This window comes from Equus asinus, chromosome 29 (assembly GCF_041296235.1).
Source record: "Equus asinus isolate D_3611 breed Donkey chromosome 29, EquAss-T2T_v2, whole genome shotgun sequence".
Lineage (NCBI taxonomy): Eukaryota > Metazoa > Chordata > Mammalia > Perissodactyla > Equidae > Equus > Equus asinus.
The window spans coordinates 13,903,017-14,047,195 of NC_091818.1; positions in this window are offsets into that span (position 1 = coordinate 13,903,017).

Here is a 144,179-nt window from a genome sequence, read left to right on the forward strand (position 1 = left end):
ACACATAAGGGCTGGTCAACCAGGTGCTCCCAGTTTTAGACTACCAGAGGGAGAAGCTGAGGCACATAAGACAGCATTTGCAACCTTTCCATAGAGAGTAACACTTGCAAGCAGCACATTTTCTGATCCATTACACCGTCCTTAGAAGTTGTTCAGACTTTATAACAAAACAAAATTAAAAGAGAAGCAGGAAATAGAGCTTCTGAAACAGCCAGATCAGTTCCTGAATAGGCAGCCTCTCTGAACTCTGGTTGGCTTCATGCTGTGACTGAAATTGCTTAACAAAGGGGATCCCAAGCCAGATTGCTAAAGCCAAAAGAAAGAAAAAAAGAAAGAGGGAAAAATTGGGAAAACAAGTCTTTCCACCACAGTCTGCTATGAGAACACCTAACTCAGAAATCTAAGGAAAATCTTTGTTGTATCTGTCTCTTGTTTATGTTTGTCTATCTATGTTACAAATGTGTCGTATTTTAACCTCTGGATGGCACAGTTTCTAAAGAGCTATATTCCATTGACTTAAAGTAAGTGCTTACAAAAGTTATCCTAATAGAACTAACCCAAATGTCTTTTGAGTTAACATGTTATAGATTAACCTTGGGTCAGTGAAAGTTTAAGTTTGTGTTTGATTGAAAAGACATGTCCTCAAGAGTTGTCAGCATTTGAATATGATGCAGACATGCAGCCTGGATTTACTAGTTAAATAAGCTCACATTGTTAGAAATTTCTCAGCAAAATAATTGCTTTAACATGATAGCTAATTTTGTTTAATGTCTCGTAAAGTTTTTGCAGGTATTCTAAACATCACTGTTGGGAAAAAATAATTTAGATATAAATGAAATAAGAGTTTATAGATAAACTTTTAGCAATTATAGTTTATGCCATGTGTATTTAAAATAACTTTCAAAATCTCTTAGGTAACTTGAGACTTTGAAGTTTTGCTACATTAATTTAAATGAATGATAAAATTAATCATTTATATCATTTCCAAATAAGATATTGGACATTAATTATTAAATGTAAGTTTATCTACTTTTGGCTTCTTATTGCCGAGAGGCTGAAAGTATTTGGGTCTTTTACTGTAAAGTGGCATATTTCTAGAAATTATAAAGAGTGTTTAGAATGCTGATACAAAAGACAATTCGTAATTGCTTACCTTTTTAGTGTTTACTAGGGTCTGTTAAAGATTAAAGAGTTCTAATATATGTGATTATAGCTACTAGAAATTAATAAGGATAATGTATTTGTATTCAAGGAAAGTAAGGTGTAAGTTTTCAGTAAAGAAGGTATAAAGAATGGAAATATTTTGTTTGGTTGGTTAAGAAAGATAAATTTGTCCTAAAGTACTAGAAGAAAGAAAAGAAACACATGGGACAAATTCTGAATGTAAAAGAAAGTTATAGAAGGTTTGTGAAAGAGAATTCTGAAAAGAATTTTATATGTGATCAAGCTGGCTAAGATTGAAATGAATCTAATTAAGAAAATGGGTTTTAATATGAAAAAGTAAACTGCTGCAAAAATTAGAATTTGACTTTGTCTCTTAAAAGGATAATTTTCTTAAACTCTTAGTCTGCTCTTGATAAAGAGGTTATAAAAGGTTTTTCCTTCTGAGTATCTTTACCTAAAAGACAGAAGATCTATGTTTTGTTAAGATAATTTCCTGTGTGCCAAAAGACAGTGGTCTCTCTAAGGTTTTTGCTGTTTCTGTTGTCACTTTGGTTAAATATTATTATGAAACATTGCTTCAGTGACACTTACTTCATGATGACAAAGTAAGCAACCTCTTGGTCTTGTTTAAATAAGTATTTTGAAACCTTTTGATATTTTTGACAAGCTTCTCCCTCAAAAAGAATATATATATTCAAGTCCTGAATAAAGACTTTCTTTTGACCTGGATGATGGAAGAGAATTTCTCTGAGGATTTTCAGAGGGCCCCTGGGACTTCTCAAAGAAATTTGTTCTCTCTTCCTATAAGGAGGGATACTAATTAGGTTTGTTTGTTATGCTAAATTACATGGGAAGCATTGTCAAGTAAATGATGATAAACCTTAGGTTGTATTGTGTAGGTAAATATTTTTCACTATTTTAAGCCTGCTAACTTGCTTCCAACATCACAAGGGGAGAAGACCATGACTGCATGCTGTTGTTTAATTTGGTTTACAAATGGGTCTTACTTAAACAATAAACAAGGATGTTATCAAGCTGGATATGCTGTCCAGCGACAAGAATGCCTGCTACTTTCTGTTAACTCTGCTAATCCAGTAAAACATTTTCCTTCTACAGGCTTAAGAAATCACCAGAGTAGAAAATATATATATATATACATAAAGGTTGCAACAAAAGGGAAAAACAATACTTTGGGAAACTTTCTCCACAGTGGCTCATATATCCTCTACTTGTGCTATATGCCCAAAGTATAATCCAGAGAAGCAACTTCATGACTCACAAGGCCACTTTGCCCTTTCCAAGGGACCCTTTGAGGTATGACAATTGGACTTTGTCCAAATCCCACCATCTCAAGGATAAATATATCTTGTAATGATCTATATGTTCTCACGTTGTGTTGAGGCTTTTCATTTCAGAAGAGTGATGGCTTTAGGTAAATTATTATTTAAAAAGATAATTCCTGTTTGAGGCATTCCTACTGAGTTACACCGTGACTGGGGAACTCATTGAATCTATTTGTAATGTTTGGCCAATAATGCAGGATTTGCACTGCACTTACCATCCTTGATCCTCAGGATTGGTGGAAAGAACTAACACCACAATCAATACTTAATTGGCAAAGCTTTCAGAAGCATTTACTCTCTCATGGCCAAAACCTCTTATGCTAGTGCTCCTTAATCTTAGATCTACAATTTTTGTAAACATCAGCTTTCTCCTTTTGAAATAATAATAAAGCAGCCTATGCAATTAGATGAAGAAATATATGAACCAAATTTACTTAAGGGATATATTACATTGTCATGCTCTTATTGAGGTGCTTAAAAGAAATGAAAGATTGGTAGCTGATTCTTTCACAGAGAACTCCCAGAACATAAGGATCATGGACTATAACCTGGAGAAATTTTTATTGAAAGAGACGTCAAATAAAAGACTCCTTGCAGTCCTGTTGAAAAGGACCATACCAGGAGGAGAAGAAGATGGCATGTGTTGTAGACAGCTGTCCCAAGACTCCAGACCAGGCCTGTATTCCCAACCTTATATCTCCTCATTTAAACCTTTGTTATGCTTAAACTGTATACATATTTTACAATTTGTTTGGAATACTGTCATACTTAAAGGAAGTGATCAATTTCAAACAGACTGGTCTTGAAGGCTAGGCATTTATTGAGTGACTCATAATGGAACTCAATGGTTATGTTGAACAAATCTTTGGCCTTGGTTACTGCCTGCATGGCTAAAACACTGCACCCTGAGTTTCCTTTAAAAGCAGGCAAGGGGAGTGACGTCAGTGTAATTGCAGAGTGAGCTTGCCTGGGACTCTCTCCCCTTCAACATGCAACAAAAAGAAGCAACCATATTCCAACAGAAAATATTCTAATAGCACAGGAATCCACGGAGAGTCACGCAAGCCAAACGACAGAGGGAAGAGAGACTGGACCCCCCTTGGAGGAGCTGGAACAGGGTAAGAGAGAACTTTACTCCCTCCCCTAAAGACCCAGATCACTGCCACAAAAGGCTCCATGAAGGAAGGAGTGAGGAAGGGGTCGTGCATCCTTGGGATCACCCAGGATTCCCTAGTGCTCTTGAAGCCTAGAGGGAAGCCCTCTAACAAGGTGAAAGCTTTCTTATGGGGTGACCTCATCAAGCCAAGACCCCAGGAGACCAGATAGCAAGAGCTGATTGGAAAATCAAGAACTGTGCACAAAAGAAAGTGCCCCCGCAACCCATGCTGTGTCACACCATCTCAGTTGAAGGTGGAGGGCTCAGAATACATGATTCTCGACCCCCATCCAGGAGTGATAGGATGTAAATGCAACTGAATAATATCACAATGGGAAAAATCCATATTTCCAGCATCAAGCAGTTCATCAAAACTCCAGACCAGAGAGAAAACAAATACCCAGAATTCTGTCCTGAGGACTCAGAAATTAGTAAACTAAATGACAATGAATTCAGAAGAGCTACCATCAAAAACTCAATGAGGTAAAAAGAGAATGAAGAGAAACAATTCAATGAGTTCAGGAGCTACTTCACAAAAGAGACTGAAACTATAAAGAAGAATCAATCAGAAATACTAGAGATGGAAGACATAAGGTAAGAGATAAAACAAAACATGGGTTCCCTGAATGCTCATGTGGACACCATAGGGGAGCAAACCAGCATAATCAAAGATAGACATGTTGAATTGCTCCAGACAGAGGAAGAGAGAGAACCGAGACTACAAAGAAATGAGAAAAGTCTCCGAGAAATATCTGACTCAATGAGGAAATGCAACATAAGAATTATAGGTATCCAAGAAAGTGAAGAGAAGGAGAATGGAGCAGAAAGTGTGCTCAAAGAAATAATAGCAGAGAACTTTCAAAATCTAGGGAATGAGAGAGAAACGTGTGTGGAGGAACTTTTCAGATCTCCTAGATTTGTCAATTTAAAAAGATTTACTGCAAGGCATATAGTAGTAAAACTGGTAAAAGTGAATTGCAAAGAAAGAATATTCAAGGCAGCAAGGCAGAAGAAAATAATCTGCAAAGGAACCCCTATAAGACTTTCAGCATATTTCTCTGCAGTAACCTTACAAGCTAGGAGAGAATGGAATGATATATACAAAACTTTAAAACATAAAAATCCTCAGCCAAGAATACTCTATCCAGCAAAAATATCCTTTAGATATGAGGGAGAAATTAAAACTTTCCCAGACAAACAAAAGCTAAGGGACTTTGTAGCCATGAGACCCCTCCCCTCAAGAAATCCTCAAGAAGGCCCTCATACTTGAAAAAAAAGGGAGAAAGGAGTCACAAAACACAGAGTAAGGAGACAAATAGAGTCAGAATAGGATAGCAAATATACTATACTATACTATACTATAGCATTAGACTAAAGGGAAGGAAAACACCAAAAACAAAGACAATCTTGTCACTTTAACCACAAACTCACAACACAAGTCGGAATGAGACATGAGGATGATAACTTAGGAGGAGAGGAGGAAAGGGACTAAATCAGTTTAGACTAAGGAAATAGGCTATCAGAAAATGGACTATGTTATGCATGAGATTCTGAAGACAAACTTCAGAGTAGTCACTAAACTAAAAAGCAGAACAGTGACACAAAAATTAAATAAGGAAAACACTAAGAAACTCAGCATGAGAAATTGCTGAAAGCAATGGGTAGACCAACACACACAGGACAAGAAACAAAGAAGATGCAGGAAAACCAGAAAATGAGTGACAGAATGACAGCATTAAGGCCTCATACATCAATAATCACCCTCAATGTAAATAGATTGAACTCTCCACTAAAGAGACACAGAGTGGCAAGATGGATTAAAGAATAAGATCCAACATGTTGTTACCTCCAGGAAACACATCTCAGCTCCAATGAGAAATACAGGCTTAGAGTGAAGAAGTGGAAGATGATACACCAAGCTAATGCCAAACAAAAGAAAGCAGGTGTCATAATAGTTATATTAGACAAAGTAAATTTCAAGATAAGGCAAGAAAAGAGAGACAAAGAGTGTCAATATATCATGATCAAAGGGACACTCCATCAAGAAGAAATAATGCTCATAAATATCTATGCATCCAACAGAGGAGCACCAAAGTTCATAAAGAAACTATTAACAAACCTAAAAGAAGATATCAAAAATAACACAATAATAATAGGGGATCTCAACACCCCACTCACATCACTGCACACGTCATCCAGACAGAAAATCAACAAGGAAATACTGGAATTAAGTGAAAAGATAAAACAGTAGGACACTCATAGATAGAACACTCCATCCAAAAACAGCAGAATACATATTTTTCTCAAGTGCACATGGAAGGTTCTCAAGGATAGATCATATGTTGGGAAACAAGGGAAGCCTCAATAAATTTTAAAAAATTGAAATAATAACAAGCATCTTCTCTGATCGTAATGCTATAAAGCTAGAAATTTATTACAAGAAAAAAACTGAGAAAGGGACAAAGATGTGGAGATAATCAATATGCTATAGAACAAGCAATGGATCATTGAATAAATCAAGGGAGAAATCAAAAAATATCTGGAGACAAATGAAAATGATAACATGTCATACCAATTCATATGGGATACAGCAACAGCTGTATTAAGAGGGAAATTCATCATAATACAGGCACACCTTAACAAACAAGAAAAATCCCAAATAAGCAATCTCAAATTACACCTATCTTAATTAGAAAAAGAAGAATAAACAAAGCCAAAAGTCAGCAGAAGGAGATAAATAATAAAAATCAGAGCATAAATAAATGCTATTGAAACAGAACGGGCAGTAGAAAGGATCAATGAAATGAAGAGCTGCTTCTTTGAGAAGATAAATAAGATTGACAAACCCTTAGCCAGACTCACAAAGAGAAAAAGAGAGAAAGCTCAAAAAAACAAAATCAGAAATGAAAGAGGAGAAATAATAATAGACTCCACAGAAATGCAACAGATTATAAGAGAATACTACGAAAAACTATATGCCAACAAAATGGATAACCTAGAGGAAGTGGATAAATTCTTAGACTTTTACAACCTCCCAGAGCTGAATCAAGAAGAAACAGACAATGTGAACAAACCAATCACAAGGAAAGAGATTGAAATAGCAATCAAAAGCATCCCAAAGAATAAAACCCCAGGACCAGATGGTTTTCCTGGAGAATTCAACCAAATTTTCAGAGAGGATTTAATACGTATCTTTTTCAAGCTATTCCAAAAAATTAGGGAGGAAGGAACACTTCCTAACACATTCTACGAGGCCAACATCATTCTGATACCAAAGCCTGACAAGGACAGCACTCAAAAGAACTACAGGCTAATATTGCTGATGAACACAGATGCAAAAATTCTCAACAAGATTTTGGCAACCTGAATTCAGCAGTACATCAAAAGGACCAGTCATCATGATCAGGTGGGATTCATACCAGGTACACAGTGATGGTTCAACATCCACAAATCAATCGTGATACACCACATCAACAAATTGAGGAATAAAAACCACATGATTATCTCAATAAACGCAGAGAAAGCATTTGACAAGACCTGACAATGATTTATGATAAAAACTCAACAAAATGGGGATAGAAGGAAATTGCCTCAACATAATAAAGGCCATATATGACAAACCCACAGCCAACATCATACTCAATGGGCAAAAGTTGAGCACCATACCCCAGAGAACAAGAAGGAGACAAGGATGCCCTCTATCACCACTCTTATTCAACATAGAGCTGGAGGTTTTGGCTAGAGCAATTAGGCAAGAGAAAGGAATAAAGTAAATCCAAATAGGGAGTGAAGAAGTGAAACTCTCACTGTTTGCAGACGACATGAACTTATATATAGAAAACCCCAAAGAATTCTTTGGTAAACTATTAGAAATAATCAACAACTACAGCAAATTTGCTGGTTATAAAATCAAGGTACATAAATCAGTAGCATTTCTATACTCTAATAATGAACTTACAGAAAGAGAACTCAAGAACACAACACGATTCACAATCACAACTAAAAGAGTAAAATACCTTGGGGTGAATTTAACTAAGGAACTGAAAGACCTATATAACGAAAACTACAGGACTTTCCTGAAAAAAATTAATGATGACATAAAGAGATGGAAAGACATTCCATGCACATGGATTGCAGGAAGAAAACATAGGTAAAACGTCCATACTTCCTAAAGCAATCTACAGATTCAACACAATCTCAATGACATTCTTTACAGCACTACAACAAAGAATCCTAAAATTCATATGTGGCAAGAAAAGATCCTGAATTGCTAAAGCATTCCTGAGAAAAAAGAACAAAGCTGGAGGCATCATAATCCCTAAATTTAAAACATACTACAAAGCTACAGTAATCAAAATAGTATGGTACTGGTACAAATACAGGTGCACAGATCAATGGAACAGAATTGAAAGACCAGAAATAAAACCACAAGTCTATGGACAGCTAATCTGCAACAAAGGAGCTGAGGGCATACAATGGAGAGAAGAAAGTCTCTTCTACAAATGGTGCTGGGAAAACTGGACAGCCACATGTAAAAGAACGAAAACTGACCATTCTTTTTCACATTTACAAAAATAAACTCAAAATGGTTCGAAGACTTAAAGGTAAGACCTGAAACCATATGGCTTATAGAAGAAAATATAGACATTACAATCTTTGAGATCAGTATTAAAAGGGTCTTTTCAGATACATGTCTTCTCAGACAAGGGAAACAATAGAAAGAATAAACAAATGGGACTTCGTCAGACTAAAGAGCTTCTTCAAGACAAAGGAAAACAGGATTGATACAAAAAACAACCCACCAATTGGGAAAAAAATATTTGCACGTCATATATCCAAGAAAGGGTTAATCTCCATACTAGATAAAGAACTTGCACAAATCAACAACCAAAAATAAAACAACCTGATGAAAAAATGGGCAGGGGACATGAACAGACATTTCACCAATGTGAAAGGAGATATATGGCTGCCAATGGGCACATGAAAAGATGCTCATCATCACTGATCCTCAGGGAAATGCAAATCAAAACTACACTAAGATGTCACCTTACACCCATTAGAATGGCAAAAATCACCAAAAAGTAACAAATCTTGGAGAGGTTGTGGAGAAAAAGGAACCCTCATACACTGCTGATGGAAATGCAAACTGGTGCAGCCACTATAGAAAACAGTATGGAGATTTCTCAAAAAATTAAAACTAGAACTACCATATGACCCAGCCATGCCACTACTGGGTATCTATCCAAAGAACTTGAAATCAGTAATTCCAAAAGTCCCATGCACCCCTATATTCATTGCATTATTTACAATAGCTGAGATATGGAAGCAACCTAAGTGCGCATCAACTGATGATTGGATAAAGAAGATATGGTGTATATATATAAAATAGAATACTACACAGCCATAAAAAATGATAAAATCGTCCCATTCACAACAACATGGATGGATCTTGAGGGTATTATGTCAAGTGAAATAAGCCAGATAGAGAAAGACAATCTCCGTATGACTTCAGTCATATGTGGAAGTTAAACATGTAGATATAGACAACAGATTAGCGGCTACCAAAGGAAAGTGGGGGTGGGAGGTGGGCACAAAGTGTGAAGTGGTGCACCTGCAACATGACTGACAAACAATAGTGTACAACTGAAATTTCACAAGGTTGTAAACTATCATAATCTCAATAAAATGTTTTTAAAAAACCAGGCAGCGGGTCAGGCTGAGTTAAAATCTATTGCCAATCTCCCTCTCTTCAAGCCTAGATGGGCTTGTTCACTGTCCACTGGTATGGCCACCAAGCAGCTATATTTTCTCCTTCTTTGTGGCTAAAAGATGTAATTATTATATTTGGAAGGTCTGACTGAATTTACTCAACGAGGCCTTAATGATAGTCAAGCAGGAATAACCTTATTTAAATACTGAAAAGTCTTTAATAGAAAAGGCTGTCTTCCAAAAGAGAATGGCTTTGAATATTCTTACTGCATCCCAAGGTGATGCATAGACAACATCAGACTGAATGCTGTGATTTTATACGTGATGAATCTTCCAATGTGTCATCTCTGCTAAAACACATAAAAGAACAGGTGAATCAATGCCTTATGTGATCCTACACCCTGTTTGATTTGTTTGGTTGGCTCCGTTCTGTTATTGGTTCTCTTTTATGTTTTTTGATCTGGATTGTGATTCCTATTTCTATTACTTCTTGGAATTCTTGTACTAGTCATAATATTCAAACTAATTGCTTTCTTTACTCAGTCTTGTAAGACTAACATACAAACTAGAGTACTGATTGCTTAACAGCTTGAGATGGTCAATCTATCTTATAACCCTGGACAAATTTCCTTTTCTGATAAAGACTGTACCTAAGAACTCATTTTAAACTAATGTTTTCAAACATGTTAAATTATCATTGTTAAATATGTTAACTTATCATGTACCTGTTCTATGATCATATGCAATGTAAACATGAAGAGTCATATAAAAGCACACATACAATGTTTGTATGACAATCTAAAATTTATTGAAAGTTATATAACATATGAAATTCTTCCTCTGTTAATATATATACCTCTATGCTTATATATACCTCTATGCTTGTCCACTATTTCCCCACAACATGGACAACTGGGCCAATAAATGAGATAAAAGCCTAGTGTTGAGAGACATGATGGACCCAGGGCAGGTATCAACCACTCTGGTGCTGAGGGACAATATTTTGATCATCAATGCTTTCTATCAAAAGATTGTAGATCAGGGCCACCTCGGTGATGCAGTGGTTAAGTGTGCATGTTCTGCTTCTCGGCGGCCTGACATTCGCCACTTCGGATCCTGGGTGTGGACATGGCACCACTTGGCACACCATGCTGTGGTAGGTGTCCCACATATAAAGTAGAGGAAGATGGGCATGGATATTAGCTCAGGGCCAGTCTTCCTCAGCAAAAAGAGGAGGATTGGCAGTAGTTAGATCAGGGCTAAGCTTCCTCAAATAAAGAAAAAAAAGATTATTGATCAAAGGGGAAAATGACAAATAGAAATGGCAAGCAATAGGATATATTGCAGTATATGAGGAAGCCATTTGGTGTAAACCTAATTCGGCCTGACTTTGTTTTTTCCGATAGGGCCTGATGTGGCTATTGAGCAAGCGTTGAATATCTGCTTTAAACATCTCCTATGGCAAGAACAAAGGCCCTTAACATAAAGGTGCAACTTCCCCCACATTGGCATTTCCTTAAGGACAGGAATCTCTCCTTAGGCTAGGAACTGATTGATGTGCTCACCTGTGACCACCTAGCTCGAGACAACAGACCTTCGACCTTGCTGTGTCCACTGAGACAGCAGACCTACTACCTGCTGTGTCCATCAATCACTGTGCCGACAGGGCAGTATTGTGACTATTGTAAAAAGGACATTTCAATCATATGTGAAACACCCTCTTTGAGGGTATATAATCACTCTGTACACCCCACTTCTTTGGTGCCCTTTCTTCCTTCTGGAAGAAAGGTCCTGAGCCATGGTCCTCACATTTTAGCTCAGAATAAATTCACCCAAATTTTCATTTATAAATTGGTTATGGATTATTTTAATCAACAAAAAGAAGTTTTAGTAGATTTCTCAAAGGAATAAATAAAGGAATTTTTTAATGGAAGTGTTATTAAAGTGTCATGTGGGGGACTGTAATCAGCCACCCCAAGATATGTCTCTTTGGCATGAGGATTATTTTGGCTGGTGACTTTTAAAAACTGCACACAGGAAAGAAATTCTGAAAAGTAGAATTTACTTACCATTTGTTAAGAGACATTTACATTTGTAAAGGAAATCTCCATCTGTAAAGGTGTCTCATTCTCTGTACCAAGAAGAAGGGGGGATTACCTTCTCTTTAGAAACCTTCATCAATGTGGAAGACAAGGAGTAAAGTCTGCTTAATAACCTGACTCTTGTTCACTGTACTTGTCCGATAATCTCCCATAACTGACTCCCCCACCTCCAACATCCTACTCTGTCTAGCTGAGGGTGGTATTTAAGATGAGAACTTCCACCATTTTGGTAAGTTGCTCAGTTTGCTGAGCCTCTCCCGTGTATACATGTTATAAAGCTTTGTTTAATTTTCTCCTGTTATTCTGTCTCATGTGAATTAAATTTGTTTTCCAGCCAGAAGGACCCAGAGTGGGTAGAGAAAATGTCTTCCTCCCCTACAGTTACAAAGTTTTCAAAATTAACTATATCTTTCATCAATATATAGATACATTTGAAAATTTCCTAATTAAGTTTCTCAATAGGGTGGGATATGTGTCTCTAAGAGTAAACAAAAAGATAATATAATTTTAATTACTTTTTATGGTTCCAGTGTTTTATAAATTCTCAATTGTGTTCTTCTATCATCCTCACATAAGGCAGACTTGCATAAATTGCTATAGAAAAATCTCTAGTTTAGATGTGTTATAGATTACATTTGGTGAATGAGAAAAATCTCACATCAAAATGAGTAAGAGAGGCTGAGACATAATCTTGCCATAAAACCAACCCTGGTGCAGTGACCCACAATTGAGAGAGAACTCACAACCCCGAGCTTCTCCCTGGGAAACAAAGGGTTTGAACCCACATCTCACACCACAAATTTTAAGACCTGCAACTGAAAGGCAAGCCCTCAAAACATCTCAATTTAGAAGCCAATATGTCTTATGCCCATGAGACCACAAGGCTATAGTAATCTGAGAAAGAGTTCTTAAAGGACTCACACAGACTCACCTGCCCCAGGGCCCAGCACAGAGGCAGCTGACTGAAAAGCACCCTGTCTTTCTGTTAAAGAGGGCTATTTGCTTATCTTCATAGTTGCGGCCTGAAGGGGTAGCCTTCTAAATAAACAATTGAAGAGCTAACTATAATTCTTGCCAGAGAACTTGGAGTACAGGTGCTATCTTTGTGCTCTCCTGCTGCCTTGTACCAGGTTGCCCGTATTTCCCCAAAAGGACTTTATTTACATCTGGTGCCCTGGTTTTTGTGGCTGACATCCAGGGGACACTACTTAGGCTCTAGGGGCCAATGAGGCTTACGTTCACATGTCCCATGGACTATGACAAAATGAAGAAAGAGTTCTTAACCAGCCACGCCCCAAGGGCACAGCTCAAAGACAAAATGAAATGCACACTCAGTTTTCTGTGAAAGAGGGCTATTACTATTGTCTTCATAGCTGTGGCATGAGGGTCAAGCTTCTAATAAAACACACATCTAAGGGATGACCACAATCTTCTCCAGAGACTCGGGAGGTACATGGGAGCCATCTTCATACTCTCCCTCTACCCTGTCCCAGGTTATCAGTGTCCTTGAGAAAGGAACTTGTGTACATGTCTGGTGCCCCAGCTTTTGTGGCTGCAGCCCAGAGGACATATCCTTTGATAGCCTGGCTCTGGTAGCCAGAAGGGCTTGTGTTCATGGGTTAAATAGAACAGTAGCAAACAAAGAAATAATTCTTAGCTGACTGTCACCCCACTGCTCAGTGTAAATGGTGCAGACAGAAAGTCCATCCCCCAGTCTCTCCCTGAAAGAAGTATATTTGCATTCTTTAAAAGCTGCTGCATGAGGATCTGGCTTCCAATCAGCCTGATTCTAGTTGCTGACTGATATCCTCCCCTTTGGAACACAAATAGGTCTTTACACACCATCAACTACTGGGAGTCACTAAGAACAAAGTAGGCTGCTTGGATAATCACAAAGGCTTGAGAGACAACCAAGATATAGGGCAGAGTTGAACAATGAGTTTCATCTCCTATGCAAGGCTACTCTTTCAAGACTAGGAGAGGTGGCTGTTTTATCTAATGCATAGAAACAGACATACAGAGTCAAAAAGAAAAGAAGAAACAAAGGCATATGTTCCACACAAAGAATAAGATAAAACCTCAGAAAAAGACTTTAATGAAACAGAGATATATTCTTTACCTAATGAGTTCAAAATAATGGTCATAAAGATGTTCACTGAGCTCAAGACAACAATGGATGAATGATGTAAAAATTTCGATGAGATAGAAATTATATGAAAGTACCAAATAGAAGTCAAAGAGGTGAAGTATACAATAACTGCACTGAAAAATAGAATAGAATGGTTCAACAGCAGAGTACATCAAGCAGAAGAAAGAATCAGTGAACTCAAAGACAGGGAATGTAACTAATTCAATCAGAGCGGCAAAAAGAGAAAAGAATGAAAAAGTGTGAAGATAGCTTGAGGGACTTATGGGACAACACCAAGTGGATCGATATTCACGTTATAGGGACCACAGTAGGAGAAGAGAGAGAGAATGGGCAGAAAACTTTTTGAAGAAATAATGGCTGAAATCTTCCCTTACCTAGGGAAGGAAACAAACATCAAGATCCAAGAAGCCCAGAGTTCCAAATAAGACAAACCCAAAGAGAGTGACATAAAGACATATTGTAATTGAATTGTCAAAGAGAACGTTAAGAGCAGCAAGAGAAAAACAATTTGTAATGTATAGGGAGTCCCCATAAAAATATCAGTATAGTTTTCAGCATAAAATTTGCAGGCCACAATGGAGTGCCCTGATATATTCAAAATGCTGAAAGAAAAAAACCCTGCCAACCAGGAAAATTCTACCTGGAAAATCTGTCCTTGAGAATTGAAGGAAAGATAAAGAGTTTTCCAGACAAAAAACCTTAAGAAATTCATCACCACTATACTGGCCATGCAAGAAATGTTAAAGGAACTTCTTCAGCTAAAATGAAAAGACACTAATTAGTAACAGGAAAACATATGAAAGTATAAATCTCATGGGTAAATATGAGTATATAGCAAAATTCAGAATAACCTAATGTTGTAAAGCTGGTGGGTTAACCACAATAAAGCACCCAAGACATTAGCACCTAAATATATAAAGCAACTATTAACAGACCTAAAGGGAGAAATATGCAGCAATACAATAAGAGAAGGGGACTTTAAACCAGATTTTCATCAATGGAAAAATCATCAGGATGGAAAATCAACAAGAAACATAGGCCTTAAATAACACGTTAGACCAGATGGACTTAACAGACATGTACAGAACATTTCATCCAAAAGAAACCAAATACACATTCTTCTCAAATGCACATGGTACATTCTCCACAATAGATCATATGTTAGACCTCAAGACAATTTTTAATAAATTTAAGAAGTTTGAAAACATATCAAGAATTTTATCCAACCATAATGGTATGAAACTAGAAATCAATAATAGAGGAAAAATAAAAACTTGTGGAAATAGAACAGCATGCTACTGAACAACCAATGGGTCAAAGAAGAAATCAAAAGAGAAAACAAAAAATACTGTGAGACAAATGAAAATGGAAATACAACAAACCAAACATAGGAGATGCAGCAAAAACAATTTAAGAGGGAAGTTCATAGCAATACATTCCTACATTAAGAAACAAAGTCTCAAATAAACCACCTAACTTTTCATCTCAAGGAACTAACAAAAGAAGAACAAAATAAGCCCAAAGCCAATGGAAGGAAGGAAGGAACAAAGACCAGGAGAGAAATATATGAAATAGAGACTTAGGAGACAATAGAAGAGATTTAAGGAAGTAAGAGCTGATTTTTTGAAAAGACAAACAAAATGAGAAACCTTTAGCTACACTCACCTACGAAAAAAACAGAGAAGACTCAAATAAAATTGAAATAAAAGAGGAGACATTACAACTAATACCACAGAAACCAAAGGATTATACGAGCCTACTCTGAAAAATTAGTTGCCAAAACATCGAACAACTTAGAAGAAATGGATAAATGCCTAGAAACATACAGCCTACCAAGACTGAATTGTGAAGAAATAGAGAATCTCGACAGACCATTTACTAGTAAAGAGATTGAATCAGTCATCAAAAACTTTTCAAAAGCAAATTCAATGGATTAAAGACATGAAGGTAAGACATGAAACCATAAAACTCCTAGAAGAAAATATATGCAGTACAATCTTGGACGTTAGTTTTAGAAGGATCTTTTCAAATATCCTGTCTACTCTGGCAAGGAAAACAAAAGAAAAAAATAAACAAATGGGACTTCATTTGACTAAAGAGCTTCTGCAAGGCAAAGGAAACCAGGAATAAAATGAAAAAGACAACCCATCAAGTGGGAGAAAATATTTGCAAATCATATGTCCTGCAAGGAGTTATTCTCCAAAATACATAGAGAACTCACACAACTCAACAACAAAAAAAAAAAACAAACAAGCTGATCAAAAAAATGGGCAGGGGAGATGAACAGACATTTTTCCCAAAAAAGATAAACAGATGATCAATAGGCACATGAAAAGATATTCAACATCATTAATCCTCAGCTAAATGCAAATCAAAACTACAATGAGATATCACCTTACAAATGTTAGAATGGCTATAATCACCAAGATAAAAAATAACAAATGCTGGAGAGGATGTAGAGAAAAAGTAACCCTCATACACTGCTAGTGGGGTGCAGCCACTATGGAAAACAGTATGGAGACTTCTCCAAAAATTAAAAATAGAAATATTATATGACCCAGCTATCCCTCTACTGAGTATTTATCAAAAGAATTTGAAATCAACAATTCAAAGAGACTTATGCACCCCTATGTTCACTGCATTATTCACAATAGCCAAGACGTGGAAGCATCTGAAGTGCCCATCAGCTAATGAATGAATAAAGAAGACATGGTATATACATACAATGGAATGCTACTCAGCCATAAAAAAGGACAAAATTGTCTCATTTGCAACAACATGGATGGACCTTCCAGGTATTATTTTAAGTGAAATAAACCAGAGAGAGAAAGACAAATAATGTATAATTTCAATCATATGTGGAAGATAAACACATGGGCAAAGAGAATAGTTTAGTGGGTACCAGAGGGGAAGGGGTTTGGGGGGTGGACATAAGAGGTAAAGGGGCATGCATATATGGTGATTGAGAAATAATAATGTGCAACTGAATCTTCACAATGTTATAAACTCTTATGATCTCAGCAAAATAACTAAAATAAAAAGTCAAGGACCAAGTGTCTTTATTGGTGAATTCTACCAAATATTTTTTAAAAAGAGTTAATACCAATGCTATCCAAATTCTTCCAAAATAGAAGAGGAGGTAACTTCCAAACTATTTTATGAGGTCAGCATTTCCCTGATACTCAAACCACACAAGGACTCAATAAGAAAAGAAAATTACAAACCAATATCCCTGTATGATGAAAATAGATGCAAAAATCCTCAGCAAAATATTAGCAAACCAAATCCAACAGTTGATTGAAAGGATCATACACCATGACCAATTGGGACTTATTGCATGGATGCAAGGATGGTTCAACATCCACAAATCAATCAATATGATACATTACATTAACAAAACAAAGTATAAAAATCATAAGATTATCTGAATAAATGCAGAAAAAGCATTTGACAAATTCAACATCGAGTTATGACAAAAAAATTTCAACTAAGTGGATATGGAGGGAACGCACCTCAACACAATAAAAGCTGTATATGACAGGTGCATGGTTAACATTATACTCAGTGGTGAAAGCTGAAACCTTTCCTCTAAGATCAGGAACAGGACAAGGATGCCCACTCTTGCCACTTTTATTCAATATAGTATTTGAAATCCTAGCCAGAACAATTAAGCAAGAAAAAGAAATAAAATCCATCCAAATTGGAAGGGAAGAAGTAAAACTGTCATTTTGCAGATGACATGATATTCTATATAGAAGACCCTAGAGATGCCACAAAAACTGTTAGAACTAATGAATTCAGTAAACTTGCAGGAGACAAAATCAATACACAAAATTCAGTTGTGTTTCTATATTAAATAACAAACTATCAGAGAGAAGTTAAGAAAACAATCCCATTTACAATTGCATCAAGAATAATAAAATGCCTAGGAATAAATTTAACAAAGGAGGTGAAAGAATTGTGCACTGAAAACTATAACATTGGTGAAAGAAATTCAACAAGAAACAAATAATTTGAAAGATATTCTAAGCTCATGGATTGGAAGAATTAATATTGTTAAAATATCCATACTGCCCAAAGCAACCTATAGTTCAATGAAATCTCTATCAAATCTCCAATGGATATTTTTCTCAGGAATAGAACAAACAATCCTAAAATTAATATGAAATCACAAGAGAACCTGCATAGCCAAAGCAATCTTGAGAAAGAAGAACAAAGCTGGAGGCACCAGGCTTCCTGATTTCAAACTATATTACAAAGCTATAGTACTCAAAACAGTGTGATACTGGCAGAAAAACATATAGATCAATGGAACAGAATAGGGATCCCAGAAATAAACACATGAATAGTTATTCAATTGATTAATGACAAAGGAGTCAAGAATATACAATAGGGAAAGGATAGACTCTTCAACAAATGGTGTTGAGAAAACTGAATAGCCACATGCAAAAGAATGAAACTGAACCACTGTATTACATCATAAACAAAAATCAACTCAAAATGGATTAAGGACTAAAACATAAGAGCTAAAACTACAAAATTCCTAGAAGAAAACATATGCAGTAAGCTCCTTGAGATAAGGTCTTGAAGATAATTTTTTGGATTTGACAAGAAAAACAAAGGCAATAAGAGCAAAAATAAATAAATGGGAGTGTATCAAGCTTAAAAGCTTCTTCAGAGCAAGAAAACAAACCCACCAACAAAATGAAAAGGCAATCTACTGAATAGCAGAAAATACTTGAAAATCATATATCTGATAAGGGGTTAATATCCAAAATATATAATGAATTCATAGAACACAATAGTAAAAAAAGAATAATCTGATTAATAAATGGGCAATCTTAATGGGCTTATTTTCCAAAGAAGATGTACACAATGACCAATAGGCAGATTTATGAAAAAGTGTTCAACATCATTAATCTTCAGGGAAATGCAAGTTTAAACCACCATGAAATATCACCTCACACCTATTAGAATGACTATAATAAAAAAGACAAGTGATGGGGCTTGCCAAGTGGTGTAGTGGTTAAGTTAGCACACTCCCCTTCAGTGGCCTGGAATTCAGGGGTTTGGATCCCACGCAGGACCTAGAACCACTCATCAAGCCACAGTGTGGTAGCATCCCACATAAAAAATAGAGGAAGATTGGCACAGATGTTAGCTCAGGGCCAATCTTCCACACACACACACAAAGAGTAGAGTGTTTGCATGAAATGGAAGTTGTTTCTATCAGTATAAAACAGACTGTTATATCTATTATTGTTTTATATTAGTTATTTATTTTATTTGCTTTATATTATTTATATTACATTATTGTTTTATATTATTTTATTTGTTTATTATATTATTTTATGTAAGTCTCATGGTATCTGCAAAGCAAAAACCTAGAGTAGATTCACAAAATAAAAAGAGAAGGGACTCAGAGCCTACCACTGTGGAAAATCACTAATTCACAAAGGTAGGCAACAAGAGAGGTAAAAAGGAACAATGGAACTTTTTCAGTGGAAAATTGAACAGTGGAAAGCCAGAAAGTAAGTAAAAAGAAGCCACAAGTAAGTCATGACATATCAATAATTACTCTAAATATAAATTGATTGAATTCTCCAATCAAAAGGCACAGAGTGGTTGGGTGGATTCAAAAACAAGACCCAACTATGTGCTGCCAAGAAGATTCCCACTTCAGCCCTAAGAACACACATAGGCTCAAAGTGAAGATAAGGAAAACGATAGTCCACGCAAGTGAAAATCAAAAGAGAGCAGGGCTGGCTACACTTATCCCAAACAAAAGGACTTTAAGCCAATGTCTGTAACAAGAGAAAAAAAAGTCATTATATAATGATAAACAGGTTAACTCACCAAAAGATGTAATAATTACAACATCATAGCACCTAAATGTATTAAGCAAATCCAACAGATCTGAAGGGAGAAACAGATATCAATATAATAACAATAGGGGACTTCAATACCCTACTTTCAACAATGGATAAATCATCAATAGTCTCAGAGATATTTGGAACCCTCCTGCACAAATGAAGATTAACTTTCTAATGTAGTTTCCAATACATATTAAAAATACACTTGTTTCCAACTCTCTTGGGACATAGAAATCAACTAATATAGAGATATTTCAAATCTGAATTTCTCAAACCGAGCCAATCATTAAAATATCTGAGGTACTTATTAAAAATACAGATTCTGAGGTTCCACATTCCAGACCTTGAGATGAGAGGCCTAAGAATCACTACATTTAACAATGCTCCAGGAAGTTCTGTTGTAAGTTGAGGTGAGAAAGACAGGACTCTGTGAAAAACATGAAAACCTAAGAAGATAAATTGATGATAATTATTTCAGGAAGCATTGTACATATTAATCAAATTTTACATTATTGGGTAGCAACCAAAGACCCAAGTTAAATGCTATATATTTTTAAGGACTGCAAACGCTTGTCTATCTTTTAAAAAATGATTTTACCAAAAATCAATTGTCTTTAGTAACATGTAAGTGTAGCCCCAGGGCTGTGTAATTTTTGTGATCAAAGAGAATTTTAAAATAATAGCAAATACTCATTGAGTCTTTTGTCGCTCTTCTGAATGATTTTTATACATTAAAAATCCTATAAGAACTGAATAAAATAGGCACTATTATTGTCTCAACTTTACAGATGAGAATATTAAGGTTTTAAATTACTTCTCTAGCCACATAACCTCTATGGCATAGGCACAGGATTCCAACCCAAAACTTATTCCAGAGCTTGTGATCTTACACCCTACAATATACTGCCTCTCAGAAGAGGCCATATAATAATTGTGTTCAAAACTAAACCAAACATTCTTAGATATAAAACTTTTGTAACAGATGTATTTTTTTAAAGGCTTTAGTTTTCAGAGCAGTTTCAGGTTCATAGCAAAATTAAGAGGAAGGTAAAGAAACTCCCCATATACCCTCCCACTCTTGCATAGCTTCCCCCATTATCAACATCCCTCACCACAGCGATACAATTGTTACAATTGATAAACCTACACTGACACATCATAATCACTGAAAATTCATAGTTTACATTATCATTCACTCTCGGTGTTGCCCATTCCATGGGTTTGGACAAATGTATAAGGACTGTATCCATCATTATAGTATCATAAAGAGTATTTCCATTGTTCTAAAAATTCTCTTTGCTCACATTTTTATCCCTCCTCTTATCCCCAACCACTAGCAACCACTGGTTTATTTACTGACTCTATAGCTTGGCCTTTTCCAGAATGTCATATAGTTGTAGTCAAATACTAGGTAGCGTTTTCAGATTGGCTTCTTTCACTTAGTAACGTGTATTTAAGGTTCCCTGTTGTCTTTTCACGGCTTGATAGCTCATTTCTTTTTAGCACTGAATAATATTCCATTTCTCTGTATGTATCACATTCACCTGCTGAAGGACATCTTAGTTGCTTCCAGGTTTTGGCAACTATGAATAAAACTGCTATAAACATCTGGGTGCAGATTTTATGTAGACATATGTTTTCAACTTCTTTGGGTAAATACCAAGGAGCACATTTTCTGGATCATATGGTAAGAGTACATTTAGTTTTGCAGGAAACTGCCAGATTGTCTTCCAAAGTGCCATTTTGCATTCCCACCAGCAATGAATGAGAGTTTCTGTTGCTCCATGACCTTGCCAACATTCAGTGTTCTGGACTTTGGATATTCCAATAGGTGTCTAATGGTATCTCATTTGTTGATTTACTTTGCGTTTCCCTGATGACGTATGACGTGGAGCATCTTTTCAGATGCTTAATTAGCACCTGTATATCTTCTTTGGTGAGGTGTCTGATAAAATCTTTGGCCCACTTTTTACTTGGGTTGTTTGTTTTTTTATTTCTGGTTGAGTTTTAGGAGTTCTTTACATATTTTTGATAACAGTCTTTTACCAATGTGTCTTTTGCAAATATTTCCCCCCAGTCTGTGGCTTGTCTTCTCATTCTGTTGGCATTGTCTTTTCACAGAGCAGAAGTTTTAAATTTAGATCAAGTCTGGCTTATCAATTTTTTCTTTCATGGATCATGCCTTTGGTGTTGTATCTAAAAAGTCATTGTCATAACAGAGGTCATCTAGGTTTTCTCCTATGCTATCTTCTAGAAGTTTTATAGTTTCTTATTTCACATTTAGGTCTATTATCCATTTTGAGTTACTTTTTGTGAGGGGTGTAAGGTCTGTGTCTAGATGCAATTTTTTGCTTGTGGATACCCAGTTGTTCCAGCACCATTTGTTAAAAAGACTATCTTTGCTCCATTATATTGTCTTTGCCCCCTTGTCAAAGATCAGTTGACTACATTTATGTGTTTATTTTTTGTGTACCACAATTGATTTATGGTGATCTAAACAGTTAAGACTGAATTGTTGAATCTCCAAGTGAGCCTGGTCATCAAGTGTCAAATGCAATTTTTTTAAGAATTATTATGGAAAATATGAGGCACTAAGCTTATGTCAATCAAAACAATGAGCTTTCAAATACTATATTTGGTATTGAAAACACAGTAACTTTGAGATATTGTACACTTCTCAAATATAAAGCAAATATTTATTTATTTATGTTGAGTAATTTTATTGGGATTATAATGGTTTATAATATTGTGTAATTTTGGGTGTACATTATTGTTTAGCAATTCCTGAATACACTTCATCGTGCTCACCTCTAATAGTCTAATTTTTATCCATCACCATACATATGTGCTCCTTTGTCCCTTTAACCCACCCCCAACCCCCTTCCCCTCTGGTAACCACTAATCTGTTCTCTTTACTCATATATTTGTTATATTCCAAATATGAGTGAAATCATGCAGTATTTTCTGTCTCTGGCTTATTTTGCTTAACATCCAGTTGTTGCAAATGGGACAATTTTGTCCTTTTTATGGCTGAGTAGTATTCCATTGTATATATGTACTGCATCTTCTTTATCCATTCATCTGTAGAAGGGCACTTGGGTTGTTTCCACATCCTGGCTATTGTGAATTGTAAATCAAATATTTAAATGGAATTTTATTTTAAAAACCTGTAAAAATATTAGAATACTGAAATGGAGAAAAATTGGTCTGAGAGAAGTTTACAATGTGGTCTTCATTCTCCCAGGCAAGTGAAAAGTATAATGACTATAATAACTACTAGAACATTCTCAGCCTGTATTTCCTATGTAAAGGAACACTTTGGATAACTAGTGCTAGAAAAATAGGGAGACTGATTTATATAGCTGGCTTTGCTAGTACGTAACATTACCTCTCAGACCTGTAAGAGACAGGAATTAGAGGCACTGTCATTCAGAAGAATGAGAACAACTTCTTATACTTACATGGATTCTGAGAATTACACAAGGTTCATTTTTGGAGCACAATTTTCCTATGGAAAACATGAAAAATATTTTTTAGTAGAACAAAGCTCAATATCCTATTTGAATAATTTTAAAAGGGGACACATCCACACAATGAGATGAGAAAATCTAACAATATCTATGGAGCAAGAGTTTGTAGTTACCCTTGACTGCTAACGTCTTCTCTTGGTTTTGCTGGATAGTGCTTTTATTACTCAGCTAATCTGAGTAGGATCCACATAAATTTTGTGTTTGTTCTGATGTATTGATGCTGGGCCTGGGGAAAATAAAATTAATTACCTTGGCTTCAAGATAATGAGTTGAATGATGACAATTAAACGAAATTTTCCAGGACAGAAATTTCTAAATTTAGGTGTGTGTCATAGGGTCAGACTAAATGCACCAGGTAAAACCAGTGGTATTATGATTTTGGAGAGGATCAAGATTAGGAAAGGATGGCAAATGTTGCATTGGGAGAAATGTCTTATGTAAACCCTGATTGAAATATGCCTCTTTGAGCAGCTATGCAAACACTCAAATCTTAGCTTCCATGATTCTTCAAGCATCAACTCAATTGTTAAATCTCCCCAGATTACGGGATCTTGACTAGACCTTTTCCCTTTATTTTTAATCCATTCTCCAAATTACCACAATAACTATAATGAAGTCTAGATACTATCATATTTTCTAATTTAATTGTCTTTACTCCCTCCCTCTCTCACTTCCTTCCATCTTTTATTTTTTTTCATTCATTTCTTTTTGAGTGTTAGCTTAGGAAGTTTCTATTACCGTGTCTTAAAGCTCACCAATTCTTTCCTGAATCATGTACAGTCTTCTGAAGGACCCATCAAATAGTTTACATCCCTCTCTTTATATTACCACCTGCTCCTTCATATTGTCTACTTTTTCCGTTAGAAATCTTAGAACGTTGATCATGATTATTTTAATTCCCTGTCTAATAATTCTAAAATCTGTATCATATCTGAATATGGTTTTGATGCTGGTTTGGCCTCTCCAGACTGTGTATATGTTTGCCTTTTAGTGTGCCTTATAATATTTTATTGGAAACCAGACATGATGTATTAGTTAACAGGAATTGAGCTAAGTCAAGTTTTCATGTGAGGTTTGGGCTGTGTTTAATGTTTGCTGTAGCTGAAGATGCCAGAGGCTTCAAATTTTTCTAATGTCCTTGTTTTTTCTCCCCTCACGTCTTTTTTTTTGTCACTTCTTTAAATTTTTTTTTACTGCAGTAACATTGGATTATAACATTATATAGTTTTCAAATGTACATCGAAAAATATTTTGAATTCTGTGTAGATTACATCATGTTCACCACCCGAAAACTAATAATAGTCCATCACCACATATGTGAGTCTATTCACCCCTTTTGACCTACCCCCAACCCTCTTCCCCTATGGTAACCATCAATCCAATCTCTGTTGTTATGTGTTTGTTTATGTTTTTATCTTCTAGTTATGAGCGAGGTCATACAGTTCTTGACTTTCTCTCTCTGACTTATTTCACTTAGTATATTAGCCTCATGGTCCATCCACATTGTAACAAATGGCCGGATTTCATCATTTCTTATGGCTGAGTAGTGTTGCATTGTATATAAATACCACATCTTCTTTATCCATTCGTCCCTTGATGGGCAGCTAGGTTGCTTCCAAGTCTTGACTATTGTGAATTATGCTGCAATGAACATAGGGGTGCATGTGTCTTTATGCCTTTGTGTTTTCAAGTTCTTTGGTTAAATACCCAGCAGTAGAACAGCTGGATCATATGGTAGATCTATTCTAATTTTCTGAGGAAACTCCATACTGCTTTCCATAGTGGCTGCACCAGTTTGCATTCCCACCTGCAGTGTACGAGGGTTCCCTTCTCTCCACATCCTCTCCAACACTTGTTTCCTGTCTTGTTAATTACAGCCATCCTGACAAGAGTGTGCTGATATCTCATTGTAGTTTTGATTTGCATTTCCATGATAGCTAGTGATGTTGAGCATCTTTCCATATGCCTGTTGGCCATCCATATATCTTTTTCAGAGAAATCTCTGTTCAGAACGTTGGCCCATTTTTTAATTGGGCTGTTGGGTGTTTTGTTGTTGAGATGTATGAGTTCTTTGTAGATTATGGATATTGACCCCTTTTCTGATATATGGTTTGCAAATATCTTCTCCCAATTGTTAGGTTGTCTTTTCATTTTGTTGTTGGTTTCCTTTGCTGTGCAGAAGCTTTTTAGTTTGATGTATTCCCATTTGTTCATTTTTTCTTTTGTTTCCCTTACCCAGTCAGACATGGTACTTGAAAATATGCTGCTAAGACTCATATCAAAGAGCATACTGCCTATGTCTTCTTCTAGAATTTTCATGGTTTTGAGTCTTACCTTCAAGTCTTTAATACATTTTGAGTTGATTTTTGTGCATGGTGTAAGGTAATGGTCTACTTTCATTCTTTTGCATGTGGCTGTCCAGTTTTCCTAACACTATTTATTGAAGAGACTCTCCTGTCTCCATTGTATGCTCTTGGTTCCCTTGTCAAATATTAGCTGTCCCTAAATGTGTGGGTTTATTTCCGGGCTCCTGACTCTCTTCCATTGATTTGTGTGTCTGTTTTTGTGCCAGTATCATGCTGTTTTGGTTACCATGGCTTTGTAGTATATTTTGAAATCAGGGAGTGTGATGCCTCCAGCTTTGTTCTTTTTTCTCAGGAATACTTTGGCTATTCAGGGTCTCTTTTTGTTCCATATAAATTTTAGGATTCCTTGTTCTATTTCTGTGAAAAATGTCCTTTGAAAGGAATTACATTCAATTTATAGATTGCTTTCAGAAGTACGGACATTTTAACGATGCTAATTCTTCCAATCCAAGAGCACGGAATGTCTTTCCATTTGTTTGTGCCTTCTTTGATTTCTTTCAAAAATGTTTTATAGTTTTCGGTGTACAGATCTTTCACCTCTTTGGTTAAGTTTATTCCTAGGTATTTTATTTATTTTGTTGCAATTGTAAATGGGATTGTAGTCTTAATTTCTATTTCTTCTACTTTGTTGTTAGTATACAGAAACACAACCATCTTTTGTATGATGATTTCGTATCCTGTGACTTGACTGTATTCCTTTATTATTTCTAAAAGTTTTTGGTGGATTATTATGGTTTTCTATATATAAAATCATGTCATCTGCAAACAGTGACAGTTTCCTCCTTATTTTCCAATATGGAGCCCTTTTATTTCGTTTTCTTGCCTGATTGCTCTTGCGAGGACTTCCAATACTACGTTAAATAAGAGTGGTGACAGTGGGCATCTTTGTGTGCTTCCTCTTCTTGGAGGGATACCCTTCAGTTTTTCTCCATTGAGTATGATATTTGCTGTGGGTTTGTCATATATGGTCTTTATTCTGTTGAGGTATTTTCCTTCTCTACCCATTTGATTTAGAGCTTTTATCATAAATGGATGCTGTATCTTGTCAAATGCTTTCTCTGCATCTATTGAGATGATTGTGTGATTTTTATTCTTCATTTTAATAACGTGATGCATGACGCTGATAGATTTGTGGATGTTGAACCATCCCTGCATCCCTGGAATGAAACCCACTTGATCACGATGTATGGTCTTTTTAATGTATTCTTGTATTCAATTTGCTTGTATTTTGTTGAGGATTTCTGTGTCAATGTTCATCAATGATGTTGGCCTGTAATTTTCTTTTTTTTTTCTTGTCCTTGTCTGGTTTTAGTATCAGGATAATGTTGGCTTCATAGAATGAGTTAGAAAGCCTCCTCTCCTCTTCACTTTTTTGGAAGAGTTTGAGAAGGATATGTATTAAGTCTTCTTTGAATGTTTGGTAGGATTCACCAGGGAAGCCATCTGGTCCTGGACTTTTATTTTTTTGGAGGTTTTTGATTTCTGTTTCTATCTCCTTACTGGTGATTGGTCTATTCAAATTCTCTACTTCTTCTTGGTCCAGTTTTGGAAGGTTGTATACTTCTAAGAATTTATCCCTTTCTCTAGATTATCCAATTTATTGGTGTATAGGTTTTCATAGTATCCTCTGATTATCTTTTGTATTTCTTAGATGTCTGTTGTAATTTCTCCTGTTACCTTTCTCATATTATCTATTTGAGCCTTCTCTCTTTGTTCCTGGTGAGTCTAGCTAATGGTTTGTCAATTTCGTTTATCTTTTCAAAGAACCAGCTCTTGGTTTCATTAATTACTTCTACTGTTTTTTAGTCTCTATTTTGTTTACTTCTGCTCTGATTTTCATCATTTCCTTCCTTCTATTGATTTTGGGCTTTGTTTGTTCTTCTTTGTCCTATACCTTTAGATGTACTGTTAGATTGTTTATTTGGTAGTTTTCTTCTTTGTTGAGGTTGGCCTGAATTGCTGTAAACTTCCCTCTTAGAACCGCTTTTGCTGTGTCCCATAAATTTTGGTATTTTTTATTTTCATTTTGATTTTTCCCCAGAAATTTTTTATTTCTCCTTTGATTTCCTTATTGAGCCTATCATTGTTCAGTAGCATTTTGTTTAATCTCCACATTTTTGTGGCTTTTCTTCTTTTCTTCCTGTAGCTGATTTCTAGTTTCATATCTTTGTGGTGAGAAAATATGCATGGTATTATTTAGATCCTCTTAAATTTTTTGAGACTTGTTTTGTAGCCTAATATGTGATCAATCCTGGAGAAAATTCCACGTGCATTTGAAAAGAATGTGTATTCTGTGGTTTTTGGATGGAAGGTTCTATATATATCTACTAAGTCCATCTGGTCAAATGTGTCATTTAAGGCCAGTGTTTCCTTATTGATCTTCTGTTTGGATAATCTATCCATTGGTGTAAGTGGAGTGTTAAAGTCCCCTACTATTATTCTGTTACTGTCTGTTTCTTCTTTTATGCCTATTAATAATTGCTTTATATATTTGGGTGCTGCTATGTTGAGTGCATAGATATTTACAAATGATATATCTTCTTGTTGGATTGTTCTCTTTATCATTATGTAGTGCCCTTTTTTGTTTCTTCTTACAGTTTTTGTTTTAAAGTCTATTTCGTCTGATATAAGTATTGCTACGCCCACTTTCATTTCTTTGCCATTTGCATGGAATATCTTTTTCGATTCTTTCACTTTCAGTTTATGAGTGTCTTTACATCTGAAGTGTGTCTCTCATATGCAGCATATTTGTAGGTCTTGTGTTTTTATCTGCTTGGCCACCCTATGGCTTTTGATTGGAGAATTTAGTCCATGGTCATTTAAAGTAGCTAGTGATAAATATGTCTTTATTGCCATTTTGTTACTTTTTTTCTGGATGTTTTAGTAGTTCTTCTCTGTTCCTTTCTTTTTCTCTTGTTCTCTTCCCTTGTGTTTTGAGGGCTTTCTTTAGTAATATGTTTGATTTCTTCTGTCTCACTTATTTGCTTATTTCTTATAGTTTTCTTGTTTGTGATTACCATGACGATCCTACATAATATTCTATGTATATAATACTCTATATTGAGTTTATAGATTGTTTAACTTGACCTCTCTCTTACAGCTCTAGTTTTTCACTCCCCTCCTCCCACATTTTATGTTTTTGAAATAATATCTAATCTCTTGTTTTCTCTGTGTCTATCCATTACTCTTTTATCATTGAAATAGGTAGTTTTAGTAGTTTTGTCTTTTAACATTCGTATTAACTTCACAGGTGGCTGGTCTGCTAACTGTACTACAGTTTTACCTTTACCAGTGATTTTATTGCCTGGTTTTTGGGGTTTTTTTAAATTAATTTTTTATCTGTATTTGTGGTCATCACTTTCCCACTTAAATAAGTCTCTTCAGCATTTCTTGTAGAACTGGTTTCTTGATGATAAACTCCTTTAGTTTTTGCTTGTCTGGGAAGCTGTTTATCTCTCCTTCCATTCTGAATGACAACCTCGATGGGTAGAATATTCTTGGCTGTAGGTTTTTTTCCTTGTAGCACTTTAAATATGTCATGCCATTCTCTTCTTGCCTGTAAGGTTTTGGCTGAGAAGTTTGCTGATAGCCTTACAGGCTTTCTTTTCTATGTCACTTGTTGCCTTTCTCTTGCCGCTTTTAGGATTCTCTTTTTGTCTTTAATTTTGGACATAATGTGTCTTGGTGTGGAACTCTTTGGGCTTCTCTTGCTTGGAACTCTCTGTCTGTCCTGTATTTGCATGTCTGTTTCCTTCCTCCATTAGGAAAATTTTCAGCTCTTATGTCTTCAAATAAATTTTCTGCCCCTTTGTCTCTCTCTTCTCCTTCTGGGACACCTATAATACAAAGCTTAGCATGCTTAATAGTGTCCCAGAGTTCCCTTAGACTGTTCTCATTCTGCCTAATTCTTTTTTTCTTTTTTCTGTTCAGCTTGGGTGATTTCCTCTGCTCTTTCACCTAGCTTGCTAATCTGTTCTTCCATATCATCTACTCTGCTATTGAGTCCCTCTAGTGAATTTTTCATTTCCAGTATTGTATTCTTCATTTCTGATTGGTTCTTTTTTATATTTTCCACTTCTTTGCTAATGAACTCATTGTGATCATCCAGTCTTCTCTCAATATCTGTGAACATTCTTATGAGTTTTTGTTTGAACTCTTTGTCAGGTAGGTTACTAATTTCTTTCTCATTTAGTCCTTTTTCTGAGTTTTTGTCCTGTTCCCTTGCTTGGAATGTATTCCTTTGTCCTCTTGTTATGCGTCTTCCTCTGTGCTTATGTCCATGTATTAGATGAGTTGGCTAAGTCTCCTGATCTTGGAGATGTGGCTTTATGTAAGAGATCTCTTTTGAGGTCCAGTAGTCTGCTTCCTTCTCATCACCAGTCCAAATGATCCAGGAGTGACCTTTTTGTGGGCTACATCCTTCCTTCTGCTGTGTCAGCGTTTCTCTTAATGCAGGTACCCAGGGAGTCTAGTCTTCCCTTCCCTGGCCAGCTGTTTGTAAATTTGGTTTGGGGAGCCTCATCACCATTGACTACAAGGTCTAACAGCACACTTCTATTGTGGTTTTCCTGTTCATTGAGTAGGTACCCAGTGTAGCTGTTTGCTAGGCTCAGGGGCTTATAGTTGCTATAGGCCTCAGGCCTACAAGGCTGTTGTCCATTCTCTTAGGAGTGTAGCTGAGTGGGGCTGGCCATATGCGTGGGAGCACTCAATTATTTCAGGCTTTGGAAGGTGGGGCTGATGCCTTTTATGACTATTTGTGAAGCACAGGTCTTCTGCCACTGATAAGCCTCACCCCCCACAGGACCACACACTCCATCAACACAGTCCTGGTCCGTGCACACTTCCAACCCTCCTTGAGTATACCCTGATGCCCCACTGCAGAGGCTCCCACCTCTCTACAAATGCACCCCACAGTTCACCTGGTCCTCACATAGGTCTTGCCCCACAGAGGTGGACACGCTTGCCTGTAGAGGATCAAGGCCCTCAGTGACTGCAGGCCGACAGTTAGCCTGACGGCTTTCTATTGGGCAGGGCTGGTCCCTATGGTGGGCTGACTGCCCTGGCTGAACTAGATTAAATCTGTGCTCTAGTGGGTGTGGCAGACCCCTGGGCTAAAAGGCTAGGGGAAGAACTTCAATGGTGTCTGCCAGGGTTTGTGTCAGCATGCTTAGACTAGGTCACAACAATGGCTGCCACTAATGTCTCATTCTCTGGAGAGGTCTCTCCTCTCACTGAGATGCACCAAGAGCCTACCAGGTTAGTCTCTTTTCACCAAAGGACTATCAGCCTCCTCTCTGGTGATTTTAGTTTGCTGACATGGATGAGTTTGTGCATGTGTGCTTTAAGACCAAGGTCTTTTCAGCTTTTGTCCAATAGCTTTTCTGGGGGTACCCTCACTGTAGTTAATAGCCAGAAAAGCCAAACAGTAAGACCCTCGTCTCAGTTGTCCTGAGTCTGAAGGATGCTTATAGCAGTATTGGCCCCCACTCCAGACCTCACTCCTCCAAGGAGGGCTGCGTACCTTAGGGTGGCTTCTGTCTAGCTGGCTGAGATACTCCACTCTTCCTAAGGTGGCTTTTTTTCTCTCCAGAAGGAATTTCTCCCTCCTCTGGCTTAGTCAGGAGTGTTCTTTTTTGTGGGGGTTCTTTTTATCCAGTTTCCAGTTTTATTTCCAGAGTAATTTTCCCCAAAATAGTTGTAACCTGGTTGTGTTCATTGGAGGAGCTGAGTTCAGAGTCTGCCTATACTGCCATCATGACAAGATCTCTTCCTTGATGTCTTTGAGCTTCCCTCAGAAGTCCTCCTCAGATAGATTCTTAATCTTGCAGCTCTCTCAGTTGTAATCTGTCATTATACTGGAGCCCTATTCAATATAGTGGTATAATGCAGAGGAAGGGAAATGTTATATAATCTTATGATTAAATCTCAGTCTTTTAGTGGGGCTGTTTGCCTGGGCTGTGACCTTCACAAGGTTCTTCAGCTTTTTTTCACTTATTTAAGCGAGACAGGATGTTAGAAGGGACTAGAGTCAGGCAAATGTGTTTTTCCCCCCAGGTAGCATAAAACCTTGGTACAGTATTTTACCTTAGAGAGTAGAATTTTTTATGGAGAATGCTTTAGGTGTATTTCATAAATATTAATCTCCCCTCCTCCCCTGCCAGAGCCACAGAGGATCTTTCTCGGCTCTTTGTTGTGAGAACCCAAGGTGGGTTTTCTGAAGGCAACCTTCACAGTAATGTGGTCTCTCCCTTAGACTGTGGTCGTTAAAACTATGTCACTTTCATGCTTGTCAATCTCAGCCTCCAGCAATTCATCAAAATTACCCTTTAAGTGTTCCAACTAGTTTGTGGCTCCAGGGACTTTCATTCCAGGTTGGCAGACCTCAGCTATGACTTTCTGGATTCACCTTTCTCCCCAGATTTAAGGGTCATGGTTTGTGCTGAGACCTCAGTTCTGTGATAGATCCAAGAAGAGTCACTTATTTTCAGTCTGTTTCACTGTTTCTTATTGTAAGGACAGAAATGAGAACTTCCATACTCTTTAGATGTTGGAACTAAAACTGGAGTCGCCACCTATTTTTTAGTGTATGTTTCTATCAACTTGTCTCAGTCTTTTTTTTTTAAGATTTAATTTCTTTTCCTTTTTATCCCCAAAGCCCCCCAGTACATTGTTGTATATTCTTCATTGTGGGCCTTCTAGTTGTGGCATGTGGGACGCTGCCTCAGCATGGCTTGATGAGTGGTGCCATGTCCACGCCCAGGATTCGAACCAACGAAACACTGGGCCGTCTGCAGCAGAGTGCACGAACTTAACCACTCGGCCATGGGGCCAGCCCCTCAGTCTTTTTTTTGTTTGTTTTAAAAAATAGATTTTACTTTTTGTTCTTCTTTCTAAAGCTCCCCAGTACATAGTTGTATATTTTAGTTCTGGGTCCTTCTAGTTGTGTCATGTGGGATGTCACCTCAGCATTGCTTGATGAGTGGTGCTAGGTCCACACCCAGGATCTGAGACGCCAAAACCCTGGGCTGCCAAAGTGGAACACACAAACTTAACCACTTGGCCCCAACTTGTCTCAGTCATGACAGGTTGCATTCATGCTCTATGGTGCTATCAGGAATCTGTCTCTGTTAGACAGATTGGCCCCTGACTTCTCTCTCTTGTGTCATAGCCCCGGAGAAACTGTTATTGAACAAGGTAGAGGACATGGAAAGTTATTGCATTAACGTTTGTATTATTTAAGTAAATAGTTAATAAATTGTTTTTATGTGATATTTTTAAGAAAAAAATGATTATCCAACAACTCTGGCAAGATTTCAAATGCAATTATTTTGAAGGTAAGTAAAAGGGATTCAAGTGTATACAGAATTTAAAACCATTGGAAAAAAGAGTAAGAAGATTTTCCCAAAAGTTCACAATATCTGAAATTCAAAGCAAAAGAGTTTGTACTCTGACATTGAGTTCCAGTACAAGAGATTATGCATTTGTATATGCATGTGTATTTTTAAAACTCTTATTAAGATTTTAATTTGCTGTCAAGGTCAACTTGCCATACAAAGAACTATTTTATGATTCATTTGGGAAGTGTAACTGTGACAGCTATTAATTTAATTTGGGCTTTTATGCATTAGTATTCAAAACTGAGAGAAGTTTTGTTTTATTTGCATAATGAATGAAACATTTTGTGTGTTCTCTCTTTTGATGATAACAATGAGTTGGTGGATTTAATGGATCTATAGTTAACCACAAATATGGATCAGGAATGGAAGCTGTCTCCAAGATGTCTTCCTGTCCTTTAAATGTATGCTTGAACAGCACACTGTCCTAAGAAGCAGAGGCTGTAATATTTACCCTGCAAACTGACCACAAACTGAAATAGTCATTTCTAGCTTATTAGTTGAGTATCAAGGAGTGTTTCAAATCACTTTTCCACAGCAGACCTTGTATCTTGGCCTTAGGCCTCAGGTCAACATTAGATTGGTAAACGTTAACTAGTGGTTTACCTTTTCTTCCCATAAATGCATGTGGCCGTCAGTAGCATGACAGCCAAATTCAGAATTAGCCAGAAGTTTTCAGAGTTGAAATAAGTCCATAGGAACTATGGAAAGGAGGGAAGAACTGCAGATGTGGGTGGGTCCATTTGCTTTGACTTGACCATGAGTGGTGCTCTGTGAGTTTCAACTCATCCTACTGAAATCATGAGGCACCAGGTACCACAACAAGGTGGGCTCTTCCAAATCTACATCTTCAGTACTAACTCCTCCCCTTGACTGAGCACATTATCACTATTATGCACTAGTATTACTATTGCTCTTTACCACACGTCTACAGAAACCTCTGGGTAACACAGAATGCACTAGCTATTCCCAATAGTTAGTATTTCCTCTTTTCCTTTTTCTTTTTTACCTCCTGTATATAATCTACCACCATAGTAAGCAAAATCTCTTATGGCCTTCTTTTCATTCCATTAGAGCACTGCAAAGTCCCTCATGAGCTCTTAATGGCAGCAACAATAGTGCTGGAGAGTTTTCCTTCTGATGTTTCCACCCATTCCCTTCCCATCTCCTCTCAATGTAAGTCTATGGAGCCAAACCACAGACACACACTCACATTCTCTCCCACACACTCTTTTACTATTAACTGCAGTTTTTATTATTGAGAGTTTATTATGTGCCAAGTATCCCATGAGCTTCAAGAATTTTTTATTCTAGACAAGCCCAGCTACTCTTATGAGGTCTCTTTTCTGAAATACTAGCATTATTAGCTGTGCAATAAATTTAACATTTAGATTACATTTAATACTATTAGTACATGTACATAAGTTCTTCCTCCTCAACTAAACTGCAATTCTTTTAAAGTTAATGATTGTGTCTTACCATACATGATAGACCCAGAATAAATAGTGGATGATAATTTGAAAAGCTGTGACAGAATATTTCTAAAATTTGAAAAAAGAACAAATTAAATACATATAAGAAAGTACATAATATTTTGCACATTACAGGGGCTAGTCAAAAAACAATATTTCTCTTTAACTTATCTCAAATTTCTTATACCTATCTGCATCTATTGATAGCAGTAAGAATCTTGCTATTAAAGGATAGCTTGATAATTTCTTATTTAACTTGGTTGTCTTCAGTTAAATGACAAATTCAGGATTTAAATCTAGGTGATTGGAAAGTTCAGACTCCATGGAGGACCACTCTTCTTTCTCTTTTGTTCTTTCCCTAACCCCTTCCCTGACCACGAAGAGAATGTTCACATACTATCACGGGATCATTGCTATGTTTAGGTATCCACAAAATATGTTCTAATAATCTTCCAAAGCAAGATTTACTAGGGACTGCCTGTCCAACAATATTTCTGGGAGGCAGTGGAGAGGGGAATAGCTCTCCCTAAACACATTATCTTCTCAAAAGTATCTTTAGGCAATCATGGTTATGTCTACAATGAAAATATGTTATAGAAAATATTGTGGAAGCAAGCCCCTAAGACTGAACATACCAAAATGTGACATTTTGTTTGTGTGCTCACTCAACAAACAAAACTATTTTACCTGTCCAGCTCTATCCCTGGCTCACTGTCTCTGCTGTTAGAATCCAGTCACACCTGGGATTACTCCAAGTTCAGCTTGACATTTCTGTTTCTGAGACTAGACAGACTTCCACACAGGCATTCTGGCATGTAGCAAAGAGGAAAGTCAAGCATTTAAAGAAACCCAGTCATGTCATTTTACATGAAACTGAGATGCTAAATGTCACATATGCTTAGTTTGCAGTAGTTAGAAGACATTGCCCTAAGTAGTTTTTTGAGGGAATATTTGGCCTTAAAGACATCAGAGATGATCATGTCAGAGATCCAATTCTCTATGAATAAAGATATTGAGGACCAGATTTCTAGAGAAGTGGAAAAAGATATTTTGGAAACAGCTATCTTCTTCCTATTTGAGTTGGTTTCTTCCTGAGGAAGCCATGTAAGAGAAATAAAGAGCATCCAGTAAGAATTACCCAGAGGGGCTGGCTCAGTGGTACAGGGGTTAAGTTCACATGTTCTACTTCATCTACCTGAAGCTTGCTGGTTCAGATCCTGGGTGTGCACCTATGCACCGCTTGTCAAGCCATGCTCTGGCAGGCATCCCGCATATAAAGTAGAGGAAGATAGGCACAGATGTTACCTCAGGGCCAGTCTTCTTCAGCAAAAAAAGAGAAGGATGGGCGGCAGATGTTAGTTCAGGGCTAGTTTTTCTCAAAAACAAAAACAAAGAATTATCCAGAGAATACCAGAAATCACTGGATACATCTGACTGATTGGTAGGTGTCTCAGTCCAAAATTATGAGAATCTTATCTGGCATCATTTAATCTTTTGTGACAAAGCCAGTAGTTCATGCAAGTGGGTCCAGAAGATGACCTGTACATAATGCTTTACCAAAAATTATCTTCCAGCTCTGATTTTGAGACATAGTTCTTGGATCAAACTTACATGCTTTGATTCTTTCTTCCCTGGTGAGGTTTTTTTTCAAGACTGCTCATCTACCCTTCATGTAAATGGATCCCTGGAAGGTCACTTCACCAGTTCTTCATCCCAAAGTGCTGACACTGATAATCTTTTTTAGACCCAAGCTGAAATCCTTGTTACACACTTTGACAAAAATATCTGGAATACAAGAATTTAGTTAGGAAAGCTTTATTGCTCATACGGTTTTCAAACTGGGGAGACACAGCCTCCAAAACAAATTGAAAGTGCACTCCAGAGAGGATGTGGGAGGGTGGAGCTTATAAAGGCAAAAACCTAAGACCACAGGGGTTGTTTTGAAAGCCCTCTGATTCATTGGTTCCCCCATGGATACTGCTGTTCTAAAAACAGCTGTAACAGGCTTCTGGCCATCTTTCAGTAAGGAACTCTCCATTTCAGATACAAGTTTCAGGTCTTCTGAGAACAGAGTACATGAATGCACCTCCGTCCTGGCGTGGCCTCTTGACTCTGTTTTGTTGTAGGTCCTCATTAGACACACAGAGACCATTTTGTCTTTTTCTTTTAGGGATCCTCTATCTTTTGTTTTAATTCCACACACAGGAAGGCTGTTCTATGTCTATTATTGGCCATTTGTCTATACCTTATACTTCACAAGCGGTTAAAGACATATCTCATGGAATGCCTTTTGGAAATTTATCTTATTTTTTAAAAGTATCTAGACCATATCAACGGAGCCGAAATTTAATTTCTCCTTTCAAGTGGATAAATGCATGTACTATATTTTACAGCAGTGTGTACATTTAAAAATGTAACTGAGAAGAGAAACATAGCTGAAAAATTAATTTTCCACTTTTTTTCTCATTTCTCATTGAAATGGACTCTACAAATATTGGTTACAAAGGAAATGCTTACTATAATTAGAAATAAGTAGAGAAGTAGCTTCGGAAAAGTAATCATATTTATGTAGGCCTTGCCTAGACTTGAAAAAACATGTATGTTTAATGGTTATGATTTTAAAATAAAATTATCTACATCATTTTGAGCTTAAAGCACAGATAACACTAACAAAATGTGTTCTCCTCCATCAGTTTTCTGATAGCTCTCTCTTTTTCTTTAATGTCTTCTTGCATATAACATTGGAATTCCATAAGGATAATATTCTATTTTATGTATATTATTTATATTTTTAGATCTTCCAGCGTCCCAGTGGGTGCGATTAGATATTGTAATCTAACCATTGTTCATACTATTGTGTGAGACCACAGGCTACAGCATTAGAGATTTCCTTCTGATATTTCTTAGAGGAATGACAGTGGGCAATTTATTTAATATTTTTGAGCCTCAATCTATTCACTTTTAAAATAGGAATAGTATTATTTATCTCATAAGTTGGTAGTGAGGATTAAATGAGATAATATAGGTAAAGCATAAATTATAGTGTCTTGAAGTACTAAGTGCTAGTTAATTAGCTATGTTGGCCATTATTATTTTAATATCTAATCTAAATTAACATGTCATGAGGTACCACTGGTAGGTCAACCCCCTTCAGATCTTCTGCAGCTATTTTTTAGTTGCACAAGAATGAGTTCTTCAGGTTTTTCTGGTCCTGTATTCTGTCTCACCCTTGCCTCCACTGTTTATGGCTCATAAGGGACCAGAGATCTCCTCCCGTGCCTTTCAATACCAAAGGACACTTGTATGTGTTTACACAGGCATGGGCAATCCTTCCTTAATGCCACAGGACCGTAAAGTTTAGGAGCAATGAGAGGAAACACAAGGCATAAAATATAGAAGCCTTCAGAGTCTTCAGTCACAACTTGGAGCTCTTTCTGGCCTGGCTCTTACTCCCAGCTGCCTTCCAGGGGAAACAGGGGAATCAGTGTCTCCAACAGAACCTCTATTTAGTGCACTGCATATCATAGATGTATATCAAAGGTATTTGCTTGAAAACTAAGCTTTTTAATGTTCACTTCAATTTTAAAGCTTTCCCCCAATAACCAGGCCACAACTGACAACTGTCCCCACATACTTCTTTTACAGAAACATGAATTTTTTGAAATTATTTTAATTTGTAACTTTGAATATGACACATCTTCTAAATTAATGATAGTGAAGGTCCCATGGATAAGGATCCAAGTCTCATAAATTTTAATATTCTGGAACTTTGCAGAATTCAGCATGTCTGGCCCATTTTTTAACCAGATTGTTTGTTTGTTTTCTATTGAGTTGTATGAGTTCTTTACATATCTTGGATATTAATCCCATATCATGTACATTATTTGCAAATATTTTCTCCCATTTGATAGGTTGCTTTTTCATCTTTTTGATGGTTTCCTTTGATGTACAGAAGCTTTTTAGTTTGAGGAGGTCCAACTTGTTTATTTCTGCTTTTGTTGCCTATGCTTTTGGTGTCAAATCCAAAAAAATCATCGCTAAGACTGATGTCAAGTTGCTAACTGCCTGTGTTTTCTTCTAGGAGTTTTATGGTTTTCAGGTCTTACGTTCAAGTCTTCAAGCCATTTTGAGTTGATATTTGTATATGATGAAATACAGTGGTACAGTTTCATTCTTTTGCATGTGGCTGTCCAGATTTTCCAACATCATTTATTAAAGGGACTGTCCTTTCCCCATTGTATATTCTCTGCTTATTTGTTGTACATTAATTGACCATATATGTGTGGGTTTATTTCTGGGCACTCTATCCTGTTCCATTGATCTGTGCTTCTGTTTTTATGGTAATACCATGCTGTTTTGATTACAATAGCTTTGAAATATAGCTTGAAATCAGAGAGCATGATGTTTCCAGTTTTGTTCTTTTTCTCAAGATTGTTTTGATTATTTGAAGTCTTTTGTGGTTTCATACAAACTGTAAGATTCTTTGTTCTATTTCTGTAAATTATGCCATTGGAATTTTAATGGCGAATGCAATGAATCTGTAAATTGCTTTGGGTAGTATTGACATTTTAACGATATTACTTCTTCTAATCCATGAGCATGGAATGTTTTTCAATTTATGTTGTGCCAGTCTCTGTCCATCAATAGTGATGCTATCAGCTAGAAATGCCTGTGGGCACTCAACTGGCTGGACTGGGTTTGCCTTTTGGAACCAATGTTGTAACTGGACTATGTTGTGGTTCTATTATGATTTCAAGATGCAATAACCATCAGAAAACTGTGAAAGGACAAGGTTTATTACTCACAAGTTCTGAAGGTACAATGCACACCTGAGGCCACACAGTGAGGTCACTGGTAGAGAGAGAGAGTGCAGGCCTGGAGTTCTACTTTTATTGGGGTCGGGGGTGGGAGCCCTTGCTTTTTCAGGTTCACTCTTTATAAGTGAATTTAAAACAGAAGAGCAAGAATTAAAGCATGGAAAGAAAAGATTAAAAAACGAATGCCCAAAAGGTCAGTTATCTAAATCAAACAAAGATATTTAAACAAAGGAACTTCAAGGTTGGTGGCCTGGCTCTTTATCTAGCTGTGCAGCTGGGAATGTCTTTATTAAGATAGTCATTTTTGAAGTGGATATCTTGGCAATGAAAGCTTAAGTCAGTCACTTACATTACAAAAAACAAAAATCAACTGTCAGGCCTTACACTACATCATTTATTTGTTGTCTTCAATTTCTTTCATCTGTATCTTTTAGTTTTCAGTGTATAGGTTTTTCACCTCTTTTGTCAAGTTTAGTTTTAGCTATTTTATTTGTTTTGATGCTATTGTAAATGAGTTGCTTTCTTAATTGCCTGTCTGATAATTTGCTGTTAGTGTATAGAAATTCAACGGATTTTTGTATATTGATTTTGTATGCTGCAATTTTACTGAATGTGTTTATTAGTTCTAACAGTTTTTTGGTGGAGTCTTTAGGGTTTTCTATATGTCATCTGCAAATAGTGATAATTGTAATTCTTCCTTTCCAATTTGAATACCTTTACTTTCTTTTTCCTACCTAATTTCTATGGCTAGAACTTCCAGTACTATTTTCAGTACTGCTCATTGAACTCACAAACACAAGCCGTGGTGGCCACCAGAGCCAGGCTATAAAGGATTGTGTCCTCTGTGTGGCAGTCACAAAAGCTGGGGCACCACATGTGCACCACATTTTTATAAAAGTTATATTCATAATTTCCAAAACCTGGAAGCACTTAAGATGTCCTTCAGCAGGTAAATGGATAGACAAACTGTGATACATACAGAGAAATGGAATACCATTCAGTGCTAAAAGGAAATTAGCTATCAAACCATGAAAAGACACTGAGGAAGCTTAAGTGCATCTTACTAAGTGAAAAGACTATTTACTGTATGATTGCAACTATATGACATCCTGGAAAAGGCAAAACTATGGACATAGAAAAACGATCAGTGGTTGCCAAGGATGAGGGGCAGAGATAAGAAATAAATAAGCATGTCACAGTACAATTAGGGCAGTGACTGACAAATGAAAATTGCAAGCAATAGGCTATATTGTAGGATATGAGGAAGCCATTTGGTGTAAACCTAATTCGGCCTGACTTTGTTTTTCCAAAAGGGCCTGACTGTGGCTGTTGAGCACACATTGTACATCTGCTTTAAAACATTTCCTATGGCAAGAACAAAGGCCCTTGAGATAAAGGTGTAACTTCCCTCCCCCTCACAACATTGGCATTTCCTTAAGGATTAAGCATCTTTCCTTAGGCTAGGAACTGATTGCTGCTAACCTGTGACCATCCAGCTCGAGACAATAGACTTGCTTCCTGCTGCACCCGTGAGATAAGAGACCCTCTACGTGCTGTGTCCATCAATCGCTGTGCCTACAGAGCAGTCTTGAGACTATTGTAAAAGGGACATTTCAATCATATGTGAAAGATCCTGTTTGGGGGTATATAACCACTCTGTATACCTCACTTCTTCGGTGCCCTTTCTTCCTTCATGAAGAAAGGCCCCGGGCCATGGTCCACAGATTTTAGCTCAGAATAAACTCACCCAAATTTTCATTTATAGATTGGTTATGGATTATTTTTGTTGACATGACAATACACTGCATGATCTTATAATGATGGAAGTAAGTCATCATACATTTCTCCAAATACATAGGACGTGTGACAGCAAAAGTGAACCATAATATAAACTATGAATTTTAGATGAAATGATGTGTCAATATAGTTTTATCGATTGTAACAAATGTACCACTCAGGTGATTGATGTTGACAATGGGGGAGGCCGTGCATGGTGGGGGCAGGGATTATCTGGGAAATCTCTTATCTTCCTCTCAATTTTGTTGTAAAAGTAAAACTCACCTAAAAAACACATTTTTTTAAAAAAGGTATTAAAATCATAAAATACTTAGAGATTTAACAAAATTATGGAAGATATCTATGCTGAAAAATGTAATATAAAATTGAGAGAAATTAAAGAAAATCTGAATAAATAGAAAGAAATGCCTTAAGAATGGTATCAATAAGATGCCATTTCTCTCCAAATTCCTCTGTAAATTAAATGCAAACCCAATCCATATCCTGGCAAATATTCCTTTTGTAGAAACTGATGAGTTGATTCTAAATTTGTATGAATATTCAGAGGACCTAGAATAGCAGAAATAATTCAAAATCAAAATAAAATTTGGGGACTTTATATTTTTTTCAAGACTTACTTTAAGACTGTTCAGAGTGGTGTAAATTTAAAACTATAGATTAATGAGACAGAAAAAAATCCAGAAAAATATTCACATGGATATGGTCAATTGATTTTTTGTTTAAATGACACAAATATATTTCAATGAGAAGAGAAAAGATTTTCAACAATTGATACCCTAACACCTACATACCCACATGAAAAGCAATTGCCTTTACCCTCTACCTCACACTCTTCATTAATTTCATTTGAAATGGATCATAGCTGTAATTGTATTAGCTAAAACTGTAACACTTCTTAAAGAAAACATAGGGCATAAGGAGCACAAACTGTAAATTTTTTTAAGTGGCAAATCGTGCATCATAAAAATTAAAAATATATGCTTTTCTGAAGACATCATTAAGAAAACAAAATTACAATTCATCAATTCAGAGAAGATGCTATATATCAGATAAATATATCATAAAGGATATTTATCTACCATATACAAACAATTCCTACAATACAATAACAGGAGGACAAACAAGTTAATAAAAAATGTGCAAAAGATTTGAACAAGCACTATTTCACAATAGGATGCCCATAAAAAGATACTCAATATCCTTAGTAATCATGAAAATGCAAATTAAAACCGTAACATGATAACAATTAACAACCAATATAATGTTGAAAATTAAAAGATTAACAATATTAATTGTTGGTTAGGATAATAAGCAACTGGTTATTTCATACACTGCTGTTGGGAAATTAGTAATATAGCCCAGCAATTCCACTCATAGTTATTTACCAAAAAGAAATAAAGCATATATCTAGAAAAAGACTTGTACATAGCAAGACTTGTACATGATTCCAAACTGAAGAAAACTTAATGGTTCATCTATAAGCAAATGGATAAATGCATTGCAGTATATTTATACAATTGGGCACTACTCAAAAATGAAAGAGAGCAGACTACACATATGCAACAACAAGGATGAATCTCAAAAATATGCTGAGAAAAGTGAGCCAGAAACCAAAGAATATATATCGCATGAGTACATTTATTTGTAGCTGTTGAGTTGGTAGAACCCAGCTATGGAGATTAAAAGAAGATAAGCAGTTGCCTGGGGTTGAAGCTGGAAGAAGCCTGAGGTAACTTTTTGGGGTGGCGAAAGTGTTCATGGAAGAGTATACTTTCAATGTATCCATTTCATTGTATGTAAGTTATGGCTCAATAAAGTTGACAAAAATTTAATGAAATAGGCTACAACACGCTAAATTGGAGCATCAATTTTGAGACATTTTGTGAATAATGTGGTCAATCTCCCCTGCATGTAGAGTTTCAGATGTGCAGCTGAAAGGGTGTCCTGCAGGGACGGCCGAGGGCGTCTCACCTCGTGGTGTGGGAGGCGCAGCCTTTATCAGCCTGATGCTCTACACGTGGAAATGAAGAGCTTGCTTGAAAAGCTAATATTTCACCCCTAGAAAATCCTTTAATGTAGTATTTTGTTTTCACAGTTTAGCTAAGCTTCTGACGTTTCCATGACTTGCTTGCCTATATTTCTAAATCAAACTAATTCCAGAAAAAGTGTCTTCAGATAGAGATTCTGGCTGCTGTATAAAAATACTATAAACTTGGTAGTTTATAAACATCAGAAATTTATTTATCACAGTTCTAGAGGCAGGGGCATCCAAGATCAAGGCTCCAGCAGATTCACTGTCTGGTGAGGGTACGTTGAGCTAACTGAATTTTTAAAGAAAATAATTATGTCTTGAATTTGGCTCTGCTGAAAGATCATGTAAAAGTTGAAGCACGCTTTTGGTAAATGTGTTTTAAAATTTTCCTGAACTTTACTATATTTAGATGAAATGAAAGAACTGAGCTCCCAGGGTTAATGAAGACTTTGATTTTTAAAAGAATGGGAAAGTGCATAGGAATAAAAAAAAAAAAAAAAAAAAAGCGCTGAAGAGTACAGTGTCACTGATTTTCAGAACTTTAAACTCCAATTTTTTAATATTCAAAATCCTTTCTTGGTCACTATTCGCAATGTATTTATCATGAAAAGATTTCTAGCAAAATGAAGAATGAGAAGTAGCTGAGGAGTAAATGTACGACGATAGAAATGCCACATTATGTACTTTCAGTTTTCAGCAATTACAAATAAACTCACTTATTTTGCAAAGTGACTGCACTATTTGTATTCTCACCAGTAACGTATGAGAATTCTATTTGCTCAGCATCTTTACCTGGGCCAATACTAGTATAGTCAGGCTCTATTTTTTGGTCACTCTAAAAAATGTTTGAGTTTTTTATATATTACGAATACAAATTCTTTATTAAATATATGTTTTCCTAATATCTTCTCTTAGTCTGTGGCTTGTTTTGTTTCATTTTATTAACAGTGTCTTTTAAAAGACAGAAGTTCATAATTTCAATTAATTCTAACTTATTTTTCTTCTTTTGAGAATAATGCTTTCAGTGTTATATCTAAGAAATCTTTGTTGATGTCGTAAAGTGTTTCCTTCTTAAAATTTTAAACATTTTTAACATTAACATTTATGATTGATTTTGAATTAGCTTTCATTGTAAGGTCATAGTTAAAATATTTTGCATATGGAGGTCCCTAGCACCATTTGTTGAAATGGCGTTTCTTCCCCAACGCAATTGCTTTGGCAAATTTGCAGAAAATCAATTCACAATGCGTATTATATTTTCTTTCTTGACTATCTTTTTAGCTCTACTAATGTATGCATGTATTCTTTTGCTAATACCACACTGACTTGAATATTATAATTTTACAGTAAGATTGGAAGTCAGGCAGTGTGAATCCTCCGACTTTTTTCCCCCTTTTTCAAAATTGTTTGGGCTATTTTATTCCTTTGACTTTGCATAGAATTTTAGAACATCTTGTAAGCTTTTACAAAACATACTGCTGTGATTTGGATTCAAATTATATTAAACCTATAAATTAATTTGGGGAGAATTGACATAATGACCTTATTTACTCTTCCAGTTCCAAACAGAGGATGCCTCCATGTTTATTTATCCTTGGGGTCTGTCTTCTTTCTCAGGGTTTCTCCCATCAATGTGTTGTCATTTCGACGACAGATTATGCACATAACTTTTAGATTTATACATAACAATTTTATGGGTTTTGCTGGTACTGAAAACAGTACCCTTTCTAAATTTCAATTTCTAATTGTTCACTCCTAATACAGTTGATTTTTAAATACTGAATTGTTAGTCTCCCTTATTAATTCTAGAAGCTTTTTTGTTGATTGCTTTGGGTTTTCTATTTAGACAATCCCGCCTGTGAATAGAGGCAGTTTCATTGTGTTTTTGGTAATATATACATTCTTTATTTCATTTTCTTCCCTTATTTCTCTGTTTATGATGGCAAATAAGAGTGGTAAGATGAGACATTTCAATGTAATTTTTGACTTTAGAAAGAAAGAATTCAGTCTTTCATCAATGAGTATAATGTTAACTGTAGATGTTTTGTAGATCTTTTGATCAGATTTAGGAAATCTTCTATTGAATGAATGAATATTAAATTACGCAAAATGTTTTTTCCACATTTAGTGAGAGAATCATATACTTTTTCTTTCTTTCTTTTTTGAGGAAGATTGTTGCTGAGCTAACATCTGTGTGAATCTTCCTCTATTTTATGTTAGATAACACCACAGCATGGCTTGGTGAGAGGTGCCAGGTCTGCACTGGGGATCTGAACCCACAAACCCTGGGCTGCTGAAGCAGAGTGCGGAAACTTAACCACTATGCCACTTGTCCAGCCCCTGCTTTTTCTTTTTTAATATTTTAATCTTACTTACTGCACTGCTTTTTGAATATTGAACAAGCCTTCCATTTTTAAAATAAATTCCACTTGGTCACGACACATTTCCGTTTCTGCATATGGCTGGTTTCACTTTGTTATTATTTTATCGAGTATGTTTTTGCTTATATTCATGAAGGTTATTGGTCTGCAGTTCCATTTTCTTGTAATATTTTTATCTGATTTGGATTTCTGGTTAATGCCGGACTCATAAAATGAGGTAAAATTGTTCTACTCCTCTTATTTACTGTGGAAAGAATCTTGTAGAATTTTTATTATTTCTTCCTTAAATATTTGGTAGGATTCACGAGTGAAGACTTCTGGGCCTGGAGTCTGCTTTTTTTAAAGGTTTTTCACTGCAAATTCAATTTCATCAATAGATATAGTACTATTCTAGTTATATACTTATAATTCGCTAAAATTTTTCTTTCACTATGGGATTTTCTCAGAACTTATTAGTTGAATTCAGATGGTTCTTCTCCTCCCACAGAAATACAGACCAAGGATTGGACTCCTGCACATTAGAGACCATGCTAGTCACAGGAGAGCATATCTCCTGGCTAAGAGTTCTGAGAATTCAAAGGGGGCAGCAGAAGCTAGCCTGTGGTGGAGTAGCCAGGGAGGCATTTTTTCTTCCTTTGACCCTGAGATCAATGTCATCTCCTCCCTATGCACCAGAGAGAACCTGGGCTCAAGGAACTTTGTTTGTGCCCTCAGCACAACCACCCCTACACACAGCACAAGGACAAGGTAAGATGGTGATTTGGAAGTCTGTATCCAGCACAGTCATAAAAGAATGAGTTTCTAGAGTGAGCAACTCATACAGGTTTGCCTCAGACTTTGCTGATTTTAGCACTGAAAGTTCAGCTTCCTGGAGACTAATGAAGTCACAGCAAACAGTAATGGTTGAGTATCTAGTCCTTTCCCTATCTGAGGTTCCCCAGTTCATTGAACTTTATTTAAAAGTATCTCAGGCAGGGGTGGAGGCACAGGGAGGCATTAGGGCAGACTGGAGCTCCTCAATAGCATTCATTTTCTATTTCCAGAGGCTGCCTTTTCGGCTCAATAAACAAACATTGTTCCTCAAAGCATTATGTCCCCTTGTGGATACCATTTGTTTCAGTGTTAAAGACCCTTTGGCTCAACCGTCACAGCCATATTGCCCTTTAGCTAGAGTCCTGAGTGTGCTTGACCTTTGTTATGATACCATCCCTGCCTCCTCCCATTCTGAAAAGAGTGAACAACAGCAAGGGTAGCCTTCCTCCTCCTTGTCACACACCAACTGGGTAAGAGCATCCTTTACCAAATCCTGTGGAGACTTCTCAGATCCCCTAACCTGGCCCTGATGGGTCTTCATGTTTTCTCTCCCCAGAAAACCATGTCTCTGGTTTTCTATCCCATCATCATCACCTAAATTGTCCAGAAATGACCTGCTATCCACTTTCGACTGGATTTTCTTCACTGTAACTGTTCAAGCTTCTCATCTTCTACTCATCCCTTAGATGATCATGTTGATAGAGTTGTTCAGGGGCCCTATCTGGTCATTTTCTCCCTCCTAACCCTTCACTCACAACTCTGGGTCTGTCTACCACCTGTATGCAATTGACTTTGAAATATATTTTTCTAGGAGAGATATTTTATTATGTTCACACTGATATTCTCTTGAACAAACAAGACACAACAGCTAAACCAATCACATCTCTGCAAATGCACACACACACACACACAGACACACATAGAGGCAGATAGACATGTAGATTCATTGCAAATTTTTATTTTTGTCTTGTATTTTTATTATTGAGAAATTGAATCATCATCAAGTCAATTTCCACAGCCAGAAACCAGAGAAAGATTTTTAACTCATATGTATCCCTTATTCCCTACAATCATTACATCTTTATTTTCCTCACAATCTTCCACTCCTCTGCATCTTTTCTGACATTGTTTAGCTCAGATGCATCTATAATTGCAAATATTTACCGGCTGTCATCCTTGAATACAAGTTTGTCTCTTCTTAGTTCTTTCAACCTGCACCCAAATTGCAGAGGCTTCCCACCCAGGAGAAGTGCAGATGTTGTAAGATTTCAATCCTTTTAAACATACTTAAACTCATTTTATGGACGAGAATATGGTCACTTTTGGTGAATGTTCCAAGTGTTCCTGAGGAGGGTGCATAATCTGCTTTGTGTGGGCATAGAGCTCTACACACGCCCATGACTTCCAGTTGGTGGATACAGTTGTTCAGACCTTCTCTGTGCTTACTGGTTTTCTGTCTGCTTGTTCTATCTGTTATTGAGAGGCATGCTGAAATCTCCAACTATGGCTGTGGATCTATTTCCCTTTTACAGTTCTACCAACTTTGGATTCATATATTTTGAAGTTCCGTTATTAGGTTCATGTCCATTTAAGATTAATACAGAAGTCACCTTGCTATAAGGATTTTATTTGTATAGACTTTGCTCGTTATCCTGAGAAGTATAAGGCCCTTGAGGGCAGGAATTGTGTATTTTGTCTCTGTATTATTTTTACCTAGCACCAGATGTGTTTCGCACTACATGCATAATAAATAATTGATGAATAATAAAAGAATACTTCCTTTTCCCCCAAATCTGGGCCTTTCTTTCCAAGAGAGTACTGTGTCAAATGAATAATGGAAAATCCCTGCTTTCCGAATACTTCTTCTCTCCAATAAACACACATTTAACGTGAAGAGCCTACAGCAACACAGGAATTATGACAGATGCTGGATGGACAGTATTTCCCCTCCTCCCGAGCTTACAGCAAGGAGGGCAGAACATGTTACATGAGGCAGTCTCACGTGGTGCTTAAGCATGCAGACCCTGGCCCTCCAGTTTGAATCCCGCTCCCTCATTTACTAGACTGGAATCCTGGGCTTCTCTGTGCCTCACTCTCTTTGTCATGAAAGTGTGGATAATAAGAACTCACCTCTCCTGGGACTGTTGTGAGAATTGCTTTAACTAAAACATGTAATGAACTTAGTTGGATTTTAAGCATTTTGCATAGCTATTATTATTAAATTAGCATCAAATCAGTTCTTCTAATACATTTCTCGTACAAGATTTAGTAAAGTGGCCAGATTTGAGCTTGTCTATTTATAGCTGAATGTCTGATCTTCCCCGGAGAATTCATTCAAGTCATTTTGATCCTGTGAAGAGTCACACACTTCCAGACATTCTCTGGTTATTTTACAGCAGCTAACCTTGACCATTATGTATGAATTTTACTTGCTTAACTCTCATAAAGCGATTCCTTTTCTTTAATTCTTAGGGGTTGTTCTATAGTTCTTATTGTACTGGCTGTGTGAAGTCAGTGCCGTATGAGCAGCATAAGCCAACTGTCATAGGAATTCAGGGGAGGGATCGAACATCGGCTTGAATGATGCGAGCTCTGGAGATGACTAATAGCTGAATCAGAAACCACTTGATGGTGGCTATAAGCAGAACGCTCAGGGAGCTTTAAAGAGCTATTTTAGACATGGAACTCTAAGAAAGTGTAGTCTGGAGTTCTACGGTAATGGCAAATCCTTTTTGAAGGTAATAACCATTTTTATCTGATATCATACTCTTTAATTCTGTACAGAATAACTATTTCACAAGATACACTTTTTCGTGTCCCACAAGCATCTATTTAGGACCTAGAATTAAACGGATACTAAGCACTACTTCTTGCTTCTAAATTCTTCAGTTAAAAAATGAAAAATCTCTTTTTTAAATATTCTGAAAACTCAGCTTCTTTACAATCACAGAGCCTGGTACTTAAACTTGATAGAAGAACCCAGATTTTTGAGGCTGACATATATTAGTATATGAAAAATATGATAAATAAGTGTTGACACCAACAAAAGTCAGATGTTATATAACACTTTACAAGATACACACTAATAATTTATTCTGGTAAAATAATTTAAAATCTATTTACAACTAACTATGTGGATTTGGAAAGAAAAAGGAAAGACAAGCACAAAATCAGGAGTCAGGTTGTTTGTCAAGTCCTTGGTCTGACAGTTACAAAGTTAATTTAGCCACCCTCAGCATCATTGTATTTCCCTGTGAAATTCAAATTGTATAGTATATAGTCCACACACTGCAAAGTGTGGTTCTGAAGAATAAGAGTATATAAAGGACTTATTTAACCGTAGGAAACACAGTAAGTACATATTAAAGCATTTAATTAATTTAATTTATGTCAAAAGCATGCCTTATGAGACATTTATGGGTCTCAGATTATATTATACTTACAAACATTTTACAGAAAATTACAATAGCTATGGATAATTTAATATTTAAGTCAAACACCAGGAGATGCCAAAATTCAGTTTTATAAGTCAGTAATCTCAAGGAACCTATGCAATAGAGATATTGTGATTATGTAGCAAAATTAAAATAGGTAAATTGAGTGAGAGGATTTCTCAGCCTCCTCAAATAATTAGAATTTGGAGCATGATTCACACGCTTGGGTTGTATTAATAGTTTTCAACCCTCACATTCACACAGCCTTGTCTGCATTTTGAGAAATGGCCACCAGAGGGCAGGAAGCACCAATCTATAAGGTCCACATGTTTGCATTAGAATGAATGTTGTTTTCTACTAATTATCATACAATTATTATATGATTAGCATACGATTATGTCAAGCATATCAATGGATATAGAGGGGTGTGTGCATGTTATATTCATCAAATCTTGCACCTTGCTTTTTCACTGATCATGGGACCTTGGATACTTTTCCTATCAACAAGTGCAGATGTACCATTTGGATCTTACAAGTGGCAGAGTATTCCTTTCTGGTACTATTTCAACAATTTAATTAGTCTCTAGTCCTCAAATTTAAGCCACATAGACAAAATAAGTTCTAGCATGCAAACTCATGTGTCTATACTCCAGTATATGAAAATCAAGTACATTTAAAAAAAATTATTATTTCCTTCAAATCAACGTAATTCCAACCAGCCTGGTGAAAAATTAAATCTGATCACTAACTGAAGGTGAGTTGTCCCTGTTCTTTTGGTCTCTTCAGTTGTGAGGTTTCTGCTGCTTTTGCACCAGATGTGGAGCAGGACATACTCTTGCAGGCTGAGAATCCTCTCTCTGAGGGTTGGTCCTGAACACCAGGGACAAAGCAGCCACCCTCCCTCACCCCCATATGGCACTTCCAGGTGCTGAGGGAGGGGGCACCATCTTGACCCACTGATCCCTTTTCCAGTTCAGGAACACCCTTTATTTCCAAAGCTCTTCCTGTACACTGTTGTGTTCAGGACACTTAGTGTTCTACTTTGAATAGTCTCAAAGGACTTGAAAGCCTTTGTATTCTGGAGGCTTCTTCCAGCTTCCTTCTCTGCCCAGAGAACTCAGACAGGAAATTACAAAGCCTAACTCCCGCAGAAATGAAGGAAGAGGGATGAAGGACAAGGAAAGAAGAGATGCATAGATTAATGCCTCAAGAAGTGGCCTTGCATAAACATTGTTTATTTTTTTTCTATTTTACACAGTGCTGCAATGAAGAATTACTGCATCAAAGGTAGGTACAGTCACAGCCTTGAAACTGTCAAGTTATCGTCCACAGAGGCTGCCCCAAGTTATGCTCCCGTCAATCACACACAGGTCTTTTACCCCACATTTTCATGTGTACATGGTGAAGTTTTCAAATTTATTAATATGTAAACTACCTTACTGTAGTCTAAGGTTTTAATTGCTTCATTATAATTGGTATCAATACATTTTTCATGTATTTATATCTTAGCCATTCATATTATTCTCTGTTTTAAATTTTTTATAATTCTTGCCCAAGAATTTTGAGGTGGCCCAGAAGAAGACATAATCGGGTAGTTCAAATTAGGATTTTGCAAAAAATATTCAAATCATTTAGAGAAAGGACAAAGATATTTTAGAAATCTGGAATTAAATTGGGTGGTAATTTGGCTTTAGGATATAAAAGCTGATATATAATATTGATAATATTTGATACCTGATATCAGATATTGTCTGATAAATGCTTTTGTATTATTATGAAGAAACAAAACTTTTTTCAGGACAGAAATCCACAAAAAATTATCTCGTAGTCCTAAACTATGGGTTATCTTTCCTAGTAAACAAACAACAACAAAAACAAAGTTGTAGTAATGACAAATGGAGAGATGTGGAGTTTTCCATACTTGGAGAGCACCTGCAATGAAGACCTGAGTACATCAAAATTCATAAAACTGAGATAGCAGATATAAAGGAGTAATGTCAGCATTGTGGTAGCATAATGTCCCTCCTTTTAACAACTAAAATTTAGCATCTATCGACAAACAAAGTGCCTGTGTGGGAGCTGTGGAATCCAGCACCATATGCCAAGGGACCAGAGGAGTCTCGCCTGCCCGTGTGCCAGGTAACAGGCAGGCAGCCTTGATACGAGCTGTAGAACCAGCAGGAGCCAGTGAACAAATCTCAATCCCTCTTGGCCATCGTTAATTGACAAAAACCTGGAGAGTGCTGACTTGGGCAGACACATACAAATGACAGAGCCTTTTTAGAAGTATAGGCTTCCTGAGGAAAGATTCCAGCTCTCCAGTGGGGAAAAACCCCCCAAAAAACAAAAAACAAAATGAGTTTGGACACACTGGAAAAGGTAAGAGGAACTTTGCCAGTGCTGCCCCTCCCTAAGGCAGAACAGCACTGGGCTGAATGAGCTGATGGTAAACTCTGCTGTGAGGAAGTGGGGAGTGGCAAGTGAGTGCCCAACTTCCCAGCTGTGGGACAATGCTAGAGAAACCCACTTCTTTCCCACAGTACCCAGAGTATCCATGCAGACCTCCATGACTAGGGAGAGGGAGAAAATATGGAAAGAGGTAAATAAGAATATCATAGGGCATTAAAAAGATGCAGTTCCTGCTGAATGCTTTCAGGATTCCAGCAGGAAGACTGCCCACAAGATACTGGGTAAACCTTACACAAAGATCCACTGCACCTGGCTAGTGGGTACCCCCCAACCCCCAGTGCACCAAGCATTAAACCCACTATGCAGCCAGCTCCTTGTGCATGCTCCTGAGTGCAAAGGTGATAGAAAGCTCCAGTGGACAGGCAGTTTATTCAGAAAACAGTCCAGGGTCTGTTAGCAAGGGAGAACCACAAACCTGAGCTGTAGTGATACCTTCTGGGGAAAAAAAGAGGTGTTTAGCAGCCTGCCTGGTTGCTTGTAAGATTTAGAGAAGACATACAAGCTTAAGAATTATGCCATAAGGGGGAGTAAGTAGCATGGAAGAGATTTATCCATACAAGGTCAGAGAAAGCTCCAGATAAAAGCAGGACCAACGAAACGTATCCCTGACCTGAGGGCAACTAGTAAAGATTGGAGGAGGTGACTGCTAATTCAAATGTGTAAACAGCAATGAGAAATGCCAAGGAACATGAAGAATCAAGGAGACAACATCACCAAAAAAATCTCAATATTTCCTCAATAATCTAAATCAAAGACACAGAATTCTGTGATGTACCTGATAAAAAATACAAAATAGCAATTTTGAAGAAACTCAATGAACTACAAGAAAACACAGAAAAACAATTCAATAAAATCAGGAAAACAATACATTAACAAAAGAAGAAGTTTAACAAAGAGTTATATATCATAAAGAAGAAACAACAGAAACTCTGGACCTGAAGAATTCAGTGACTGAAATGAAGAATGCAACAGAGAGTATCAATAGCAGCATAGACCAAATAGAAGACAGTATTAGTGCACTAAAGGGTAGGAACTTTGAAATAACTGAGTCAGAGGGAAACAAAGAAAAAGGAATGAAAAATAGCAAAGAAAGTCAATATGGTTGATGAGACACAGAATCATTAGATTTCTAGAAGAAGAGAGAGAGAAGGGGGCAGTGAGCTTTTTTTTAAAGAAGTAATAGCCACAAACTTGCCAAATCTGTGAAAACTTGGACATCAAGTTAATGACGCTAATAGAGCATCCTATTATCTCAATTCAAAACAACCTTCTCCAAGAGATATTATAATGAAACTGTCAAAAATCAAAGACAAAGAAAGAATCCTAAATGCATTAAGAAAAAAGAAGATTGTAATCTACAATGGAACCCCCATTAGATTATCAGTGGAATTCTCAGGAGAAACTGTGCAGGCCAAGAAAGAAGGAAATGATATATTCAAAGTGGTGAAACTAAAAAATTACCAGCCAAGAATACTCAATCCAGCAAAGTTATCCTTTAGAAATGAAGAAGAAATAAAGATTTTCCCCAGAAAAATAAAAGCTAAAGGAGCTCATCACCACTAGACATGCCTTACAAGAAATGCTGAAAAAAGTTCTTAAAGAAGAAATGAAAAGATGCTAATTAGTAACATGAAAACATATTAAACACACATATAGAACACACTGGTAAGGGTAAATAAACAGTCATATTTAGAAAACTCTAATTTTGTAATATAATGGTGTTAAACACTTAACAATTAACATAGTATAAAGGTGAAAGGAAAAGACTATTAAAAATTACCATACCTACTATAATTTGTTAAGGAATACACAATATAAAAAGAGGTGAATTATGACATCAAAAACATAAGGGGGAGGGAGTAAAAGGGTAGAGTTTTTGTAGGCTATGGAAGATAATTTGCTAATAGCTTACAATTGACTGTTTTATCTATAAGATGTTTTATGTAAGCCTGATGGTAACCACAAAGCAAAAACCCATAGTAGATTCAAAAAGGATAAAGAGAGGGAACTCAGAGCATACCATCATGAAACATGAATAATCCACAAAGGAAGACAGCAAAAGAGGAGCAAAGGAACAAAAGAACTACAAAGCATCCAGAAAAGAATTAATAGGATGTTATTAGTAAATCTTAATGTATCAATAATTAATATATATATAAATAGATTGAATTCTTCAATCAAAAGGCACAGAGTGGCTGGATGGTTAGAAAAACAGGACTCAACTGTACACTGCCTACAAGAGACACACATCAGCTTTAAAGATACACATAGACTTAAAGTGAAATTATGGAAAAAATATTTCATGCAAGCAGAAACCAAAAGAAAGCAGGGACAACTGTACTTATATCAGACAGAAGAGACTAAGCAAAAACAGTAATAAGAGATATAGAAGGTCATTATACAAAGATGAAGGGCTCTACTCATCAAGAGCATATAACAATCATAAATATATATGCATCCAACTTTGGAGCACCTAAATATATTAAGCAAAGACTAACAAATATGAAGGGGGAAATAGATAACAAAACAATAGTAGTAGGAGATTTCATTATCCCACTTTCAACAATAGAAAGATCATCCAGACAGAAAATCAACAAAGGAAATGTTGGACTTGAACCCATACATTAGAACAACTGGACCTAACAGACATAGGTAGGACATTCCATCTAACAGCAGCAGAATACATGTTCTTCTCAAGTGCACACAGAACATTCTCCAGGATACATTGGATAAAAGCCCACTAAACAAGTCTTAGCAAATTTAAGAAGACTGAAATCATATCAAGTATCTTCTTTGATCATAATAATATGAAACTAGTAATCAACAACAAGAGTAAACCTGGAAAATTTGTAAACATGGAAACTAAACAACACATTACTGAATAACCACTGGGTCAAAGAAGGAATAAAAGAATCTTAAAACAAATAAAAATAGAAATACAACACACCAGTATAGGATGCTGGAAAAGCAATTTTTAGAGGAGTGTTATGACAATAAAAACATATATTAAGGAAAAAAACTCAAATAAACAATCTAAATTTTACACCTCAAGGAACTGAAAACGGACACTGAACTAAGCCCAAAGTTAACAGAAGGATAGAAATAACAAAGATAAGAGTAGAAATAAATGAAAAAGGGAAGAGAAAAAACAATAGAAAAGATTAACAAAACTAAGAGCTTTTTTTTTAAAAGATAAAATTGACAAACTTTTGGCTAAGAAAAAAAAGACTCAAAATCAGAAATGAAAGAGGAGACATTACAACTGAAACTACAAAAGAATCATGAGACCACCATAAAAAATTATATGCCGACAAATTACAAAGTCTAGAAGAAATGGATGAATTCCTAGAAACATAAAACTTACCTAGAGTGAATCATGAAAAAATAGAAAATCTGAGCAGATCAATAATGAGTAAGGAGACGGAATAAGTAATCAAAAACCTTCCAACCCAGAGAAGCCCAGGACCAGATGGTTTCACTGGTGAATTCTATCAAACATTCAAAGAAGAATTAACAACAATTTTTCTCAAAATCTTCCAAAAGTAGAAGAGGAGGAAATGCTCCCAAAGTCATTTTATGAGGCCAGAATTACCCTGCTATCAAAGCCAGATAGGACTATTAAAGTAAAGGAACCTAAACTAAAATTAGAGTCAAGAAGACCTGTAGAGAGAACTCTCATGCCCTACCACTTGTTGTGAGCTATCTCAAAAAAGAAGACATCAAATATCCTAAAAAGGAAGATATAAATTACAGCATCAGTTAATTACAAAATCAGCTACAGAACCTAACAGGAAAAGACTACCTTGCATTCCCAAACAAAAAGTGCAACTGCTTTACTGCTCCAGCAGGAGGAAGAAAGACTTTCTTCTTGCTCAGCAAAAAGCCTAGCCATTGGGGAAAATGCTACAGCTCAACCCATGAGAGGCCATCATCACCTAAACTTTTACTTTCTGCCAGTGAACTTTCATTTTTGACTTGTTGATGACTTCCTGTCCCATCCTCCTGATCTTATATATATATATATATATATATATATTCTTATATATAGAAAATCCTAAAGACTCAACCAAGAACTGTTGGAACTAATCAATGAATTCAGTAGCACTGTAGGATACAAACTCAACATATAGAAACCAGTTGTGTTTCTATATACTAATAATGAAATATCTGAAAAAGAAATAAATAAAACTAACCCGTTCACAATAGCATCAAAAACACACAGAAATATATTTAACCAAGGAAGTTAAAGATCTGTACAATGAAAACTACAGGACTTTAATGGGAGATATTGAAGAAGACACAAAGAAATGGAAAGGTATCCTGTGTTCATAGATCAGAAAAATTAATATTGTGAAAAAATCCATGGTACCCAAAGCCATCAATGCATTCAATGCAATTGCTGTCAACATTCCAATGACATTTTTCACAAAAGTAGGAAAACAATTCTAAAATTTGTATGGAACTACAAAAGATCTTGAATAGCCAAAGCAATCCTGAGAAAGAAGAACAAAGCCAGAAGCAGTAAATTTCTTGATTTCAAACTACGCTACGAAGCTATAGGAATTAAAACAGTATGGTACTAGCATAAAAATAGACGCATATACTAATGGAATAGAATAGAGAGGCCAGGAATAAACTCATATGGTCAACTAATATATGACAAGGAAACTGAGAATACTCTATGGGGAAAAGATAGTCTCTTCAATAAATGGTGTTTGGAAAACTGGATAACCACAGTTAGGAAAATGAAATAGGACCTCTATCTTACACCACTCAGAAAAATTAACTCAAAATGGATTAAATGTAATACCTGATACCATAAAACTCCTGGAAGAAAACATAGAAGCAGCTCCCTGACATTGGTCTTGACAATAAATTTTTGAGTATGACTCCAAAAGCACAAGAAAAAAATAAAAACTCAACTAGTGGGACTACATCAAATTAGAAAGCTTCACAACGAGGGAAACAATCAACAAAATAAAAAGAAAACTTTCAGAATGGGAGAAAATATTTGGCAATCATATATCTGCTAAGGGGTTAATTTCCAAAATATATCAAAAACTCATATAACTCAATAGCAAGAAAACAACCAACCAATTCAAAAATGGGCAAAGGAAGTGAATAGACATTTTTCTTAAGAAGACATCCAAATAGCCAACCGGTACGTGAAAAGGTGCTCAGTGTTACTAATCGTCAGGAAAATGCAAATCAAAATGACAGTGAGATATCCCCTCACATCTGTTAGAATGGCTATTCGAGAAGACAAGAGATAAAGTGTTGGCAAAGATGTGGAGAAAAGGGATCCCTTGTATACATTGGTGCGAAGGTAAATTTCTTAAGCCCCTAGTGAAAAATAGTATGGAATTTCCTCAAAAAAAAGTCTTTAAACTATATTTTTATATGCTCCAGCAGCCCCATTTTTGGGTATATATCAATATGAAGTGAAAACAGGATGTTGAAAAGAAATGTGCACCTCCACGTTCATTGCAGCATTTTTCATAATATCCAAGACACAGAAACAACTAAGTATCCACCAATGGGTGAGTGAATAAATAGGATGTGGCATATATATATATATATATATATATATATATACACACACACATGCACAACATACAATTAAATATCGTTCAGCCATGAGAAAGAAAGAAATCCTGACATTATGACAACATAGAGTGACCTTGAGGGCTGTATGCTAAGTGAGATAAGTCAGACAGGGAAAGACAAATGCTTATGATATCACTTATATGTGAAATCTAAAAATCTAAACTCATAGAGAGTAGAATGGTGGTTACCAGTGCTGGGGGCTGGGGAGACTGGGGAGATGTTGATGTAGGCTACAAACTGACAGCGTGGATAAAAATTAGTTCTGAAGGGCTAATGCACACCGTATTGATTACAGTCAACAATACTGCGTTATACACTTCAAAGTTGCTAAGAGATTAGATCTTAAATGTTCTCACCACAAAAAAGAAATGGTAAATATATGATGCGATGAGGATGTTAACTAACACTATGGTGGTGATTATAGTGCAATATTTAAGTCCATCAAATCGGCTCATTGTACACCTTAAATTTATGACAATAAAAATAATATAATAATAAATGCATCTAATTCAGCTGGGAAAAATAAGATCAAATTGCCAGTTTAATTTGTTGATAGAATAGCAATTTAAAAATGATGTTAAATTCTGCCAAATAATTGCTAGTTAAATGAGATAATACATGTAAATATGCTAGTATCATGCCTAGGTAATGGTAAATTTTCAATAAATTTTAGTTACTATTATTTTAATGGTATTATTATTTTCAAAACTGTTATTTCAATTCTTATTTTTTCTTCTAGTGCATGTTCTTTTTGGCTGATCCAGCTAAAATAATTTTACATTAAATTGATAATAGACAATGAGATCCTTTTGAGAAGATGCTTGGGAGAGCAGGGGTTATTCTTCTTATAATTTATATTTGACTAAAATCTATTGGAAATGGCTAATAAAATATGAAAGTCATAATTCAATCAGATAAAGCAGAATCTGAAAACTCATTCAAGGAATAGATGCGTGTCCCCCATCTCACTGAAGGTGCTGTTTTACATAATATGTCACCACTGGGGGTGAGAGGACAAAGCAAAACTAAACTAAATCAACAAACTCATAATTTTATTGAAAATTCTGGAACTTCTGTACCACTAGCCATCACATAATCTCTGTACTCCCAGAAGATACAGACAGAAGTCCACAAAGTATTAAAGCCATGTAGAGAGTTCAATCCATGTTTCTTGTCCTTGGGGTTGCTTGGAACTTCTTTTTCATCTTTAGACACACTTAAAGACGTATTTCAAGTGCAAGTCTAACAACAGCTCAGATGTGGTGAAGAGGCAGAGTAGATGACTGGGCAACTTCAGGGAGGAAGGGCTAATTCTGATACCGTAATCTTGTCCTCATAAATTTGTGGACTGTTGCTGTGGCTGTCTTTCTATCCTTGTACTTCAGCAACTTACTGGTTGATCTTCCTGTGTATATGGATCCTGTTTATGCAAGACTTCAGGGATGAATTTTCCTATATGTGGGAATGTCTAGTGGGTATTTATAAGCAGAGATTTTTCCTGATTCTTTTCTTTGCACTCTGAAACATGTTTTGAGGGCCTTTTAACAATATAGTGCAGTGTTTTTTGGTCATAATCCATTTCTAACAGAAAAACATAATACTTTTACTTTTCCTTAGATGTTCACTTGGCATGCTATTATTTGTATGTTATTTTAAACAGAATACTTAAGATAAAGATTTAATGACTTCTTTTTTAAGCCTCTTTTCCCTTAGAGTATGCTAAATCTTGTCCAGACAGTGTAAACTTATGTTGTTGCATGAATGGTCATAGTATTTCCTTTGAACTGAATTTGGCCTTTTTAGCTCTTTGTTAAACAAAACAGCACACAGAGCACTGGCAAATGACCAGACAAATTGAATTTCCCATCCACAAAAGCATACTGTGGTTTTGTACAGAGTTCCAGGCTGTTCTACTTAATCCTGTCTTCATTGACTCCCCAAATGCTATTCTCGAAGGTCGTTAAGTCTCATATTCTCCATGCAGAATCTTTTCCTTTTTCATACATTTTCAAATCTCTGGCTTCTCAACAGTCTATCATCTATTGACTGCTAGAGCTGTTCACTTAGTAAGACAGCAACTGCATAGTTCCCACAAGCAAATCAGCCCTTGGGAGTAAAAAAAGGTTTATTTTGGCTTAGATGACTCTCATTGGCAGTCTCCACTGAACATTTTGCATAAGATATGCCCATTTACTGTGGTAGCAAAAAATCAGGCAAACCTTTAGTACCATGAAAGGCATGTATTTGTAAAAACCCTGCCTTAGTTAATGAACTTCGCCTTGGGCTTGAAGAGGTGTTGTTCTTCTTGCCTTTTACCCAAACAGAATCACTTAGAATTATTCCTGTGTTATTGAAGTTATTAGAATGACTCAAAGCAAGAACTGGTAGGCTGAGTGATCTGTTGGGATGTGTGCAAACACTTCAACCTACCAAAATGGGCTTGGAATCATTGCAGTGAGCAGAACAGGTTTTATTTTTTGTTTGTTGTTTGTAGCTTCCTGAGCTGCTAGCATTTCTGTTGTCTGGTTTCCACCCTCACAGCCCCCATCTGAATGCTCGTTCTCTCTCCCCATCTGAAAGCTTGTTCTCTCTCTTTCCTGTGCATGCTTGTCAGCCCAGCTGTGGGGGAGCAAAGACTTCACTCTTGTTTCCGCATGTCCTCTCCTCTTTGCCATCGCTAAATATCCAGTGTATTCAGTGAAATCATACTCTGTGCTCCATTGTCCAGGAAGGAATTCCAGTGTCCAAGCCCACGTTTCCTGAGGTGATGGGGCACAGGCTGTGTAAAGCACGTGGGTCACAGCAGATTTCAGTCAGGAACTGAACGCCTGCACAGAGGGTGGGACATTAGAATGACCCTCTGTACAGACACTGACCCAGAGAGACTTTTTCCTACATGTTAATATTCAGTGAACAAGAAGGAAACTGGACAAGAAAAAAAGGAAAAAAAAAATGGACCAAAGAATCAAGTGGACAGGAGATGTCTATATCAAATCCAAACCACACACTTATTCTCAGTTTTAACTTCCCTCATCCTTGAAAATAAGCCACCTACATAACTACCAGAGCACACTTTATAAAGCGTTTTTACAGCGCACTCTTTATAACGCGTATTCACAGTCCATGCATTTTGCCCTCCTGCTCCTTCTTCTCTTGACAATGTGTTATGTTGAGGATCTTTGAATAAAACTATTTATCAAGTAGTAATGATATCTCCACATTTCCATCCCTAAGTCCTACCTATCTTGAAGGCTTATCTCAAATATTTATCTTTATGCAACTTGATATAATTTCCTTCATTTTCAGTCCTATTGAATTTGAATTACATCTATCTTATGCTACTTTCTTATTCTAGCTCATATTATAATAATTTGTGAAATTTTCTAATTCCATCTAGAACATACAAGTCTTTTAGCTACTTGAATAGGAGGCTTTCTTACTTATTATGTTTTCTTCACATTCCAGCCAGCTGATAGGTAGTAGGCACTTACATATTTGAAGTGCGTCACAGGGAAAGCCCATCACCAGGACAGTAAGTACAACAGACAAATTCCAGTTTTCACTGAAGGTGATGACCAAAAGAGAAGGACAACGCAGCATTTCGAAAACCTCAGCACTTTAGCAGCTACAGCAGAACATGCACGCACAAGATGGAAGAACTTCGCGTGGGAAGCGACAGCACGGTATGCAATGCATTTGTCAATGAGGCCTTTGGAAATAATGCTTAGAAATCTTCCAGAGTGCAGTTCCTGAATACCTACCCTGCCTTTCTGATTCTGTAGGGCAGTGCCTGGAAAACAGTATTGCCAAAAAGCACTCCTGGATAAGTCTGACGCACAGCCAAGTTTGAGAAAGACATATCTAGAACATACTTGAAATTCTGGGCATTTCAAACAAAATAGTCTATACCTCTGATTCACACCCTAAACTGACTGTTCCCTTCAACCACCTGTGCTTGCTTCAGCAGCACACGGACCTCCAACCACTTCTAACTAGCTAAGGACCAGACTCTTAAGTGCTATCACTGTGTAACAAACTATGAATTACCCAGAATCCGTGATTTCACGTTACCTCAAAACGATAGGATTTAAGAGAACAAAAATAAACACAATTTAATTTGAGGTACTGGTCAAACATTACTAAAGGCAACAAATTAATTCAGTTCATAATTACATGTGTATTTATTTACCAAGTAGTATTCACTTTTGACGAACTTTGACCCCTAAAACATTCGTGAATTTAATTCCAAAAGTTTTCTGTATGAAGGCCACTCTAATGTAAGCTTTCTCCTGTATAAATAGGGTTGCTAGATGTAGCAAGATACAGGACTTCCATTAAATCTGAATTTCAGCTGAAGAAAAAATACATTTTGAGCATATGTCACCTGAGCCTCTGGCAATGTATCTATAAAGAAGATACTTTCGTAAGTTAAGGAACCACCTGATGTTATCTTAAGCAAACTGTCTTATGTGGTTTTTTGATTTCTCAGGTTTCAGAGATTAGTTTATCACTCTATAACTTGAGACAAATAAATAATTAAAGTAGTTTTATTTCCTACCCAATGTTATAAACACAGGCTTCTGTTCAACTCACGTTTCCACATTTGCTGATTAGGCATATGTGGTTAAAAATGGTTTTGGTACCACATTCAGCTTACTTCTTCAATTTAAATGTTGTTTCCTGGTTTATAACTTGTTATTCTCCACAAAATGCTCTACAACTGTCTAAATCTTTAGCTATATCTCTGGGGAGTGTTTTAGAACGGGGACAGTTGGTCCAGCCTGAGATGTCAGATGGGCAGGGATATGGATAAGATGTCAGGATGTAGACAAGAAGAGAGTGATGTTTGTGTTCAGTGAGTTCCCTTTCTGGTGTTTGGCCCTGTTTTCCTCTGTCCTCCAGAGCCAAGAGGATCTTGGTCAAGCACATCCAACTATTTTCTCTTTTGATTAAATCATTTATTTCACTAGTCATATCTATTCTTGCTAAGTCTACTATGAAATGCAATTAGAGAGAGCAGATAATTTGTACTATTGGCATTTTCAAAAAATTGGGATATAATTGACATATAACATTGTGCAAGTTTAAGGTGTACAATGTGTTTACTTGATACATTTATATATTGCAATATGATTATCACCATAGCCATAACCAACACCTCCATCATGTCACATAGTTATCTTCTTGTGTGTGTGGTGAGAAAATTTTAAAATCTAGTCTCCTAACAACTTTGAAGTATGTAATAGAGCATTGTTAACTACTTTCACAATGTTGTGCATTCAAGCTCCCAGAGCTTATTGTCTTTTTAAATGTAACTAAATCATTGGAATGTTTAAGGATATGCTGGTTTTGCCAAGAGGTACTATGGTATAAACCTAATCATGCTGTTCTCTTTAAATTCTAGTGTTGTTTATATGCTGTAAATAAGTAAGATGGTGTTGGCAAGGTCAGTTTTCACATGATAAAATGTTTTGTTGAATGCTTTCTTTGCCTGTTTTATAGATGTACTATTTGTACTGGTGATAAGACATTAATATAAAGAAAGGAAGAAGTAGGCTCGATATATTTTCCATACCCTGTGTGTGGAAGGCACTGTTGGTTTCCTACCCATGGATGTTCTCACTACTTTATGGTACCAATGGAAACCCAGATTGGATTTCCCAGCGCTAAGTGTTCATGGCTGTGTCCTTCACAGCAGGATGGGCTAGCCCAGAGGAGGGGCTTTCAGTGGGTCATAATTAGTCCAAAGCAAGCATAGCCACCTCATTCTTCTTCTCATTGGCTGCGTTTAGCATGACTATGTGATATAATTTGCCCAATGAGACATAAGAGAAATTGGCTGAGGACTTCTGAGAGAGGTTTTCCTTAATGAAGGAAGGCATATGCGAAGAGATACCCTCCTTTCTTCCCCTGACATTTTTATTTCTCTCTGCATGTGATGATGCAACTGCTGTACCACCTTGGAACCAGGATGGAGGCAGCCTCAGAGAACACGTCAACATGTACTGAATAGCAGAGCAGAAGGTTGAAAGTACTTGAGTCCTTAGTGATGCTGTGGAGCCACTGAATTAACCAATCTTTTACTTCCAGCATTCATGTCATGTGATATAATAGATATCTTTATTTTTAAACTCTTCTAGTTGAACTTTCTGTTATTTGCAGTTGAAACTATTTTAAATGAAACAAAATTTTTGGCAAAAAATTGCAGAGTCCCTGTGCAGGTTTGCTGCAGACAGATGGGCTGGCTGCTTTGGGACATGTTGAGTTATTTGATATCAAGTCAGTCATAATGACTACTTCAAGGATCGCTTTTCAATCCTCTGCTTATTGGTGACTCTACAAGTCCTCCCAGTATTCCTTGGAATGCTTTCCTCCCTCAGCTCTTACAAACTGATGCTATGATTACCTCAAATCACTGTACCTTAGAGTTCCCAATCATCCTCTTTCTCCTTCAGCAATTCTTTTTGCTGTCTTCCTGTTTTATTTGCTATCTCCTTAATCTCTGCTTATCCCTTAATTTTTGGTTCCTGTTGAGATTGTGTTTCTGACTCACTTCTCTCATGAACTTCTATGCTCTTTGTAAGTGATCTCATCATCTCCATAATGATAACTCTCCAATATATGTCTTCAGAACTTCCCTCCCTTCCTCATCAACAGACACTAAAATTCAAGCATCTACTTGGCATTTCCGTGTGCTTACTATTATTGGCACCTCAACCTCATCCTATCTAAACTGACCTTATTAACTTTTCCATAAAATATCTTATGTGTCCAAAATCTACACTGCTTGTCCATTCACCCAAATTAAGAATTAGATGTTGAGGATTACAGTATTCAAACTCCTTCATCTTTCTTATTCTGACATTTATTTTCTTAGCAATACATCCTTATTTGATTCCACCTTATACCTCTCTAATTGATCTTTTTCTCTCTTCACCCTTCTGTAGGTTAACTGCATGGGTGAGAAAAATAGTCCACGGAGTTGAGTTAATCTTCTCCTCAGGTCGTCATTGATCCTTGACGGTCCCTGCTCCTTTTTCTCTACTTTATTTGTTTATTTTCCTCCACTTCTATCCTCACTTAAACTTTCTAATTTTCCTACAGAAGATTTTACTCTTATATGTCTGATGTATGTCCTTGGAGATGTACATGTCTCTGAAAAATATATACAGCTGTGTTTTTGCATGTATATATTTATATATACATAATACTCTGTAGAGACACTTATGCAATTCTTAAAATATGCTTAATATATTCACTCAATACCATTTTTAAGGCCAACCTGTGGTGCTTCATGTATATACACATACACATATAGATTTCATATAAAATATGTTTTTATATGACCATAGTACCTCATAAAATTATGTGCAGAAGATGTATCATGTCTTAAGCATAGAATCTCCAAGAAATAGGCAACTAAATTTAGTACAATTTGCAATACAAAAATGCTGCAAATAAGATCATTGAAAATGTCCTCTTGTAGACATCTGTGCCTATTTTTCTGGGAAATATACCCAGGATGTGATGGTTGGGACATAAACTATATTCATAATTATTTTAATAAGTACTAAGAAAATGACATCCAAATGAATCTCCATCCTTCAGATAAAACTTGAACATTGTCTACCTGCATTTTCACTAACATTTGGCATGATGCAAATTTCTAAAATTTATCAATGTCTGTAAAGTGTTATTTTGTGTCATTTATCTGATCACAAATTTTGTTGAACTTTTTTCATGTATTTTTTAATCCATTGGCATTTTTCCTCCTTGAAATACCTATTCATATGCTTTGCCCACTCTTCTGTTGGATTCCCTATGTTTTTTCTCGCTAATATAAAAGAATTCCTTTAAAAGGGATCATTTCCATTACAGAAAGGGTTTATGTGTGTCAAGGATTCCTAGTTTCTTTCTAAAACTTATTGTCCCCTTTTTTCTTAGTAATCAGAGCCCACATTTTCAGCTAAGACTACCATCCAAGTAAAGACTATGTTTCTCAGTCTCCCTTGCAGCTCAATGTGGCCATGGAAATAAATTTTGGAAAGTAAGATATGGGCAGAATTGTTGTCTGTCTGTGATGTCCTGGAGTTTGCAGTTGTGCTTCCTGAAGCTCTAGCAGCCGTATTCGACCATGAGTAAATGAGCCAAATCTGAGTAGATCTGGAGGAGTGTGGGCTCCTGATAACTCATGAAATGGAGTTGCCACACCAAACCCGATGGTCAACTTACTGTCTAGCTTTATGTGAGCAAGAAATACACTAACTTGCTTAATTCATTATTATTTTGAGAGTTTTCCATTACTTTCAATGGAACATAATTCTGAGTGATAGAGGTGGTTACATAGATATACTCTATAAACAGAGATTATAGAGGAATATCATAAATTATATGTGTAATGTAACCTTGACAGTCTGAATCAATCAAGACTTTTCTACTTTCACTTTCAAATACCTTGACTATTGTGTTTGACATGTGTTTCTATTTTTCTCTTTATTAAATTTTAGATCATTGAATGGGCTGCTGAGACAAACATGGGAAATTCTTTTGCTGAGTGTATAGTATGTTCAGCTTCAAGTCACTGTGCAATATCATTGCTGTTTATGGCAGCAATCAGAGAATACAGGAGAAAAAATGAAATAAAGATGCATCCTTCACTGCTCACATGACTATTCCCTTAACTTTAAGTGAAGAATATAGACGTAAATTAGAAACAGGGAGTCTAAAAACAGTCTGTTAAATTAGGTCATATAAACCATGTGGAAAATTCCTGCAAAATGTTGAACTCTATCCACAGTTGTATGCATCTGTGCACAGCGGGTCTGTATTCTTGAGGGACCATATATTTTTTCCTGCATTTTTTTCTTTCTGCTTTCTCAGAAACTTCATATGAAAGCAGAGACTCAGAGGAAGACATCTGGGGGACGACCCTAAAGTGATTTTGTTCCTAGCTACATCAACAAGGTACTGCAGCCAGGGTCTACTCTGCCATCGTAGATCATAGGGTTATCACCCTCAGTTGAGGGAGGGTATGGAGGAGGCAGGCATGATGAAAATCTTCAAGTCACTTGCTTAGGGAATACATTTATGACTCAGACTAAAAGAAGTTGAAGATCTTACAGAAACATTTAGGACCACATATCAAGCTTTCGTCACTTTTAAATATTTGAAAATGTGTACAAACCAGTGTATCTTCTTTTTTCAAAAGCATTGTTTTTGTAGTAGTGGTTAGGAGTATTCTTTTGTGAGGTGGCATTTTTCTTAAGCAACTACCATTAAGATGCTTAACTTTCAAGAGCTCAATACATCTTCCAAGTATTCCTTGGGATATTTTTCCTGGTTTGACTGTTAGTCTAGCTGATGTCTATGGCCCCTTCCAACTCAGAGACTCTCTGATCTGTATCCATGTGGTTGGAGTATGTATGAGTGAAGCCAAGGTCATCCAATGATGTCACCCAGTACCTTTCCCATGGTCTCTAGTTCTAAAGCTGGCTAGTCATTTTGAAAGTGCATATTAGACAAATGTCTCAGAATTCCTGCCCTGCTAATGTAGAGTCTCTCATCATTAATAGCAGAAATGACACTGTTTTGCTTAATGCTGTTAATTTAGCAAGCATTTATGGAGCACCTATTCTGGGCAAGACGTTAAGGAATATACAAAATCATAATAAATTATCTTGACCTTAAGAAGCTTAAGGGAAATATGACATATTCACAAATTAAGGCATAATATAATAATACAATAAGAGAAGAGAAGAAACTATTTTCATAAACATTCTACAGGATGGAACTTTTGCACCTTTAAAGGTGGCTAGAATTTCAAAAGTACAAGTTGAGAATTAATACATGTTAACTATAGCCAGAGGTACCAGCAGAAAAAGTACTTCTGAGGTAGAGATAAGAATTTTCAAATATGTTTTTCTCAAGATTTTACAAAAGTAAACATATCCATTAACAGGGAAGCACTTATGTAAATCAACATTTTGTGAAAGAATTAGCCAGGCTTAGAAAACTCATACTCTTTAATTTTACCATGGATCTGAATTATTGTTATTTAATTATTGCCTTTTTATGTGAAGTACACCACATGATAAATATCTAGTTTACTTATTTCTTTCAGGATAATCCAGTTAGTATTTTTGAAGTATCATCGTTTTTGTCTTCAGTAGTGCTTCTCAAACTACCCGTAGGAAAGGCTCATTACTTTTTGTAAAATGTAGCAAAAGTACTGTGGCAATGTCAGATTGCTGTAAAAGTTTCCAAATCCACGCTACCAGTTACTGCACAATTAGCTGGAAATTCGTGCAGGTTGTCTTAGTAGTATTTGGGTAGCTACACTAAGTAATGAGTTGCTGAGAAAGAAATGAAAGGATATTGTCACCATCACTGATGTAAGAATTTTGCGGTGAGGACTAGGTTTACATACATGACCAAGTAGAAAATACGGGTATGACACAAATACTAAAGGCAAGCTAAGTGTAGGCATGTAAAGAAGACGATGAGCATGGGGGGAAATAGTCAAAGACGGCTGACATTTTTAAACCAGGCCTTGTTGAATGGATAGAATTTGAAAAGAAAGAGAACATTCTAAATGGAGGAAACAGTAAAATTTTGCGTTGGAGGTGAGCACGGTGTTTGGACCACAATAAAGTCATTTTCCACAACATATTCTATAAGGCAAGGGCCTATAAATGCCCTCATCACATAAGAAATTGTTCTGGATCCCAGTTTCTGAACTTTGGCTCCAACAATGCTTAGCTCGCTGACCTCGCACCCCACCCCACAATCCCCCACGTACAGCTTCATTGAGGGGAACAAGTCTGTATGCGAGCAGATGAGGATGCATTTACTTCACGTCCAGCTCTTTCAAAACACAGTTTTACAATCAGAATACAAAAAACAAACAAGCAAACAAAAGCGTACCCTAAATTTCATTTAAATTATGTTCCATTTAATACTGAGACTCGCACAATGCTTATAACCAAACCTTTGTTTTAAAAAATTTATTCAACAAACCTTGAGTGTAAAAACAATGAAAGCTCTGTGCCTACAAAATATAAAAAGGAATTACAATGAAATCTTCAGTAAGTTTGGGATGCCTTCCTCCAGTCACAGATAGGCCTTGCCTGATCCTGCGCCAGTCATACTCGTGACTCCTTCTCACCACCAGGTGGCAGTAAAAGTCAGCTGATGAGGCCGGTCCACCCCTGGTCCCCTGTGGGCCTGAGGCCTTCATGTTATTTACACCTTTTGAAAAGAACTGATGTGAATTGGATTTTAAACTTCATTCCACATTAACAATAGAGGAATGGAAGTAAGAAAGAGAAAGAGAGAGAGGAGAGAGATCTGAATAAAATATTTGCTTTACCACTCATCTTTAAAAATGACACCAAATGCCACTTTCAAGATTACTTAGAGATCTTGTCCAGATGGTGGTGTAAGCAGACTCTGAACTCATCACCTCCCATGAACACAACCAGGTTACAACTATTTTTGGAAAAATTGCCCCGGATAGAAAACTGAAAACTGGATAAAAAGAACCCCCACAACAAGGGACAGTCCTGACTCAAGCAGAAGAGGCAGAAATTCCTGCTGGAAAGGAAAAAAGCCATCTTCAGTAGCAGCAGAATTTTTCAGTTGGCCAGGCGGGAGCCACCCTAAGGTATGCAGCCCTCCCTGGAAGAGTGAGGTCCAGAGCCGGGGCCAATACTGTTATAAGCATCCTTCAGACTCAGAAGAACTGAGATGAGGGTCTTACTGTTTGGCTTTGCTGGCTATTGACTGCAGCGAGGATACCCCCAGAGAAGCTATTGGATGAAAGCTGAAAAGACCTCGGTCTTAAAGGGCCCACGCACAATCTCACCCATCTCAGCAAACTAAAATCACAAGAGAGAAGGCTGACAGAGACTCACCTGGTGGGTTCTGGGGGCATCTCAGTCAGAGGAGAGACCTCTCCAGAGACTGAGACATTGGTGGTGGCCATTGTTCTGACCTGATCCAGGTGGCTGACACAGACCTTGTGGATGCCATTGAGGTTCTTCGCTTGGCCTGTTAGCCCAGGGGTCTGCCACACCCACTAGAACACAGATTTAATCCAGTTCAGCCAGGGCATGCAGCCTGCCCTAGGGACCTGCCCCACCCAACAGCAAGCCCTCAGGTTACTTGTCAGCCTGCATTGACTGGGTGTGCATTGATCCTCTACTGGCAGGCAAGGGTGTCTGCCTCTGTAGGGCAGGGCCTATGTGAGGACCACGTGAACTGTGGGGAGGGGGCATTGGTGGAGAGGTGGGGGCCTCTGCAGTGGGGTATGGGGGTGTGCTCCAGGGGGTTGGGAAGTGTGCAGGGACCAGGACTGTGTTGACAGTGTGTGTGGTGGGGGGGGGGAGGCGTGAAGTGTATCAGCCACAGAAGACCTGTGCTTCACAAATAGCCATAAAAAGGATCAGCCCCACCTTCCAAAGCCTGAAACAATTGAGTGCTCCCATGCCTAAGGCCAGCCCCACTCAGCTGCACTCCTAAGAGAACTGACAAAAGCCTTGTAAGCCTGAGGCCTATAGCAACCGTAAGTCCCTGAGCCCAGCAACCAGCTACACTTAGTACATACCCAATTAAGAGGAAAACTGTAACAGGAGTGTGCTGCTGTCAGACTTTGTAGCTAATGGCACTGAGGATCCCCAAGTGGCATTTACAAACAGCCGGCCAGGGAAGGAAAGACTAGACTCCCTGGGTACCTGCATTAAGAGCAACCCTGCCAAGGCAGAAGGACACAAGTAACCCACAAAGGTGTCACTCCTGGATCATTTGGACTGGTGAGAAGAGGGAAGCACACTGCTGGGCCTCATAAGGCATCTCTTACATAAGGCCACTTCTCCAAAATCAGGAGACTTAGCCGACTCACCTAATACATAGAAATACCACGGAGGAAGAGGCATAATGAGGAGACAAAGGAATACATTCCAAGCAAGGGAACAGGACAAAACCCCAGAAAAAGGACTAAATGAAACAAATAAGTGACATCCTGACAAAGAGTTCAAACAAAATCTCATGAGGATGCTCACAGATATTGGGAGAAAACTGGATGTACACACTGACCTCATCAGCAAAGAACTGGAAGATATAAAAATGAACCAATCAGAAATGAAGAATACAATACTGGAAATGAGAAATTCACTAGAGGGACTCAATAGTAGAGTAGATGATGCAGAAGAAGGGACCAGCGAGCTGGGTGAAAGACTGGAGGAAACCTCTCAAGCTGAACAGAACAAAGAAAAAAAGAATTAGGCAGAATGAGAACAGTCTAAGGGAACTCTGGGACAATAACAAGTGTGCTATCATTTGGATTATAGGTGTCCCAGAAGGAGAAGAGAGAGACAAAGGGGCAGAAAATTTATTTGAAGAAATAGGAGCTGAAGATTTTCCTAAGTGAAGGAAGGAAACTGACATTCAAGTACAGGAATCATAGAGAGCTCCAAACAAGATAAGCCCAAAGAGGCCCACACCAAGACACATTATAATTAAAACGTACAAAGTTAAAGATAGATAAAGAGAGAATCCTAAAAGCAGCAAGAGAAAGGCAGCAAGTGACATACAAAGGAAAGCTCATAAGGCTATCAGCGGTCTTTTCAGCTGAAACCCTAGAGGCAAGAAGAGAATGGCATGACTTATTTAAAGCCCTAAAAGAAAAAAACCTACAGCCAAGAATACTCTACCCATCGAGGTTGTCATTCAGAATGGAAGGAGAGATAAACAGCTTCCCAGACAAGCAAAAACTAAAGGAGTTTAGCACCAAGAAACCAGTTCTACAAGAAATGCTGAAGGGACTTATTTAAGAGGGAAAGTGATGACCACAAATAGGGATAAAAAAATTATTTTAAAAACCCCAAAAACCAGGCAATAAAATCACTGGTAAAGGTAAAAATATAGTAAAGGTAGCAGATCAACTACATGTAAAGATAATATGAAAGTTAAAAGACAAATGTACTAAAATTACCTATTTCAATGATAAGAGGGTAATGGATCAACACACACTAAACAAGAGATTATATATGATTTCAAAAACATAAAATGAAGGAGGAGGAGAGTGAAAAAGTAGAGCTTTAGGAAGAGGTCACACTAAAGAGTCTATTAACTCAATATAGACTGTTATATACATTGAACATTATATAGAATCCTCATGGTAATCACACATGAGAAACCTATAGTAAATAAGTAAATAAGTAAGACAAAGGAAATCAAACATGTTACTAAAGAAAGCCATCAAACCACGAGGGTAGAGAGCAAGAGAAAAAGAAAGGAACAGAGAAGAACTACTAAGTCACCCAGGAAAAAAAGGAACAAAATTACAATAAATACATATTTATCAATAGCTGCTTTAAATGTCAATGGAGTAAATGCTAGAATCAAAATGCATAGTGTGGCAAATTGGACAAAAACACAAGACCCATGTATGTGCTGCATACAAGAGACACATTTCAGACCTAAAGGCACTCACAAACTGAAAGTGAAAGGATGTAAAAAGATATTCCATGCAAATGGCAAAGAAATGAAAGCAGGGGTAGCAATACTTATAAATACTTATTTATACTTACAAAATAGACTTTAAAGCAAAATCTGTAACAAGAAACAAACAAGGGCACTATGTAATGATAAAGGGAACAATCCAACAAGAAAATATAATACTTGTAAGTATCTATGCACCCAACATAGGATCATCTAAATATATAAAGTAATTATTAACAGACATAAAAGGAGAAATAGACAGTAACACAACAATAGTAGGGGACTATAACACTCCACTTACACCAATGGATAGATCACCCAGACAGAAGATCAATAAGGAAACACTGGCCTTAAATGACACATTTGACCAGGTGGACTTAGTAGATACATATAGAACATTCCATCCAAAAAACACAGAATACACATTCTTTTCAAATGCACATGGAACATTCTCCAGGATCGATCACATATTAGGCCACAAAACAAATCTGAATAAATTTAGGAGGATCAAAATAATACCATGCATTTTTTCAGATAACAAAGGTATGAAAGTAGAAATAAACTACAGGAAGAAAACCAGAAAAGCCACAAAAATGTGGAGATAATGCCACTGAACAACGATAGGGTCAATGGCAGAAATCAAAGGAGAAATAAAAATATTCCTGGAGAAAAATGAAAATGAAAATATGACATGTTAAAATGTATGAGATACAGCAAAAGTGGCTCTAAGAGGGAAGTTTATTGCAATTCAGACCTACCTCAACAAAGAAGAAAAATCCAAAATAAACAATCTAAAAAGGCATCTAAAGGCACTGGAAAAAGTAGAACAAACAGAGCTCAAAATCAGCAGAAGGAAGGAAATAATAAAAATCAGAGCAGAAATAAATGAAATAGAGAATAAAAACACAGTAGAAAAAAATTAATGAAACCAAGAGCTGGTTCTTTGAAAAGATAAACAAGATAGACAAACCCTTAGCTAGATTCACCAAGAAAAAAGAAAGAAGGATCAAATAAATAATACCAGAAATGAAACAGGAGAAATTACAACAAACACCTCAGAAATACAAAAGATAATAAGAGAATACCATGAAAAGATATATGTGAAGAAATTGGATAATCTAGAAGAAATGGATAAATTCTTAGAAACATACAACCTTCTAAAACTGGACCAAGAAGAAGTAGATAATTTGAATGGACCAATCACCAGAAAGGAGATCAAAACAGGAACCAAAAACGTCCCCCAAAATAAAAGTCCAGGACCAGATGGCTTCCCTGGTGAATTCTACCAAACATTCAAAGAAGACTTAATACCTATCCTTCTCAAACTCTTCAAAAAAATTGAAGAGGAGGGGCAACTTCCTAACTTTGCAGATGACATGATTTTATATACAGAAAACCCTAAAGAATCCACTAAAAACCTTTAGAAATAATAAATGAATACAGTCAAGTCACAGGATACAAAATCAACATACAAAAATTGCATTTCTATACACTAACAACGAAGTAGCAGAAAGAGAAATTAAGAATACAATTCCATTTACAATTGCAACAAATAGAATAAAATACCTAGGAATAAACTTAACCAAAGAGGTGAAAGTTTTATACACTGAAAACTATAAAACATTGTTGAAAGAAATCGAAGAAGACACAAAGAAATGGAAAGATATTCTGGGCTCTTGGATTGGAAGAATTAACATCCTTAAAATGTTCATACTTCCTAAAGCAATCTACAGATTCAACGCAAGCCCTATCAAAGTTCAACAACATTTTTCATGGAAATAGAACAAACAGTCCTAAAATTTATATGGAACAACAAGACTCTGAATAGCCAAAGGATTCCTGAGAAAAAAACAAAGCTGGAGGTATCACACTCCCTGATTTCAAAATATACTACACAGCCATAGTTATCAAAATAGCATGGTACTGGCACAAAAACAGACACACAGATCAATGCAAAAGAATTGAGTGCCAAGAAGTAAACCCACACATTTATAGACAGCTTATATTTGACAAGGGAGCCAAGAACATACAAAGGAGAAAGGAGAGTCTTTTCAATAAACGGTGTTGGGAAAACTGGACAGCCACACGCAAAAGAATGAAAGTAGACCATTACCTTACACCATACACAAAAATCAACTAAAAATGGATTAAAGACTTGAATGTAAGACCCAAAACCATGAAACTTCTAGAAGAAAACATAGGCAGTATGCTCTTTGACATTGGTCTGAGCAGCATATTTTCAAGTACCATGTCTGACCGGGCAAGGGAAACAAGAGGAAAAATGAACAAATGGGACTACATCAAACTAAAAATCTTCTGCCCAGCAAAGGAAGTCATCAATGAAACGAAAAGACAACCTAACAATTGGGAGAAGATATTTGTAAACCATATATCAGATAAGGGGTTAATATCCAAAATATACAAAGAACTCATACATCTCAACAACAAAACACCCAACAGCCCAATTTTAAAATGGGCAAAAGATCTGAAGAGAGATTTCTCCAGAAAAGATATATGGATGTCCAACAGGCATATGAAAAGATGCTCAACATCATTAGCTTTCAGGGAAATACAAATCTAAACTACCATGAGGTATCACCTCACTCCGGTCAGAATGGCTATAATCAACAAGATAGGAAACAATAAGTGTTGGAGAAGATGTGGAGAGAAGGGAACCCTTGTACACTGCTGGTGGGAGTGCAAACTGGTGCAACCACTATGGAAAGCAGTATGGAGTTTCCTCAGAAAATTAAGAATAGATCTACCATGTGATCCAGGTATTCTACTGCCGGGTATTTATCCAAAGAAATTGAAAGTGCAAAGGCATAAAGATACCTGCACCCCTATGTTCATTGCAGCATTATACACAATAGCCAAGACTTGGAAGCAACCTAGCTGCCCAAAAAGGGATGAATGGATAAAGAAGATGTGGTATATATACACAATGGAATACTACTCAGCCATAAGAAATGATGAAATCCAGCCATTTGTGACAATGGATGGACCTTGAGGGTATTATGCTGAGTGAAATTAGTCAGAGGGAGAAAGTCAAATACTGTATGATCTCACCCATAAGTAGAAGATAAAAACAACAACAAACAAACACATAGCATTGGAGACTGGATTGTGCTTACCATAGGGGAAGAGGGGCAGGGCAAAGGGGGTGATTAGACATGTGAGGGGAAGGAATAATTAGTTTTTGGGTGGTGAACCTGATGTAATCGACACAGAATTTGAAATATATTACAACGTACATCTGAAAGCTACATAATGTTATAATCTAATGTTACTGCAATTAATAAAAAAAATCACTTCATCTTTATAACCACTTCAGTCTGCACCCTACCGTTATGAGCTATCGTTAGTTCACTCAGGCGGGTCTCCCACCTCTCCTGTACTGTTCACCTATTAATCCTGACCTTGTGTGGTGTCACCCTCCAGTGTGAGTGTCCTCACTGACCGGGACCTGTCTCTGTGCCTCTTTTGCTGGCCTCCCTCCCTGTGGTGCACTGTCTCCTGCCTCAGCATCTGATCTGCTGGTCACCACTCCCTTCCAGCACATTTCATCGCTCTGGTTTCCTCTCTTCCTTTAGCTGTCCTACCCCAATTCTCAGAGACTTCAGAATTGAGAAATCAAAGGAAAGATGTTACTATAGCCTTTCCTATCTTACTTTCCAGTAAATTCCCTCTCTCTCTTTTTCTCTCTACCTCTCTCTCTGTCTCTCTCGGTCTGTCTGTTTTACTCTCTCTCTGTTTCTCTCTTCCACACAGACACACACATTCACACACAAACTTACAGAGTGAGAGGGATAAGGAAGATGAATTTGGTGGCAGGGATGGAAGAGGTTGGAGAGGTGCTGATATTAAAGATGAATTAAATATTTTTAGACTTTGTAAGTATTAGGATAACTTTACTATAAAACGTGATTGGTTAAATTCGTTTTTCATGGACAAACTGAGTTTCTGCTCCTCACTGACTGCGGGCGTGTGATCCAGCTCACTAACCCTCATCCACGGAAGGAGAATCCTGGTAGCTCCTGTCTCAAAGGTTGAGTATCATGAAGGGCAGATTCGAAAGTATATGTAAAGTATTGGAGGCTGTGTTTGTTATTGTTAAAAATACTAATAATATCTGTGATATTTTAAAAGTAAAGGGGTATATGATTTATGCATTTCACTATTATAGACAGTGATTCTTAATTTACTGGGATATTTGTCAACTTTTCTTTCAAATATTGATATAAAATAAACTTTTCTTTTATATAGATCAAAGGCCCCCTACCTAAATATCGTTGAATTATTATAAATCTTGAGTAAGAGGTTGTATGTTTCACATAGAATTTCAAAAATAAAACCAAAGTATGCTTTGTTTTCCAAACAAATCTATATTTATGAACCGATAAGCTATTAGTTGTTAACAGGGCCACTATTGTTACAAATTAACAGTTTAACTTGAAATATAAGTGGTGTTTCTCCTAAATATAGTCCATTTCTCCAGAATCCTTTTTGTTCTCTGTTGTGTTGGAGCAGTTTGGCACATCCTGGAGTGTAGAGCTGCATCAGTGTGTCCCTATGAATATATAACCTTAGTAACACATCCTTAAATTATCTTTTAAAATTTTATTTTATGTTATGCTATCTTAGGAGTTTATAATATGGGAGCAAATAGACATTGAAGATTTCATATAAAATAGTGAACACAAATTTGGATTTGATTTGACACCACAGTTCGATAAACCATGTTATTATAGCATTTGCTCCTTCCTCTATGTATATAGCACCTTTCTTTTTAAAGATTGGCACCTGAGCTAACATCTGTTGCTCATCTTTTTGTTTTCTTCTTCTACTACTTCTCCCCAAACGCCCCCAGTACATAGTTGTATATTCTAGTTGTGGCTCCTTCTGATTGTGGCATGTGGGATGCCGCCTCAGCATGGCCTGAGGAGTGGTGCCATGTGTGCACCCAGGATCCGAACCAGCGAAACCCTGGGCCGCTGAGCATGGGAACTCAACCACTTGGCCCCTGCTGTACACTTTGTAAGTGCTCAGTGTTAGTGAATAAATGCGAAAATAGTGAATAAATGTGAAAATAACGCTTTTCACCTTCAGTCAGGGGAGCAAGCCTTCTTAGGGTTACCAGATTTAGCAAATAAAAATACGGGATTCTGGTTACAGTTGAATCTCAGAAACACAACCAATTTTTTATTATATTTTCCAAATATTGCATGGGGCATAATTACACTAAAAATACTTATTTTTTATCGTAAATTTCCATTTTACTAGGCACCCATGTTTTACAAGGAAACTCTAACACCCTTCTCTTTACTTTTCCCCATCGTACTGATGGATTCTAGTACATCTTTTGTACTGTTTTATTTAGTGTCCCAGTTGTGACAAAAGTAAATGTCAATGGTTACCTGGGAATGTGTGAAGGATGATCATATTTTTAAACCCCAAATCAGAATCTTCACTACATATATTTTCAATAGAGAGACTGACAAAGGGGTGGAATTTTTTGTTGTTCTTCTAAAAACAAAAGACACCATAACAGGTCGAGAGAGAGAGGATGCAGAAGAAAGTAAAAAGGTTTACATTTTAATACTTTTAATAGTGTGTTTTTCCTGCTTTTTATTTTTTCCAGATTTATTGAGGTGTAATTGGCAAATAAAAATTGTATAGATTTAAGATGTACAGTGTGATGCTTTAATGTACATATTCACTGGGGAGTGATTATCACAAACAAGCCGGGGCAACATCTTTTAAAGCCAAACTCTTCCAGAATATCTCAGAAAAAGACTTTCCGTGATTGTGGTCTATGGGAGTTCTTGATTTGTGAGACTGGCTGATCTGTTCTTTGGGCTAGAGAGCATGTCTACCTGAATAAACGACTCTCTCATTCAGACACAGGGACATTTAATGTGACAGAAAGAGAGACTGTGGTCTCACAGCACTGCGGGCGCATTTAAAACTTCACATCTGAAAATGTGTAACAAAAATGTTGCTAACAAACAAATATTTTCTGATTTTAAAAGTCACACTTTTCTTGTGCAAAATGTTTAAAGTACATATGAGTATGTAAAGATGATTTCAATTTACGAAATTTCAGTTTATGAAGGCACTTTGGAAGCTGCCGACCATAAATAGGTGTGTATAACTTCTACCTGTGCTTCTAAGTTTCAATTATTTACAGCTCACTGTTATTTGATTTAATGCATAGAATTATTTTGAGTGTGCTTTGTATTTTTTAGCAGTATAAAAGACATAGCTCTATTCTTTTTGTCCATAAAATGGGGGAAATTTCTACTATTTGTTCTCCATATCACTGATCCAATTCTTGAATTGTAATTTCTGCTTTCTACGCCAAAAAGTGCACCATTTAAGCATTTTTTTTCTGTTTGGTTTCCTTAGAGTTTTCCTTTCCTGTGTCCCTGTGCACCATTCCCCCCTTCACACTATTTCACACTAATAGATGTGACTAACATCTATTGATGCCAGCTCCGTGTGGCCTCTCTCATGTGATGTACCTGTAAATCAGCACTTCTCGAGGGTCTGGCCCAAGTGTTCATGGATGGGTCAGCCAGCTCCCCCCTTTCTAGATGCACACCCATCAATCAGGTCCCTTTTCATCTCCTCCAGTTGCATTATCATTTTTTTCATCTCTCATGTCAACAGAGTCAATGTTTTCTTGATTTTTTTGGATAAAAATCTCTTTAAAATTGAATTGTATTTCTTGTATCAAAATTTTCCTTTTTATTTTCCACTGAAGGTATGTTTTTCTTCTTTTCCATTTATGCTGTAGGATGTTTTTTAAATTCCAAAAGTTTTTTTTTTTCATTTTGATGTTTGTTTTAATTATTATTATATTTTCTGTTACTCATCTTTAAAATAAATTAGACCTGGTGTTTGCCAATCAACTGCTTGGATAAATTCTCTTTGGCTCCAATCATTGTCCACCTGATTGCTATTTTAATCCTTTTCTCAGACCTTAAACTGAAACCCCTAGCCAAATTTTAGTGCCCTTCATTTATTTTACGCAGGTCCAAAGGATAGATAAAAATATGTATGTGCCTACTTAGCTATATGACTATATCTAGAAGAATTTAGTTAGAAGTTACCTGAAGTGTACTGTAACTTGTACATGCTTAAAGAGCAGAGCAAGAACAGTACAGCTCCCTTAAGTTCTTCTGTATCCATTCTTTCTGACTCCAGTATTCAAATATCAACGTTTCAGGACACCCTGCTAGTCTACTTCTATCCTTGACAGTCTTGCATTAATGCGAAATGTGGTTTTCACATAAATGGAGAAAATGGTATGCTAATGGACTATTAAGGGCAGGAAATAAATAGTCTTAGGTGTGCAGGAGATGAGGGGAGAGCTCCCTACAGTTAGTGAAGGCCCATGTCTCTGAGGTGGGGAGTACAAAGTTAGGGTAGATGGAGACCTCTTACCTCTTTCCCACTAGCTGCAGTATTTTGTCATTGGACTCTATTGCCACCTTGGTAATGGGAAATCTCATACTTTCTGACAGAACAATGACCAAGAACGCTAGTTTATGTGTGGTTGTAATCTACCTTTCTTTATATATTGTCATGAATATTTCATTGGGAACTTTGGGAAATGGTAATCAGGGGCTATTAACAAGCCATCATCTTAATTCATTAATAGTTTCTTTGTAAATAGTCTTTAAGAAAAACCATTATACTATCGAATACAATTTCTTTAACAAATGGAGAGATGTGCATGATATGATGATTTGAGAAAAATCACATTGTTAAAACTGTTGTATTTTTGTAATTAAAATCTAGAACTCATATTCTAAGTTATGTATTTTGCATTCAAAAGTCAAGATATAGGGCTGGCCCCGTGGCCGAGTGGTTAAGTTCGCGCGCTCCGCTGCAGGCGGCCCAGTGTTTCGTCGGTTCGAATCCTGGGCGCGGACATGGCACTGCTCATCAGACCACGCTGAGGCAGCGTCCCACATGCCACAACTAGAAGAACCCACAACGAAGAAGAATACACAACTATGTACCAGGGGGCTTTGGGGAGAAAAAGGAAAAAAATAAAATCTTTAAAAAAAAAAATAAAAAAAAAAAAAAAAAAAAAAAAAAAAAAAAAAAAAAAAGTCAAGATATAGTCAGGATCCTTCTGTGCTAGGGAGGGTTACCACCACCACTGCCGTTACTAGCTTCGTCATTGACATTCTCATTGATGCATATTTTACCACCATAATTGTAAACATGTTACATTTACATATTCATTTAATTCTCTCAAAACATTATTACATAGGCACTATTGTTATCCCCACTTGACAGATGAAGTAAATGAGTGAAAGTGTAAGCCAATTGATCAGGATCATACAGCTAGTAACAGTAACTGGTGACTCGTGTCCTAAGTTGCATGATGGATCAAAGAACTAGAAATGGTTATTAAGGGGTGCATGTTTTTAACTAAGACATTCTCAAACCAGAAAGGGTGGGTTAAGACATTTATTTGGGGAGTTTTCTGAAGAGAATTCATAATGGACCACGTATGCCGACTCTACTGAAAGAATATTGCATAATCTGGTCATAGGGCAGGTGTTGAGATTTTTAAAATACTTCCAGATGATTCTTCTTAATCCTTAGTCTTTCCTAGTTAAAATCACAGTCCTAAAAAAGGGCAGCAATTGAGAACTAGAGCAGTGCTTCTCATACTTAAATGGACAGGTGAATCAACTTAGAATTTTGATAAAATGCAAAATCTAATTCAAAGTTTGGGATGGGGCCCGAGATTCTGCATTCCTAAAAATTTCCAAGCAATGTTGACACTGCTGGTCCATGGGCCACTCTTTGAGTAGCAAGGATCTAGATTGCCTGAAACTTGCTGCTCATCAGGCCCAATTACAAGATCATAAATGTAATGACTCAGGATATTATGTAGGATATTAAGATGATCATGTTCATCATGTTCAATATTATACTCAGCTGGCTTTTTTATTTATAGAGTTCTTATAATATTTTAATAGGTACTTTTTAAATTGGAACTATTTTTTTGTCTTGTTACATTCATTTTTCTTACTTAAATCTTTAACTGAACTTTGTTTTCCATAATTTGATTTCAGTTTGATTTGTTTATCTCAGCCCTAAGTAGAGAATGGTCTCAAAGAGTTGAATGTAAATGATGATTGGTATTTCATTTATTTATAAAATGGACTTTATTTATAAAATGGACTTTTTTCTCTAATTTCTCCAATACAAATTTATTCATGTGAAATATAGATAGTTTAGAAATGGCATGGTTTGGACTGCTATTGCTGTCTGCTTAAAAGCATATATATTTATTGTCTGCATTATCTGGAAATTCAAACTTCATGAAAAATATTTAGTCTCAAGTTCAAAGCACAGCCTTAACTATCAATCAATTTTCAAATATGCAAAAAGATATTGTGCAAAATATTGATGGGCAACATTTCCATTTATGCCAATGAACAAAATGATATAAAGGATTTTGCAAAGAATCAAGTGATTAAAAGTTGGGACCATTTCTATTTCTTTCAAGCGTCAGTAGAGTGGTGGTGCACAGTGTTCTGGAAGTGCTGCCATCTCATGCATGGCTCTGCTCTGGAAATGAGTGCTTCACCACACTTTTTCCATGTCTGGATTTTGATGTTCCTCTGATGGCCTGCCTCCGTTGCTGCCCATATTTTTAAACCTGGCTCCTTAATCTTCCAGTCAATTCCAGGAACTCCATGATATTCATCCAATAAATTAAATTTCTGTTTCAAACAACTAGATTCTCTTTCCGTTGTTTGCCAATCAGCACTCAGATTAATAGGCATCTTTGAGCACTTCAGCTTGGTCATTGGGCTTCTGTTTCTTGTAACCAGAGAACCTTCACTCAGGCAGCCCTTTGGACTGCTGTCAAATAAAAGTACCACAATGAACAGAAAGCCGGATGCTTCTCTCATGTTGTTTTTCAAATTGCCAAGAGATTATAGAGCAGTAGTCCTTTTCTTTTGGGGAGTCACAGACAGCAAAAAAAACATTATCTAAGATTACCATACACTCACACTCCAGAAAAATTTACATGCATGCATTCACACAAAATTTTACATACAGTTTTAGGGAGTTCATAAAAATCTCCTGAGGCAGAACAATAGATTCAGGGGAAATGCTATATAACATTTTAAAGGAAGTTTTAAAGAAAGAGATAGAGAATTATTTGTTTAGGATTTATCTTATATTTCCCCAGTCCCTTGTCCAAGAATGCATATTGAGTGCAGACTCATTCTTGCCTGTCACAAATAGCTGCTGCTGATTTTGGTTTGTTCTCACATCTAAGGTCTTTGACAATGGTTTGTGTGTATTTACTCTCTGCTCACCCTTATAATTCCAGGCTACAAGTTCTAATTTAAAGTTAAGGACATGACCAGCACTTCATTATATATTCCTATTTGCTTTATTTCAGGGCATTCTGGATGGATGCTGTGTGGATTTATGCACCATGAGGTTTATGCAGAGTGGGATTCTAGCCGAAAAATAATCAGGGATCAGTTAATGTGTGCCTGATTTGAGGCAGGAAGATCAACAAATGATATCCCAAAATACACTATGTAATTCCATGATAAACATCCTTTCCATGTGCAAATTGACAGGCAATCTGCCCAAAGTTAAATGGTTTAAACTTTTCTTTACACAGTGAATCTTCTTCATTTTTTATCATTTACTCTTAAATACTTTTCAGAAAGGAAAATAGTAATCCTAACAACAACAAAAAAGAAATAAAAGCTAATTGAAGAACACTCTCAGTTTTTTAATGATTCATTACAATGCTTCCTCATCAGCAGGTGTTTCTAAGCAACTGATAGCAATGTAATACACAATATCTAGTTTAGTTTAAATCAAATCCTTATTGGAGGCAGCTGATTTACAGAAAACCCTATCCAATTTCAGCACAAGGCCCCTTCCTCCTTAGACACTCTTCAAGGCAGATTAACCGCATCATTGTGTGCTTCACTGACCCTCAATAGTCTCTGCCCTTCACTGTGGTTTGCTGCCACAGATGCATTTAGCCATAATAACAGGGGAAAGGAGCAAAAGGAGGAGAAGGCACAAGGTTAAAAAGGAGAAAGAGAAACAAGAAGGAAAAAAGAAATGCAAAGAGGCAAAAGGAATGAAGATACATAAAAAAATAAACAAGCTATTTTTCACACTTCATCTTTACTTCTACTCCTCTTTTCCATTTGGCAAGGTCAATTAATTAAATAATTTATGATATTTCAGAGATTTAATAAGATAGTATGTGACAACTGTGAAAGGGAACAGCCTGGCCATCCCTCAATATAAGATGGCAGGCAGTTCATGATCTGGCTATCAGTGGTTATGAAGTTATGTTGACTTTCACTTGTTATTTTTCCTCCTTCCTTTGTCCTTCCTTTCACCAGACATTCATTGAGCAATTCTTATGTTCTCAGCAGTGGGTATACAGTAATAAGAAAGCAAATAAAAAACCCTGACCTCGTGGAACATATGTTTCTGCTGATGAAGAAATATAATTAACAAACAGTTAAAATACATACTCTGTCAGAGGTGCAAACTTCTATGGAGAAAACAATCACAGCAGGCAAGGCCGATTGAAAGTGTCGGGAGAGGAAGACCCGGCTTCCTTAAGTGAAATCACCAGATTACGCCTCACCAACAACATCCTACTTAAGCACATGGAGGGGGTGGAGTGAGCCATCTGGACATCTAGGAAGAGAGTTCCAAGCAGAGAGGCAGGAAATGCAAAGGCCCAAGTATGGAACCACACTACTTATTTTTGAGGAAAATAGGAGTCCATGTGTCTGAACAGCCTGGACTGGAGGAGAGTATTAGTGGATGAGCTAAGAGAGTCGACAGGACTGATTTTCACAAAGTCCAAGGGGATATGCCAGTTTACATTTAGCCTATAAGGTGCACTGCTCATCAGATGAAATTTATTAGTATTTAAATTGGAGATAGTGAGGAAACTCTGCAGGTCAAGGCAGACACGTGCCCACACAGATCCGCTGTGCCACACTGAGGGAGAAAAATGTTCAGATGGGTCTTGGGTTCAACTCTGATGCTCACTAGCAACAATTGTGGACCAAACCACTGGTGTGTAACCCACTCCACAGGCCCGGGTTCTTGGTCTGGGGTTTTGGGGCTGGGACTGAGTTCAGGGTTGCACAAACCTGGAAAGAAAACTTCAGAGAATGGGATCCAAAGAGGTCAAGATTCCACATCCCAGAGGCACAAACAGCTGAACCAGACAGTGGTTATGATGGAAGTGTCGATATGAAAAGGAAAGTTCAAAGATGAGATATCAGGACAGACTTTAGTTAGTGCAAACTGTGTTAGAAGGCGGGACTGGTTTAAGGTGGGACGCAAATGCAGAGGTCGATTGCCTGTGTTTCCTGAGCTGCTGGAGCAGAGCTGCAAGAAATGCTCACACATTTCCTGAGACTCTAACAAGCGTTGGGAGGAGCTGCACAGTACACTAAGGCATTTGGGAAAACTTGATTTCACTGCACGTTAGCTCCTTTAAATATGAATTAAACTAAAGTCTCCTCTGGCTACAAATTTACTAAACTATACTAAATTCTTGGAGTAAATGAAGAGTTTTACATCTTACAAATGAACCCTTGCCCAGAGGAAATAGATTATTCCTTAGAAGTTTCACTGTAATCAAATGCACAGATTAAAAACCAATTTGTGTGTGTGTATCAAGTGCTGTCTAAAATGAAGTCAATTTAGTAGCAAGTAATATTTGAATACTAATTCTTGGAAATAGAAGAAAAAGTAAAATAGTCTGTTAATCTGGAGTTTGCAGTTTAAATGGTATATTGCTCTTTTTAAGAGAAAGAAATAGGCAAATAGTTTTATAGTCTAAAGCCTAACTTCAAATATATAAGAGCTAGGACACAGAAAAGAGGTATAAAGCGTACGTGTGCAGTTTAAAGAATGAACAAAGATGTCATGGGGAAGGTACCAACCACATCATGTGGTGATTTAAGGACATGTTTGGAGCCCTGTGGACACCTGTCAGATTCATCCTTCTGTTTCCTCATCCCCATTAAAGGTAAGCACCATCTAGAATTTAGTCTGAGAAAGAAACACGTAAAGAAATTCAAACTGATCTGTCTGTGTATAATCTTGTGAGACAGGTACAATTATTACCCCACTTTTTAGATGAGGAAACTGAGGCACTGAGATGTAGGTCAATGGACAAAGGTCACACAGTAACTTAGAGGCAGAGATGGGACCAGAGAAATTTAATTCCTGAGTCCATACTTAAAACCATTATGTTTTCCAGTCTCTATAATCATTCACCATTAATGAGCCACTTTCTCTTCTCTATAGAAAGGTATCACAAAACAATATAATACCTAATTCTGTCTGTTTTTCAATATTATGCAAATGGAATCATGCTGTATGATTTTTTCTGTGATTTACTTTAATTGGTCGATAATTGGTTTACCAGAATACATCAGAGTGGTTCTTTTCAACTCTACCTCTTTCATGTTTATTGCTAGATGGTATTGCGTTGTATGAATGGTCCACCTTTTCTCTGTCCACTCTCCTGTTGATGCACATTGAGGCTGTTTACAGTCATATGCTAACGTAGACAATGCTGGTGTGCACAATCTTGTTCTTGTGCGCTCATCTTGAACATACATCATTTTTCTAGGGTATTTCTAGAATGAGAATTCTAATTCTGGTGTGCATAGCGTCACTTCTTCTGGATAATGCCAGATTGTTTTACAAAATGTTATGCAGATTGACACAGCCTTCATGAGTATATGAGAGATGTCATTGCTCCATACACTCATTTAATCTTTCTGACTTTTTAATTGTGTCTAATGCATGTGAATTTGTAACTCATTGTGGTTTAATTTTCGTTTTCTTGATTATAAATGAACTTGAAAATTTTTTCATATGTTTATTAGCCATCTCTTTGTACCCTGCTATGAAATGACAATCTCACCATTATGTTGCTTATGTATTTTTTAATAGATTCAAAGAAATTCCGTGTATATTCCAAGTATTAAACTGTAATCAGTTACATGTGTTGTAATTGTTCTGTCATAATTTTAGTGTAATTTAATTATTAATTCTTACTTTTATGTTTACTCTTTCTGGCTCTTATTTAAGAAACCTTTTCTTTCCTCAGGGAAATAAATATATTCTGCTATATTTTCTTTTGATAGAGTTAATATTTTATGTCTCACATTGAAGTCCTGGATCCATAAGGAATTAATTTTATGTATGGTGTAAGGAAGGAGACCATTTTAATTTTTTTCTCTATGAATAAAAAAAGTATTTTATGATCTGTCAACTAATTCTACTTTTTCCACTGATATTCAATGACAGTTTATTTTAAAAATAACCGTTAAACATTTATAGAGAAATTACAGCATGAAAAAAAGGGCCAAGCTCTACAACCAAAGAAAATACCCTAAAATGATTCTAGAATGAGACTTTACAAGGCAGAAATTTTTTGTCTTTTCTTTTGATTGTTTTTTCTTTTCTAAATTTCTTTTATCTATTTTTGGATACCTAGGTATTAGAATAATTCCTTGGACATAATGAATATTTATTCAGTAACAATACAAAGATCATATGCTCATATTTTTCAATCCTCTATTTACTTTTGTCATAACAGAAATTTTTGAAGTTTTTTTTGAGGAATATCAGCCCTGAGCTAACATCTGCTGCCAATCCTCCTCTTTTGGTTGAGGAAGACTAGCCCTGAGCTAACATCCGTGCCCATCTTCCTCAACTTTATATGTGGGACGCCCAACACAGCATGGCTTGCCAAGCAGTGCCATGTCTGCACCCAGAATCTGAACCAGCGAACCCCGGGCCGCCAAAGTGGAATGTCCGTGCCACCAGGCCAGCCCCCAAATTTTTGAAAACCTACTTTGTGGCAAGCCATGATGTAACAGCTTTAAGTAAGTTATCTGTAAACTTTACAGTATCTCTACAAAGTAGACATTAATTTACCCATTTTAGAACTGATTAAACTGAGTATTAGAGAGAAAAAGATCTATAAAGGAAGTTTATAACAATTCTAATTAAAATCTCAATGAAATTTGAGAAAGTGTTTTATGTAACTGAAGAAATTCTTCTAAAATGTAAGACAGTTATAAAAGAGAATTTAAGAAGCGTGAAGATTAGGCCCAGGTGGTTCGAGATACTTCCATTAGGGATCCAGAAAGAACAAATCAAGTAAATGGGCAAAAGAAAATAATGAACAACACAATAGAAAAAGATTTGTTTGAACTGAGGGTAGAATGAGTTTCTACATTAGGAGGATTAACTAAATGCTAAACCAAAAAGATAACATGATAAAATTACACTACTTGTGGGAGAAAAGAAAGCTTTCAGAATTGGGACAGATAAAAGAGACAAAAATATGAATATGTATGTTCTAGGCAGAAGTCTAAGATGGCTTTCAAGACTCCTACCCCCCAGTACATATGCTCCCTCCTCTTGAGTGTGGTGGGACTTGCGATTTTGATGGATTAGCTGCCCCTTGATTGGGTTATTTTTCATGTGAGATTGTCATAGCCCACTGCAGAGAGAGTCTCCTGCTGGCCTGAAGAAAGGAGGTGCTGTGAGTCCTATGGCCATGAGCATTAGATCCCGTCAAGAGGCAGTGAGCCCAAAGAGAACCCCAAGCCTCGCAGAAGGCTGCAGCCTCTGCTAACACCTGGGTTTTAGCTGAGACCCTGAGATTTTAGCCAGACCCCTGACTATGAAAACTGTCAGTTAATACATTTATGTTGATTAAAAGTACTAAATTCATGATCATTTTTAGTGGACCACTAAAAATTAATACAGATTTTGGAAGCTTAAATGGCATGTTGCTGTAACAAATACCTAAAATGTGTTAGTAGCTTTGGAGTAGGGCAGTGGGTGGAGGCTGGAAGAATTTGGGGACATATAATATAGAAAGCCTAAATTGGCTTGAACAGATTTGTTGGTAGAAAGTTGGACTTGGGGACACTTTGTGAGGGTTCAGAAGAAAAGATCATCTTATCAGAAACCAGACGAAAGGAGGATACTTATTATACAGTGGCAGAGAACATAGTACAATTGTATTCTGCAGTTACGTGGAAAGTAGAACTTGTAATAGATGAAACTTAAGTAGCTAGGGAAATTTCCAAATAATTTTCTTGACAGTGCTGACTGGTTTCTTCTTGCTGTTTATAGTAAAATACAAGAGAAGAGAGATAAATGGAGGGGAAAACTGTTAAACAAAAAGGAACCAGAACTTCGAAAAGACTCAGCACTTCCATAAAACAAAAGATGCTGAAAGTCAGAAATGACAGCCAAGACTGCAGCAACACCATAAGCAGCAAAGCACCAGCAACCTTGGAGGCACAAGCAGAATCTGAATAAATCAATCACTAGTAAAAAGTAAACAAAAACCTCCCAAAAGACAAAAGTTCTGGACCAGACAGCTTCTCTGGTGAGTTCTAGCAAACATTCGAAGAAGATCTAATACCTGTCTTTCTCAAACTCTTCTAAAAAATTAAAGAAGAAGAGATGCTTCCTATTTATGAGGCCAACAGTAGCCTGATACCAAAACTAGACAAGGACAACACAGAAAAAGGAAAATTATAGGCCAATATCACTGATGAACACAGATGCAAAGATTCTCAGCAAAACATTGGCATATGAAACACAGGAATGATGCATGATCCCACTGACCACGACCAAGTGGGATTTATTCCAGGGATGTGGGGATGGTCCCACACCTGCTAATCAATGAATGTGATGCATCACTTTAACAAAATGAAGCATAAAAATCACATGATAATTTCAATAGATGCAGAGAAAGCATTTTTGACAAGATGTGGCATCCATTTATGATAAAAACTCTCAATAAAATGGATTTGGAAGGAAAGTACCTCAACATAGTAAAGGCTATATATGACAAACTCACAACCAACATCATACTCAACAGGGAAAAACTCAAATCTATCCCTCTAAGAACAGGAACAAGACAAGGATTCCCACTGTCCCCACTCTTATTTAACATAGCATTGGAAGTCCTAGCCAGAGCAATTAGGCAAGAAAAAGAAATAAAAGGTATCCAAATTGGAGAGGAAGAAGTAAAACTGTCACTATTTGTGGATGACATGATTTTACATACAGAAAATCCTAAAGAATGCCCTCCCAAAAGTACTAGAAATAATTAACAAATACAGTAAAGTAGCAGGGTACAAAATCAACGCATAAAAATCAGTTGCACTTCTATGTACTAACAACGAAGTAGCAGAAAGAGAAATAAAAAATGCAATCCCATTTACAGTCACAGCAAAAACGAATAAAATACACAGGAATAAATTTACCCAAGGAAGCGAAAAACCTGTACACTGAAAATTATAAGACGTTGAAAGAAATCAAGGAAGACACAAAGAAATGGAAAGATGTTCCATGCTCATGTATTTGAAGAATTAACACAGTTAAAATGTCCATCTTACCTAAAGCAATTTACAGATTCAATGAAATCCCTACCAGAATCCCAATCACACTTTTCAGGAAATAGAACAAAGAATTCTAAAATATGGAACAACAAAAGACCTTGAATAGCCAGAGCAATCCTGAGAAAAAAGAACAAAACTTGAGGTGTCACATTCCCTGATTTCAAAATATACTACAAAGCTATAGTAATCGAAACAGTTTAGTACTGGCAGAAAAACAGAGACACAGATCAATGGAACAGAATTGAGAGTCCATAAATAAAATCACATGTCTACAAACAGCTAATTTTGACAAAGGAATCAAGAACATACAACGGAGAAAGGAAAGTCTCTTCAATAAATGGTGTTGGGAAAACTGGACAGCCACATGCAAAAGAATGAAAGTAGACCATTATCTTATGCTGTACACAAAAATTGTCAGAATGGATTAACTCTGGAAATGATAAAACTCATAGAAGAAAACATAGACAGGACACTCTTTGACATCAGTCTTAGCAATATCTTTTAGAATAGGTCTCTTCAGGCAAGGGAAACAAAATAAAAAATAAACGAATTGGACTGTATTGAACTAAAAAGCTTCTGCACAGCAAAGAAAACCAGCAATAAAAAGAAAAGACAACCTACCAATTAGGAGAAGTTATTGGCAAGCCATATATCTGATAAGAGGTTAATGTGCAAAACATACAAAGAACTCATACAAGTCAATGACAAAAAACAAACAACCTGATTAAAAAATGGACAGAAGATCTGAACAGAAATTTTTTCAAAGAAGACATACAGATGGCCAACAGGCCAATGAAAAGATGTTCAATATTACTAATTATTAGGGGAATACCAATCAAAACCACAATGAGATATCATCTTACACCTGTTGGAATGGCTATTATCAAAAAGACAATATATAACAAGAAAGGGTGTGGAGAAAAGGGAACTCTTGTATATTGCTAGTGGGAATGTAAGCTGGTACAGCCACTGTGGAAGAGAGTACGGAGATTCCTCAAAACATTAAAAATAGAACTACTATACAATTAAGCTATTCTACTTCTGGGTATTTATCCAAAGAACATGAAAACACTAATTCAAAAAGATATATGCACCCCTTGTTCATTGCAGCATTATTCATAATAATGAAGACTTGGAAGCAACCTAAGTGCCCATAGATGGATAAATAGATAAAGAAGATGTGGTATATATATACAATGGAATACTATTCAGCCATAATAAAGAATGAAACCTTACCATTCACAAAAACATGGATGAAACTTGAGGGTATTATGCTAAGCAAAATAAGTCAGATGGAGAAAGACAAATGTTGTATGATTTCACTCATATGTGGAAGATAAACAAACAAAAAACAGATAGATCTGGAGAACAGATTGGTGGTTACCAGAGGGGAAGAAGTCAGGGGGAAGGTGAAAGAGACAAACGAGCACATGTGTAGGGTGATGCATGAACATTAGAGTTGTGGTGGTGAACATGATGTAGTCCATACAGAAGTCAAAATATAATGATGTATGTCTGAAATTTATATAATGTTATAAGCCAAAGATATGCAACTAAAAAAAATTTAAAAAAGGAAATGACACCAAAATGTACGGCATAGAGAAAAGGCTGTGTGTTTGATTATACAACCTTTTGCTAAAACCTCAGAAATGTCAAAAGGTCAGTGTATTTAGTTATACAATCACACAAAAGGCTTTTGAGAGATTAAGTGTTCTTCACAGAACCTTTCCATCAGACCAGAGTGTCTAATCTTCTAGGAGGATTAAGGGTGTTGTTGCTCAACCGTCTCAGCAGGACACCGAGATAGAGAAGAGACTATCTAGAAAAAGTCTTTGGACCTGGTTTCTGTCCAGTGAACCCCTGTGAAATATATGGAAGACTCACAAGCTTTCTGAGAAAATTGTTCCATCAGAAACATATCAGTTTGACCTAAATTGGATAGAGACAGCATTAAATAAAAGAAGACTGTTAGAGCTCCCAGATTCTCCTGGCAGGAAGTAGGCTGATAAAACTATTCAGCTGCAAAGGAAAGATGTCTCAGAGGGTAGAACCAAGAAACTAGAGAGTGAAACCTGCGTTAATTGAATAATAGTTATTTTTTATGAAAAGTTAACAAAAATCTATACCTGGACTCAAATACCATTGTGCAAAAGGCTTCTACATATTTAATGCTAAAGTATAGCAGTTTCTGTGCTAAACTATAATTGGTATTTTATATATTATTTATAACACCTACAATAATTCTGAAAAAAAAAGTATCATCTCCTTTTTTTTTTTGGTGAGGAAGATTGGCCCTGAGCTAACATCTGTTGCCAATCCTCCTCTTTTTGCTTGAGGAAGACTCGCCTTGAGCCAGCATCTCTGCCAATCTTCTTCTATTTTGTATGTTGGATGCCATCACAGCATGGCTGATGAGTGGTGTGTTGGTGCATGCCAAGGATCCCAACCCATGAACCCCAGGCTACTGAATTGTAGTGCACAGAACTTAACCACTATGCCGCCAGGCCATCATGTCACGTCCATTTTACATGTACAGAATAGGAGGTTCAAAGAGATTAAGCATCCTGTTTGAGGTTTCAAATAACTTATACAATTACATAACTAAAAAGAATCTTAAAATTTTCTAGTTCAATGTTTGTCAACACATGTTCCTTGAATGTTAATATTGAAAAACTTATTCCTTAGTTAATTGAGTTGCTGAAACACTGAATTAAACATATATTTTAAAATTTCAGAGTGGAGAGAAAGGAGTTAAAGCCACTGGCCTATTGATCTCCTTGTCTCCCCTCACAGTCAGAGTTGGAGACTCACTCTAACTTCTTTGTATAGATAACTGAAAACTGACCTTTTTGTAAATGGGGTCCTAGTCTCTGCCAGGAGCAGAGTCCTTACTTGGGAAGTGCTTTTAGCAGGAAGTCTGTGGTCCAGAACTGCTTATAGAAAACAAACTCAGAATCTATGGATTTACAAAGCACGGCCTCTAGAAATGTCACATAAGAAGTATAACTATTTGGTGTATAGGATGGAGTCATTTTACAACCTACATATTCTAGGTTTGTGAGGTAATAATCTGTGTGTCTGACTTTAAAAGCTCATCAGTATTACAGGCGAGGAAGCGTGCCTGCGATGTGTGAAGGAAACACCTGGGGCATCCCCCTCACGTCCCAGACTTCTCCTGCTTCACTTGTGCCATTTGATTGCTTTTATCTTTGAAATTATTACTAAACTCAGGAAAGATCTCTAATTTGTGTGTGTGAAGTGACAATCTCATCCTTTGTGTTAACTCACAGGATTTCTCAGAATCTTTAGAATGTCACTATATGTTATAAATAAACTTCCAAGGGGGAAAAAAAGCATTGTCTTTCCTAAGGCCACATTGCTATGTAATATTTTATCAAAGTGCATCTTCCAGAAAACACTTTGTGTATGACCAATATAGTTTAGGGTTAATCTTCTACAGATTACTGATCCAGAATCCAAAAAATTTACCCTGATGTGAAGTGCTATATTCTTCTTAGTTTGTTGCTGAATAATATTTATTCTGTCATGTAGAAATGGATTATGTTTTATATAATATGCAAAATAGAGTGGGACATGCAATATATATTTTAAAAATTCTTCATGAAAGGCTAAATGCTAGACTATGAAATTAAATCTAAATCACCATCTTGCACTGGCAGATATCTGTACATTTTCAGGCTTTGTCAGTGAGTTACCAATGAGCCATTTTTTGATTGAGGTTATGATAGTTTACAACATGGTGAAATTTCAGTTGTAAATTATTATTTGTCAGTCATCTTATAGGTGCACCCCTTCACCCTTTGTGCCCAACATGCTCCCCCCTTCCCCCTGGTAACCACTAATCTGTTCTCTTTGCTCATGCGTTTGTTTATCTTCAACATACGAGTGGAATCATACAGTATTTGTCTTTCTCTATCTGGCTTATTTTGCTTAACATAATACCCTCAAGTTCCATCCATGCTGTTGTGAATGAGCTGATTTCGTCATTTTTTATGGCTCAGTAGTATTCCATTGTATATATATACCATATCTTCTTTATCCAGTCATGAGTTAGTGGGCACTTGGGTTGCTTCCATGTCTTGGCTATTGTGAGATGAAGTCCCACGTGTTTCTTATTTCTGTTGTTTCCCTTGTCTGAGAAGACATGGTGTCTGAAAAGGTCCTTTTACAACCGATGTCAAAGAGTGTACTGCCTATAGTTTCTTCTAGAAGTCTTATGGTTTCAGGTCTTACCTTCAAGTCTTTGATCCATTTTGGGTTTATTTTTGTGAATGGTGTAAGAGAATCATCTACTTTCATTATTTTGCACGTGGCAGTCCAGTTTTCCAAACACCATTTTTTGAAGGGACTTTCCTTTCTCCATTGTATGCTCTCAGCTCCTTTGTTGGAGATTAGCTATCCATATACGTGCGGGCTTTCAATTCTGTTCCATTGATCTGTGTGACTATTTTTGTACCAGTACCATGCTGTTTTGATTACTGTAGCATTGCAGTATATTTTGAAGTCAGGGATTGTGATGGCTCCAGCTTTGTTCTTTTTCTCAGGATTGCTTTAGCAATTTGGGGTCTTTTGTTGCCTCATATGAATTTTAGGATTCTTTGTTCTGTTCCTCTGAAGAATGTCATTGGGATTCTAATTGGGATTGCATTGAATCTGTAGATTACTTTAGGTAGTATGGACATTTTAACTATGTGTATTCTTCCAATCCACGTTCATGGAATGTCTTTCCATCTCTTTATATTATTATCAGTTTCTTTCAGGAAAGTCTTATAGTTTTCATTGCATAGGTCTTTCATTTCCTCTGTTAAATTTATTCCAGGATATTTTACTCGTTTTGTTGCGATTGTGAATGGGATTGTGTCCTTGAGTACTCTTTCTGTTAGCTCATTAGTAGAGTATAGAAATGCAACTAATTTATGTAAGTTGATTTTACCCTGCAACTTTGCTGTAATTGTTGATTATTTCTAGTAGCTTTCTGATGGATTTTTTTAGGGTTTTCTCTAAATAAGGTCATGTCATTTACAAACAGCAAGAGATTCACTTCTTCATTGCCTGTTTGGATTCCTTTTACTTCTTTTTCCTGCCTAATTGCCCTGGAGCCACCAGTACTATGTTGAATAAGAGTGGTGAGAGTGGGCATCCTTGCCTTGTTCCTGTTCTCAGAGGGATGGCTTTCAGTTTTTCCCCATTGAGTGTGATGTTGGCTGTGGGTTTGTCATATACGGCCTTAATTATGTTGAGGTACTTTCCTTCTATTTCCATTTTTTCTAATCATAAATTGACGTTTGATCTTGTTGAATGCTTGTCTATTGAGATGGTCACGTGGTTTTTGTTCCTCATTTTGCTAATGTGGTGTATCACATTGATTGACTTGCAGATTTTGAACCATCCCAGTGTCCTTGGTATAAATCCCACATGATCATGGTGTATGATCATTTTAATGTATTGCTGTATTCTGTTTTCCAATATTTTATTGAGGGCTTTTGTATCTATGTTCATCGGAGATATTGGCTTGTGATTTTCTTTCTTTGTTTTGTCCTTGTCTGGGTTTGGTATCAGGGTGATGCTGGCCTTATAGAATGTGTTAAGAAATGTTCCATCTTCCTCTACTTTCTGGAATAGTTTGAGAAGGATAGGTACTAAATCTTCTTTGAATGTTTGTAGAATTCTCCAGAGAGGCCATCCGGTCCTGGACTTTTATTTTGGGAGAGGTGTTTGATTACTGTCTCAATCTCTTTACTTGTGGTTTGTCTATTTAGATTCTCTATTTCTTCTTGATTCAGTTTTGGGAGGTTGTAAGAGTCTTAGAATTTATCCATTTCTTCTAGGTTGTACAATTTGTTGGCATATAGTTTTCCATAGTATTCTCATAATCTGTTGTATTTCTGTGGTATCTCCTCTAATTTCTCCTCTTTCATTTCTAATTTTATCTATTTGAACCTTCTCTCTTTTTTTCTTACTGAGCCTGGCTAAGGGTTTGTAAATTTTATTTTCTTGAAGAACAAGCTCTGTTTCATTGTTCCTTTCCACTGTCTTTTTTGTTTCAATTTCATTTATTTCTGCTCTAATTTTTATTATTTCCCTCCTTATACTGACTTTGGGCTTTTTTTTGTTCTTCTTTTTCTAATTCTATTGGGTGTAGTTTGAGATTGCTTATCTGAGATTTTTCTTGTTTGTTGAGGTGAGCCTGTATTGCAATGAATTTCTTAGAATCGCTTTTGCTGCATCCTAAATGAGTTGGTGTGGTGTGTTTTCATTTCCATTTGTCTCCACATAATATTTGATTTCTCCTTTCATTTCTTGAATGATCTGTTGAGCATTCAGTAGCATGTTGTTTAATCTTCACATCTTTCCCCTTTCCCAGCTTTTTTCTTGTAAGTGATTTCTAGTTTCATAGCATAATTGTCAGAAAAGAAGATTGACATTATTTCATCCTCTTAAATTTATTGAGGCTTGCCTTGTTTCCCAACATGTGGTCTATCCTTGAGAATGTTCCATGCACACTTGAGAGGAATGCATAACCTGTTGTTTTTGGATGGAGCGTTCTATATGTATCTATTAATTCCACCTGGTCTAGTTTTTCATTTAATTCTACAATTTCCTAGTTGACTCTCTGTCTGGATGATCTATCCATTGGTGTTAGTGAGATGTTGAGGTCCCCTACTATTATCATATTGTTGATATTTCCTTTTAGTTTTGTTAATAGTTGCTTTAAGTACTTTGGGGCTCCTGTGTTGGGTGCATATATATTTATGTGTTATGTCTTCTTGGTAGAGTGTCCCTTTTATCATTATATACTGCCCCTCTTTGTCTCTGTTTACTGTTTTGTCTTGAAGTCTACATTCTCTGATATAAGTATGGTGACACCTGCTTTCTTTTGTTCACTATTAGCTTGGAGTATCATCTTCCATCCCTTCACTCTGAATCTGTGTTTGTCTTTGGAGTTGAGGTGTCTTTCCTAGAGGCAGCGTGTTGTTGTATCTTATTCTTTAATCCACCCTGCCATTCTGTGTCTTTTGATTGGAGATTCAATCTATTAACATTTAGAGTGATTTTTGAAATGTGGGTGCCTAGTGCTGCCATTTTATCCCTCATTTTCCAGTTCTCCTGAATTTCCTTTGTTTCTCATCCCATGTATTTCAGACTACCAATTCAGTTAGGTAGTTTTCTAGGCTGGTTTTCTTAGTTTTCTCCTTATTTGTAATTTCTGTCTCTGTTCTAATTATTTGCTTAGTGGTTACCATGTGTTGTCTACAAAACATCTCATAGATGAGATAGTCCATTTTCTGATAGCCTCTTCTGCCTTGCTGCCCTTAATATTTTTTATTTGTAGTTTACTTCTGTGAGCTTTACTACTATATGCCTTGGAGTTGGTCTTATTACACTGATAAAATTTGGAGATCTATTGGTTACTATCATATGGATTTCCATCTCCCTACTCAGGTTTGGGAAGTTCTCAGCTATTATTTCTTTGAACAAGCTTTCAGCTACATTCTCCTTCTTTTCTCCCTATGGGATACCTACAAACCTTATGTTGCACTTCCTAATTGAGTTGTATATTTCTCAGAGAGCTTCTTCATTTCTTTTTAGTCTTAGTTCTCTCTCCTCCTCCATCCGAAGCGTTTCTATATTCCTATGCTCCAGACTGCTAATTCTCTCCTCCATATTATCAGCCCTACTGTTCAGGGAGTCCAGAGTTTTCTTAATCTCATCCGTTGTGCTCTTCATCTCCAACATTTCTGATTGGTTCTTCTTCATAGTTTCAAGATCTTTTGTGACATAGCTCCTGACCTCATTGCATTGTCTATCTGTATTCTCTTTTAACTTGTTGAGTTTTTTAATGGTAGCTATTTTGAATTGCTTGTCATTTAGGTTAGAGATTTCTGTGTCTTCAGGACTGTTTTCTGGCACTTGAGATTTTCCTTGTTTTCTGGAGATTTAATATATTTTGTCATACTGCTCAATGGTCTGGATTTGTACCTCTGTATAGACGTAGTTACAGTTTCCATTTGCTGCCACTGGTTGGGGGGGTGGGTGGGCAGGAGCTGTGTAATCTGAGCCCCTCAGGATCTCCATCAGCTGTTCTTGTCTGAGCCTGGGCCACTCCTTGGGATTGCAGTGGCCCTGTGGGGTCTCCCACAAACTGTGGGAACAATCACAGAGGGGATCCGGGTTGCTGCTGCCTGTTCCAACAAACCAGCCTAGACATGTTCCCTACTTAGGGAGTGCTGCAGTGTTATGAGCTTTCGAGGCAGCTGGGAGCTTGTTTGTCCAGACTCATAGTTCTGCCATCATCTGGTCCTAGGTTATATCAGCCGTTGTGCTGGGTGAGTGGGGCCTCCCCACTGAGTCTGAGCCTATGCTGCTCCCTGGGGCTATGGTGGGATTGTGGACTCTCCCACTGGTTGAGAGAGTGATCACACAGGGGCTCAGGTTTGCTGCCTCTGGCTCCACAGTCCTGCTGGTCACACTGCCCCTTTGGGGCTGCTGTGCTACTGTGGAGGTTTGCAGTAATCAGGGGCGCTTTTGCCCAGGCTGCAGATAAACCACTGTAGGTTCCTAGGTCGCACCAGCCTTTGAGCTTGGAGGGTGGGGCCTCCCCACTGGGACAGAGCCCAAGTCTCTCCCTGGGGCTGTGGAGTTTCCCACTGGACCTATGAGCCATCACCCTCAGGGTTGTCCCTGCTCAGGGTTGTCCCTGCTCACTCCTGCAGTCTCACTGATCTCCCTTGCACCCTCAAGGCAGCAGCAGAGCTATGGGCATTTAAGCAGCTGGTGGTCTGCTTGTCCAGCCATGCTGTGTCTGCTCCTGCGTCGCATCAGCCTCTGTGCTTGGTGGGCAGGGCCTCTCCCCTAGGGCTGAGCCGAGACTCTCCTTGAGGCCACCATGGGACCATGGATTTTCCTATTGTACAAAGGAACAAACACACTGGAGCTCAGGATTGTCATCACCCCCTGCCACTGCCCTGCTGGATCTCACTTGCTCCTTCGGGACCTCAGCAGAGCTATGGATATTTAAGGCACCCAGCGATTTGCTCATCCAGCCACACTGTGTCTGCTCCTAGGTCACTGAGCCTTCATGCTTGGTGGATGCGGTCTCCCTACTGAGTCTGAGCCTGAGTCCCTCCCTGGGGCCACAGTGGGACTGTGGATTTTCCCACTAGTCCAAAGAGCAATCACGGGGCCTCAGGACTGCAGTCACCTGTTTCCACAGTCATGCCGAGGTGCATGCCCACCCTTGGGGCCATGGCTGTGCTGTGAGCACTTCAGCTGGAAGAGAATTTCACATGGGTACTGGGCTGCCTGGGGGCTGGAGAGTTCTTACCTATCTCCACCTCCTCCCCAGGGGTAGTCCGTCCACCTTCTGATGTATAGCATTACGAGCCTCTCAGACATCCTGAGGTGCTGTGTGAGTATCCTCCATTGATCAATGAATGTCCATTTAGTTGTAGTTCAATGGAGGGGAGACAAAGAAAACCACTCATGCCACCATGTTGCTGATGTCACTCTCCACAAATGAACCTTTTGCAGTTTGGTCTTAAAAATTTATACCTGGTAAATTCACAGGAAACTCCATACTTCTCCAGTATGTGATGTGTGTACGTATGCATTTAATACATATGCATACATATGCTACAGCGTGCTATCTAGCTCCTCACAAATGACCCATGAGTCTCTGCATAGGTTGTGTGCATTTTATCTGTTTATCATATGTGCCTGTATATTACATATACATAAATACACACATTTATAAATAAAATTAGTTTATTCAAATTTATATGCATACTTAAAATCCTATTCATTTTCTGTTACCACAAACTTAGCAGCTTGAAACAACACAAATTTATTATCTCAGAGCTTCCTTGGGACAGGAAACTGGGCACAGGACAATAGGGTCCTTGCTCAGGGTTACACCAGCTGAAATCGAGGTATGGAGTAGGGTTGTAATCTTGTCTGATGCTTAGGGTCACCCTCCAAGGTGACTTAACTAGGTAAGTGGAGGCTCTTGATGAAATATCGTATAGAGGAATGGACTGAGAGGAAACCACGTTAAGATCTTTAGACTCAGAGTCAAGACCAGATTCATTCGTAAAGGGCAGAAAGAGGCACTTTCGAAAGAGGCTGTGGCATGAATACCAGACAGTGCATGCTCTGTCATTGCCAACAACAAGAAAAACATCGTTTACCACATCAGCACCTTGATAAAGCCCAGACAAGAACCTCTCCTGGCCTTGGTCCCAGGAATCTCATAACTAGGATGTTCTGAGCAGTCTTGGTTTAGGGCTCCTGAACCAACTTCTGCCATTTAGCCCTAATCTTGATGCTTTAGCCTTTAAAAGAAAATAATATTTAATTGTTGCATTATTTTATTCTGGAATGGATTTGGATATTGTCTACTTTTCACTTCCAACTTCTGCCATAACTTCTCTTACAGCATGTGAGAAACGTGTGTACTTCGACCTGAAATGGGCCAACGATAGCCTGTATCTCTTTTCCAAATCTGATCTAACAGGTCAGTTTCTCGGAAGCATGCAAGGTGCCAACAGCTATAACAAGCTGGGCGCTGATGTAACAGTCTCGGATAGCAGGATCCTTCTATTCTTGGGTGGAGAGAGACCCTTCTGCCGTCCCTGGTGCTCCCTGTCAGCCCCATCAGCAGCTTGTGCTTTGGTCCTATCTAGGGCCCAGGAAATGCACAGGGCCAGGCAGCAAGGTCAGAGGGAAACTTGGGAAACTATAGTTTAGGCTAAGAAAAAAATAAGAAAGGCTAAAAGGATCTTGTTATAGTAGCTTTGTGTGGAGAAAATCTGTAATTATTTATTTTATTGTTTGTAACCTTTTTCTTTTCACAATAGAAATGGTCTAAAAATACATTTTATTAAGAAAATTAAGTCAGAACTGGCTTTCCATTTCTTACAAAAGCGGATGATAAATAAGTAAAATACCATGGTGAGAAAATATTATTTTTTCAGAAAAATACTGGTGACCTGGATACTAGTAAATTATTTTTGATGTTAAAATAAAGTAACAATAATTGAAATTTTTTGCTTTAATATATATGTATAGATTACTTTTAGAAATAATTTTATTTCTGAAAATAGTTTTTAAGTGTGATATGCTCTATACAAATGTATCAGTGCTATTTTAGTGGTCATTAAATAAATATTTCATAAAATAAGCAATTTTAATTATTGTTCCTTTCACTCTCAAGTGATCAGAAGCGGATTGTAAATTAAGAGATCGCTCTTCTCCTAATTAATGTTTTTTTGTGCTATCTTTATATCTTCCCAAAACACAAATAATTATTTACTAGATATCTTCACATGCCTAAAGACTACCATTTACTAAAAGTCTATGGTCTAAAAATCAATTATGCCACTAAGGAATTGTATTATTCATAGTTTAACAAAATCACCTTTTTGAAACTCACTTTTCTCACCAATAAAAATATTAATTTACATTTAATGGATTTTACCACTTCTAATTATAAGCAGATAACCTCCATTCTCTAATTCCTATATTCTCTCAGGATGATCTTTTTGGTTGCTATAATAGAGCCTGCAGTATCCTTGTTTTCTGCAACTACTTAACGTTTTAAATTATGATTCAAATTCACATTTTGATTTTCTCTAATAAAGCTGACATTGTTGAGGTGGGGGCCGGGTTTGGAATGATAGGGGTGCATAAACAGGAAAGAATTTGGAAAACTGGTTGTGCCAGTGGAAAATTTCCTTCCTTGCCCCAAGCTTGAGGTTGTCTGAGGCATTATTTCCAAGTCAAGTACTAATTTCCTTTCAGGGTTATTTAGAGCCCATAGCCATGTTTCTTTTGAGGACCTGCAATTCAAAATTTTATACCTATAAGTTCCTTATGCATGTTAAAACCCAGATTCTAAATGTGTATAATGCAGTAGTGATTAGTATTGAAGGACTTAGATGTGCTCCTTAAAAGATACTAAGATTTCCATGCAAAGGGAACACATAAATTATGAATATTCAAACTACAAATGCATCCTTTGTGTGACTGGGAGGCAAGGTTCTTTTAAACTTACCAACCCCACTCTCTGAAAAAATCCTAACAATATTTGAGACACAAATGACCTAGAGCGATGCTACAAGTGGCTGGTTTTCCTCACTTTCTCTGACAAGGATTTCTCCTGAGATACATCATCTCTTCTCACCCCACCCCACACGCCTACCCCTACCCTCCCCTGCACACACACTGGGCTTTATCACAAGGAAGTTGTGATCTGGTCAGTCTGCTATTGGTCCGGGAGTCGCCTTTTGCAACTCCATCTGCAAGTAATTATAATATAAATGGTACATGGACCAGATTTAAAAAATTGCCACCCCACTAATCAGAGTTTGGCTTCAATATTGCCCATCACTGTGGACAACATTCCAAGGTTGATCTTGGGAACTACTATGATTGAAAAGATTCTTAATTTGAAAAAAATAAAACTTTTCTGTTTAAAAGAGCTAATTAAAACTCAAAGGTTTATATTGCAGCCCATTTCTAAGCTAGTGATTGCCTGTAATATTCCTCTTCTATTCATTATGGGACACTCATTTGTTGGCCACATTATAGCTAATTTAAAAAGGATATATTTCTGAAATTCTGTCACTCACCCTTTGATGAGTCTCTCATCAAAGGATGATGCAGTGAGCACTCATCAACGATCATTTCTCTTTCAGACTGTCTGTTTCAGAGGCTGCATAAATTAAATGCATAAATTCAGAATGCATAAGTTAAAAACTACCACATAACAAAGGGAAAATGACAGTAGAGTGAGAGAAGAATATAGCTTTATTTTATTTTGTTTGTCGATTTGGTTTGTTTTAGACTGATGTTTAGGTTTTCATCTACCAAGAAGAGCAATACAATAAAAGAAAACAGGTATATTAGAAAGTGACATGTAACTGGATTAGTCCTGGTCTTGTAGCACAGGGAAGAGAATGCTGAAGTAGCTGCTGGAAGATTTGGGTTCAAGTTGAGTATAAAGTTTATTAGCACTATGAACTGAATAAAAGGATCATTTTCATGATCCTAAGTGTCCTCCTCTGTCTTAAGTGCTCTATTTGTCTACAAACAATTTGAAGTAAAATTGTGAAGTTTGACGTAAAAGAACACAGTGTATTTATTTTTTAAAGTGAAATGAGCTCCTGGTAGCAGTTATCTTTAGAGGAGGAGAAAGTGAAGTACATTCCCTACAGGGAGGTTTTGCACTTGTGTAACCAGAAAGTTTCCCCAGTGTGAGGATTTCAACATGTTCAATTTTAGGTAATGTAACTTGGGCACTCATTCTGTCCCTCTTAAACAAATGCCACATTTTACCACTTGGCCTCAATGAATAGAAACTCATTTTCAGTGTTTATGGTTTTTTAGAGGTTGTTAGTATTTTGTTCCTCTATTTCTGAGAAGTTAAAATGACTACTGGCTCAGGAAATATCTAAGTATTTCCTGTGCTCTTCCAGCCTTCTCCAGGTGGGTAAGAAAAGATCAGGATGGTAGGAGGCTCAGGAGCGTGGAGTGGAAACCATCAAGTTTTCCTAGGGCAGTTTCAAGTTTATTTGCCAAAAGCTCATGGAAAAAAGGTTCTTTTCTATGTCTCTTTGTAAATATGCTTAGTCTTCCTTTGCTTTGCTAATGTCCTGGCATGAGCTAAAACACCAAAATAAATAAGGAACACATGTAAGGACTCCATATGCTCCAGAACAATAACAACCACTGTGGCAGAGGTCAATGAATGTGAGCTGCAAAGCAGGCCAGGGCTAAATCTGCATAGGTCCCATTTTTAGATGTGTGGCTTTGCAGGTCTAGTTTTTCTCTAATGTCCTGCTGAGTATTGGGTTTGGTTGTGGCCCTTTGTTGTTCTTTAAGGAACAGCATCTAAACTTCAAGATTGCACAGAAGTATTTTTGAATAGAAGTTAAAGATATAACCAGGAGAGTGATTAAAACAATTTAGCATAGAATCTAAGCAATACAGAAAGTGAATCGGAAAGGAGCTGACATACAAGGAGAAGGGTTAGAGGCCTAGAAGAAAGGCCAAGAATGTCAATGAACAAGGGTCAGGTCACGATGAGATCCAAAAGGATTGAGATTATGTCAGGAAATGGACTGTTTTCTTTTAGTATTCCCAAGGTAGATCTGTTGCAGTGTAGACCAGGTCCTGGTGTGGCAAAGCAACATGTGACCAATACAGCATGGAGGGGAAGCTTTTTGGTGAAGAAGAGGTTAAGACCCTGGGAAGCTAGAGTGCTTTATGGAGATCTTGAAGTCAGTAAGAATGATGGATGATCATGGGGACATGATGTGGACCATGATTTCAAGAAAAGTCTTTAGTGACTGAAGAGAAGGAGCCAGAAGATCAGAAGGTGAGAGAGCTTGCAAACATGACTACAATCCTCCATTTTCCCCTGTATCCACATCATTGGCAATGATAATCCTTTGAGTCTTCCCACCAAGAAGAGAAATCTACTCTCTTCCCCTTTAATGTGTGTTGGTCACATAACTTGTGTCAGCGGATGTATAGAATGTAGTGGAAAAGATGTTTGCCAGTTTGGAGCCTAGGCTTAAAAACTCTTGAATGCATCCACTTGTTCTCTTGTAGTTCTTCCAGCTGCCATGTGAACCAGTCCAAGCTAACCTGCTGGAGGGTAAGAGGCGATGTGGAGCAGAATATAATGTTCCATCTGAGATCATCCTAGTCTAGCCATCCCATAGTCAACTGGGCAGCAAGAATGAGTCCAGCTGAGACCAGAAGAACAACTAGCTGAGCAAATTGCTGTCCTGTAGAATTACAAGTTGAGTAAATGATTGTTGTTTTAAGCCACTAAGTTTTAGGTCAGTTTGTTATGCAGCAAAAGGTAACAAATACAGACATGACTGTGACAAGGAAAAATAGAAAGTAGCAGAGCTGAATGGCATGAGTCTCGAAGATGCAGCATCTTTTTAATAAAGGCACAAATTACTACAGTAGATCTAAAAAGTGGGTATAATAACTGGAAAGGTACTATAATATTTGATGGCATTTTTCTCCCCCTCTTATGTGGGACTCTAGGGGAGTGTTATGAAATAAAAACTAATATGTTATGTAGATTTTTGGAACTCCAAACACATGTTCAGCTACACAATCATGTACTAAAATTTAAAACCACTTCTTACATTTTGTACATGATTAGAGTGAGACTTATGAGAAAGATAATAATTTATACATAGCAAGACCCAGCTCTTATGCCCTTCATCTGAATTTGCCTTTGTTTACAGAAATTCTGAACTTGCCAGATCCCTCCAATTAATTGTCCTTCCGATGCTGGCCACCCATAGGGTGCTCTTCTGTTCTACTGCGAACATAGTAGTAATGCTCATTAACATTAGAAATTATGTCTTATCCTTCATTATCTCCCCATAGTGCCTAGTGTGGTGCTGTGCATACCTATAGAACACTCAGTAAAATATTTGTGATTTACCTTTAAAATAAGCATTTAAGAAGTATTCGCCTTAAGAATAGGTTGAAAAATTAGAAAGTTGTGCAAATATTTGAAATAAACAAGATATTTTTCAGTAAAATCTCAAAGTATATTCAAGTATTTCAAAAATATTTTCAGTAAAAATCTCAAAACAAAATATCCTATCCTGTTTGGTAGAAATATTTTAGCATCAATGACAAAAGCCAAGATATTAAAGACCTGGAAATTATTTCTACTTGATATATTTTATTTTCTGACATCTGTCATTCTCATACAAGTACCTTATCAGGCCATTATATTTTACATGAACTTTTCTCAGACAGTCTGGTTATTAAGGCATTTGATTAAATTAACATAACTATGACCATTTTTCCTTTCAGCAAAAATAATGATCATTTTCTATAACCTATCTCTTAAACTTTGGCTTAATTTATCTTGGCTTGGGATTCCTGGGTTTATCTAATTGACCACTTTGCTCCATAGAGACCCAGTGTGTAATCGGAGGAGAAAGCTGAGTGCTAATCACGTTTCTGTGAAAAGTTAATGCAGAGGCTCTCGTGTGCAGTGGGCCTCTGGACAGGGCCGTGCAGTTTTCAGGCACTGTACTAACTGTAGCCTGGCTCTGAAATCTTTAACGGCAAGAGCAGAAGCACACAAGAGCCAGCGTTGGGTAGCCCGTGTCTGTCTATTAATGGAGGCTTTCTCACTCAGACCTGTGTTTTACTGAAAGCCTTATTCCAGTGATGGTCTTAGAACACATCCCTGTTGTAAGTTCATTACCATATATCTCTCTGTATGGCCATCAATTTTAGGAGAGTAGCCTCTTAAGAAAGCAAAATATAGTTCACCTCTGCCAATGGAATAACAAGGAGATACAGCAGAGAAAAAGAAATGTGACAAGGAGCTGATTTACAAGATTGCAGAATCACGGGTCTCAAATCTTGGAAGAAAATTAGCAGTCGTCTGGACTGAATATGTTCTGCATGCAAATGCAGCTTGGTTTTTCCTTTTCATTTGTTTGGAGAATTTTAAGAGATGCCAGTCTTCACTGACATGAATTCATAAGATCTGGCAGTGAGTGCGCTGCTGCTTCTGCCAAAGAATATTGCGTTTTCCCACTTTCCATTTGGCTGCTGTTGTGCTGGATGGAGTGCTGCCTCACAGGAGGGGGCAAGGAGCTGCAGCCCGAAGGATCTGTTTGAGCACTCAGAGACGTTGGCCTTGGCCTGCTCAGAGCCCTGCCACCATCTTGGAGAGATTCAGCTAATGGAGAGCAAGAAATGAAAGGGAAGAGATCTCCCGCTGGGAAGACATGTGAGGGTTCCACTGAGCAACAACTTTGCGGGAAAATGAATAATCAAAATGCTCCAGAGGTACGTTGATCCCTAAAACTGGGTAGTTTGTTTGCTAAATAATGGTGTGGTTTACACAGACAGATTTTCTGGGTTCGCACATGTCCCAGTATTTTACACTTTCCTTCCATAAATATTTCTTTCTCATATCCTTAGCATCCTATTGAACAGACTATCTTTTATTCTTATGCAATCAGTTTATTCATGTGTGACAGACCCAGCCCAACTCAGAATCCACGGCCTGGAGGTTATTAGTTGATTCATCAGATTAAGATATCTCTAAGTAAAGGGTTAAAAATAAAATTTTCCAAGGAAGCAGCTTCTGGATTTGAGCAGAAGCATTTCAACTTGGGATATGCCACAAAGGGGGCATAAAAAGCTGTTTCAACACTTCTGCTTACAAGATGCTATGCTGCTCACTCATCAAGGCTCCTAAGAACAAATATTGATTGAGGAGCTATTGGGTGCAAACTTATGTAAGTTGTAGGATCATATGAAGCTTAATTTTAAACTTGTTCAATGCCAAAGCATAGTTGGATTTATAGATTCAGTGAGTATTACATTCGAAAAGATTCTCAGAAATTATTTAAGGCTTATTCTTCATTTGTTAAATTTATTTATATTTATTTACTGTGGCAAAAGACCCACATAACATAAAATTCCCCCTTTCAACAATTTCCAAGTGTACAGTATAATATTGTCAATTACACGCACATTTCCATTCAACAGTCCCCAGAACTGGCCACCCATCCGTCTGAAACTTGACATCTGCCTAACAACTTCTCACCTCCAGCTCCATTCCTCCTCATTTTCCAGAAGAGGCTACCTAGGTTTGTATGGGTTGAACAGCATACTCAGATTCCCATGTAGCTAATAAAGACAGAGACAGTATTAAAATCAGAGTATGGGTGAGTATACTGTGTGTGTGTGTGTGTGTAGGGGAGATGTCAGTCTGATATATCTGAATATAATCATGTGGAGACAAGTAGAAAAGGAAAATGAGTAGAAGGAAGGCAGGATGTGAGGCAGTGTGGTTCATCCCAGCCAGAGCTGTAGGAAAAGTAAGACTATTTTTTTTCTCTTGCAAAGCACTGATGGCATTTTCATGATCAAAAGTGGGGGTCCGACCTCCTGATTGATAAATACTTATTGATATCCCACTCAGGCAATATGATGGACTAGGAATTCCAAAAGAAAAATATTCCCACCACAAAAGATCTAAGAATTCTGAATAAATACCAGAAGATAACTTTAAATATGTAGTTGAGCATTCAAAAACTTTAGGAAAATATACAAGTCTCAAAACAAAGAGGGGCCTGAATATCAGTGTGGTAATAAGGCGCTGAAACCACTTCTGTGAGTTTTCCCTGTTGCTAGGTGTTCCTTTTCCTGTTGTCAGTCAGTTCCTCTACTGACTACACAGGGTACAAGAGATGAGCTCTTGGGTCCACATCAAGTGTGAAGTTGTAACTGAGACTCTCTCATAGAATTAGAACACTCAGAAAACTTAACCCTCAATGAAAGGATGAGGTAGAAAAAGTATCTCTAAGTAAAGCCAGACTGGTCAGTTTTCACCTGAGCTCTGGGTGTAAAACAGAAAGTGTTTCAAATGCCTGCTCTAAAAAAACTGTGCAAAATTGAACTGTTTTGAAATATATGTGTATTTAAGATGGTAAAATTATTTATTTAAAAAGCAAGAAAATGATAAGCCAAAAATTCAGGATAACGTTAATCTATGGGGAGGGGTCACACAGGAATTCAACTTACTGTTACATTGTATTTCTTAAACTGGGTGGTAGATACGGGGTTGTTTGCGTTATTATTGGACTGCGTGTATATATACCCTTTTGGAGGTATATTTATTACGTAAAAATGTAATATACATTTTCTTTCTATATTGGTTATATTATGTAAACCAAAACCTACAGAGAAGAATAGTAGATAAAACAGAGTGAAGCAGATTTGTGATCTTTACTGGTTGATGAGACTAGAAAATTGACACTAGCATGTCAGAACATTGTTTGACTAAAATAAGCTGCTCCCTGAATCTCCATCATGGATTAAAACATAATAATAATAAAATTGAATGAGCATCTACATTGTCCTGTGGTGAGAATTTATTTGGCCTCACAGAATAGGGAGCATGAGATTCTCATTTTATCTTCTCTGAAAATGGAACATTTGCAGATGATCAGGGGAAATAATAAAAATGAATATTCTGCACAGGGTTTTACTTAAGAGATGAAAATTTTTAGGGCTATAAGCCTATCATCCAGCTTCAAATGCAGATCTTGAAAAGCCAGGTATCCTCCAAAATAAGGAAATTATTTTGTCATAAAGTTTGAGATGTGATAGCAGGGAACCGAGTGTTGCCAAGAAGGAGGGAGATGGACGGAGGAGGTGGTATTGAGAGTGTTGCCAAACTTCGGATCTGTCAAAAAATTAAACCTGTCTACTACAGGAAAAATATTACCACATATCATCTTAAAGTAGAAATTACTACCACAATTCCAGCATTTTTTATAGTTGCCTTTAATACTTACATTAGTTAACTTACTAAATATATTTCATCTCAAGTAGTGTTTATTTGGCATCTCTCATAAAACTGTATTTATACTGAACATTATTCCTACTTATTTAATGATATTGCTTTTCATTTTTACCAACACTACTAAATTCTTGAGATTAGAATATATATTGAAAGAAGTTTCTCATTATTACCAAAGTAATAGTTTTTTTGAGAATAGTAGAGTCAGCAATGATGAAGTGTTTCATCAAAATGAATAATTTTGTTTAAATCATGCAGTCATAAGGTCCAGGTATGATATATGCCTTTGGGAAGCTTCACTCACAACTGTTTTTCTGTGATGACTGGTTCCTGGAATCAAGCAGGATTTGACCCTTCAGTTTCAGTCCTGACTCTGCCTTGTCAATGTACTGGTTACTATTTGCATACTAATGTAGGTTCAAGAACACTGAGAGCTACTGGCTAGTCAAGAACTTTTCTTTGTTGAGGATGAGGACATTGTTTGGCTCTGTCCACCTTATTGCTTGTCTGCAAAGAAATAACATATGCCAAAGAAAATAGTTACAGATAATAATTGCTCTCTTCAGAATGAGTAGGTTTAGCTAGTTACAATATAAAGAATTTCTGTGTAATTAAATAGTTTACCCTAACAGAATGAAAATTGCCTCATTACCATTTTCATATAAACCAATAGAAATATGCTTTCCTTCTGAAAGTTTAGAGGAAAACAATTTCCAACCTGTATATACAAGAACAACACTAATTCACTTAACACCTCAAGTTCTATCATTATAAATGAGAATCATAACTTTTTACTTTGTTATTACACATATGTCCCATGTATTGAATAACATCTACGTTAGGGTATCAGCTAGAATATTGGCCAGCACTTAACAGTGAAATGTGAGAACATAAATAGTGGATTCAGAGCACTTAAAGTTTCAAGTCCATCTCTAACTCTTATTAGATGTATGGTTTTCAGCAAGTCGCCTTACCTGAGACTCAGTTTCCTCATCTAGAAAATGGGATTAATACACCCATACTACAGAAATGTGGTATGTGTTAAATGTGTTGCTATATATAAACTACACACTGTTTAACTTGCAGAAAGAGCTTAATCTAAAATAAATTATATGTGGATGAACTTTAACTTTTGGTGATGATTGTCTAAAGGCCCTACCAACACCTTTTTCCCATAGAAAACAACTATAAAATGCAAACATAATAAAAACATTCCTGAAGACACTGAAGAGTGATCATAACTAGACAGATCCTGATGGAAGGGAGGTGGATGAGACAAACTTTTGTCTGCAGCTGTTGGCCTGGAGCTAAGTGCAGTCAGAGTGGAAGACACAATTAACAATATGCGGCTTTTTTGGCCTGCAATATCAGAAAAAAAATGTAGCTGGGGAAACCATGATGACTTAAGAGACTAAGGAAATATTGGAAGGAAAACATCCATAGAAACCATCCCAAAATTTGGTCTGCCCATATCTATTGCTGTTTCCTGGACAAGGTATTTGCAGAAAAGACTAAAGAATTTTAGCTAAAGATAAAAGATTTGAACTGACACTGGAGCTGCTGCCCAAGAAATAGAATTTGCTATTCAAATGCTGCAAAGTTAATTGTCTATTGAAACAAAAATTACAACACTCATCAAAAAACAAAACAAACTACTTAGATTCCCTACAATTAAACATTTATAGTATGTAGGATGCAATTGAAAATTACTTGACATACAAAGAACGAAGAAAATAGAATACATTTTTAAGAGAAAAGGCAATAAACTTATTGCAACAGTGCAATGAGTAAGAAATTGGAATTAGCAGAAAAGTACTTTAAACGTGCTATTTGAACTGCCCTAAATGAAGTAAGATAGCATACTCTTGAAGTGAATAAAAAGGTAGACTATCTGAGCCGAGAGACAGAAACAATAAAAAAGAACCAAATGGAAATTCTACAACTAAAAAAGTGAAACAATATCTGAAATGAAAAATTCACTGAATACAATTATAATCAGTAATCAGAGATTCAGAGGAAAGAGTAAATGAACTTGAATATAGATCAGTAGAAGTGAAGAACAGATAAAAATGACTGAAAAATATGAACAGAACCTAAGGAAATTGTTAGATAATATTACACAGCTCAATATATAGGTAATTGGAATTTCAGAAGCAGCAGAGAGAAAAAATGGGGCAGAAAATATTTGAAGAAATAATGTCTGATATTTTTCCAAATTTGATGAAAGATGAAAATTTATAGATATAAGCTTCTTAATGGAGACTGTTGACCTTAAAGAAATAGCTACTTATTTCTCCAGCAACAGTGGGTTTATTTGGGATCAGCAAAAAATTGCATTTCAAGATTTGCAACCATGGCAAGCCACTGTGCAAGTCCCCAGCAGCAAACTGACGGAAACTTTTTACAGAGGGGAAGAGGAAGTTGGGAGGGCCGTTGTAAACAGAGAGTCTGTTGAAGGCATCAACATGCCCATGTACAGTGGCTTTTCACTGGCTGTGCTGTTGCTGGGCAAGAAGAGGGAGCCTTTCTTCTTCCTGTTGGGCTCTGCAGTCATTGTAGGACATGACAGCTCCCCTTGCTGGCTTCTCAACTCCATTTTAAATGAGCTTTCTGATTATCAATTTTACAAGATCAAGCAAAATAAACACAAAGATATCTAGGCTGAGACACATTGTTGTCACACTGTTAAAAGCCAAAGATAAAGAGAATATCTCAAAAACAGAAAGAGCAAAGGGAAATATTCTATACAGCAGAACAATATTCTGATGAAGAGATGACTTCTCAATAAAAACCAGTGAGAACAGATAAAAATGGAATATTTTTAACCTGCTGAAATTAGTAAAAACTAAATACTTAAGAATCTGCATGCATTGAAAATATCTTCAATAAAAAAGGTAAAAGTAGATGATTTTAGATAAAAGAAAACGAAGAGAACTCAATGCCAACAGTTCTTTCTTCACTGTAAGAAATGCTAAAGACTATTGTTCAAATTGAAGGTTAATTGCACCAGATAGAATCTTGGATCACTGGAAAAGAAGGCAGAGCATTAGAAATAGTAAATATCTGGTTAAGTAGAAAAAAATCTGTATATTTTTGCTTTTTGTCCTTCCTAACAGTTTTCTAGAAGACATTAAAGCAAAGATAACACAGTCTTGTGGGGTTTATATAATACAAAGGTGTGACGCATAAACTAACTATAACATGAGGGATGGGTTTAGATATAAAAATTGGTGCAAGTTTTCTAAATTTTTTCATGAAGTTGTACAATATTTACTGTCAAATGGAATGTGAAAACTCAAGGATGTATATTGTGATCCATCCAACTGCATATTTAAAAATTGAATATAAGTATAGCTAAAAATCAGCAGTAAATTTACAATAAAATTCAAAAACTATTCCTTAAAACATGGAATGTGGGAAAGTGAAAATAAAAAGACAGAAGAAACAGATATTGAAATGATATACCTAGACCTAATGCTATGAATAACTATTTTAAATATTAATGGTTAAACTTTCCAATAAAAGGGCACAAATTTTTAAAATATTTAAGTAAATAAAGACTCAAGTATATGTTATCCACCCAAGACAAATTTTAAATTATAAAACACAAATAGCTGAAAATAAATGGGTGGGAAACATTTACCATGCAAATAGTAAGCATACGCATGTAGGAGTAACTATATAGAAATCAGAAAAAAATACATTTTTAACATAAAAAGAATTAATAGAGACGAAACAAAATATTTCATAATGATAAAGGGCTTAATTAAATATGAAGACATAACTATTATAAGCAACCATTAAAAGGTGCAAAATACAAGAAGCAAAACTTGACAGAATTAAACAAAGAAATAGAAAATTCCACCATCATAGTTGGAGACTGTATTAGTTTCTTAGGGCTTCCGCAACAAGTGACCTCAAATTTTGTAGCTTAAAATGACCTAAATTAATTTTCTCACAGTTTTGGAGGTCAGAAGGCTGAAATCAACGTCTCAGCAGAGTCATGTTCCCCAAGGCTCCAGGAGAGAAATATTTCCTTCCTCTTCGGGCTTTTGGTGGCCCTGGGCATTCCTTGGCTTGTGGCAGCATATCTCCACTCTGGCTCATTTCCCATGGCCTTCTCCCCTCTGTCTCTGTGTGTGCTCTCCTTTTCTCTCTCTTACAAAGACTCCTGTCATTTGATTTTGGTCCCACCCTGATCTAGGCTAATCTCATCTGAAGATCCTCACCTTAATTATATTTACAAAGACCTTTATTCTAAATAAGGTCTCATTCTGAGGTTCTGAGTTGACTTATCTTTTGGAGGTGCCATTCTATGTACTACAGAGAGTTAACACCTCCTCTCAGAAATCCATGGTCAAATTAGGGAAGACAAAACGCAGCAAAGATACAGAGGATATGAACCATCCTATCAACAACATTGACTTGATTTATATTTATAAAACACTATACCCAACTCAGGCAGATTACACATTCTTCTTAAGGGCACACAGAATATTTATCAGACTCGATCATATGCAGGGCCATAAAAACTTGATAGATTTAAAAAGATTGAAATCATTCAGAGTACATTCTCTGACCAAAATAGCAATTGCATTAAAAATTGACCAACATAAGATAACTAAAAAACCCCAAATATTTGAAAATTGAACAACACATAAATATTCAATTGGTCAAAAGGAAAAGTTATAAGGGAAGTTACAGAATATTTTGAATGGAAGAAAAATGAAAAAAATGTGACAAAAATTTTAGGATACTGGCAAAGCAGTGCTTAGGGTGAAATTTGTTATTTGAATACAATGAACATAGTAGAAAAGGAGAATGATTTAAAATCAATGATCTGGGTTTGATTTTATAAAATTAGAGTGAAATAATTAAACTCAATTAAGTAGATAGGAGGAACTAATGCATATAATTAAAAAATCAAGAAATTAAAAAAAGGAAGGAGAGAAAAATCAGTGAAACCAAAGCTGGTCCTTTGATAGGACCAATAAAATTGATAAGCTTCTAGTGTAACTGGTTGAGTAGAAATACAGAAGATGCATATTGCTAAGATTAGAAACAATATAGGCAACTTCACTATAGATTCTGCAGATATTGAAGGATAATGAGAAAATATTATGAAAGACTCTTGCCAATAACTTTGACTGCTTAGAACAAATGGAAAAATTACTTAAGAAGACATTATAGTAATACTGACTCAAGAAGAAACAAAATTTGAACTTGAATAGCCTTCTGATGAGTTGAAACATTTAATTTATAATCAAATAACTTTTCCATGAAAGTTTGATGAAGTTTAAAAATATTAAAGAAAGAAATAACATCAATCTTACATAAACTATTCAAAAATAGAGAATGAGGGAACATTTCTCAACTTACTCTATGAAGCTAACATTACCCAATCAAATTCTAACAAGATTTTGGAAGAAATTGACAAGCTGATGTTAAAACTGATATGGGAAAAAATATATAGAACAGGCAAAACAACTTTGAAATAGAAGAATATGATTGGAGTGTTATGTTATTTGATTTCAAAACTTACTATAAAGCTTCAGCAATCAAAACACTGAGGATAGACACAAAGATAGACAGCAACAGAACAATATAAACAATATGGACAAGCCAGAAATAGATTCACCATTACATGAACAATTGATTTTTGAGAAAGTGCCAAGATAATTCAACTGGGAAAAGATTCAATTGAGAAAGTGCCAAGATAATACAATTGAGAAAAGATATGTTTTTCAAGAAATGTTGCTGGAATTATTGGATATCTGTGTGGATAAAATAAACATTAACTCTTACCTCACATCATACACAAAAGATAAATCAAAATTGATCATAGATTTAAATGTAAGAGCCAAAGTAATTACATTTATAGAAGAATATATAGGAGAAAATCTATGCGGCATTGGTTGGCCAAAGAGTTCTTAAAATGGACTCACAAAAAAGGAAAACAAGGAAAAAATAAAGTTCATTAAAATAAAAAAAGTTTGGTTCTATCAAAGACACATATACAAAAATGAAAAGCTATTAACTTGCAAAAAAAATTTGTAAAACACATACTGACAATGGTTTTGTATCCAAATATAAAAAGAAAATTTATAACTTGTTAACGAGAAGACAAATGACACAACAGAAATGGGCAAAAGTTATGTATAGATACTTAACAAAATTGAAAATTGGCACACTCACTTTGTAAATCAATCTGGAGGTATGTTATAAGGTTAATCATATACATCATACAAGTTATCAATGCCCTCCTCAATGTTTGTGAGAATATGGAAACATATCTATACAAAGACTTGCAAGTGAATGTTGATAGTAACACAATTCATAATACCTCAAACCAGAGACAATCCAAATATCCACTGACTGCTGAATAGACGAACAATTTGTGGCATGTCTAGCCTGTGGAATACTACTCAGCGATAAAAAAGAACATGATATTTATACATGCGTCATCATGGATGTTAGATCTACAAAATTTATGCTAAATGAAACAAGCCAAGGAGGAATTCTGCATACTATATGATTTCATTTACATGAAATTCTAGAAAAAACAAAAGTGAGTGACAGAAAGCAGATCAATGATTGCCAGGGACTAGGGGTCAGGAAAGGACTGAATGCAAACAGACATGAAGAAATTTGGGAGATTAAGGAAATTTCTACATCTTGATTGTAGTGTGGCTGCACAAGTATACACAATTACCAAAATTCTCAAACTGTATGCTTACAACGGGTGAATTTTAGTGTGAGTCAATTACATTACAATAAAGCTAAAAAATAAAAAGTAGTTTTATATCAATTCTTTCTGAGAGGAGACTGAGAAACTCAGCAGTGTAGTTTCCAACTCCTGCAGAGGAGGCAGGAAAAACCAACAAAGGTGTGTGCGCTGCTGTGCGGCCCTCTCTGCAGAGAGAAGACTGACTATGGGGGGTTAGGAGGGTTCTCTGTGAGATGTAACAAGGAGGCGATGCAGTGCAAAGGAGATCGCAGAGTCAAAAACGACCGGGCTTCACAGCTGGAGCGGGAGCCATCTTCACTGAGGTAAGAGGAGAGATGTTAGGAGGGACATGGCTGTTCCATCAGTTGGGAGAACTGTGATATTAAAGTGTGGGGGCATTAATAACAGAGTCTAAGAAGCACAGTTTTTAAGGAAGCTTTGGTTGCTTTTTCAAGAGTGATTCTGCTGAAGAGAAAAACGTAAGGGGCAGGACTTCCTACACAGTGTGTGCACCCAGTGCAAAATGAAAACGCTACACCCTTTGTTCAAAAATTATGAAGAATTTCAAGATGGGGACACCACACTCTGAACAGAGTGTGGGGCCTTTCTAAGGGCTGAGCCCAATGAAGCCTCACAGGTCACATGCCTAAGAAGCCAGTCTTGACGAGGGAGATCGGTTCTCAGTTCAGCCAAACAAGAAGACTGTTGGAACTCTGCACTGGAACACTTCTCGAATATGATTAGCAGAATCCTTTGGTGGAGCAATTAATTAATGAGGTTCCTAGATGCCCACAATGGACAGTCTGATGTGGGAGGTCACGGGAGTGTTCAAGAATGCTTTTTTAATTTGTCAGGTGATTCTGCTGTGCAGACAGTTTTGATAATCAGGGCTATATAAGTCTCATGCTAATTTATATAAGGTGAGATTTGAAGAGGTTTGAAGACTCACCTCATTGTTTAAATTGAAAGACCTTTATAATCCTATCTGAGATTTAGCTCTTTAATACTAAACATAGGTTATTATGGTAATTATATCAGATCATTATGAAAGCGCTGGAATCAGCTAGGGAGTCTAAATATTGTTTCAAATTCTGCACTTCACTGTTCACTGCATTCTCACTGTCAACTGACTCCTACTGAAACATTCTTCCTCTCTTACTCCCCACTTCTTTCTGCTACTTGAACCTTAAAAATAATCTAGTTTTTAAAATATTTGCATGTGTTCGTTATTGACACTGTTTAAAACTCTTAGATGATCCATTAGGTTCATAAAAATATTAATAAAAAAGCAAATCCTATCCAAATGCCTGCAATCTGAAAAATTGGTAGGTAAGAGAATTCTTAGGACCATACCTGGTAGCTGATTCACTTCAAAGTACCAAGACTATCAGAAAATATTACCTAAAATTTAGTTTTAGACTTTTAAAGTACATTTTAATTCTTTTTTAATGTCTTTGTGAGGAATGTAAGCCCTCATCTTCCATTTGACTAGACTAGCAGTACATCTCAGTGTCAGAGGCCACTGAGCACAGTAAATCTGGAAGACATCCGTGGTACTTCTTGGAGCTTGGCACTGAGACAGGAAATAATACATGTGAGATGCACGAAGCAGTTGAGGAGTCTTGGAGACTAAGCTGCTCACTTCACGCACTGGCATCTAATCTAGCCCAGTCTCTACAGAGATCAGCTCTGTGTTCTCCTGATATTTTCTCATCTCCTTTATTTGGAAGCAGAACATAGACAAAAGTAAGAAGGATATTTTCCAATCACTTACTTTCTAACAGAAAATGTGGCTTAAAAATAAATGAATTTTTGGGTGACTATTCCTTCAGGAGCCAAGTATGTTTTGTTAAGGTATGTTTCAATTCCCCTCAGGGCTCCTCAGTTTATTTTCCTTGTAAAAGAATGAAGGAAAGTAAGTGTTATACCAAGAAATTGTTTCATAGTCCTTCCTTCTCAAGTGCTATGGCCAAGTGCATTTCCTGCCATCTGTTTCATTCCATTCCTGGTGCTTATTAGGAAGCTGGCAGCCATGGGCAGATGGAGAAAATTGGCAGGCCTTGTTGATTTGCCCGATTTATTAGATTTGCCAAGCAAGTCTCTCGTGGTAAAGATAGAAAGACTATTGAAATGCTTAGTTGAGGAAAAGTCTTTCATAGTACAAGAAGGAGAGCTTAAGCTGAGAAGAATACTAACAGGGTGGGACCCCTGCCCCCGCCCCAACCAACATGGTCTCCAGCCTTGACTAGTAACTCATTGTTGCTACCATGACACACATTCAGTGGCAATGGCTGATGATACTCCACAGTCTGGATCAGGCTTCCTGCCTCCCTGTCTCCACACCTTGACTTAGAAAAATGGGTGTGAATCCTCCATCTACTCTTTGCTCAGAGAACCCTAGGTTCCCATTTGTAGCATCCACTCAGATGCAGTCTTTCAAGTGTCAAAGAGCTAAATCTTTCCCTTCAAACTGTTCGTGGCTGCTGGTCGTTATCCGTGGGGAACTTTTGCCGACTGTCTCTGACTTCCCTACACGTGGAGGCCATGGAGTCAGGCTTTCTGCACGGAGGAACTAAACTGTTCCACTGACACCTGAACACTGAGAAAGGGAAGAGGAGGGTGCTTCCGACCAAAATGCTCCTGAGGAAAGTGTGAGCCGCAAAGGGCGTGCGGCCACCACTGGAGAGAGAGCAGGCCTCACAAAGGCCCCCTCTGCCCCACAAAGACAGCTGGAAAATCCAGAGTCAGGAAAGACACTACCTTCAAACCACAAATAGTGTCATAGCAGCAGCAACGAGATTAAGGATCTATCATGTAAACATCTGAGTTTCTAAGGTTTAGATTTGCTGGTTGAAAATTTGTCCAGAAATAGAATTTGTTGGACTAGCTTAACAACAACCTCACTGTCTGTGGAAGAAGGATCATAATAATTTTATTTTTATACCCAAACATTTGGAAAACAACTGCCTTTCTGGAGTCCCCTAGATGAGACATTGACATTATTGTACAGTTTTCAAACCCAAAAAGCCTCAGTGGAAGTCTCTTTTCTAGACCAATTGCCCTGGGTCTCTTATCCTTCAGGTGCTAGAAATCTGTCTGGCAGCAAGGAAAACAAGCAACCTTGACATTTTCACTTCAAATGTCCATGGAAGCCATCAGACTTCCTGCTGGTTAGATGGCCTCCCCTCGATGCCCACCTGCCATATGCTCTGAGTCAGCTTCTCTCCACGTTCCCTGGGTTCCCAATCATTTCAAACTCAAAGAGTTCCAGGACCAAACCCATCATTGCTCACATCTCCCCCTTCATCAGTCATTGTCAGAAATACAAGACTCTCAGACGAGTCATCATTACATAGGCTCATTTTTCATTTCCATGTGTAAATCTTTTGTTCTACTCAAACTCCCAGAGCTTCCTCCCCAAATCTTCCACTTAGCTCTCCTGGTCTGTTAAAAACAAATTCTGCTCCTCTAAACATTCCTGTCAGTTTGCTGTTCCAACTGAAACTTAGCTGTCCCCTGAGGATACTTCTTCCCCTCAAGTCCCCACAAATAAAAGGTTTTTACCTGTCTGCATCCTCATGCTTCAGAACCTGCTTGTGGAGTTGGTAGGATCCCTGCTTTTATTTATTGCATCCAGTTTCTTCTCTTCTTCTTTCAAAAACATAAGCTCCTTTGAAGTGCTTGTCAGCAGACTTCACCATTTCCTCTCCTTGTCAGTGTGTCCTACCACCTCCCAGCCACTGTCTTCCCCTTCCCTGAGACTTGGTGATCTCAGGCAGCCAGATATATGACTCCTCTAATACTCTGGCCCCTCAGGGCCTTGAATTCCTTTTCCCCAATGAACTTTACTTCCACCTCACCTCTCAGAAGGTCCTCATCCAGATCTGGTCATCACCAATGACTATATTGCCTCTGAAATATTGATTTCAAATATCAAGAGAGTCTTGGACTCCCACTGTTTCTTTCAGAGCATTTATTCCAGCAATCTTCATTGAGATTTGAAATCTGTTGATTCTTTTCACTATCCATTATCACCTCTTCTTTCCTCCCTTCCACATTTTAGAAAGGCTTCTTAGATCCCATGTCTAGCTCCTGCTATCTTGCAATTTATTGTTCCAAATTTTGCAAAATAACTGTATGAAGTTTCTCTTTTTACTTTATCTCCTTCTGATATCACTTCTAGCCACTACAACTGGACCTTTGTCCTCATCATTCTACTCAAAGTAACTTTAACAAAGTCATTAATATGTGACAAAGCCAATGGTCAATTCTTTGTCCTCATCTTAGTTGCTCTTGGTAATATTAATTACAGACATTCCTTTGAAAGCACTTTGTTCTGCTGGAATCCATGATGCTATACCCTCCTGGTTTTCCTTATAATTTATTGGTTACTCTTCTCAAGTCATATGCTGACTAATCCTCCTCTACTGTTAAATACTGGCTTGCCCAGAACTGTGTCTTCACCATTCTTCTTCATGTTACTAATCTTTCTAAGTAGTCTCAACCAGTCACATTTGACTTAATACCAACCATACACTGATAACTCTCAAATGGATGGTGTAGCCTGGCTTCTCTCATGAATCTCAAATTCAGTTATAACTTGCTTATTTGAAATTCTTCTCTGATGTCACAAAATCAACATGGTCCAAACAAAAGTATTCATTTTCCATCAAACTTTTCTCTATCCCCAAATTCTCCATCTCAATAAACAATACTATTATTCATTCAAAAAGTTAGAAATCATTCTTGATTTTTCTCTTTTCTCCACACCTTATAATTCACCCATCAGTATATCCTAACTGTTCTACTTTCAAAATATATACCCTCATATGGCCGTTTCACCATCCTTACTACTATAACTTCAGTTCAAGCCCCATCCTCTGTAGCGCTGTTGCCATGGACTCTCTTAACCAGCCTCCTTGCCTTTGCTCACCTACCTCTTCACCTCCAAAGTCATCCCCCACATTGCAGACTTTCCTTCTAATGTGTAAATTATGTTACTCAGCATTTAATACCCTCTAACAGTGTTCCATAAAACTCAGGAAAAAATTCATTTTGTACCATGGTACTAACCCCATCTCCTTCCATTTCCCCAGAATGCATTATGTTTAGCAACAATGATCTAAAAAGCTACCTCTTAAGCATGCTAATTCCCCTCTCATTTTAGGGCCTCTGATGCTTACCTTTCCTTGTATAATTATTCTCTCAATGATCTTCATATGGTTTCCACCTTGCTCATAGTTCAAGCCTCTGTTCAAATGTTATATGTTCAGAAATGTCTTCTCTGACCATTCTAGCTAAACGAGACATCTGCCTTCCAGTAATTCCGTATCACATTGCCATTATCTTATTCGTAGCCCTTACTATTACTTTCAACAGTATTTTTACTATTATTTACATCTTTGTTAGTTGTCAATCAGCCCCTTGCACTATGATATAGCCCCATAAGATTCAATCCTATTAATTGACTTTTTTCTCAGGAAATGCAAGTCATGTCTACAAAAAACAAGTAATAATAATAACAACAACAATAATAACTAACATTGATATAGTGGTCTGGCCTTGGGGTCCAAGCTCTTAGCCACTACACTGTGTCTTTCTGATTTTTAAGCTGCCTGACTACCTCACTCTTGAAGTGAGGGTCTTGAAATGCATGCTTGTCCATATGTAGTGCGACCAGTGTAGACATGCTTTAATGTCTGGCTTCCCAGAAGACAGCTGGATTCTCATGTCTGCTTCTGCCTTCAGTCTGCTGTGGTGTCTTACTTCACGCAGCCTCAAGAGAACTTCACGGAACACTTCATGGAGAATAAGAGTGAACAAAGAAAAGGATTTCTTAGGATCATTACAAACAGAGTTTTGACCCAGAAGACCACATTTTGAGAACTTTGCTGAGTGGAACTTGCACGTGGAACTTCTGTTCCCTAATCACCCAGGTTATTCTCACTAAGGTAAATAATTAATTTGCACCTTTTCTCTATATTTATGTTTATCACATTAATTTTATTTATTTTTTCCAGCTTAATTGTTCCTGTTTGCCTAGGTCATTTAAAAATAATTGTTAGGGGCTGGCCCCACGGCATAGTGGTTAAGTTTGGCATGCTCTGCTTTGGTGGCCCAGGTTTGCAGGTTCGGATTCTGGATGCTGACCTGCACCACCCATCAGGCATGCTGTGGTGGTGACCACATATGAAGTAGAGGAAGATTGGCACAGATGTTATCTCAGAGAGAAACTTCCTCAGCAAAAAATAAATAAATAACTGTTAATTGCTATTAAATTTAATGCATTTAAAAGACATTGGGTTAATATATGAAGTTGCCAAAAAAGGTTAACTAGTCATCATTTGGAATTCACTCTTTCATCCATTCAACAAATGCTGATGAAATTTGTATCAGGTGCTTGTCTCTGTTTTAGGTCTTTAGCTCCATAACTGAATGAAAATAGAGAAAAGCCCGTGCCCTTGTGGGGCTCACATGCTGAGAAGGAGACAGATGATAAAGAGGAAACATACAGCATGTGCAAAGGTGGCAAGTGCTGTGGAAAAAGATGAATTGGAGCCTGGTAAGGGAGACACAGCAGGCATTTTTGTGGGAAGGTGAAATTTAAATCTAGGTGGTAAGAGTTGGTCATATACAGAAGGTGACAACTGAGCAAAGGCTTGAAGAAGGTGCGGGAGTTAACTGTGAAGAGAACTGGAGAGGAACTTGGCATGAAGAGCGAGCGTCAGCACAGAGCCCTGGGCAGTGTCCAGACATGGTGTGTGTGAAGCAGAAGAGGGCCAGTGTACTTGTGTGGGGAGCCAGGGGAGTGTCATAAATGAAGTCAGAGACGCCAGGGGGAGTGTTACACATGAAGTCAGAGATGCCAGGGTGTATGCACACAAATTCAGAGACACAAGAGTCAGTGTTACACAGGAAGTCAGAGACGCCACGGGATGTGTTAGGCATAAAGCCAGAGACAGCAGGTGGAGTGTTATTCACAAAGTCAAAGACGATAGGTGGAGTGTTACACACGAAGTCAGAGATGGCACAGGAATGTTACACACCAAGTCAGAGATGACAGGGGAAGTGTTACACACCGTCAGAGATGGCAGGTGGTGTCTTACACACAAAGCCAGAGACACCTAGGGGTCACATTACACATGAAGTCATCTACACCCCGGGGAGTGTTACACATGAAGTCAGAGACACTGGGGTGGTGTCTTACACATGAAGTCAGAGACTCCAGGGTCGTGTTACACACGAAGTCAGAGATGCCAGGCATCAGTCATGTGCATCACACACACTGTTAGTTTTTATTCTGTGTAATGACAAGTCAGTTCTAGTCTGGATTATGAACTTGAGCTTCATAAACTGGCAGAAAATGAATAATTATATGTGTTTTAATCCCTTGAATATACAATTGAGAAATTACACCAGGAAATTCCCAAGATTTTCACGGACTCTATAATCCTGTGATAGTAAGCATTTTAACCACAAATAAAAAAATCTGTTAGTGAGCCTGTACTTCTGTACTGTGAACAATGAATAAAGGCTAAAATTATTAGTCACAAAATTGAAATTTTGATGAAGATATATTTCAGTGAGGATATATTTTAAAATGTGCAAATCAGAGACACACACTGAGCAACAGATGACACAGGGATTCGAACAGTTGAAAAGAAAAACATAGTCTCTAATGAGGTACACAACGAGCAAGTAATTGAGATGAAAGTCGGAATGTTACGATGAAGCTGTCAAGACATATACAGTATTTATTTATTTTTACCATAGGTAGAGTATTATGTCAATATTATATCTTAAAATATTATACTATCGTATCTTAAAAGAAACTGAGCACCCTGTTCTGCATGTAAGGAGCTTGAAAGTTGCCACTCCATTCTAACAAGTATAAAAAGCTGAACAGACTGAAAAATCAGCTCTTGCTGGATCCACAAGAGAGGGCAGGACACAGGACATGCTGCTGCCCCAAGACTGGACAGACAGACAGGCAAATCCAGAGAGTCCTGGCTCACCAAGCAGATACATGGTGGAAACCGCTGCTGACACCTGTGCCAGGATGGAGACCTAAATCGTACCTGACCAAGTGCTAAAGGCTCATTGTGGAAAACTCTGAGAGTTAAAAACTCCAGGGGGACCTAGTCATAGTCAGGGCCCTCGAATATTGGGAGATTTACCCCCAGGAATATAACCAGATTCCCAGAGTAAACATATGAGGAAATGCCCTTGGGCTTCCTGCTAGGGGATGGAAGGAACCATTCTGAATACATCAGAGCACTCTGTTCTTCTTAACAAGGCTGCCCTCAGGGGAGGCTGGTTAACCACAGCCTAATCTGCTGGAGTATTCTGAGAGTCTAACTGACCTGAGGAAGGGAAATACCCAATTCTAGCTCACTCTAGTCATCCTGTACCACCTAAGGGTGAGAGAAAAAACCTGAGTTCACAGTCCAGAGTCACAGGCTCACTAACAGATTGAGACTCAATCTTAGGACTGTAAAACATGTCCCTCTCTTCACATCTCAGCACCAAAGACTAAAGCCTATCTAGGGAAGTTCCTTTTACCCAGTACATCATGTCCAACTATCAAGAAAAGGCACACCAAAGGAAAAACACTATTTAAAGAGACAGAGCAAGCATCAGAACTAGACATGGCAGGGATGTTTGAATTATCAGATGGAATTTAAAACAACTCTGATTAATATGCCAAGGGTTCTAATGGAGAAAGTAGACAGCATGCAAGAACATGTGGGCAATGTAAGCAGAGAGATAGAAATCCTAAGAAACAACCAAAATGAAATACTAGAGATCAAAACACTGTGATGGAAATGAAGAATGCCTGTGACGGGCTTATTAGTAGACTGGACATGGCTGAGGAAGGAATCTCTGAGCTAGAGAATAAATACATAGAACTTTTGAAAACTAAAAAGCAAAGAGGACAAAGACTGAAAAAAAAAAAAACAGAACACAATATCTAAGAACTGTAGGGCAACTGCAAAGGGTGACACTTGCATAACGGGAATACCAGAAAAGATATTTGAAACACTAATGAACTGAACATTTTGCCAAATTAATGTCAGATACTGAACCACAGATCCAGGAAACTCAGAGAATACCAAGAAGGATAAATGCCAAAAAACTACAGCTAGGCAAATCATGTTCAAACTATAGAAAATCAAAGAAAAAAGAAAATCCTGAAAAAAGCCAGAGGAAAAACACCTTACCTTTAGAGGAACTAAGATGAGAATTATAACCAGCTTCTCTTCAGAAACCATGCAAACAAGAGAGTAGAGTGAAATATTTAAAGTGTTGAGGAAAAAAATCACCAACCTAGAATTCTATACCCTGTGAAATTATCCTTTAAAAGTGAAAAAGAAATAAAGATTTTCTCAGACAAACAAAAATTGAGGAAATTTTTGCCAGTAGATGTACCTTATGGGAAATGTTTTTAAAAAGTAATTTACAGAGAAGGAAAATAATATAGGTCCGAAACTCTGATCTGCATAAAGAAAGGAAAAACATTGAGAAAGGAATAAGTGAAGGTAAAATGAAAAGTTAATTTTTGTTATTCTTAATTGACCCAAAGGATAACAATTTGTTGAAAATAATAATAGCAATAATGTATTGCTTGTATGTGCTTATGTAAATATGATATATATGTTTATACATAAGTAAAATGAGTGACAGTATAATATAAGGGACAGAAGGGGCGAGTTAGGGTTATTTTGTTATAAAAATGCTCACACTACTGGTGAAGTGGTCTAGTGTTATTTGTAAGCAGACTTGGATTAGTAGTAAACGTATATTGCAGGCTCTATGGCAACCACTAAAAAACTCAAAAAAGAAGTATAAAAGAAACTAAGATGTCAGGAATACTGGAGATACTTTTTAAACTGTATTTAAATGTATGTTTTTCTAGTAAGCCTTGACTGGCTTGCAGAATAATGGACTGTTGGTAAACTGTCAGCTTTTCATGAGGGAATTCACACAAGCCTCTTGGGTCAGAGATAAGGATCTACAAATTGGAGGATTTGCCAGTGGATTTATAGTTTCTGATCAGAATAATAGTGCACTTGTGCTTTTCGACCCTTTAGCCTGAGACCTCAGCTTGAGGAAGCACATATGATTACCTTGGATTCAGAAAGGGCTTGGAGAGGTCCCTTTTGAAAGAACAAGCTTAACACCTGTCATTTTTCTGTTAGACTTTTCTAGTTATCATTTAAGGCTCAAGGGATAAAGGATATTATGTATTATCTTTTCCTATCCCAGTCCAGGTTCTAAGAATCCTAAAGAATCAATACGACCTCGAAAGAAAGGGAAAGTAGTCTAGTGTCTGTGTATAGGCACACAATGAGAGTGATGTACTCCAGCACACAGACCCTCAATCCAGTGTCTTGGAGCGGACAGCTCGCAGCCTCACACTCAGGGCTGAAGTCAAGGCAAAATCCACTGGGCTGTCAACCAAATTCCCAGAACCAGTTCCTGGGCTCCTTTGACTTTTACTAGCACTCTTCTGTCTCCATATGCTTCTAGAAGTTTCCCTCGACTGCATGATTTTAGCTCTGATCAGTGTTCCTATTTGGAACAAACACCTCCTCTGCCTGGTTAAAGCTACTGATAGGTTCTCACCACCTTTATAACCATGATATAACTAAAGAGGAGTTTAATTCAATATGGTTTTATATTGAGTGTCTCCTATGTGCTGAGTGTCACTTATGGTATTCCAGGATATTCTAAATATCATAAAGTAATTCATAGAGGAGCCGAAATTCTAGAGTTGTGCTAATGCATTAGTCGCTCCTTACTTGTGGCTATTGACACTTGAAACGTGGTTAGTCCAAACTGAGATGTGCTCTAACTATGAAATGTATGCTGGATTTCAAAGACTTAGTATGAAGAAAGAAGATAAAATATTTCATTAATATTTTATATTGATTGTCTGCTGACATGATAATATTTTGAATAAAATAAAAATATAATTAAAATTAATGTCTCCAAAAAGGAACACTCACACACTGCTGGTGGGAATGAAGACTGGCGCAGCCATCATGGAAAACAGTATGGAGATTTCTCAAAGACTTAAAAATCGAAATACAATACCACCCAGCTATTCCACAACTGGTATTTGTCCAAAGAACCTGAAATCAACAATTCAAAGAGACTTATGCACCTCCATGTTCATTGCAGCATTATGCACCATAGCCAAGACACGGAAGCAACCTAAGTGCCCATCGACTGATGAATGGATAAAGAAGAGGGGCATATATATACAATGGAATACTATTCAGCCATAAAAAAGACAAAATAGCCCCATATGCAACAACATGGATGGACCTGGAGGGTATTATCTTAAGTGAAATAAGCCAGACAAAGACAAACACTATGATTTCATTCATAAGTGGAAGATAACACATGGACAAAGAGATCTGATTAATGGTTACAAGAAGGGAACAAGACTAGTGGGTAGGCACAGGGGATGAAGAGGCAAACATATGGTGATGGAAAAACAATGTACAACTGAAATTTCACAATGTTATAAACTCTTATGACCTCAATTAAAAAAAAATGAAACAAAACCAGATAAGATCTCCAACCCACAGCGGGATCCAGATATTGGAATTAGGAGCCACGGCCTGTAAAATAAGTTTGATTAATATATTTGAGAAATCAGGTAACAAGAAAGAGAATTTCACCTGAGGAATGGAAACTATAAAAAAATCTAATGGAAAGTCTAGGAGCAAAAAATGTCATAACTGAAATTAAGAATGCTGAAGAATGTATTCATTCAGCTCCTTGATAAATACCCTATGCCTGTCTACATGCTCCAAGAGAAATATAGCAGAATTTTAGACTATTCAACATAGTCGAAAATGGATGAAAAAATTGTGGTATAGTCATACAATGGCATACTATACAGTACTGAAAATCAAAGCCACATAGATGAATCTCGCAAACAGAATGTTTTGTGAAAGAATGTATATATGAGAGAATATGTACATATGAAAGAAATATATGATTGCACTTATGTAAATTTCAAAAAAAATAGGTAAAATTAATCTGTGGTGTTAGAATTCAGGATAGAGAGACCTCTCAGGGCAGGGGAGAGGATCCTGATTGGGAGAGGACATAATCATGACTTCTGAGATGCTTATAATGTTTTATTTCTTGATCTGGGTGGCATTTAGAGAAATGTGTTCACTGAGTGGTAATTCCTCAAGCTGTACACTTAGGATTTGTGAAAATTTCGATCATATATAAAAAGTTTATAATATATTTATAATATAGTGAAATATAATAAACTTCAACAACATGTTTACTGAAGCAAAAAAATATATATCCACACTTCTTTTTACCTTTTAAATACGGCTACTAAAAGAATTTAAATGACAAATGTGACTCAAATTATATTTTTACTGGATGAAACTGCTGTAAAAAAGAAGATTGCCATAAATCATTAAGTAGGATCACAACCTAGATTATGTAAAATGCTATAACTGAGATTCTTTTTTAATACAATGGAAGACTAGGAAGAAGTCCAAGAAAGCATCACGGAAAAGATGAGATATTCTCTGTGCTCTAACCTGTGGGTAAATGCAAATATTACACAACTATAAATACTCCTTAAAGGCAAATAATAAATCTCAATTAATCTTTCCTTCATACAGCAGCTGCTGTCCTGCACTAAACCTTCCTCCCTCCCATCCATCATAAAATTCCCCTTATGGTTTAGGAAATCATTGCTGATGAAACACAGTGCCATTGTTTCAAGGGATCATGTGCCTTATGGCTTTTTAAAAACAATTTTAACGATATTGTCACTAAAGCCAACTACACAGTTTTATCATCAGTTTGTATTTAATTATGTAACTGAGTTATCCTGGATCCTCAGTATCAATGGAATATGAGCATTCTCTCACTAAACTAAACAGAAGCTCCTTAAGTTAAGAACCTAAAAACAGAGTCTCAGTTGCTGTTTATAGTGATGAACAGTTGCACTTCCTTCCTCAGAAGACCTCTGGGCTCTGAAACTAGCCATAATCTGCAGCTGAGACCATTCACAATTAAGTCCTACTCTACCGCACTGTCTTTACTATAATAATTCTAGCCAACTGACCATTTGGGCCAGGTCATGTTAGCAATCTTGATAACCACTTTAATAAATATACCGTGAACCCTGCAATCCAGAATTGCTAGGCCTTGTTCTCATTTTCTAAAACACATATTTTGATCCTCAGAAACTGAACAATTTGCAGAAAATCCCTACCTTGTAACTGTGAAGAAACTCCAGAAAGTCAAGATCCATGTTTCTTTTTAACTCCCTGCCCCTTGCACCCCTGAAGCCAGTTGAAGACAATCCCTTGAAAATTTGTACCCATGAAAGTCAAACACACTTATAAACCCATGACACCCAAAACAATGTCTAATCCCAGAAGAATAGGAAGGTCCTGCCTTTAAACCAGATGTTTGACACAAGCATACTGATGTAGCAACCTTTTCCAAGACATGGTTCCTAACGTAAAACGCCCACAGGCTTCCATGATAGTCTAATTTTGTGTTCAGGAGTTCTGCCAATATGCACCTCCTGACTAATTAATCTCTAGCCAGAGGTAGTAATCCACAGCTCCTTTTTATTTGAGCTCATTATGGAATTTGAGGTGACATATAGTTTTAGCCTCTCATCATACCAGCCAAACAAAAAGAGAAATATTCACAGTAATCTCCTGTAGTCCGCTTGTTTCTTCTCAGACTCTAGTTTCAAAGTGTCATTCTGCTTCTTCCTTTGCTCTCTAATTTCTGGTTGATAAATCTCACTAGCTCTACTACATGTGGACTTATCTTCAGCCCCAACCTCCACCCCATCCTTTCTATCTTGGGACCTGATAGCTCGTCACCATGATTATTGATTCCAAAGAGACTGTGCTGTCTGTGACCCTCAAGATAAGCCAGCAGCTTGGAATGCAACAATCTCCAGGTACATGGGTGCATTATTTATGGGTGCAAAATATTGGTCAAGTAACGTGACACAGAAAGTCTCAGTGGTGCCAATGAGGTAGAGAAGATGGCTCTGAGGATGGAACCAGACTGTGTAGCAGTGTCTAATCAGGCAGCAGAATAAAAATGAGAGGTGGAGGCAACAATTTCTGAGAGTCTTGCTTTGTTCCAGAAGCTGCCCATGCAAAAATCTTCATTTTATACATTTGGAAATGAAATCTCAGAAAGATAAAATATGTGTCACACAGCAAGTAAGTGAGAATAGGCTTCAAACATTGGTCCCCCTAACTCTTAACCACAGGCCCTTTTCTTTCCCTTTATCACCTGTAAGTACACTCAAGCACATATTCAGGTATTTTCGGAAACTGTGTTCAGAATCAGTTTTAGGGATAAACAAAAAAGCATTGGCAGGCTAGCCCCGTGACCAAGTGGTTAAGTTCACATGCTCCGCTTCAGTGGCCCAGGGTTTCGCCAGTTGGAATCTTAGGCACAGACATGGCACCATCATCAGGCCATGCTGGGTTGGCATCCCACATGGCACAACCACAAGGACCTACAACTAGAATATAAAACTACATACTTGGAGGCTTTGGGGAGAAGAAGAATTTAAAAAAAAAAAAAAGAAGATTGGCAACAGATGTTAGCTTAGATGCCAATCTTAAAAAAAAAAATACAAAATTCAGCATTGGTAAAAAAGAACCCAGGCCCAGGCCTCCCCTTGGACTTTGTATCCTCCGGCGACAAGCCAAGTTCAGGAGGTGATTTTCCTCATTTCACAACAGCCCTTGGAAGTGCAGAGTGATGACATCATGGATATCTTCCATCCCGGTGCTCTGGTTTGAATTTGCTTCCATTTGAGGCCAATATTAGGTCAAATTTCCAATCTTCAGACTTTCCATTTTTAGCAATAAAGACCAAGTTTTACAATGTCTGTTTTGTTCAAGCTCTTCCCTGAGGTGATCCAATACCTAGTACATCTGGAGAACTAAAATTGATTAATCCCACTGATTAAATAAAACCAAAGAAAATTCTCATAATTTTTAGGCAGAACCTATTAATTTATTGGCTTGGGCTCCTTAGATTTGTTCAAATAAACTATTTGTTTGGACTTGGTACATGTCTAAATTGGAGTATAAGTAAAATTACCTCCATGCTATAAATGTCCGAAAGATGAAGCTGATGGGTTTTTGGCTATTTTCCAAAACAACATAGTAGTGTGGATAGTACTAGTGGTGTGGATAAATGTAATTTATAAGTTTTAAGCCCTTGTGACCTCTATGTAAACTATATTTTTGGCAACAGAACATCTAAAGTCATCACGTTGTAATAGTGTGATACAAGCTATGCACATACATTTCTATCAGATGATTTTTCTGTTTCATTAGAATTCTTGCCTATTAATGAGGTTTAGAGTAAAAAGAAGCTGAATTGTAGAAACAGAAGCATAAGCATATAAAATTTAGGGAAAATGCCTCTACCATTTCTCTAACTTTACTTTAATTTTGTTATTTCGCAGATGAGAACATTAAAGCTCCTGGTATCTGACTGACATCCTGTCAGTACCCAGGGCCCTGGAACCTTGTCCCCAGCTGATTACCCTCCATCTCAAGTCCCATGAATTCAGAGAAAAGAGTAGTCTCTTTGAAGACAGGCACCAGGTTTTCTATAATACTTGGCTCATACCTACCATAGAGTAAGCATTCAGTGCATGTTCCCCAAAATGAGTTGAATTCATGATGAAATCCATGTCAGTGAATTTTCTTATAAACACGTAGGACATTTATATAGTGAATAGCCCCTTTTCATAATCAGTCTTTCAGTTATATTAATATTGATTTCTCACATTAAATTCTATTAAAAACTCTTTGTAGATGAAGATTTTAACATTAAAAAATAAAATATTATATAACACAGAGTTTACTCTTAAGAAAATGATTGTATATAACATTGAATAAAAGCAAGCAGTTACTACCCTGTCAATGCAAAATTCAATATCATGCGATAGCCTTAAAATTACATTGTATAAAAATATTGCTTTACTGGTTCCTTAGGAATTACTAATGGTCCTGAAAATAAACTACACGGTTTCTTTACTTTGGCCTCCATTGTAGGTCTTAAATGGCATTTCTGTGATCACAATCATCTTCTTTAGTGAATAAACTTGTCTGACATCTTTCCCCTAAAGGGAAAGAGACTCTGCCCATGAGGTTGAATTTCTTTTTCTCCCCAAAGAAGGAAAATTGGACATTCCAAACCACTACTATTCCTATTTCAGCCCGCCCTTCTTTTCCTTTACTGTGCTTTCTGGTCTGCACTGTGCTGACGAGCTCCCCTCTGGAGGATCCTCCTCGGTGATTTCAAGATGATGACTCCTCCAGGAGTCGAACAAACTGGCAGAAACCCCTAACCAAACAGATGGTAGACTCAGATACCTCTGCAGGGCAGAGCACCTGAGGGATAACGTTGCAGTTTATATGTGATTCAGGAGAATCAATTAAAATGCATGTAAGTATATTCACGCAAATACTTGTACTTTCACATAGTCTAAGACTTGAGTTGGTCTAGTAAAACGGAGCTTATTTTCTGCATGGAGACATCTAGCCTCTTAAAATCCATTCTGAACACAAGTTTGAGCACTACCAGCTTGCAATTTACTCCTCAAGAAGAGACATTTTTTAAGCTTATTGAACCATAAAAAGCTCAGCACAGTGTTTTGGGACTAAATTAATTCCTATTAATTAGGAAATGAAATTGGTAAATATCTTTTAAAGGCAAAAAATATTTTTTCCTATTTCAAATAATAAACTATTTTAGGAATTATTAAGACTGTGTTTTCATGTAAGTATAGATAAATCTTACCTCAGTTTCCTCACTCATAAAATGGTGTGGAACAAAATGAGATCAAAAAGACTACTGAGAACAGAATGGACTTTGTGTGGCTAATGGGGACCTAAAAACAAAATGGAGAGAAGCGGCCATGACAGGACCAGGATGCAGTCACTACTCTGTTCTTGGAAAAACACAGACAGCACTCTTAAGCTTTTGACTCTGTCAAAGTTCCTGACTTTACAAAACTCCCTAACAGCCACCTGGACCTAACCAATAAAACCGTGACCTGTGCCAACTTATCAGGACTAAGCAGCCTTGCATTACTCATTTGCATAAGTGGCCAGGAGTGGGAACCTGGGTGGGAACTTTTTCTTTCAAAAACAGCTCCGGGCCTTTGTTCTTGTGAGGGCTGCTTTCGGTTTCCCGCTACAAGCGAAGTCTCCCTGGTTTGCAAATTGTGTGAGCAATAAAGCTTTCCTAACTAAATTCTTGTATTCCAGAGATTTTTGTTGACATTGGGATAATAATAAAACCTTATTTGTAAGATCGTGAGGGTTAAATGGGTTAATACTCTTAGCATTTAGAATAGTGCCCGGCAAAATTTAAGCAGCAATGAGTTTTAGTTGTGATTCCTGCTTCTCCTCTTCTGTCTTTTATTGCTATTACTGATTATTAAAGTCTTCAGGAAGTCCATTGTACATACTTTAATTGTTCCACGATTGAAAGTGAAAAGAGCTTGAAAATATGTAGACACAAACACTCACATACATACATTTAAAATGGTCTGTTTTTAATTGACTGGTAACTGGTGAATTACAGGAGTCATCCTGTGTTTTCATAGATGCTTTTTCTGGAGTATATGTCAATCCCCTGAACTCATATAAGAAGCCAGCTTCACCAGCAGCACCCCATGAAAGAAATAGGTGACACACAGTCCATTCAACAGCTGCAACAGGGCAGCCCAGGGAACAGCAGCCTGCCTTCTGCAGTGGCTTCTAAATCAGACAGGGTGCCACTGCTGCTAGAAACACCAGGTTCTCTGGAGTAAACTCAAATTTCCAAAGCCTATTCTCCTTAAAAAGATTCATACATTCACACACTTATCCTCTCTCACACACACACATTTTCACCCACACAAAATCTCATTTGCATATACTCAAAGAGAGAGAATCGGGGACCTGGGACATCTGTGGACCAGGAGGAGTATCTACTCCACCTGCTCTTCTTCTTCCTTTCTCTTCAGTCATCCTTTCCACTCACCTTCCTCATTATTTTCAGAGCTCTAATTTTATCTTTGGAAGATAATAATCTTAATAATTCTGATAAAAATAATTTTTAGTGTGTGAATATTCATCTTGTTGTGTTGCCTTCTTTATAGGAAAAGTGAGGGAGGGAAGAATAGGTCATGGAGATAGCAACACTTAAACCAAAAATGAAGAACAGAGTTCAGATTCTTCAATGTGAGTAAATATGCTGAGAAAAAAGGAGGAGTGTTTACAAGATCCTTCATTTCAAACCTTCTGTATAACCACCTACTTCTGTCTTATGTAAGAATGCCTTCAAATCCATCGAAAGACTCTAGGGCCAGCCCATGTGTCTGAGATGTGCTACTAAGCTTTCCTGGAGGATGGAGAAACTTCTGGCCCTGATGTGACATGATATTAATCCAAAGACTTAGATTCTGGCAACATACACCTAAACAGAGGTGAGAGCATGCACCATTTACCTAGGTGTCCGTGGCAGGTACATTTAGCCCCCTTTATCCCAGGGAGGCTCCTCTTGCCAATTGGTACCACAAGTGAAAGCCTCATGATAAGGCACGTGAGCTCAGGGGTCTGAGAGAGTAAGAAACACAAGCCCATGCTCCTTACCACTGCTTTTCTAATCTCGATATAGGCGATCTTAATCCTCGTGATCTGAGAAATTTCCTACGTTTTTCCTCTCATTAGGAGCCTGACAGGCCATGACAACCATTTGCCCTTTGGCAACCTGCTGCAACCTCAACGAGCTATCTGGAACACCTGTAGTGCTTTCTAGAGATCATGTTTTTTTTTCAGTTATCCCTACTTTGCCCTATGCAACCCAACAATCAGGTACTCACACAGAGACTTGCCAAAAGGAAATCTAGATAACAGATTCGTCTACATAAACGTGCTAGAAGACCGCCAATCCAAAGAAATTAGATAGATATGGAACGATCTTCCTTGTTCAAACAAAAGCTAAATGTTTTCTTCAATCATTTTTGAACCAATGACTTCCTTGTACCTTTATAATAAATGGTCTCTGGTCTATTTTAAACCATGGCTTTAGGACACGTTGGTTTGGAGTTACCTTCTGGTTCTTGGATGCAATGTTAATCATTGTTCTTGATCTCTTCTTTCATATTACTAAATCTATTGGGTATTCAAAGATCATGGAGTCATCTAGATCAATAAAACTGATCAATGGACATAAAAAAAAAAAAAAAGATTCCCAGATTCTTCCTCTGTCCCTATCTCATGAGTTGACTCAAAGCTTCTTGACATTGTGGCTTTTCTCTTTCTTTTTGTTTGGTTAAAGAACTTGCTAAAGGCTTCTCAAGAGGCAATTCTAGTCTTATAGGAGCTTGAACCTGAAAGACTCTTTTGGCTTCATTCTCCGTATGGTGTTAACCTCATTCTTTTTTATCCTTTTTTACTCATATCCATATCATCCTTCTCCTGAGAGCTGCTTTTCATCTTTCTTTCTCTCTTTCCTCTTCTGTCCCTGTGTTGGTATGATCATTTTTGTACATCAATGAGTCTTGAGTCATGCTATCAAATGCCACTGGGAGCCCCGTGATTTCCTTTCCTCTCACTTTTAAGGCTACATTCTAGGCTTCCCTACATATTCCTCTGTGAGGTCTTTATGAGACCTGTGCTCGCCTGTGATAGACCTGGTTTAGTACCTACTCCCACGCCGGACCCAGGTTGTGGGACATCTTCCAGTAGGAACTAGAAGAGCACAGGGTGCAAGCAGAGCCTGTGAGACCCTGAAACCTTATTAAGACTCTAAAGGGGGGCAGCACACGCCTGGTGATAGCATAGCCTGCTCCTTTGAGACCCTAAGAAGGGCAGCAGGAAAGGCCAGTTTGCTCATAATTTCCTTGTGATTTCTGAGTCTATTTTCATTAGTGACATTAGCCAGTAATTTTATTTTCTGGAACTATATTTATCTGGTTTTGGTATCAAAATTATACTTGATTTTTAGGATAATTAGAGAATATTCTCTAGTTTTCTAGTGTTTGGATCTGTTTGTACCCATGTGGAATTACTAGGATCTGGAAAAAATTTTAAACTCCTCTCTTTAATTGTCTAAGTCTGATATTTTCTTTGTGAAAATACTTTTAACTACTTGTTCAATTTCTTTAATGATTATAGACTTATTTAAACTTTCTATTTTTTCTTGTCAGTTTTAGTCATTTATATTTTTCTGGGAACTTGTTCATTTCATTTATTTTTAGACAAATGACAGAATGTGTTCCATAATATTTGGGGTGGAGTAATTTCATTAAGAGCCCCAATTTTTCATGCCTCACAGATACCATGGACGTGTGACTTGGTTTGTCCAACAGGACAGCAGGTTTGGCCAACTTAAGGCAGGCAGAAGCTTGAAAAAGCACCTGCACATTTCTGCTACCTCTTTGGGATCCTGCTACTGCCACGGAAACATGTCAAGTCCAACCTGTTAGACAGATGTGGCAGAAATGTGCAGAGAAGCTGACTCTTTCTAGCCTATCAGCCAGACCCTAGCCAACACACCAGCAGATACAGGAGCAAGCCCAGCCCATATCAGCCACGTACAGAACGCATTACCAGAACTGTCCAGTCAACCTGCAGATACATGGGTGGCTTTATATAGCAAAAGAAAATGATAAAATATTCTTGTTTTCATCCTCCATACATCTGTAAGTATTAAATTATTCATTCTGAATATTACATAGTTGTCTTCTCTTTTTTGCTTGCTCTACCTGAAAATATTTGTTTGTTTTGGTTTATTAGTGTTCTCTATTATATCTTAGTTTTCTCTCTATTTCTTTTCTTTATTTGCAGTGTTCTTTTACTTCCCCTGAATTTATTCTGCTAATTTTTTTTCCAATTTAAGTCAAATATCTTTTAGTCATTCTTTTCACTATAAGCATCAATTACTATAAATGTAATTTTAGCGGCATCTCACAGTATTTATTATCTAGCATTTTCATTATGTTAATTTCTAACTATTATTTTAAAACTTCTTCCTTGATTTTTCCCTTGAAGCATGGATTATTTTGGTGTATAATTTAGTTTCCCAGTATATTTTTTAGGTCATTTATTTCTATCTTAAATGCATTTTTATCAGAGAACATACCGTGTGTTATACCAATTTTTTGGAAATTATTGAGGCTTGCTTAATGACCTAAAGTGTGATCAATTTCAGTAAATGTTCAGTTCTTCTTGTGAAAAGTGTGTATCCTCTAATTATAGGGAGCAGGGTTCTGTAGATATCAATTACAACTGTTTTTAATTGAGTTTTTAAAATACCCTCTACCTGCATGATCCTGAGCTCAATCAGTCAGACCTGATGACAGCTCCCATTAGGATGGTAGTTTTTTCAATTACTTATTGTAGTTATCTCAGTTATTACTTTAAATAATTTGAGGCTATTTTATTTTTAAAAAGTTACTTTCTCCTTTAACTGAAGATACATTATTATGTAGTACACTATATATTCCTTCTATTGGCTTTTGTTTTAAAGTACGTTTTGCCAGATATAAATACAACTATGTCACGTTTCTTTTTGTCAGTATTTTCCGCATTTAAAATTGTTTCATTTTTTTTATCTTCTATCCCTATCTTTCACAATGTCACTTTTTCCATTATTCTTTCTTGTGTCCCTATATTTTATGTCTTTCATCAATGTCTCTACATAGTTTAAATTGTGAGTTTCATCCAGCGATTATTCATATATTTGGACGTATTTCCATCATTTTACTTCTTACTTTCTCTCTGACCCACTTTTTCTTAATTCTTTAACTTTCTTTCTTTGGATGACTCATTTTTTATTATTATAATTTTTATTATTAATACTTTTATTTTCAAACTATAGATTTAAATTTATAATATGTAAAGTTTTTAATAATGTATAAAGATCAAGATTTTGGAAATTATCAAAACTACAGTTTGGAATTATAACTAAGTGGAATAGTTATTTTAATTATATTTGTGATTTGTTTTTACTCTTTACAGTGCTTATTTAACAGCTCTTTCATCCTCCACTAAAATATAGGTAGATTAGAGCACTTCATCTCTACTTAATCCCAGTCACTCCATGTTTCAGTTCACGTGAATTGTAGGTCTCTTATTATGCTTGACTTTAATCCCATTACTTGTAATTTAGTAGTACTTTTCAAACTATCAATATTTGTTCCATTTGTCATATTTTAACACAACTTTTGCTATTTCTTCTTGCACCTCAAAAGCTGTCTTACTAGAACTTTTATACTTCCTGATGTATATTTTTTCCAATACTATCAAGATATAATTGAGATTATATAAATTTAAGGTGTGCAACATAATAATCTGATATATGTATATATTGTGAAATGATTACCACCAGTTTAGTTACCACCATCATGTTGCATAGTTACAAGTTTTTTTTTCTTGTGGTGAAAACTTTTAAGATCTACTCTCTTAGCAACTTTCAAATATAAAATGCAGTGTTGTTAACTATAGTCACCACGCTATACATTTCATATCCAGAGCTTATTTATCTTAAAACTGGAAGTTTGTATCTTTTGATCACCTTCATCCAATATACCACCCCCCTACACCCACCTCTGGCAACCATCAATCTGTTTTCTCTAGGAGTTTGGGTTTTTTTAGATTAAATCTAAATCATACAGTATTTATCTTTCTCTGTCTAATTTATCTCATCTAAGGTCCATCCATGATGTCACAAATGGTATGATTTCCTTTATTTTTATGACTGAACAACATTCCATTCGTCTATCAATGTATACTTAGGATATTTCCATGTCTTGGCTATCGTAAATAATGCTACAATAACATGAGAGTACAGATATCCCTATGAAGTCCTGTTTTCATTTCTTTTGTATATATATTCAGAAGTAGAATTGCTGGATCATATTGTAGTTCTATTTTTAATTTTTTGCGGAAAAAACATACTGTTTTCCATAGTGACTACATCAATTTGCATTCCCACCAACAGCACATAACAGTTCCCTTTTCTCCACCTCCTTGCCAATGCTTATCTCTTGTCTTTTAAATAATAGCCATTCTAACAGCTGTGAGGTGATATCTCATTGTGGTTTTGATTTGCATTTCCATGATGTTTAGTGATGTTAAGCACCTTTTCATATACATATTTGCCCTTTGTATTTCTTCTTTAGAAAAAGATCTGTTCAGTTCCTCTCTCCATTTTTTAAACAGATTGTTTAGGGTTTTTTCCTATTGAGTCATATGAGTTCTTTATATATTTAGAATATTAACCCCTTATCAGATACGTGATTTGCAAATGTTTTCTCCCACTAGAAAGGTTGCCTTTTCATTTTGTTGATGTGCAGAAGCTTTTCAGTTGGATGTAGTCCTACTTGTTTATTTTCGCTTCAGTCGCCTTTGCTTTTGGTGTTAAATCCAAAAAATCATTGCCAAGACTGATGTCAAATTGCTTGCTGACTATATTTTCTTCTAGGAGTTTTTCAATTTCAGGTCTCATGTTCAAGTCATTAATCCATTTTGAGTTGATTTTTGTGTAAAGTGTAAAGTAGAGGTCCAGTTTCATTCTTTTACTTGTGAATATCCAATTTTCCTATCACCATTCATTGAAGATATCTGTTTCCTCTACTGAGCATCCTGCATCTCTTATTAATATTGGTCAACCATACACACTTGGATTTATTTTGGGCTCTCAATTCACTGGTCAATGTGTGTGTTCTTTTGCTAGTACCATAATGTTTTGATTGCTATAGCTTTGTACTATAGTTTGAAATCAGGAAATGTGATGCCTCCAACTTCGTTCCCTTTCCTCAGGATTGGCAATTCAGGGTCTTTTGTGGTTCCATACAAATTTTAGGATGTTTATTTCTATTTCTGTGAAAAGTGCCAAATTTTGATAGAGATTGCACTGAATATATAGAAGACTTTGGGTTGGATGGACATTTAAACAATATTAATTATTGCAATCCATAAACGCAGTATATTTTTCCATTTGTGACTTCTTCAATTTTTTTTAAATCAACATCCTATGAAGTTCAGTGAAGAAATCTTTTACCTCCTTTATAAAATTATTTTATTCCTAAATGTCTTATTGTTTTTGAGGCCATTATAAATGATGTATTTTCTTTATTTCATTTCAGATAATGCATTGTTAATGCATAGAAATAATACTGACTTTTGTACATTGATTTTGTATCCTGCATTTTTACTGAATTCATCGATTAGATCTGAGAGTGTTTTGGTGGACTATTTAGGATTTTCTACATATAAAATAATGTCACCTGAAAATATAGACAATTTCACCTCTTCCTTTTTAATTTTGTTGCCCTTTGCTTCTTTTTCTAGCCTGATTGCTCTTGCTAGAACTTAAAGCTCTAGATTGAATTGCAGTGGTTAGAATGGGCACATTTGTCTTGTTTCTTCTTTCTCCTTTCTTCTCCTGGGATTCCTATACTGCGTATATTCCCTTCCTTCCTTCCTTCTTTCCTTCCTTCCTTCCTTCCTTCCTTCCATCCTTCCGTCCTTCCTTCCTTTCTTTCTGTTTTGTGGAGTCCAAAAGTCCAATAGACTCTTCATTCTTTCGCTTTTTTCTTTTTGTTCTGACTGGATAATTTCAAATGACCTATCTTTAAGTTCACTAGTTACTTCTTCTATTTGGTCAAGTCAGTTGCTGTTGAATTTTTCAGAGCTTTCATTGTATTGTTCACCTACATGATTTCTATTTGGGTTCTTTTGACATTTATTTCTTTTATCTCAGCTCTTTGGAGCATTACTCCATTATTTTTTTCTCCATTATTATTATTAATAAATATGTAGTCGTTTAATTTTAATTCCTGTTATTTAGCTAAAATTTCTCTCCAGCAACTTTTAAGTTTCTTCGTGTTTAGTGTTCTGCTATTTTTCTTCAAAATGTCCAAATCTTGATGTTCTTTTATTACTCCTGCCTGGTTTAAGCTCTTATGTAGAAATATTTTTGTCTTTCATATATTTCTTGCACATTTTCTACATTCTCTTCTTTGGAAACTCCAATTTGACTTATATTATATATTCTTACCATATATTTATGTGTCTAAATGTCAATTGTATTTTCTAATTCTGCATTATAGAGTGTTTTAGCCTTGGTAACTTTTTAGATTTATTTCTCTTGTTCTCTAATTCCATCTTCATGTCTAATCTGTTACATAGTTCATGCATTTAGTTTTTAAGATTTATTTCAATTACAATGACCATATTTTCATGAGTTTTATTTTGCTCTTCTTTAAATTGCCAGGTCTGGAGAGTCATCAGCAAAATGCTGGAATGGGAGTTTTCTACTGTTGCCCCACAAAATAACACCAACATTGACACTCACCTATGAATGAGAATGCCTTTGTGGAAGTCCAGGATTTTGGTGGACATGTTCCAGCACACTGCTGGAGCAAAAAAAAAAAAAAAAAAAAATCAGAGATTGGACACATTGAAGAGGGTAAGAGGAATAGTTTCAAATGACCTATGTCAGTCCTCCTCTAAGGCTGCATAGCTCAGTGCTGAGGACTTTTTGGTGTGAGACTCTTACACAGGGGAAAGTGATATTATATGAATGAGCAGCTGGCTTATCCATCTGTGTGGGATGCTGACAAAGTGCTCCAATTCTTTTTCAACCTGTTCTGCATACTGAGGTGTGTGGCATTACTAGGGGATAGGGAGAGACTGAGAAGAATGAAGTCAGGGCTGTTGGAAAGCATGATGAGGATACTACTAAACTCTTCATGGACCCCATAAGAAATCCCTCCTATGAGGACCTGGGGATGCCTTGTTTATGGAACCCCCAAACTGACCCAAAGGCACCACCAGCACTCCACACACCTCACCCACACAGGTCCCCACACCATGGGCTGCTCTCTGAGTTGGACTCCCAAGAGAGGTGAGTGCAAGTCATTGCAGATGGCTAGTGAATATGTGCAGAAAATAAACCAAACTCTGTGGGACTGGGAGAAAGCACACAAACTTGAGCATTAAGCACTGCCATAGAAAATCAAATAGGAGGCTCTGCACGTGACTTGGCTTTGCAGGATCAAGAGAAGGCATATAATCTTAATAACTTCCCCCAAGAGGGAACAAAATGGGTGGATAAGTATACCCATAGTAAAGATCTGAGAAAGCTTCAAAATCTCCAGCTGGGGTGACAGAAGGTATTTATCTTCCCAAACCAGTCAGTAAAGACTGGAAGAGGTGACTCCATCTTCAAATATGAAGACAGCAATGCAAGACTTCAAGGAAAGTGAAAAATCAAGGAAACATAATACTACCAAAGGAACACAAGAATTTTCCAGTAACCAACTCCAAAGAATTGAGATCTGTTATAAATAATTTAAAATAGTTGAATTAAGGAAGCTCAGTGAACTACAGAAAACAAGACAAACCAACAAAATCAGAAAAAAAATGCACAAATAAAATAAGAATTTATATAGAGATAGAAATAACCAAAAAGGATCAAACAGAAATTCTGGAGCTGAAGAATGCAATGAATAAAATGGAAAAATGCAACAGAAAACATCAACATCAGGCTTGATCAATCAGAAGAAAGGATATGTGAAGTGCAAGAGAGGTCATTTAAAATTATCCAGTCAGAGAAGAACAAAGAAAAGTGCATGAAAAGAGTGAATAAACACTGCATTAGTTATGGGATACCATAAAAGTAATAATCTACACATTATTGGAGTCCAGGAAAAGAAGAGAGAGAAAAGGGAGCAGAAATCTTATTTAAAGAAATAATGACTGAGAACTTAGCATATCTGGAGAGATTTAGACATCCTAGTTCATGAAGCTTATGGCCACAAAATGATTCATCACAAAATGAACATCTCCAAGACACATTATAATAAAACTATCTGAAATCAAAGACAAAGGGAGAATTGTAAAAGCAAAAGGAGAAAAAAATTTCCTCACATACAAGGGAACCTCCAAGAGGCTATAAGCAGCGTCCTTAGAAGAAACCTTGCAGACCAGAAGAGAGTTGGATGTTATATTCAAAATTCTGAAAGAACAAACTACAAAACAAGTATTTACCTGGCCAAGCTGTCCTTCAGATATAAAGACTTTATCAGATAAATAAAAGATGAAGAACTGTATCATCACTAGACCTTACTTATAAGAATCACTGAAAGGAATTCTTCAAGATGAAGTCAAAGGATGCTAATCAATAACATGGAAGCATCCAACACACTGCTAAAGGTAAGTGTATAGTCAAGTTCAGAATCTTCTAATACTATTATATAGTAGTCTGTTAATCACAACTCTAACATAAAGGTTAAAGGATAAAAATATTAAAAACAACTATAGCTGCAACAATTTGTTAGTGGATACACAATATGAAAAGATGTAAATTGTGACATCAAAAACAGAAAAGGGGAAGTGAAAAGGTAAAGTGTTGTATGCAATTCAGGTTAGTGTTATCAGTGTAAAATAGAATGTTATATCTATAAGGTGTAAGCCTCATGGTAATCACAAAGCAAAATCCTCCAGTAGATACAAAAAAGATAGATAGAAGGGAATCAAAGCATACTACCACAGAAAATCATCAACTCAAAAGGGAAGTCAGCAAGATAGGAAAAAAGAAACAAAGAAAGCACAAAGCATTTAGAAAACAATAAGTTGGCATCAGTAAGTCCTTACTTATCAATAATTACTTTAAAGGTAAATAGGTTACATTCTGCAATCAAAAGGCAAAGCGTGGCTGAATAGATTTAAAAAAAACAAAAAAACAAAAGACCCCACAAGACATAGGGGCCAGCCCAGTGGCGTAGTGATTAAGTTCACGTGTTCTACTTTGGCAGCCCACAGGGCTCCTCAGTTTGGATCCTGGGCACTGACCTATACATTGCTTATCAAGCCATGCAGTGGCAGGCATCCAAAATATAAAAAAATGGAGGAAGCTGGGTGCAGATGTTAGCTCAGGACCACTCTTCCTCAGCAAAATGAGGAGGTTTGGTGGCAGATGTTAGCTCAGGGCTAATCTTCCTCAGACAAAGAAGAAAAACAAGACTTAACTATATGCTGCCTACAAGAGTGAACATCAGCTTTCAACACACACAAAAACTCAAAGTGAAAGGATATAAAAGCTAGTGCATGCAAATGGAAATCAAAAGACAATTGGGATAGCTATACTTATATTAGACAAAATAGACTTCAAGTCAAAAACTGTACCAAGAGACAAAAACGTCATTACATTATGATAAAGGGGTCAATTCAACAAGAGGATATAACACTTGTAAACATACATGAACTCAACATCAGAACATCTAAATATATTAAGCAAATACTAACAGATCTAAAGGAAGAATAAGATAATAATACAATAATAGTAAGGAACATTAAATCCTACATTCAACAATCATCCAGAAGGCAAGCTTCGACTTGAATTGT